This window comes from Vombatus ursinus, unplaced genomic scaffold (genome assembly GCF_900497805.2).
Source record: "Vombatus ursinus unplaced genomic scaffold, bare-nosed wombat genome assembly UNPS02014789.1, whole genome shotgun sequence".
Classification (NCBI taxonomy): Eukaryota; Metazoa; Chordata; class Mammalia; order Diprotodontia; family Vombatidae; genus Vombatus; species Vombatus ursinus.
In genome coordinates this window covers 11,567,894-11,689,789 of record NW_020954567.1, presented here as the reverse complement: position 1 = coordinate 11,689,789, position 121,896 = coordinate 11,567,894, and the positions used below count along the sequence as shown (strand labels likewise).

Here is a 121,896-nt window from a genome sequence, read left to right as displayed (position 1 = left end):
ATGCGGATCAATTGATGGAACCAGAGATGTCTAGCCTGAAGTGTCAATGAGGAACATGAGGACTGTCTTCAAGTACCTAAAGAGATATCATGTGCAAGAGAGATTAGACTTACTTTGTTTGGTCCTAAACGGCAAAACAATGGGAAGCTTTAAGGAGGCAAATACAGGCTCAGGTTAAGAATTAAAAAAAAAAAAGTTATCCAAAAGTGAAAAGTGCATCCTGGGGAAAAAGTGGGTTCTCCCTCATTGGAGGTTTTCAAATAAAAGCTAAATGGTCACCTAGCCATTATTGTTTGGAAGGATTTCTAGCAGCTCTCTTGGTAGAGACAGGACAGATATTTGCTGATGTCCCTTCCAACTCTGAGGTTTTAGCCTTCCCGGCTTCATTCTCTTTAAATAATAACCTTAAACAAGGAAGCTTGAGGATAGTTTTTTCTTCCCTCAGTAAATTTCCCTGCAGCAAGTGGAGGCAATTAAACCCCTCCTACTGACCTTAGATGGCATTTTCCAAGTTCTATAGTAGGAGCTTAGCATTTGTTATTGATCGTGGTTGTTTCTCCCATAGGAAAAACATTTTTTAAAGTAGGGGTAGGTAGGTGACAACACCAGCAGAATCATTAGGTTTCTTTTTAACTATCTGATAGTTTTTTCAGTTATGCTTCAAGGTCTTAAAAAAGAACAATTCTTCTGTCTCATGCAAATGCTGTATAACATGGACTCTCCAAAGGGTATCCCCCATTAATGGTTAAAAGAGCATGCTGTCTAAGAAGGAATGAGTATTATGACTGTACATATCTATGCATGTATATATGCATGCTTTCATATTGGAGGAGAAGGTAGTACAAGATTACAGAGTTTCTATTTCTTCAGAATTCCTATACGGTCCTTGTTCTTGAATTCTCATTACTATATCTTTTAATAAGCATACAGAAAATTACTATAACAGCGAACAAATAAGGGTTGACCCAGTATTTCCTTCATCTTCTGCATCTCCTTAATCTATTGAGAGCTCCAAGTACACTTTTTCTATATAGTTTAAAAAAAAAAAAAAAGAACTACAGGAAACAGAACATGCTGTTAAGTCACTCTGTAATCGTCAAACACCATAGGGATTACCCGACGCTTTACTGAACACTATCAGAGCACTTTAGAAAACTAAAAACTAATGTGAACTTTTAAAAAGATGCTTCAAAACAACTCCCAAAGAATTGCTATTACAAGTAAAAACCCAGCATCCTTGGATGAGCACGCGCTTCTATGTGGCAAGAAATGAACCTGCAATTGAGTGGTAAAACACTAAGCAAATATTAGAAGGTAACAGCTTAAGTATTTGGTGTTTACTTCCAGCCCAGCCCATAGGTGTGCTTATCTGTAAATGATCTGATTGCGTTTCTAGGAAATTATTAGGGCCATTGGCTTTGACCTGGCAAAACAGTATAGGTAAATCTTTACAACTAATTCAACCACCTATTTAGACTTTCAAAAAGCAAAATGATAATCTTATCATTAATGACTTCTGAGTGCCTAACAGAATTATAAATTCAGAGCTAGAAAGGACCTCAGAAGTTATCCATTTAGATCAACTCCTTCATTTTATAAAGGAACTGAAGTTCAGGGAGGCTACGACCTGTCCAAGGTCACATGGTGATGGAAGTTAGATATGAAATAAGGCCCTCTGACTTCCCAGCCATCCAGTACCCCAAAGGGCCTTCTAGTAGATTTATGTCACTGACTTTTACTAGTTGTATGAGCAGTGAAATAGCAAGCACAGAAAGCGGAAAACTTGCATGTGTTGAGTTATATCTCAAATAATATACTATTGGAGGTTTTTTTGTTGTTGTTGTTGTTGTTGTTTCACATCTTAAAGGTTTGGTTACCAGCAATATCTTTCACCTCATGTAATTAACAATTTGACATAACAGAAAAAAGGCAGACATAGAATTAAACAAAATTATTTTCTCATTAAATATGTAGAGTTTAAAACGTACCTATAGAATCGAGTCTAGGAAGAAGAAATACATAAGGATCAAACAAACTCAGAATGTTAGCTTGATAATAGAAAAGCTGAAATTGTTATTAAGTCAGATTAGCACCAAGCATTTATGTACAATCCATACAAATATTTAGCAGAATGAATGTTGAGTGTTTAACTTAAAAAAAAAAACGAAAGTTACAGAGATCAATAATGAGCTTGTGAATTTCTCTTAACAAAAAGAAGGAAAGTCATTAAATTAATAAAGACAAGTGTTCAGATTTATTTGGAAATTCACAGTTTCTAATGGCACTACAGCTCTGTAGTTACATAAGTCTTCTTTCCACAATGTTGAATGCTGCACTCAGATGATACTTTCCCACCCCTACCTCATTCTAATTTGGACCTCAATTCACTGTAATTATTATAAAACTCAGGCCCTCTTGCTCTGAGTGGCTAAATGTGCAGACTGACCAACAAAAATGACATCACCCAAAACGTACTGGCAAACTAACATGAAAGCAGCAAAAAAAAATTTTTTAAAGGCTTTAAATAAGTCACATTACATACAATACCCAGAAAAGGCATCAGATCAGTTTTAAAAATGGATATTACTAAAAGTGCTCAATAAGTTATAACAGCCTTACAAGGAAGGTGACACTGTTAGACCTCTCAACCCAAAAAGATAAAAGAAAATGCTTTCTCCAACTTCACTCACCATTGCACATTCACACCCCCTATGGAATAATCGTAATCCAAGTATACAATCGCTGCCAAAATTAAAAAAAGAAAAAGTATGAAAACAGACAAAAAGCACACACATCCAAACATCCTGCCCTGCACATCTGTAGCCAATACTAAAGCAAACACATTATGGAATAATTCAGGCTTGACCATTTAGACAAGGTTCGGCAAACTCATTGGTATGCCTGTTTACATTTGGACTCTGCAGTGATAATATAATTTTAGACACAAGTTTTTTTTCCCCCCTTTGCCAAATCTACTTCTCCAAATTTTGCATGTTTCAAAGGATTAGTGTTCATTGTGAACAATCAGAATTCAAATGTGGTCAATGAGTACCCATAATGGTAGTTAAATATCCCTAAGGTGAATCTATAAAAAAATTAGTTTGGGAATAATGGTCATCTGCAAGGTCGTAGGTGGTCCACGTTATGTTTATATCATTCAATTCCCAAGGATAAGTGAATTCATTCTAAATCCAGTAAATGAAAACACCATTAACAGCATCACAATCCCCCTCAGAGAACAGGCTCTCTGGCCCTGTGAGTCTTCCATATTCCTTGGTGATTTTGCTACACAGAGATCTTCTACGAAAGTCTCATCTGATCTTCACTGCCCAACACACACGTACAGGCTGAGCTTCAGGCAGAGGCCCCTTGTAGAGCAATGTAGTGTTTACAGCTTCAAAAGAGCTTATATTACCAAAGAAATCAGATGACAGAAACAAGTTTCTCTTTCTCTCTCATCTTCCAGTGGCGTTATAAATAGACACAAGGCACATAAATATGGGAAGGTGCAAGAAATAGGAACAAAGCTGAAGGAAGAACATTAGGCTTTCATTCCTATTCTACCCAAGGAACTGGGTTTCCAAATTACCTTTGCCCCAGTAATTAATCTGTGAAAAAACATCTTTATAAAATGTCTCCCATTGTCCAGGTAGGAAGTGATCAGCCTTGTAAAACTGCAGCTCATTAACCAAGATTGACACAATCCCATCTACTTAAAAAGGCAGAAATCATAATTTCTGAATACTTTTCCCATTGGTTTTTAATGCCTCCCTAACCCGCCCCCCAGCCCCTTCAAATACCACAGACTTCTTCAGTGAACAACAAAAGTCTCCAGTATGAAAAATTCAGCTAGTTTTAGATGTGTCCTGATACTGCTGTGACACCAAATGTTCCCACTGTGATCTCCTTGTTTCCTTTGATGAGGTCATGCAGGCTCGGCATCGAACCCGACTTAGTCTGAATTAGGGTTTTTATCAACTTTCCTTGATCTTGAACTCTAGATCGCCTTCTCTTTAAAGCCCTCTTCTCAGTTTTTGTTTTTTGGGTCTGTCCATTACACAAACTTGTGCACGCTGAAATGCCACAGAAATAGGATTCCTCAGACTGTGAGGAGGTTTCTGAGCTTCCTTCAGATGGAGGACCCTTATAAGAAGAGTGATAAACCTCTCCCATATTAGAGAAATCTCTCTGGTTCGTAAAAGGCTTCCTTCCTTTAATGTCTCCATTGGCTATAGGATGCGATGTGTCAGCTGACTTAACAGTCTCAATTTTTTCAGTTTTATATTTGCAGCGTTTCTTCTACAACATACACACAAAAGAAAACTGGGATTAGAATTTCAAAAATTAGGCAGTTATTTATCTGGAAGAACTGAATCACTGTGGAATAAGCACCATCTTCCGGTGCCTGGCACATGTGAGATATTTAAATGCTTAGTGACTCAAAAAGTAAGAATACATACATACTGTTAACCCTGACTGATACCCTCCCAACTTTGCATAACACTAATCTTTTAAAAATAACAGATTTTAAATAAGTTGCTACTTCTGGCTAAAGATAACTGTCATTAATCAATTAATTAATCAATCAATTAATCAAGATTGAGGTAACCACACTAATAACATTAATTCTATAAAACAAGAATGCATTTCCCATTTTTATGGGGAAACAGTATTTAACTGGCTTATATTTATCTCTAAGATCATACTGACCCTATTCCTTATCTACCATCTCAAAATACACCAAATGTACTCCATAAATGCAAAATTACCTTTTTTTCTGGTGAGAACTTAAGTGGTTCTACGATGTATAAATCATCTGGGTCTACTACAAGGAGAAAAAGAGCAGATATAAAAATGAGAGTCAACTGAGCTGCAATTAGTCACTAATCTTGCCCACAACTGTAGTAAAGTTTTTAGCCTTGATCCAATAAGATCTTTAGCAATCTAATTCATTACTTATATTTCTAACAGTTAAAAAAATTATATTTGTAATAATATAAAATTACTAACATACATACACACAAACATGCACACACACATACAATAGCTAAGACTTCTAATTCAGTCAAGGGCATTTTCAAAATTTGTGGCTTAATATGCACAAATACTGTGATACTAAGAAGCACTTAGGTTTTCTGAGAGTCAGGGACAGTGCTCACTAGCTGTGACCTGGCAAATTTCCATAGAAAAGTTTGAAGGAACTTTAGAGACCCAAAGTTCCCATCTAATTTAGGAATCCCCTTCAACATCCCTGTTAGATTATCTAGTCTCTGCTTGATAGCAACAATAATAACAACAACGATAATTACAATAAAACTAATGCTAGTGCTTTAAAGTTTACAAAGTGCTTTATAAATATTTCATTTTATCTTCACAACAACCCTTAGAAGTAGGAGTTAATATTGTCTCTATTGTACAGATAAGGAAACTGAGGCACACAGAAGTTAAGCTATTTGTCTAGGCCAGGTCTCACAGTAAGTGCCTGAGGCAGGATTTGAACTTAGGACTTCTTGACTCCAAGCCCAATGCTCTATTTACTGTACCACCTACACACCTTGTGCCATCTCCCTGCTCTGCTTAAATATTTGTGAGATAGAGAAGTCACTAGTGCAAGGGGGGCCCATTCCATTATAAAATGGTTCTATTTCTTTGTAAGTTTTACTTTCTACTCACATTAAACCATCCCTCCCTGTAACTTCCACCCAATGGTTCTAGAATAATTTAAACTTTTTGGAAAGTTCATCATTCTCATTTCAACCATGTTAAGGTCTAAAAAGCAGACATAACTTTTTTGTTGCAAACATAATCCTCCAATTTATATGTACTATCATTTGCCACAGATGTCACTATAAAGGTGACTTGCTTCCGGAATTATGGCAAAAAAGGTCAATTTCTAAATTCAGGTGGGTAAGCAGGAAGGCTTTAACATCCATAAGGTACCTAATTTTCCTCAGAAAAATAGCAAGAACACACAAAACAAGGATTATCCCGTAACTGAATTACATATCCTGTTATATGCATTTAAATACAAATACAAATACAGAAATTAAATTCTACCCTATGACTGACTTTTGCCCTGTCGTTTCTCAGTCTGAAGAATGCCCAGTAGACTCTCCTGACTTACTGAAATCCCTTTTGACTCTCTGCTCTGGAAGCTGAAGAAAAAAAAAGAAACTGCTCTATTTATTTAAAAAAGTAGGCATTTGCTAAATTACTTAAACTTAAGCTTTATTAAAAACAACCACAAATGTTAAACAAAGAAGATACAACATAAAAGTCCATTCTCACATATTTTAACGTCTGGCAAATATTGATTTAGCTGGATAATTACCTGACTATATGCACATGCTAGGAGGACTGATTTATAACATTGTTATAACCAATTAATATTTTTATATAACCTTGAGAAGGACAGGAATTGGAAAAAATAAAATACTATTTGAATTGAAAAAAAATGACATTTATTGAAATCTTAAACTTGCCCATCTACAATGAAGAACATGTGAAAAGTTGCTAAAAGATGACATCTACTGGTGAGCCAGTAAACTCTGACTCAATCTTTGGATTTATAGCACAAAATCAAGGAAGATAAGCTAAGCTATGAAAATATGATGTGACAGCGATACATCATAATTAGAAACTAATTTAATGCCTAATAATCTAATGATCTTTCTGCTTTAGAAATAGTAGACTCTTAAACACATTAGTAATATCATTACATAAAACTATTTTTTAAATTTACCACACACATACACATACCCACACAAAGCCTACCTTCTTTGCCAGTTAACTGAAGAGATTTAGATCTGATAAGGGGAAATGAGGTTCTTCTTTTTAAATTCAGATCATCATAGGAGGAGAAACACCTAAAAAGTTAACAATCATCAGCAGGTACAAAAAAAATTCAGAAAATCACAAATAATCTTCTGAAATATTCGGACTAGATAGTAATTATTGGTAACTATCAGAACAGTTTCTGTAGAATTATAAGGTCAAAAGCTAGATTTGTAAAGGGTTGGCAAATGAGAAGATGTGGAGACAACAAAGGTATTCAACTTTTTCAAAGAGTATAGATGGAAAAGAGAGAAATATAGAAAAACAGAGGAAATGGGAGGATCTAGAGAAGGTTTTTTAAGAGTGGGAGACACTTGGGCATGTTTGAAGGCAATAGGGAAGAAACTAACTGAGAGGCAGAATTTGAAAATTCAAGAGGGGAGGATGACTGAAGCAGCAATTTCATGGAGAGGACAGGAGAGGATGACAGTGCATACGTACAGCAGCTGACCTGGGAAAGGAGAAGGGCAATCTCTTTGTTTCAAAGTAGGGAAAAGGAGAGAGTGAGAAATGTCAAGGGGTTTTGAGATAAAGAGAATGGGAGAGAAGCAGCCCGTGTATAATGGGTTGAATTTTTTCATATATATGAATATATACGTGTATACACATATATGTTTTGAGAAAAAGAGACAAAGAGAAAGAAAGAAGCTTATACAGGTGGTGAGGCAGGGAATCAATTAGGGAGGAATAAAAAGGATGGTCTTGCTTCAGTAAAGGACCTGGTGAGATTATATAACATGAATTTGTAAACAATCCATTTAGTATATTTGTGGGACTTCCTCCAGCTTTGTCCGGCAGCTCATAAGTTAAGAGTAGACGAGGCAGATGGTGAAAGTAACTCAAAGCTAAGGTTTATAAAGAGAAAGAGGATGACAGGACAAGAGGGCAAGGAATTCAGGAGCAGGGGGCAGTATAGAGTTGAAATGACCAACTACTGGTTTAAAGTCAAGAGACTGGAGAGGGAGGGAAGCGAAACTGGAGCAGGGGTAATGACCTGAGAAAGTATTAAGGGGTGGAGGGAATAGAGGTCTCTTTGAGGATGACAAATAAAGTGTATGAGAAGTAAAGCATAGGGATAAGTAGAATTATTAAAAGGTTGAGGTCAAAAGGTTGTGTGTCAGAATTTCTAATCAGAGAAGTCAAACACTTATGCGTAATGGCAAGATGTAGTATGTGACCATCCTCATTGGCTGAGGTACAGTGAAGGGTAGGCTCATGGGAATTTAGGAGGTTAGGTAGTCTAAGGGGCATCTACATAAATCTTTAAGTCTCCCAGTACAAGGGCAGGAATCTAGAAGGAGAAAGATGATGAACCAGGTACTGAACCCTTTGAGAAAAGAGAAAGAATGACCTGGAGATCACTTTACTACACCTACATAATTATTACTGGGTGGAAAATTTTAATTTTGAGGACTTCAAAAGAAGAAAGATTAAGAGGAGAACAGAAACAGAATCTTATTTGGAGCAAGGAATATTCTGATTCCCCTTCCAAAACCAGTGTGGCTCGGATTATGAGAAAAAAATAATGACAATGGTGATAGAAAGATAGATAACATTTATATAATGCTTTAAGGTTTATAAAGTACTTTACAAATGTTATCTCACTTTATTCTCACAACAACTGTAAGAAATAAGTGCTCTTTCGATATCCATTTTGAGGATAAGGAAACTGAGGGAGGCAGAGGTTACAGCCAGTACTGGTGCTCTGACTTCCATATTCAATTGTTATATATACATAGATGACTTACAAAAAAAACCCACTACCTTTTTCTAGTCCTATCACTAGTGCTCTTATCATGTAGAGGAGGCTCAATAAAGCTAGGGCAGCCAAGTACAGGGCCATCTAAAGTACTGGCATTGACAACAGGACAAAGAATTTACAGGACCTCAAAGGGGTATGGGAATACCATTTTTCTCCTTCAATTTCATATGAATAGTAAAGAGGTTTATCCCATTCATCAGAAAAGTTAACTGTTCAAACTGCTATTCAAATAAGCCATTTAATTCATATTTGACAGAAAATAAGAATATTGTTAAAACAGAGAAATGAGCTAGATTACAAGATCATCTTTCTAGAGCAGGAAGGGAACGCCTTAGAAGGTCATCAGTCCAGTCCTTCTTGTTACAGATGAGGAAACTAAAACCCAATAGAGGTTCTATATCTTGCCTTCTACCACAAAGCTACTAAGTACCTATGAGCCAGGATCTGAACCCAAGTATTTCTGACTCGAAGATCAGCGCCTTTTCTATGCTTATTACTAGAGGAAAAGTGAAAGGATAAATTTCTTAAAAGAGTGTAAATCATTGCAAAGTAAAAGCAAAATGAGATACAATAACCACTGTACCTTTTAGGGCTGGGATAATGATTGTTTTTAGGAAGGTTTGAAATATAATCTCCATCAAACTGAGAAGTATTTCTACAACGCTGCATACAAAGCATCAGTCCCAAGATGACACACAAAACCAAAGAAATCACAAGATAGCTTTGTCGATCCGAAACCTGGAGGGGGTAAGTAGTAAAATATATTTTATAAATTATTTAGTCACACTAGAGAAAAAATACAGTCTACTTGGTGAACTGAATGAATAAAACCATTTATTTTGTTTTCAGTGATCAATCTGAAAATGAAGGGCAAGCACTTCTCTGAAAATCTACTTTCCAAAGTACTCCTTCAGTATTCCTCAGCACTTAACTGAATTGAAACATATAAAAAGAACTGGTAAAATGACTTAGATTATTACATACTTATAGTTCTCAGTTGTTAAATATATAAGAAGTGACAATGTAGCCTAGTTGTAAAAAAATGTGTGCGTGTGTGTGTGTGTGTGTGTGTGTGTGTGTGTGAGTGACAGAAAACCCAGTGTCCACCATGGTACACTACATCAACCAAACACTTTATTAGTTCTTGTTCAGTGTTCAAAATGGTGGCCAATAGTTAAGCATGTTCTTTTAAAGAAAGAAGGAAGGAAAAGGAGGCAGCATGGCTTGGTGGGCACAAAACTGGCCTCTGAGTCGAGGGGCTGGGTTTGAGTACTGCCTCTGTGACCCCAACAAGTCACTCAGCCTCTTAGTGCCCAGACCACTCTCTTAGGCTGTAAACTGAAGAAGAATGCTGGGATCTGCATTAGCAGAGCAGCTCCTCACAGAACCACCTCTTAGTGCACAGTCTAAAAGATTGGGTTGCTGGGTTTTGTTTAGTTTTTGGGGGGAGTTTTATTAACAAAAAAATTCTTTCATATTCTTTCTATATAACAAAAGTTCATTAAACACTTGCTAAGTGCAAGGTGCTTAGGTGAGTGTACCAGGGATACAAGGATGAAGAAACTATAAGGACAGAGGAAAGAGCCAGAAAAAGACATTCTGGATAATGTGGAGAGAAGGGAGTATTTGGGGAGGTTGGGGGGGGGAGGGGTTCAGAAAGGGTGGTACTGAAACTGGCTCTTCATGGGCCAGGTAGCTTGTGTAAAATGCATAGCAGCCCAAGAAGAGCACAAGACAAGACAGGGAGCAGAGAGGAACCCAGTTCAACCACAGCACACACAGGGTGAAGAAGAATTCAGCTGATGAAAAACTGAATTTAGGTTGAATAGTAAATAGGTAGGTCTACCAAAAAAAAAAAAAAAAGGTTTGTTTTGGAGTTGTCTAGAATTATTAGGGGGTATGTAAAGTTAAAGAAATGAAATATCCTTTGTTTTAGAAACCAATTTTAATCATGATTTGTTAGACTCAAAAGTTCACTTGAGAAATATTAAATGGATACTTTTAAATTATAAAAAGCTTGTTAGCTAAATATTCGCTAAGATCTGGATTACAAGACTATGAGAAAAAACTAAAAGAGGGGATTTAAAATTTTAAAATACTATCTATCCTGGCTTATGATTCTATTATGTTACCCAATAGATAATCTATTTATGAAAAAGTTCTTAGATTCTTTGACTTTCATCTTTACAACAATTTTCAGGCATGGACTATTTCACCATATTAATAATTACCTCACGTTTCAGTTCTGCTACTGTTGTTGATAAATTAGAAACTAGCTGTGTCATGTTGGTCAGCTGCGCCTGCAGCAACTGGATAGCTTCAGTTTGCCGTTGATCCTGTTAAAAGGAATGGACATTTTTATTTTGAGTTAAATTTGTGGAGATACAATTTGAGTATAACCAATTGTATTTTATTTTAAATTTCACTATTTGATCTTCTAAGTCATAATTCAAGCTTTTCATAGTTTTCAAAACTCTAGCTATTCTTATTATAAATGTAAGTAAATCATATATAGCAAAATACATAGTATATCTTGATTCTGGTTAAGAATTATTTTTCAAGGAACCACCATTTTAACAATCTGAACTAGGTCAACTAAAACAAAATAAAACAAAACAAAAAAACCATGTTTTATCCACCTATAGCACTATTCTGTAAATTGAAGACTTACCAAGAATTAAAAATCATTTTGTAAACTGCAAATTAAAGATTTCTTCCTCCCAACATACTATTTCTCTGAAATTATCCCTTTCATCTCTTATAGCACAATTGTATTCCATTATATTTATATAACCTAATTCATTCAGCTCTTAACCAATTTATGAACTTTACCTCAGATTCCCATATTTTGCTCCCTCAACAAGAGCTATAAATATTTCTGCACATCCTCAGGATTTGTTTTCACTTAGGACTACTCACCCCCCCCCAATCTATTTTCCCTTTAAATTCCTCTTCCTCCCCCCACTACTCTCTTTCCCTATTGCCCTGTTGAGCGAAATTTATTTTTGTACTCAACTGTATTTACGTGTCTTGACCAGTTCAGATGAGAGTAAGATTCAAGTGTCAGTGGTTCCCACTTCAACCCCCTCCTTCTTCGTATGGATGTCTATTTGTACACCTTGATTATGCAAGATAATTTTCCCCAAACCTTCTTTTCCCTCTCCCGCCAATGTTTTCTTCCCCTCTTCTTCCATACTTCTTTCAAGATCAAGACATAGCAGAACCAACCCCAGGCCTTCTGTCTAATTAGACACCCTCTATGACTCCTGATGATGATGATTCACAGGGGACACACGTAACACATCCCCTTAGAATGTAAGCATTTTGTATCCTTGTTTAGTCCTTCATCATTGTTCATTTACGTTTGCCTTTTTATGTCTCTCTTAAACCCGTGTTTGAACTTCCAAGCTTCTAAATAGCTCTGGTCTTTTAAGCAGGAATACTTAGAAGTTATATATTTCATTAAAGTTCTCTATTTCATTATTTCATTTCCCCCCTCATAAGACTATACTTAGTTTTGCTAAGTAATTCTGGTCGTAAACCTTTATCTTTTGCCCCCTGGAATATCGTATTCCAAGCTCTATGTTTCTTCATAGTGGTGGCTCCTAAAACATGTGCAATCCTGACTATGGCTCCTTTCCTTCTAGTTGCTTTCAGTATTTTTTCTTTTACCTGGAAGCTCTGGATTTTGGCTATGATATTCCTGGCAGTTTTCATTTGGGGGTTTCTTTCAGGAAGTGACTGGTAGATTGCTTCTATTTCCTTTGTCCTCATTTCTAAGAGCTCAGAGTAGTTTTAAGATTTCTTGAAATATGATGCATCTCTAGTCTCTTGTTTTAGTCATGATATTTAGGTAGTTTTGAGGATTCTTAAATATTTCTTTTGTTTTCCAGGTCAGTTGTTCTTGCTATGAGATAAATTATATTGTCTTCTATTTTTCATCCAGTCTTTTGACTTTGTTTTAATATTATTTGTTGTCTCCTGAAGTCTGGCTTCTATGTGGTCTATTCAAATTTTTCAGGGACTTTATTTGCTCAGTCAAGGTACTGTACCTCTTATATCAATAACTGTTAATTCCCTTTCTAATCTTTCTTCCATAGTCCTTATTTCTTTTCAAGTTTCTCCCTCTAATATTCTCATTTCAATGACAAAAACATTTTTAAACTTTTTTTTTAAACTTTTGCTTCATCTCTCTCAGAAATTCTCTAAATGTACTAAATTTGTGCCCCACTGTGTTTTTCTTTGCAGCTTTGCTCACATTCTCTTTTTCTAGTTTTGTATCTTGAGTGTCCCTGTTACCAATAACATCTTTTTATGGTCAAAGTCTTTTTTTTTTGTTTGCTCATTCTTCCAATCTACTGCTTGACTTTAGACTTAATGTTAAGGCTGGGCTACTGACTTCTGTAGAGGAGACCTGGGCTGGTCCTGTTGCTGATTTCTTGGGGTACTAAGTGTTGTGTTTTCAGGATGTCACGGACAACTCAGCACTTAGCAAAGTGCCTGGCACATAGTAAATGCTTAAGAAATGTTTACTGACTGAATGACTGGGGGACCTGCAAGCTTTTAGCACTTCCAAAGTGATCTGATGCATGGTACAGTCTTAAAAATGGCTCTGGTCTGAGCTCTGTATTTGTCTGACCTAGGTTTGGGGCTCAGCAACAGCCACTGCTGCCAGGTTCAGCCAGTCAGCCAGCTGGGAAGTTCTATTTCACTCTATTTCAGAGTGAAAGAAATGTAGGTTTCACATCTAAAGTACCAACAGCTGCCCGTTTGGTGATGAAGTTTTTGGCCGTGAAAACTCATGAAACAAAAATACATAATGACTCTCAGCATCTCCGGATGTTTTGGTTTTTGTAGTGACAGTGGTATAGAAGGAGACAGAATACACTAAGAATCACAGTATTCAGACCTTTTAAAAAATTAAGAGAAGTAATAGTACTCTACAATTAAGATTCTTATCTCCAGTAGGCATTCTATCAGAAGAACTTAAATGTATCAATCTTGACATTCTTGCTATAAATAAAACCATTAATTAAAAAAGCAAGTTGCAGCCACATAAAAGGGACAGTTTGCAGAATTTTCTTGGAATTGGCTTCATTACTTTTACAAACACAGGAAGAAACAATTTCATAGTAGCATAATAAAATAACTATTTGCAAAAAGAACACCAAGATGGGCAGCTAGGTGGTGCAGTGGATAGAGCACCGGCCCTGAAGTCAGGAGGACCTGATTTCAAATACAGCCTCAGACCAAACACTTCACACTTACTAGCTGTGTGACCCTGGGCAAGTCACTTAACCCCAATTGCCAAAAAAAAAAAAAAAAAAAAAAAGAACATCAAGAAAACAATTGCAGCTTATCATACTTGTTGAAAAGGACAAAGAGCTAGAGAAATTCTTTGAGGATCTTCCAAATTAAATAAAAATATACTTTTCATGTGGTAATATCAAAGCAAAGGTGAGGACAGTGAAAAATATTGGGAAATATGACTCAAAAGCAAGGAAGCAAAGATGCAAGACTGGCAGACTATGGAAATGCCTTACATCTACACATCAGGAATACTCTGAAAATAGATAAGGTCACGTACATGACAAGGGCTAATTAATATCCTAAAATAAAATGAATAGTTTGACAGAGAGGACTGTTACTAGGGTAAGAGTCATTCCTGAATCAGCAGTCTTATCCAAACTCAACTAGGCAGCAGGGTGTAAGAGCTAGGGAACCTGCAGCCAGCAGGACCTGGGTTCAAGTCTTGATGTGCAATTACTAGCTGCGTGACAGTGTCACATCCTCTCTGTGACTGTTTTCCTCATCTGTGAAGTGAGGAGATTGGACTTGATGGCCTTGTAAGGTCCCTTCCAACTAAATCTTTGATCCTATGATTTCTCATGCCAATCCTTTTCCTCTCTTCTGATTCTCTATAGAATCTGTTCCAAGCTTCTCGAGTCATCTAATACACTCCCTTCCCACCTCTTATCAGCAAATCTGGCCTCATATTTAGCTGGAAAAAAAATAGTGAGGCCATGTGTCATAAGCTCCCTTCTCCTCTCCAATTTCACATTTCAAATAACCTAGATAGCATCTCCCATTCTCTCCTTTGCTTCAGTTTCAGAGAATAAAGTGGCTCATTTTGCCAGTGGTAACTCCACTATTTGTGGCCCTGATGCTACTACCTCTCATCTCCACCATGAACTTGCCTCTATGATCATCCTCTCATTTGTATTTGTATCTCCAGTGCCTGAAACACAGAAGGATTTAAAGGCTTGAGTGACTGAATTCAGATGAATTTCTTAGTTCTTAATGTATTACCCAAAAGTTCAATGGTTCACTTATAATATAAAAAGGAATGTTTAATTTTTGTCTATGTTCCCGTGCCTAGATCATAGGCATTTAATAAAACATGTTAAACTGAATTTAAAAATGCTTAAGCTTAGAACCCTGGATCCTGCTCTTCAGATGCTTATAATCTAGTTGGGGAGAACAGATTTATATATAATTCTATGCTTTCTTATCTGGGGTACTGAGTGAGAGGATTAGTTGAAGTAATATTGATGAAATTAGATGAAATAATTTTTGCCAGTTCACTAATTTTTAATTAAAATTAAGAGTGAAAAAAATGCATCAAGTTCATTAAACAGCACTTGTGGGGTGGGGGGGGGATTTTATGAATACATAAAGTCTTCACAGTGTTCCTCCTTATATGAGGGAATAGATCACTAACTTTTACTAAGTTTAACTCTTTTCTTTAGGTCAGGCCAGAGAAAAACTTTAGCGTCCAGAAATAATTAAATAAGAAAAAGCAAAAGGCCACTAAGATGGCCAAGCAATTATTTTGTAACTGATTCTGTTCAATCAGCTATTCTCTGCCAAGGATAAGTCTATCTTGATATAAAAGTTAAAGACTAGAAATCAGTCGGTCTCTCCCTGAATCAGACTTTCTTCAGGACTAGCAAGGTAGCCTTAGTAGGAGATTCTTCCCAATCAGCTACCAGCTACTTGTTCCAACTAGGTTTACACATAAAATTAATGTTTTTCCTTCATCTAAAGTGTCTACAATGTTTGAGGCAAGAGTGTGTCAAAGCGGGATAGGCATTCATGTTCAGCTTTATCTCATTTATTCCCACTCACAAAAATATTCTGCAGTTCAACTTGCTCTCAAGGAATAGATAAAACAGTATACTAAACCATAATATGAAGTAAGAATATGGCAAGGGCCAAGAGAGGTATAAAAGTACAGTAGTTATTCAGAAAGGAAACACTTCTTTCTGAATGACCAGAGGCATTGGGAAGGCTTTACAGCAGAAAAGGAATCTAACCTGGAACTTGAAATGCTGTTAGGATTTCATCAGGTTAAAAATAGGATTAAAATAGGCCAATCTGGGGAGAGAATAAAAAGGTAGAAAAGGCAGGGAAGTAGGAAAGATTGAGGATTGGGTATAGTGTAATCCTTGGAAAGGCCTTGAATATTTAAAAAGCATGGATTTATTCATGCTTTTTATTAGCAGCAATATATCAGATGGGCTGGAAGAAAGAGAGATGGGCAGGGAAATTAAACTAGTAAGAAGAAGTTTAAAAATAAAAAACCCTAACTTTCATAATAACATGCTTCTGCTGTAGAAAATTAAATATAATTGTATAATAGGCACCAATGCCCTTCAAAATTTCAATTGCTTTGCTAACCACCAAACATACTTTGACAAAACTTATTTGCATCATTATTCTGTATATTTTCCCAAGTAAAATTTTATTCTCTCATCTAGCAGTATTCTGAGATGTCAAATTGAAAAGACCCAAACCAACTATTTTCAGGCATAATCATATTTCAAATGTTCTTTATCGAGATTATGAAGAAACTACACTGAAAGGAATTCCTAATACTGAGCCAAGAAAAAAAAAAACATTAAATAGAACCCTTCAGAGTTTACCAACTAGCAGAAAATATAATGCCCTAATAATTATTTCTCCCATTTTAGTAGGAAAATATTTACCAAAATTTAGAAGGAGCTTAATGAAAAAACTATAGTAGCTAAAAAGACTACTTACCTGTTCCTCTGCTATTCGAGAAGTGTTCTGAAGTTTTATTATAGTTTTATTAAAGGCCTTCTGCATTTCTTCCATTTGTTTTCGATACCTGTGAAATGAATACACTTTTAAATTAATTTTTGTTTTCCCCCGATTTACTTATTATTACATATAACCTCTACTTTGGAGAATTATATTCCTAATTTCAAATCCTTCCTTGATTTTCTCTATCAATGATAACTGTTTTCACTAACTGACTATTTATAGAGCTACTAAAAAAATAAAGAAAAGGTGTCCTGGGGGTTTACTGGATACTGCTATTTAGTAATAGCGATAATATCATACTCCTTAGTGGTCTAAGGTTTTATTTGGTATGAGGTTTACTTGGGGAAGTGGTGTATGCTAGACAGGTAATAAAGACAAGGAAAGGTGATTTTGGAACACAATAGGAAGATTACTCAAGTAACAGGAAACAAGAGATGGGAAATGGGAAAGAAGTCTGTTGTCTCACTAAATATAATTTTTCCTTATCTTGGCCTACTGAAATCTCACCCTTCTTATAAGGTCCACTTCTGATATTGCTAATACCATGAAGTCTTCTCTGATCATTTTAATCAGAAATTATCTTTTCAAACACTGGAAGGAAGAATGTTGGCCATATCCAAAACCAAATTTTAATTTTCATGTGTCTGTCAACAAGCATTTACCTACCTATTATGTTTCAAGAATTCTGTTAGGTACTCTGGCCACACAAATTAAAAAAACAAAAACAAAAACAATAAACAATCCGTACATTAAGTAGGGGTAAGGAGGGAGGTGGCTATGGAATACAGCATGTTCACGGTTACTATTTAAAAGTTATTATTTAGCTTTGCCTTGAACCCCATGTTAGCATGCTAACTTTTATTAATGCCAATTGGCATTTACACCAGTGGTCATTTCTTTATATACTCAGCCCCCATATTATGGGTCTTCTTTATAAAGAAAAAGAAAAATGGTTAAGTAAAATCAATCTATATCAACCTGTAGTGACATCTAAAAAGTATGCAATGTTCTGAACCCATAATTCTCTGCCTTTCCAAAGACGGGTGGGAGCTAAATTTGCTTATCTCCCATGGAAAAATCACATAATGACCATAATGCTAAGTCACTATACTTAATAGCTAGCATTTATATAGAACTTTAAGGGTTGTGAAGTACGTGCTCTCTCTCTCTCTATAAATACATACAATACACACACACATACATAAATAAATCTCATGTTATCCTCACAACAATCCTCTGAGGTAGGTATGATTATTACCCCACTTACAGATGAGAAAAGTGAGGCTGAGCGTAGTCATGTGATTTGCTTAAGTTTACAGCTAGTTTAAGTATGGGAGGTAGAATTTGAACTCAGGTCTTCCTGACTCTTTCTCTCCAGTTGTCTACCCACTGTAGCACTTAGCTGTCTGTGTCTCCCAGACAGTTGTTGGCTCTGCTTCCCTTACTGCATGTAAATATTTCCTGGGGTACTCCTAAAGGACACACTGAAGCTATGATAATGTCCTGGAAGGACTAATCTGACTAATGAAGCTGGACCCAGAAGAAGCGGTATGTGATGAGGACTGAAAAAATATTATCAAGACTTTTCTAAGATCCCACTGTTTTCATTCCTTGAGAAGAAGCCCCCACATAGCTGAACACTAAGAGGATTGTTCAATCATCTGGTTAACAGTAAGAAGAAATTTTCGAGGGCTAAGCTTGAAGAGATGGAGCCAGGCACTGTGCAAGCTCTAAACTCTTGACAGAAATGTTATCAAGGTCCACAGGAGAGCAGGCCCAAGGAAACCATGTGAGGTCAGCTTGGACTCAAAAATCTAGCATGGAGAAGTCTTCAGAGTGTCCCCACAGGGGACTCATTCCCAATTAAGCTCTTCTAAATCTCCCATCAATATGCAGAGTTGCCTCTAATGGTGTGTTATACAGTTAAGGATCTTGCCCACATGAAGATTAAGGTGAGGGAGGGAAAACGGGTAGGCATACATTCTTCCCATGGAAAAACAAGAATGGCACTCTGCTTTTTATAGTTTAAAAGAAAATTGGAGGGCACATGTGTGTGTGCACACGGCGAGTGTGTGGCCCTTATGCTTGTGCCCATGGGTGTCTCAATAGACTTGAAGGGGCAGGGGAAGAGAGGTGGTTCACTGTCCCTCAGTTGATCTCAGAGGAAAGTAATCTCGGTTTTTCACAGGACCTGGATCTGAGGTCTGAAAAGCTGAGCAACTTTGCCCAGCCAGTATCACAGAAGAAGAGGCAACACTGGAAGAGGTCTCAGGGGCTCTCCAGCTCAGCTCTTTATTCCAGGTGAGGAAAAGGGAAGATCTCACAAGTTTAAGGATTTGCCTACACTCAACATGGCTCCATGGAGGTGGGACTAGACATGGGGCTGCCTGAATCCAAATCCACTACTCTGCCTCTTTAACTTCAAAGCATCCCACCAAAGATGGACAAGAGGAATATTAGGGAAGGTTGTCTTTTTTGACTGTATGATATATTCCTCAAAGTATTTGTCTGAGAGTTGCACCCTCCAATTTCCCCTTACATTTCATCACTGTCTGTATACTTGGATATCACCTTCTAGTGGGACGGAGCCCTTTTGACTTATATTCTGTGTGCCCTCTTTACCCAACTACGGTACATGAGAGTTACAATCAGGATTAATTAAAAGCTAAAATTCTGAAAATAATACTGAGGTCCACTGACTGAGGAATGGCTAACACACTGTGTGGTACATGGACATAACACAATATTATTGTGATGAAATGATGAATATCGAGAACAAGGGGGAAACTGCATGAACTGATAAAAAGTGAAGGGAAACAAAATCAGGAATATACACAATGACATCAAAGTAAACAGAAGACTAAAAACAACAATAAAATAAATGAAACTGAATGATGCAAAATCGGAATGACTGACGACCAAGTCCGTCCCCAAAGAAGAATTATCAGAAGGCATCTCCTTCACATTAATATCTGCCATTTCTGATATGATGGTTGGTTTCCATGAATGTTTTTTCTTCTTTTTCTTTTCAGGTTGGGAACAGAAATCCAGGTGATGTAAAAAAAGATATAAATTTTAAAAAGCTAAGTATTTCCAATGCAATCTGGTTTTGTGTTTACCAAAATGGGGAATAAGCTCATTTGGTTTTGCGTTATATTTCCCTCAAATGGTCAATAAACAGCTTAATTCTTTATAATTAATGAAATAAACCATTATTCTAAAAGTGAACTGTGTTGATCTGTTGCCAAGATAAACTTAGCAAAGATAATAAAATCATAAAGTTCTTGCAACATGTGTAACAGAAGCACATATCCACAGGAGAAGACTCAGTAACTCATAGAACAGCATAGCAGTTCTATATCAACAACTCAATTATTCACAAATAACCAAAAATCTCACATGATTCTTCTCCACCAAACAAACTATACCCGGTGAAAAATAAGAAAACTGGTCAGTTTGAGCTTTACCATTATTTTACTTTTCTTTCCTGACTTTCTAAGATTCATGCAGCAAAGTGGTGCAAAGTTGGCTAAGACACGAGAGGAAGTGAAACAATCCAAACCTGACACCCTCGAATAAGTTTAAGTTTCATAATACTAACCAGCTGTGGTTAAAGTTCCACAATTAAAACTTACCAAGAAAAAAGCTAATTATTTCATTTTCATCCCTGTGTGTGTGTGTGTGTGCATAAGTAAACTCTGTAGGTAAATACCGACTGGTACCATTCTATCAAGAATTAATTCAATCTTGATCTACAATTTTTTCTTTCTTTCTTGAATGTCCTTAGAATATTCCAGTCCTCAGGGAAAACACTACTTAACTTGCCCTTCAGGTACAACTGCTTCCATTAATCCTTCTGCGACAAACTTACCTTTGGCTAAGTTCCTCTAGGTACCGGCCACTGAGGGACATGTTGACTTCTAGGGCTTTAATGCGGTTGTTAAGCCTCATGAATACAGACTCCTTTTGGTTTGATCCATGCACAAGGTTTCCATTAGCATACCCTAGATCTGTTGAATTTTGTAATTCAGCATAAAAATCGGGAGCTGTCCTCTGCAAACCACCAGGCACAGGGAGAGCAAGAAGCACATCTTCTGCGGCTTGTTCCTCATCTCTTATGTCCGAGACTGGAGAGGACTCCACGACAGGAGGTGGAACGTGCTTGTGTATGTCAGTGGAGGTCACCTTGACTTCCTCATCTTCACTGTCTGGCACAGAGGCCGTGTGTTCGGGCAGCAGGACTGATTCTGAAGGCTTTAGGATCATTTGAACTGAGTTTACATCATCCCTAATGCTACTGTCCCTAACTTCACCCACTGTCACGGTTTCATGGATCACAGAATGCTTTTCTATAGCAACACTGCCCTCAGACTTTTTTTCTGTTTCTGTATAAACTTCAACAATGCTTTCTTGAGGAAAGAGCTGTGATACTGTCTGTCCCACTTCCTGCTTAATGGGGTCAGGAACCTCAGCTTTGGAGGATGACTTGATTTCTGGAGTTACATCAAGAAGGACTGATTGAGACACAGCTGGAGGATGGCTGGGCTCCAGTTCGATAGCATCCTTGGTATGATTGATCAGATCCTCATGGAAAACACTGCTTACGTTACGCGCCACAGCAGTTTCAGCTTCTCTCTCTACCATCTTACTGTCCAATTCCTCACCCAGAGGCTGTGACACAGAAGCCTCTACTGACTCGGTGGCCCGTGGTAATAATGGCTGAGCCGTAACAGGACGATATGCCTCTCTGCTCCCCACAGTTCTACTGCGCTGACGAGAAAGAGCAACTCCAAGGGAACACCACTTCAGCAGATGTTCTGAAAGGCTGGAAATACAACATGCAGTCGCGAGCTCACTGCAGTATGTTTGTGTCTCCAACTCAGACCATGCTGGGGACTCTTCTTCTTGTTCATCATTCCCCAAAAGAGTGACAGTTGATGGGCTTGGTTCCTCCTCTTCTTCTTGGACCAGTTGTACAATTGGGCCTTCTTTAGGAAAGTCCGGGGTGGGTGGCTCTACATCTGGTAAATGACCTTCAGCAGTTTCAAACCTAGGAATAAACATCTCCATTATAAATCTAAAGGCAAAACAGGGCTTGAGAGTTTAAAAAAAAAAATCTATGTCATGCAGTAAGCATTCAAATATCTCTTAAAGTTAACTTTCCTCCCTTGAAAACACATACAATATTTCAAATGTTGTTCAAATCCTGGAAACAGCTAATTGTTTTTTCAAAAAATTATTAATACATCATTTTTGCTTGGGAACATTGCTTGACTAAAGGGACAAAATGGAATAACTCTGAAGAACAGTTACATTACTAGAACCCAGGTAACTAATTTTTCAAGTGACTAAGAATAGTATATCATACTAAACCATAATCTTTTACTAAGGGAGGCCTACCTGTAATCACTACCTCTATTAATGACTACCTCTATTTTGCCCCCCAAGTCCTCAAAATACTTTCACGTAGATTCTCATGCAGATATCCCTACAGACAGAAACTAAAATAAAGTTAAAAAAAATAAACAAAAACAGAAGACTTAATTTCTTTTCATTAGAAGAGAAATTTTTGCAAGAGATAAGTTGAGGAGGGAATATAGGGGAAATATCAAGGGAAAATCACTTTGGGAGTAAAATTTTGAGGTATCTTAATATTTTTAGGATGGTTTTCTATTATTTTAAAAACAAGACAAAATACTGTGACCAACGTTATTCTTCCCCACCATTCTAAGACCAATAATGACTACAAAAGGAAAAAAGAATACTATATTCCAAATCTGATTTCCTTTAATACTGAAGAGTCTATAGCATAAAACGTATCAATTAAGTACATACTGTTTAACTGTGGCACATTAGGAATATCCTAAGTTACCAGATGTTCTACTTTTCTTATATCCCACATAGGCCCTAGACATATGGTATGCACTTAATATTTATAAATTCAGACTCATTATAATTGAACCCTTTAACAAATCCTTTGACCTATAATCATAACTAGTCTCAAAAGAAAATAATTTGCAGTAATGGAAAAAATAAGCTCTAAGAATACTAAAAAGGTCAAAATCATGCCCGCCTGGCATCATAAGGTAGTGAAAAGGGTTTTTTTTTGGTGTGTTTTTACCCTACTGTAAGATTCACCTGCCCTTTTATGTTTTGCTTAGGACAATCAAGTCTGAGATGGAACTCAAATTAACGCCTTGCTGCTTCTGGGTTTAGCATTATAGGGTACTATTGTAACTTACTCAGTTGGTGGAACGGGATCTGGTTCTGAATCTGGCATCTGGGGGGCCGCTGTGGTCGGAGCATTCTCAGACACACTCTTATTTCCTATTTTAAAAGAAATTATACACATCCACATTGAGAAGTTGATTAAGTAGAATATTTTCTTAAGCTCTATCACATGCACCCTAACAGAGAACTCTATTTTCTTAGGCAATGATAAAGAAAATAAATAGGTTTATTACTAGAGTATACTGTCCTTCAAATAATTCTGCTATTGGCTTCCTTAACAAAAGCAGAAATTCATGGTCAAACCTAATGATATTTAGCATTTTCCCCCAAATGAATTCACTGGTACTTAAACCATTAAACCAAAACAAATACCATATAGGACTAACTATATATATGTGTGTGTGTATGTATATATCACATTTCCCCCCTTAAATCTGGTAATCATAAAAACTGAGTAAGGCACATAACTGGTGCTATATTTCACATGTCTCATTTTAAGGCAAAAGGCAAGAAAAAATATTAAGGTCAATATGTTAACACAAATAAGTGTTCTAACTTTCCTTCTATCCTGCTGAAGAATTTAAGGAAGGAGAGAAGGAAATGAACTTGTGGCTTTAATTATGCCAACAGCAGTAATTAATGTGAGACATCATGTTGTCAGGAGAATTTAGAATTACAAATAAGGTAAAGAGCAACCAAAAGACATAATATGGTGGACACATATAGGCGCTGCAAGTCACCAAAGACTCATGTAGGGAAAAAGGCAAAAGACTATGATTAACAATATCTCAGAAAAGGAGGTAGGTTTTTTTTATAGAATGAAAAGCAGCAGAAAGACAATCTGGGTAGAACACTGCTATCTCTGAGATACAGAAAGAAGAGAAAGACCTCTAGAATACTGGATAGATCACATATGGAGGATTTATGGAAAAATACAGATATAAATCATAAGAGAAGCTATGAGAAAGCTGCAATCTGTATCAGTAGAGGATATACCCATAAGCTACTTCTCATGGTCCATCAAAGTAATAATCATGTAGGAGGTTTAACTATCAAACATTTATTAAATAGCTATTTTGTTTGTGTTCCAGGAAAGGACCAGGAGGTTGGATGGATATAAAGCTGAGCAATGACTCAGCCCTCATGGAGATTACAGCTTAGTAAGCTGATAGGACAGCAATGCAGATAGGTATAACACAAACTATTAAGTGTTTTAGAGAGTTACAAAACAAACCACCATGTAAGAACTTTAGGGGAACACTGTTACTAACCACAGGATTCAAGGAAGGCTTCAAAGATATGATGGCAGCTTCTGAATTGGGTTTGAGGATGGAAATGAATTCAAGAGCTGAAGAGAGGGAGCCACAGAGAACAGGCTGGGAAAAGGGAGGAAGGTATGATAACGCAACATGTATTTGGGGGAAAGGGGATAAAAAGTAATTCATTTTGAAGTAATACTGAAAAAGATAAGATGGTGCCTGATTGTTGAGGGTCCTAGGGTCCTAAATGGCAAGAAAATTAAGAGAAAGGGGTGGTTGTTTGTGTTTGTAACTGATGATTCCTAAACAGACTATAACAATAGGGGCCTCATTTCTAATCTGTCTTGGTAGGCCATTAGATAGAAAAATAGTTGAAGTAACAACTGAGAAATCAAAATTATCACTATCATACTCTCTTGACTATTCAAAGTAACCTTGAACAATTCTAATTAATGGAATAAAAATGACAGTTAACGAACATATGTGTTGTATGTCTATGCGGCTGTGTGTCTACATATGTGTATGTAAGCAGGGAAGAACCATTAATAAGAGAATGAATTACAATTCTGTTAATAGCATCCTGCTACAAATGCAGAGCTTGCAACAGCTCTAAAAGGAAATTCTTAAGTATCTTATTTATATTTTTCTTTTTGAAATCTAACTAGTTTATTAATTGGTCTTCCTAGTTAGGCAGAACAATAACACAGGTAGTATCTGAGAAGTCACATTTGAAAAAAAAGATTCAAAAAATGAGTAGGTAGGTACCTTCTGCCTCAGCAAGGTCTTCAGTTTTTGCTCCCAAAATATTTGCAGCAATATTCACCATATTTAGAATGGCATCTAAACAGAATGCAACCAGTCAGTTATAGAATGTTGTGAAGTGTCACTGTTTTAAACAACTTTTCAAATCCTATAGCAAGAAAAATCTCCATGTAATTCAAGCATCAGCCAATAGAGCCTTAGTTCAAAGAATACTTGATATTGGACAGTTTATTCATTGATAGGTGAAAATATATAATAGGTGCACACTATATAACCATAGTGTGCCCGATCTCAGTAACATTTTTCTTTTGATGAATCTGTGATTTGATCCCAACTACTCCCAGTACCACCCTTCTTATCTGATGTGATACATGTCCACAAACTCCTATATATACTCCTTTAAACCAGGAGTGAAGGAAGAGAGTGCTATTTATGCTCAGTCAGATTTCCTTAGGAAACAAGATTAGTATGCATTAATATCCATTTCCAGTTCTTCAGTAGAGAATATCCACTTGTCAACATCTTAATTGCATGCTGTAAGTTTCTGTTTTTATTTTCTCTTTCTCATCTGATGCAGATTTTGATCTTCAAAGCTGTGGGCATAGTTAACATCAGCTGTAAACAGCTGATTCAAAAATGACTCACTCTGGTATAATCATTTTCTCTTGTCCTTCTTGCTTTGCTATTTTATTCCATGTTTACCATGTGGCAACAAGTAGACTCTCTCCTTTAGTAGACTATTCATTAGCCTTTGGCCTCTCTTGTTTCTTACTCCTGAACTATGTTTTCCAACATAATTTTTTCCCTCTTCTTCAATTTGTGCAATTTCTCCACTATCTTAATCCTCTTACAAAGGATACACAGATTTAACCTGGAACTTCTTATTGGGTTCATCATAGACGTACTTGCAATACTTTCTCATTCTTTTACAATTCACACTAGTGCCTCAAGTGCAACTATGTTTACAGTGATCTTTTGGGAAATATTCACCAGGCAATACAAAAGGATCAAGTGTTTCATAAAATGTTTTAATTACTTTTGTACAAATATAAGATCCGTCTCTGCTACCTCTTTTATTGGTTTCTTCAAGAAGGCTCTCCAAGTCACCTGTCCATTTAGAGTCAAATACCTTTTGTCTTCTGGTTTCATTTACAGTAAGAATGTCAATAGTGATATGATTTGATTATTGGATTAGGATTTCACTTAAAGTGCCAACAGTTAACTTAATGTTTAATAATGTTCTAAAAATCATGTGATTCTTAGAACACTCGTTTTGTCACTCTGCCTCCACCACTACAAAAGTGAACGGGGCCTATACAGAAATGAAGGCCATTGTGAATTTCTCTCTGTTTTAGGATTCGCCATGTATCAGAAGACTTGTGCCCATGTCTTCCTGGCTTTGAAGTCATGTTTCTATCCAATATATCACATTGCATCTAAAGTCCTTCTTACTAGGGTTTACTGAAATATAGGTGACTCCCAAGTAGATGAATGAATTTTTGTATCTGCCTGTCTTCAGATAGTACAATTTTTGAATCTGTGTTAATGTTAATGACTAAATGTGTTAGTGACTATAGAAGAAAAGTGCTATGAATGGAGGAGAGCTTCATTCAAACAAATGCTGGCTCTCTAAAGGATAAAAAGCCAATGATACAGTAAATTCAATATAATATTCCTTTTATTTTGTATAGCAAACGTAACAAATTTAAATTTTATGTGGTTAATAGACTCCCCCTTTGAAAGATTTTAATTTTCTAGAAATATACCAAAACATTATGCCACATGCTATCCTACTGCTATATTATATATTACATTGATTACATTTTAAATGTTAATCAAAGAAATTTAGCATAATGTTGTATTCTTGTGGTATTATGTCTCATTAAGTAGAAACTACTAGTCTATTTGAACAAGTTATAAAATCAATGTGGCAATGACAAAGCACGACAGAAAAAAGGCAAATGCAGAAGGCTATTTTAATATTTTATCTCTATATGTTTACTTTTCATATTTTACCAGTTTTTCCTCATTTATTAATTTCTGAATAAAAGGAAAGTCTTACAATCTATAGCAGTTAACACACACACACGCACTGTATTTATGCTACTTTTAAAAATTAAAGAGTCCTGATGGGAGATGGCACCTAATACTACATTAAACCTCCCTCTACTTCTACTTCAATGTTAGAAGAAGCACTGCCTCACACAAAGAGGTGACCCTTCTTGCTAAAGCAAAAGTATTGCAAGTACGTCTATGATGAACCCAATAAGAAGTTCCAGGTTAAATCTGTGTATCCTTTGTAAGAGGATTAAGATAGTGGAGAAATTGCACAAATTGAAGAAGAGGGAAAAAATTATGTTGGAAAACATAGTTCAGGAGTAAGAAACAAGAGAGGCCAAAGGCTAATGAATAGTCTACTAAAGGAGAGAGTCTACTTGTTGCCACATGGTAAACATGGAATAAAACAGCAAAGCAAGAAGGACAAGAGAAAATGATCATCCCAGAGTGAGTCATTTTTGGATCAGCTAAAGCTTGCTAAAGCCTGCCTTCTGCAGGCACAAGCGATTCAATACCACCCTGTCTTTCCTATCACACTGCTCCCTCTATCATCCCAACTCTCTCGCTTATCTTCAATCTCATGTCTACTGGATATTTCCCTGTTACCAACATTCCTATGTTTCATCCATCCCCCAAAAAACATCACTTGGATCTACTCATCCTTACTATCCTCCCATATCACTTCCTCCCTTTTATGGCTAGACACCTTGAGAAGCTCATCTACAATCAGTGTCTCCACTTCCTTTCTTCTCCCTCTCTTTTTAACTATCTACAGTGTGGCTTCCAATCTCATCATTCAACCAAAACTGCTCTTTACAAAGTTAATTAAAAGCTAATTTTAATTGCCAAGTCGCATTGATCTCCCCTAAATCCTTATCCTTATTGACCTCTCTGCAGCCTTTGACCTTGTTAACCACCCACTTCTCCTTGACATTTTCTTCTATGTTTCTGGGACATTGCTCTTTCTTCCAGTTCTCCTTCTACCTACTCAACCACTTGTTCAAAGTCTTCGTTACTGGATCTTCATCCAGGTCATGCCTGATAGCCATGGCTATTCCATGGGGCTCTCTGTTCTGGGCCTTCTTCTCTTCTCCCTCTATACTCTTTCACTTGGTAATTTCATCAGATGTGATAGATTCAATTATTATTTCTATGTAAATAATTCTCAAATTTACTTATGCAGCACTAACCTCTCGGCAGACCTCTAGTCTTGCATCTCCAAATGCCTATTGGACATCATGAACTGGATTGTCCAGTCCATATCTTAAACTCAAGAAAGCCAAAAACTGAACTTGTTCTCTCCTTCCCCCTGTACACCCCTCCAAAGCCTCCCAACTTCCATACTTCCCTATTTCTGTCAAGAGTACCACAATTCCCCTAGTCACACAGGTTCACAACCTAGGTATCATCATCATGAACTAATTCCTCACTCTCTCTCAACTTCCATATCCAATAAATTGCCATGGCCTATTGACTTTTTCTCTATACCATCTCTCACATATACTTTCTTCTCTCCTCTGACATTGCCGGGACACTGGTGCAGACCCTCATCACCTCACACATGGACAACTGCAATAGCCTTCTCAGTTGGTTTCACTGCCACAAATCTCTCTTCATTCCAGGCCATCCTCCATTTTGTTGTCAAAATGATCTTCCTAAATAAAGTACCAGTCTGACCACATCACCCCCCACCTCCATTCACACACACACACACACACACACACACACACACACACACTCTCAATAAACTCATCACTTCCAGGATCAAACATAAAATTCTTCATAATATCCCGCCCCCCCCCACCTTTCTAGTCTTTTTACACCCTACACCCTTCCCCATCCCCACACACTCCGTGTCTTCTTGTTGTTCCTTGAACAAGACACTTCATTTCCACTTTAACCAATGTAAAATTATGGCTAAAACAGAGCACATACACACTCAATTAGTACAATGGTACTTCACTTGCATGTTAAAACCATTTCTTTCTCTTTGTATATGCTGACAGCTCAACATTCTGAGACACACAGCCTGGGCTTTTTTCTCCTTTGACTAGTCATTCTGTGTCCATCCTTGCTAGTTCAGTGTATTATAATGTCCCTCTTCTCAATATCCTAATCAATAATATTCTCTTCAAAGGTCAATTAACATACTCCCTCCCTTTCTTTTCATATCAATTTTCATCTGTGGATATAAGAAAGGCAAGAATGTGTCACAGCAAATGTTAGAAATTTCCAAGTGGGTCTCAGAACAAAAAAATTTGGGAAGCACTACAAAGTGACAGAGGAAAAATACTTACTTGTAGCAGAACCAAGAAGATTTTTTGAAGATTTGTCCTCCCCAGCACTATAATCCAAAGGATAATCTGTTTAAAATAAAATAGTTTATCATCACAAAAATTACACCATACCAACAACTATAGCCACACACAAAAACTAAAAATAAAATAACTGGGTTCACCAACACACTGAGAAAATCAATCAGCAATTATTTATTAAGCACTTGCTATGTGTCAATAGAGTGCTAGGTACTTAGAATACAAAAACAAAAATCAAATAGTTCCTGCCCTAAAAAAGCTAACATTCTATCATGTACATATAAATATACACAAAATAAAATACAGGGGGAGGGAACACCATACCGGAGAGAGGAAAGGGGAAGAGAAGTATCAGGAAGGATTTCATGTAAAAGTTCCTAAGTATCCGAGCTGAATTTTGAAGGAAGCAAAAGATCCAAGAGGCAGATTAGGAAAATGGGCATTCCAGCCATGAGTGACAGCTAATGGAAAGTCATGGATACGAGAGAGACAGTGTCAGAGGTAAGGAACAGCAAGATCCTAAGTTTAGCTGGAGTTCAGTGGGTCAGAAGGTCATATTCTACAGTGTGCTCTTATAATAAAGCTGGAATGGCAGGCTTGAGCTAACCTATAAAGGGCTTTAAAACCCAAAGAGAAGTGATTATATTTGAACCTAAAGGCAATAAGGTGTCACTAAAGTTTACTAAATAAGGGAGTGATATGGTCAGACATATATACTTCAGGAAAATCACTTTTGTAGCTATGTAGAATGGAGTAGGGACTTAAGGCTGGGCTACCATAATGAGACTATTGCAATAGTCCAGATGAAAAGTCACTCAATAACCATTTATTAAGCACCTACTATGTTCCAGACACTGTATTAAGCACTGGGGATAAAAAAAAAGAGAGACAAAAGACAGTCCCTGCCCTCAAGGAGCTCATAATCTAGTGGGGGTGATGAGGGACTGGATTAGGGTGCCAGCAATACAATGAGACAAAAGGGGATCGGTAGGAGAGATAAAGAGGTAGAAATAACAAGACGTGAGAGGTGTGGGATAAAGTTAAGTGTACAGTTGAGGATAATGCTGAGATTGCAAACCTAGGTGACTATAAAGCAACTACATGAGACAGTAGATAGAGTGCTGGGCCTGGAGTCAGGAAGACCTAATTCAAATCTAATCTCAGACACTTACTGGCTGTGTGATCTTGAGCAAGTCACTTAACGTCATCTGGAAAATGGGGATCATAATAGCACCTACCTCCCAGGGTTGTTGTGAGGATCAAATGAGATAATATTTTTAAAGTGCTTAGCACAGTGCCTGGCACATAGTAGGTAATTAATAAAGAACTTGTTTCCTTCCTTCATAGAAGGAAGATGATATCTTTAACAAAAATAGGGAAGTTTGGAAAGAGGTTGGGAGTGGAAGACAGTGAGTTGGGTTTGACACTTATAGGACACCTAGTCTGAAAAGTCCAAGTACAGCTGGAGATGAGCGACAAACTCAAGAAAAGAGTTAGATATATAGATTTAAGATGATCTAATTTAAGATTAGAGATGATAATTAAATTGTTAAGAAATAGGTCACCAAGTAATAACGTGTGAAAAGAAAAGAGAAAATGAAACAGGACAGAGCCTGGGGATATGATTACAAGCAGAGGTTGTGATATGGATGGTGAAAAGCATTAACTCTTTCAGGTTACAAAAATCTGTGTAAGCAATGGAGCATTTGTAACAATTATATAACTCAAAATTTAAAGAGGCTCTTGCCTTTTATTTATGTATGTCATATATAAATAAAGAAAATACTGCCCATCCAATGAGGTTAAGTGACCAGGGGAAAGTTACAGAGGTACATTTGAAATATTACAAAGAGCATGTTTGAAATTAAACTCGGGTTTCCTGACTCAGCATTGGACAGGGCCCGGGGGTTGCAGTCAGAAGATCTGGTTCAAAAACAACCTAACTAGCCATGGGACTATGGGCATGGCACTTAACCTAGTGTACCTCAGACACATGCACACACCCAACACACACACCCACATCCCCCCCACACCCACACACCCCTCATGAAGAAAAATTAGAATTAACGTCAAGAAATTAAACAGATACCATTTAATGTGCAAAATAAAAAAAACTATTCAACAAACCATACCAGTATACTGATACTAAAAATCGCCAAAAATAAGTTGAAGCCATATATTTTGACTGTAAGACCAGGATCACTCAATAATTTTTTTAAAGTAACAAAAAAACATTGTATTAAAGGAAAAGCAAAATGCTTAAATGCATTGTTTACCTCTACAGGTTACCTACCATAGTCCTCATCAAATAGCTCTTGTCGTTCAGACTGATACTGAGAATCAGCAATTTCTTCATATTCTTCAACCATGCTGGTGCCAAATACCCTAAAACAGCAATTTATGATGACATTCTCATTTCAATAATTTTGTTAGCTTAAGAACTTATTTCTGACAATAAAAAGCTTTTACAAGGTTTTTTATGATTAAAATTTCAAATTTCATACTAAAATGCAAAAGATACTTTGAAATCCAATTAAAATATTTTGAATAAACTAATCACCTAAAATTTCTTCTATATCATATTTAATCAGCAAAACATGAACCTAACCTCAATATGAATTTGAAGATTCCAACTTAATATAATTCTTAAAATCTCACATTAACAGGATTGCCTTGCTAGTTATTTGTCCATATCTACACAAACATTTCTTTAAATAATGCAGTTAAAATAAACATGTTGGAATTTTTAAAAAATTGTCAAATATTTTTAAGGCCTTAAACTCTGTGAAATAAGCCTAGCGTTTATTTTCTCCCAGAATATGCAATTTGTACTACATTACCTTATAAGGCTTAATGGACAAAAGTGTTCTGATCCAAAATGTGATACCAACTCCACCTAAAGAATAAGAGTATTTAAAAAATGGAAACCCAGAAATGTTTAACCTTATTACAATTCAAGATATAGATCCAAGTTTTACACTTTAAATATTTTTACAAGGTATACATTCCCAGAGAGAAAGAGGGGGAGGAAGACGGAGAGGGAGAGGGGAAGGCAGAGAGAGGCTTGGAAACTTTTGTTTTTGCCATGCATTAAGATGGTGAGTTGCAATATACCAAGCTCTATGCATTCAACATTCCAAAACAGAAGGTCGCTAACCTTTATGTATTTGATGAACATCTGAAGCAAGAGAAAGGAAAAGAAAAAGATATCAGTACAAAGTCTAGATAACATGCTACAGGCAACTTCAAATATTTTAAAATTACATTTTATGGAGAAAATATAGAAAGAAATGTACTGTAATGGATAAAGTTGTAGTACTCTCACATTCTGAAAAGAAACTAAAACTATAGCCTTGATTTTTATCATCACTATTTATCATTTTATCATTACTATTTTTAAATGTAATCTAACAACATGTGCCTTAATGCCTATATCAAAATAAAGAAATTTAGTTTTATAATCCTCAAACATTTGGTTACTTTAGTTAAAATGACCGCAACTGACCAGACTGTCAAAATTATATATTTATAAATCTCATTAATATTTATTAGATGCACAAAAAATTTATTTTCCTGTAAGTGAAAATGTATTTTAATCAGTGAACAGCACATAAGAACGAAATAACCAGTCTCTTAACCGCTACTTTTACTACATCAGCTACAGGTATACACATACAGATGTAGTGTTTAAAGGTTATCGTCCTAACATGAAAGATTATCTACAGTTCGCCATCCTATTTTAAAGAAATAATCTCAGGCAAAGTAATGACAAAGCCAAATCTGGTAAAACACAATTTTTTTGATAAGGCATAGCATGTATCCCTTTAAGCATCATTTAATTATTTTAAATATTGGTGATACTGGAAGATATATAGTAAAACTTCATTTGAAATACAAAAAAAAAAGTTTTAAAAGAACAATTTATAGACTTCCCAAATTTTGTCCTTGGGGTGGGTTAAAGAAAATTAAAGTATAATCCTAAGATTCAGATTTTTGAACTGGAAAAGATCTCGGGTCATGAGTTCCAAACACATTTTATAGATAAGGAAACTGAGGCACAGAGAGGTTAACTGATTGCCTAAGGTAACAAACAGTATTAGGAGTAGGACTTGGAACCAGGTCCAAATACAATATTCTTTCCACTGCATCAAGTATACAGTATAAGAAACTGATCAGGACAGAATGAGAACCGGAGACAAACTGTTCTGACAATTAAGACCCAATTACCCAAAAATCATGGTGCCCCATTCTGCAAAAATGATAAACACCAAAAAAGTCTTGAGCCTCCCATAATGAAAAGGGAATAATCTGTTTAAGGACTCATCAACTTAGGCAGTAAATTTTGAAACAAAAATGTATTTATACTGCGAAAAATACACTTCTACATTTAATAACGAAAGCAACGAAAATAAACCAACAAGCATGTCAATACTTTGCCTTTATTGAATAGTCACTACAAAAAAATTATCAAAAGCAGTTAAGAAAAATAAAATTTAATACTTTTAGGCTAAGATTATGAATACTACAAGTTTACCCGTTTGCAGATGCCAATTAAATACATGCTAAGCAAACAGTAAAACCCCCAGAAGACCAATGGCTAGCTATAAATTATTAAAAGAAGAGTGGAAATGATCAATGCAAGTGCCATTCAAAAAAAGTCACTATAATAGCCATAACAGAGATTTCAAAGTTTGCAGCTATGAACAGAAAAGTAGAGGAAAGGCAAGGTTATCACAAATCCAACTTTAATTGGAATTTTACTTATTTAACCGAAGAGTGTGGAAAAGAGACATTTAAAAAAAAAAAAACCTTTAAAGGTGAACATCAAAATTTCCACAGGATTTCCACATATTTCATTTGTACACAAAAAACTTGACCAAGAGTTTTGCAACAATTTTTTCTTGCTTATATGTTTAAGCTACATCAGAAATCTCACTTTTACTTTTTAAGAAATTATCATATATAGTAAAAATTTCATTAATTCATTAGTGTAAGTAGTGTTCCAGTGACTTCCAAATCAAAAAACTAAAGAATTAAAGTGGAAAAAAAAGAGTTGTTTTTTTTTTAAATCTTACTGCTTTTAAATGTAACAATCTATGTTTTAAGTTATAATACATGAGGAAAACAAATCTGTTTTATCATTAACAGCAAAATTGGTAAGAATAAAATTGGAAGGAGTTTAGCTAATAGCATTATGCAATGGTGCATAATTAATTTCATTGAATAATCATTTTCAGATATTGATATAGGAAGCAGAACTATGAAAAGGCAGGTTTGGAAAAAATAAAAACTAATTTGCCACTTTATCATGCCCAGAGATTACAAAATGAACTTATTCGAGCTTTCAGTTTGTCCCATAAAACATCAATGTCAAAGAACAATAATTTTTCAGTTAAATGATTAAAACCTGCATACCTTGTCATGTGTGTCAAATTTTACTTTTTAAATGAGAATAGTCACATTTTTATTACCGAGTACAATATTCTATTACCAACTATTACCTTGACATATTTTGCATACATCTGTTCATCTAAAGGGAAACTCTGGACAGTCCTCTCATCTCTACCATGAAAAGTGCCCAGTTTAATCCATTTGCTTGTTGGATATCTGGAAAACATACACATCCATCCAAATGGGGGTATTACTTAGTATATTATATCACAAGCTACAGATCAAGTTTTTATCTATTTTTTTTTTCCTATCGAAGCTGACATTGATTTAGCTCAGTAAAATGCCTTAAGTGATTTTGTCTACACATATGGTAATCACTGCTAAAGCGCCTGTAATAAAGTCTAGGAAGCACCCCTTTAATGGAGAAATAGTTCTTGAGCAGCGTGAATTTACCAAATAGCTGCAAGGGTGAGAATAAGATAAATCGAGAGCCATTTCTAAGGGACTGTCTTTTCTTATTTGTATCCTTAGCACTTGGAACAATGTACACACAGCACAGAGAAAGTGCTTAATGTTTACTGAATTAAATTGAAATGATATTAGCATAAATGAATGAGAAGATGATTTCTGTGTTATATACAGAGTACATGAGAAGAGGGGAGATAAGAAATAGTGAGCACAATCAAAGCTATCATAATTATATTTAAGTTTGGAAGGAGTATAGCATTATAAGAAAAAACAATATACTAAAACTCAAAACTTCCCACAGTGGTAAACTGAAGATGATAATTGTATTGCCCATATAGTTTTCCTTACTAAAGGATTCAAAAGACTTACCTCCTACTATATTAACAAAAATTCAATTTATATATACTTCAGAAGTTATATCTTACTATGCAAAATGAGTCAATTATAACTTTTCTACAAAATGAGGCAATGGCCATGGAAAGCAATGTAAAAAGTGGCAATTTAGGTTTTAAAAGAACTTACCTGTCACTAATAGACACCAGGAAATCTTTAGGAGTAGATGAAAATAATTCATAATTAGCAATGTCAAACTGCTTTACTTGAATTGGCTCACAGAGTTCAATAACAAACCTTAAAAGAAAACATAGACATTATCTGAATAAAAGAATTACCAAAAATCAATTAATATTAAAACAGCTATAAGTTTTGAATTTTTCCTTTAGAATAAAAAGCATATTTATTAACAAGTCATTTCACTACCTAAAGCAATCGGCTTTATGAGAATTACTAGTTTGGGAGCTATTCAATAACTTGAATGAATTCACAAGATTTTATTTTGAAATCCTTTTCCATGAATTCCATTAATTCACAGAAAAAACTTGTTATTTCTTTTTCCTTGAATATATGCGTCAACTCCAGAAAATGCTCCTTAAAACAAGTTTAAATTTGTGCAGTTATTTACAGAATAATCTTTAAACAGCTGTGATTAAGCACACTCCATTAATCCACTTTTGAAAATGCTAATTAAAAGTCCAGATATCTAAAAATGCATGTGATTTCACTACGTAAGACATGCTTGGAAAGTATTTTGAAAATATCTCTGCCATACTTGTCTTATTGGCTGTAACAAAAATTCGACAGTATTTCTGAAGTACTAACTAATTACTACTGAGTAATTAGCCAGACAACATAAGGTGTAAAGCATAATCTTTACTCACAAGAATTTATTATAAAGTTACAGAAAAATGTGGAATATGAGGAATCAGTAAAGAGTGTGTATTTCTTAAACACACAACATTTGAGAAGTGCAGTCAAGAACTGCCTGTGCTTTTTGCTTCTGTTTTTTGGGTTTGTTTGTTTTTTTAAATCTCAGATGTATTTCTGAATTTGGAAATTTTTTAAAAGGATTAGGAAGTCTTAATCCATAACCACAGAGATGTGGCAATGCGGGAGAGTGCAAATAGAGTCAGTTACAAAGCCAGGAAGACATAGGCTCAAGCCCTACCATTAACACATTTTGGCTGTGAAATCCTAAGCAAGTCTCAATTTCTCAGCACTTTATGTAATTCTCTAAGGCAGAGATTCTTCAGTCTTGGGTAATGGATCCTTTCGAGAGTCTGGTGAAACCTATGAATGATGCTGTTTAAATGCATAAAATAATATACATACAATTACAGAGAAACCTAATTATATCAGCATATAATTAACAAATTATTTAAAAAACATATTCATGCGCATTCTGAAATCTATTCCTATTACAGTTATCAAAATATTTCAAGAACAAATTGATAGACTCCAAGTTAAGAATCCCTGATTAGGTGTAGGTAATTTAACACAATCTATATATCCACATATAGCTGGTGAGATACAGATAACAAACACACACACACAAACATGACTACTATGGAGGTGTTTTGCATGACTACACATGTATAACCTGTATCAAGTTGCTTGCCATCTCAATGAGGGTGGGTAGGGAGGGAGGAAGGGAGAGAATTTGGAACCCAAAGCTTTAAAAACAAATGTTAAAAATGGTTTTTACATGCAACTGGGAAATAAGATACACAGGCAATGGGGTATAGAAATCTATCCTGCCCTACAAGAAAACAGAAGGAGAAGGGGATCAGAGAAGGGGGTGGTGATAGAAGGGAGTGCAAATCAGGGAAAGGGGTATTCAGAATGCATACTGTCTTAGGGTAGGAGGAGGGGCGAGATGAGGAAAAAATTTGGAACTCAAAATCTTGTGGAAATGAATGCTGAAAACTAAAAATAAATTAATTTAAACAAACACATATGAAAACAGCTAACCCATAATTCAATGTTGGCTAATGAATAGAAGCAATCAGTGGCTAAAAACCTGACTTTAAAATACACTGTCTTAGCAATTGCTATTTAAAATTTTTAATAATAATTTCAATGATGAATGTATTTACTGAGAACAAAATGGTTATCACCATGATGATCTCAAAAATATTGTAACTCAAAATAACCAAGTTTAAAGTTTAGTAATAAGGACTGCAGGATAATTTAGCTTGTAAAACAAAAATGAAACTATATTTTAAAAAATGGAGCAGGGAACTCTCCTGAAGAAATAAGTTGAAAAGATATTGAAAGTTGTAGACTACCAGAAGCTAAATTTAAGCAAAGAATGTAATGGTGTCACTTAAACCAAAAAATATGTGATAGCTGGGGAAAAATAAGGAAAAAAAAAAGATATTTGTTTTTCTATTCTGATATGTTGGACCTTTATTAAAGGGTAATAAATTATGCTCTATCTTGGGCCCACAAATGAAGCAAAATAATATAGCAAAGAAAATAATTAATTGTCTCAATTTGTATATTTGCTAATTCCCTAGGATTTTACAAGAAGCCACCATGTTATCAACAAACAGGGAATAGTTTTACCTCTTCTTTACCTACAGTAAATCTTTTTTTTTTTTAAATTGATATTGTTAGCATTTCCAGAATGATGTCAAATAATAGTAGGGACAATGGAAATCCTTGCTTTACTCCTGTGTTTACTGAGAAAGCTTCTAGTAAATTTGTAAAACATGATGCTTGCTTTCAGTTTTAGATAATTTTTATATTTAAAAAAAAAAAAGATCCCTCTATGGCTATGGTGGGTTTTTATTTTAAAGCATAATTAATTGTTTCAAAGACTTTTCTTGCATCTATTTAGATAATCATGTGGTTTTGGATTTTTTTTTTGTTTTAAATACTGTAATATTGATTGTTTGCCCAATACTGAAACATCCCTGTATTCCTGGCATACATCTAACTTGATAATAATGACTAATTATTTGGATAAAACACAGTAGTCTGAACGGATTTTACTTAAAATCATTTAATCAATATATACTAATAATATTGATCTATCATTCTCCTGTGTTTTATCCTTCCTTAGTTTAGGTATCAGGACTCCATTTACGTCATACAAAAGGAATTTGGCAGTGTATGCTTTCTCAGTTTTTGAGAATAATTTATATAGTAATGGTACTAATTGTTTTTTAAAAGTCTGTAGAATTCTCCTGTGAAAACATAAGGAAAATGATTTTTTTCTTTGGTAGTTCTACTACAGCTAGTTCTATTTATTTTTTAAATGAGATTTAAGAACTCTTTTGTATTCTCTTAGTTTGAGTAGTTTATATTTTTGAAATATTATTCTATTTTTTTTGTTAGCATATAACATAGTAGATGTTGATCACTCTTTTTCTTTAAATTTTATTGTGATTTCATTTGGTTCATCTGCTATTTTGTTCATTTTGATTTTTAACCATCTTCAGTCAAGTTGCAGGCTACAAAATAAAACCCTCAAAAATCAATAGCATTTCTATGTAATAACAAAATCCAATGGGACTTAACAGAAAGGGAAATCCCATTCAAAATAACTACAAAATGGATAAAATATTTGGAAATCAAACTACCAGAGCACACAAAATACTTGAATAGATTCAATTACAAAGTTTTAAAATCTTAAAGTATAAAATGTAAAGAAATAAAGAACTTAAATAGCTGGAGGAATACTACAGTACTCATTACTGGTCATTACAATGTAATAAAAATGACAGTTACTACTGAAGTTAATTTACACTTCTAAAGCTATACCAAATTATCAAAGTGATATTTTATAGAATTTATTAAAATAATAACAATTCACTTGGAAAAAAGAGCTCTAGACTATAAAGAGAAATAATGAAAAAGGTATAAATGAGGAAAGAACAGCATTTCCAGAACTCAAAACTATATTATAAAGCAGTAACCATGAAAATTATCTGATACTGGTTAAAAAAAAATAGATATATGCAACACTACAGAAGGGAGAATTAGAAACAATAGAACTCCACAACTCAGTGTTCAATTAACTAGAAAACATGAAAACTTCTTGTTTAAAAAAAAAAAGTTCTAGAAAAACTAGATATCATTGTGGAAGAAATTAGTCTTAGATCAATATCCAACACCACATTCCACAATACATTTTCAATGGTTATATGATCTTAATATCAAAGATGATGACATAAAAAACTTAGAAGAGAAGCAGATCATATATTTTTCACAGCTTTGAGTAGGTCTATTCTTAATCAAACAAGAGACAAAAGGCAATTACAAAAGATAAAGAAAATAACTTTGATTTATGCAACACAGAAAAGCTTCAGTACAAATAAAATTAATGCACTGAGGATAAGAAGGGAAGTGGCTGAATGGGGAAAAAATGCTTTAATTCAAATTTCTCCAATAGTGGTTTGATATATAATCAATATATTTGTGCATGCACATATATACATATACACATACATATGTGCGTGCATATACACAAATATCAGCAAACACCATTTCCCAATTAAGTAGCCAAAGTATATGAACAATTTTAAAAATAATTTCAAACTACTGACAACCATATAAAAGAATACTACAAATCACTAATAAGAGAAATGCAAATGAAAACAACCATGCAGTTCCACCTCATATCCTGCAAATTTGCAAAAAATAAAAGATAGAAATAGTCAGTGTTGGAAGGGTTATAAAAAGATAGGCACACTGGTGACTGTTGATGGAGCTGTGAGGTGGTATAACAATTTTTGGAAAGCAATTTGGAATTATGCAAATGAAGTGACTAAAATGTCCATACTCTTTCATCAAGAGATTTCACTATTAGGTTTCTATCCCAAGGTGGCTATTGATAAGAAGAAAATCCCCACACACACCAAAAAATTTATCGCAACATTTTTTATGACAGTAAGGAGTTAAGGAAAATGCATGTACACATCAATTGGGGAATAGTTTAAAAAATTTTGGTACATGAATATAACGGAATGAATATAATGAACTCTTAGAAATGATCAGTACTATGAATACAAAGAAGGATGGACAAATCTACAAGCAGTGATACAAAGTGAAGTATGTCTTCATGTATTGAAAATTCAACATTCCTCAGCCCTATTTCCTGCAAACTAAATAAACTATTTTCTTTACTTTTTCTCCCTTCATAGAAATTTTCTTTCAAAAATAAATTACAACCAAAAAATATGCAATGACTAGAACAATATAAATGAAAAGAGCCAGAAAAAAGGGAATATTACAAAATTAAAAAGAGTATGACTCCAAAGAAATGATATGAAAAGACTCTTTTACTCTACCCATTTTTTCAGACGTTTCTATGTATTGATCAGTTATACTGATTTCTTCACTTTTCCTTTCCCTTTTTTTTGGTCTTTCAAAGTGTTATTTCTTATATGGGATGGCTATAGTAGGGGAGGATGATAAATATTGGTGGAAACTGATCATTTAAAAAAAGAGATCGACAAAAATTTTAGAGAAAGTAATTTATGTTTTAAAAACCCTTATGAGGGGAGAAAAGCTTTTAAAGGACATATTTTTAGTTTGGAGAAAATTGGGCTGAAAAGAAATTTAAGTTTTCAATACATGAAGATATATTTCCCATGACTGTTTTCTCTAATGGGAGCATAATCTACATAAAAAATAATTTACATCAGAAATTTCATTTTAATAACCACTTATTAAGTGCCAACTATGTACAAACGGTAATGCTTAGCATCAGAGAGACATCTGAAACTGATAACATTACCTCTTATCCACTTATTCTAATTACATATGCATTCTAAATAAACAAAGGAATGCAGAAAATAATGCAGAAACAGCCTGGCATAATTTATACCTACTGCAAAGTAAGAGACTCTGATGAGATCTTTAAACCTGAAAATATAAATTCATTCTTCAAAAAAGCAAGGCCAAGAGTGAAACTGCTACTCTAGATCTGATTCTCATCAATAAAGAAGAAATTGCCACTGATGTAACCATGGCTATATCAGAATTTGTGATAAGGCAAGGAGAAAAGTCAAGAAAAGTCCAAAACAAATACAAAATTATAGAAGGCAGATTTCAAAGTTTCCAAAGAAAGTATAGATGAGTCGTGAAAGTATCATGACCTAATATTTTTCTAGGAAAGCTAGCACAAAAGAATGAAATTCTGAAGACAAAAGTGAAAATTCCAATGAGAAAGAAAATGGGGAGTTGTCTACAGAGATAGATGAAAATGTACATGGAAGTCACCTATGAACTTACTTTTTAAAAATACACTTAAAGAAGACAAGGCATGTGCATGTACTACAGAATGAATAAAAAAGTGTGCCATAATAATAATTAGCTAACATGCACAGTATATAGCACTTTAAGGTCCAAAAAGCTCTTTACATATATGGTTATTAAACGACTGAGGCAGGATTTAAACTGTGGCCTTACTGATACTAAGTCTAGTAGTCTCACTGCCTCCCTGCCAACAAACTTTTGCATGAAGAGTTTCAGGAATCTAAAGTTCAGAATATGCCCACAGTGATGAGGAATACTATGGATAACAAAAGGCTCCCAAGACCACAGCTGGAGTGGATGGAGTGATAACAATAGCAGGAAGGCAGAATTGAACTGTCCTTATTTTGCTTCTTTTTTTTCCTCTGCCTTTCATCTGCCCAGTTTCTGAACCTCATATATAACATACCAAATAAGTGACTATTTATTTAGACTTTGTTTTTAACATGTCCAGTGGGGGGAAACCCAATACATCTCAAGGCTATATTCATGTCATTTCAAATAGCTTGAATTCTTAGGAAATTATTTCCATACAACAGGATTAAATCTGCCTCTCTGCAGTTTCACACCATGGCTCAAAGTTCTGTCCTCTGAGGCCAAATAGAAAAAGTATAAACTCTTCCACATGACAGTCCTTCAGATATTATTTTATCCTCAAGGCTAAACAATCCTATTTCCTTCATTCACACCACACAAAGCATAATCTGTCTAATTATACTGCTGTGCAAACTTGTCTATCAGGATGGCATGAGGCTGGTTGCTAAATTCTAGGTAGATTATATGTTAAAAAAGGAAATAAGATTAATCTGGCATGACTTGCTCTTGATAAAGACTTGCTAACTCTTTGTGATTACTACTTCCTTTTCTAGATGTTCATTAACCGTCCCTTTAACATCATATTCTAGGAGTTTTACCAGAAATTGGTGAAGTTTACTTAACTATATGTAAATGCCACTCAGTTATCTCTTTAAAAAGATAATATGCTTACAAAATGATAACAGTTTTTAACAGAAATTTTTCTCATTTCCTTTCTTTAAAAAAAAAAAAAACAAGCCAAAACTCTCATTAATGTCGTTTTGCTTCTATTTTGCTGTCCTTTCCAAATGTATCCCTTGCAACAAGGATTTTACAAAGAGGAAAGAAAAAGCAATTCAGAAAAATCAATCAATGGTATACACCCAGTTCCCTACTCTGGGAAGAGGAGACACTAAAGGTTTTAAAAAAGGGGGGGGGAGGGGGAAAGGCAGTGGGATTGCAAAAATTTCCTAAAAATTTCTAGTACAGACTATATAAATAGTAGAAGAACAGTACAGGCTGACAACAGTTTTATTGGTAAGCTAAGAACATTCAATTGGCACAACAATGCTTGTCCACCTACAATTCTCTTTACACTTACTGGACTACATTCTTTTGATCAATGTGATCAGGAAGCAGGTAAAATAACTGGCTAGAATAAGCCTTGAGATCTCCGAGATGCTGATGATAATTCTGATGACAGGCCTATAACTATAAAATTTGTTTATACAGAAATACAATTAGGAATTTCTTTAACTTACCAAATTTTAGTGCTACATGGATTCAGCATATATAAGTCCATGTTTTCTATCAGAATTGCAGATGTGCTCTATGTAAAGAAGACATAATAATTACAAAAGGAAAATACTAGACAAAAAAAGAAAAATATTTTTGAACAGTTATAAACCTCTTAATTTTCCACATTTCCAATTCCTCAGGTACTTAAATCTCATAAAGGATATTAAAATCTAAAAAGTAATGATTTGAAACTGAATTAAACTCATGGGTTATAGATACCTCAAAAGAAACACATAAGTATTTGTTCCTAAAGCTTAGGGTCAGATTTTATTTAAAGAAAGAACATTTCACATTCCCTTCAAGACATTCAGGATCATAGTTTAAATGTCCCCTCCCCTTTTAAAAAAGAAACCCCTAAAGGCTCATGTGGCATTTTCGCTTACTAAGTTAAAAAAAAAATTTACAGCATCATAATCTTCAAAAAAAAAAAAAAAAAACCCAACCAAACAACAACAACAAAAAAAAATCCCAGAAAAGGCCACTGTACTCTTTTCACTGCACTGAACTTTTATGTAAAAATGCTTTTAAAAAAATTATCTTCTATATAAATTTAATTATGAATCAAGATTCAAATTAGTCAACAAATATTTATAAAGCACCTATGTGTGCTTTATAAGCTCACATTCAATCTCAGGGGGCAGTGTGAACATATACAAATAAGTACATGCAAAATAAATATAAGGTAGTTGAGGGTGGGAAGGCATTAGCAGACAGATGGAATCTGGAAAAGCTTTGTGCAGAAAGGAGTCCTTCAGGTGAGTCTTAAGGAAAGCAGGCAATTCTATAAGGCAGGGGGAGGAAGGAATGTATGGTATTGGAAATCTGGGAGTCAGTCAGCCAGAGCAGAGGCACAAAGATGTCTATGAGGAATAGCAAAACCGCAACTGCACAGGTAGACCATAGAATGTGGGAAGGAAAATAATGATGAAATAAGAAAAGACAAGTAGTGAGCAGCTTGTGAAGAGTTTTCTTTAACAGTCAACCAGGAGCTAATGAAATCTACTGAGAAGAGAAATGACACGATCACAGCCTACACTTAAGGAGAACCACTTTGGCAGCTGTGGGGAAGACGTAGAAGGAAAAGAAAAGCCAATAAACATTTATATAGCGCCAGCTATGTTCCAGGAACTGTGCTAAAAACACCCTTTACAAATATCTCATTTTCCATGTCAATTAAGATAGAGTAGAGTAGGGAGAGATTTGGGGCAAAGAGGCCAATTAGGGTGGCACTGCATAAGTCTGGGGAAAAGTGTTGACAGCCTGAATTAAGGTACTATTTGTGTGAGTAGTGAGAAGGAAAGGAATGTGAAAGATAGCAGGGAGAGATAGAAATACCAAGATTTGACAACTAGCGTATATGTAAGATGAGAGAGTGGAAGAAGTAGAGAATGATTCTGGGGTTATGAACTTAAGGAAGAGAAGAACAGTAGTATCCTAAGTAGAAATAGCAAAGATCAGAAGAGGTCAAGGTTTGAAAGAAATGATAATATTTTCTGTTTTAGGCATGTTCAGTTTGAGACGCCTATAAAATATCCAATTTAAAATGTACAGAAGGAAGTTGGTGATGTGGGACTGGTGTTCCAGAGAGACTAGGAATGAAATATACAGTGGAGAGAAAAAAAAAGATTAGGTGTGACAAGAAACTTGGAATGTACACACGATAGGAATAAAAAAACGGAAAAGGAAGTGAATTATCATTGGGACCTCAAATCAAATTTAAACTTCGTTCAAATAACCACGTAACTATACTGATTACTCTGAAAACTTAACCTTCTAAAAGTTAAAGAAATTTAAGCTTCTAAAGAGATTACCTTGGCCTCTGGATTAGCTGCTAATATTTTGGCACCACATTCTACTGAAGCATAATTATTCCGGTTTTTCTGGACCTTCTTGGTTGAATGTTGACCACCATTGGAAGATGGATGCATTGACTGACCTGTGGATAAACGTGAATTATAAACATTTATATTGTTATTATGAGAGAGAACAACCCACCATTCTTAAACTCTAAAAGCATTAACTCTACCTGTCACTTAAGAATTGGAATTACTGGGAACAGAAAAGAAGAAAACAACAAAAAAACTCTGCTTATATGATCAACCCAAATTATTTTTTCTACACAGTCTTAAAATTCATCTAGTATTCTTTTTAGTTAATTAGTAATATTAATATCCCATTCAATTAAGGCATTTATTAAGTTTCCATAATGTACATGGTACTGTGCTAAGTTCTAGGGATATAACAATGATAGGAAAAGCTAGGTAGTATGGTGGAGAGAATGCTGTGCCTGGAGTAAAGACCTGAGTTCATACACAGTCTTACTTACAGTGCTGTGTGCACCTATCTCCTATGACAATCAAATGAAATAATAATTGTAAAGCTCTTAGCATAGTGTCTGACACACAGCAGGTGCTATATAAATGTTACCCATTATTATCTTAAAAACAAAACAGACCCTACCATAAGGGAATTTATATGTAAGCTCTGCAATTTCTCCACTAGAAAATCTTCTATCCATGAGTATAGTGTTTTTCTGTATTATACAATCTTTTATACATGAGGAACGGTAGTTACATACATAACCTTAACATTGATAATTTTTTTTTCTTTTTTTAATATTTCTTTTTTAAAATTTAAAAAAAATTTTTTTTTAATTTTTTAATTCTTTTATTTATTGCATTCTGAATGCCCCTTCCCCTAGTCTGCTTTCCCTGCTATCTCTTCCCCCCCTTCCCCTTCTATTTTCCTGTAGGGCAGGATAGATTTCTGTACCCCATTTCCTGTATTTCTTATTTCCCAGTTGCATGTAAAAACATTTTTTTTTAAACATGTGTTTTTGAAACTTCAGGTTCCAAATTTTCTCCCTTCCTCCCTCCCCACCCACCCTCATTGAAATGGCAAGCTATACATGTGCAGTTATGCAAAACACTTTCATAGTAGACATGCGGTGAAAAACTAACTCTATTTCCCTTAATCCTCTCCCACCCCCCCATTTATTCTATTCTTTCTTTTGACCCTGTCCCTCCTCAGAAGTATTTGCTTCTGATTACCCCCTTTCCCAATCTGCCCTCCTCTCTATCATCCCCCTACTCTCTTGTCCCCTTCCCCTCCTATTTTCCTGTAGGGTAAGACAGATTTCCATACCCAACTGAGTGTGTATGTTATTCCCTCCTTAAGTCAAATCCTATGACAATAAGATTCACTCATTCCCTCTCACCTTCCCCCGTTTGTCCTCTACTGTAAGAGCCCTTTCTTTTGTTTTTTTTTTGTGAGATAATTTACCCCATTCTACCTTTCCCTTTCTCCTTCTCCTAGTATAATCCTCTCTCACTCCTTAATTTTATTCTCCAGATATGACCCTTTCATCTTCAACTCACCCTGTGCCCTCTATCTATCCATCCATCTATCTATCTACCTACATACATATAATTTTTCGCCCCCAACTACCCTAATACTGACAAAGGTCTCATGAGTTACAAATATCATCTTTCCATGCAGGAATGTAAACAGTTCAATCTTAATAAGTCTCTTATGATTTCTCTTTCCTGTTCACCTCTTCATGTTCCACTTGAGTCTTGTATTGGAAAGTCAAATTTTCTATTCAGCTCTGGTCTTTTCATCAAGAATGCTTGAAAGTCTGCTATTTCACTGAATGACCATTTTTTCCCCTGAAGAATTATACTCAGTTTTGCTGGGTAGGTGATTCTTGGTTGTAATCCTATCTCCTTTGCCCTCCAGAATATTATATTCCATACCGCGTGGTCCCTTAATGTAGAAGCAGCTAAATCTTGTGTTATCCTGATTGTGTTTCCACAATACTTGAATTGTTTCTTTCTGGCTGCTTATAATACTTTCTCCTTGACCTGGGAGCTCTGGAATTTGGCTACAATATTCCTAGGAGTTTTCCTTTGGGGATCTCTTTCAGGAGGAGATTGGTGGATTCTTTCAATTTCTATTTTGCCCTCTGGTTCTAAAATATCAGGGCAGTTTTCCTTGATCATTTCTTGAAAGATGATGTCTAGGCTCTTTTTTTGATCATGGCTTTCAGATAGTCCAATAATTTTTAAATTCTCTCTCCTAGATCTATTTTCCAGGTCAGTTGTTTTTTCCAATGAGATATTTCACATTGTTTTCTAATTTTTCATTCTTTTGGATTTGTTTTACAGTGTCTTGATTTCTCATAAAGTCACTAGCTTCCAATTTTTAAGGAAGTACTTTCTTCAGTGATCTTTTGGACTTCCTTTTCCATTTGTCCAATTTTGATCTTTAGGGCATTCTTCTCTTCATTGGCTTTTTGGACCTCTTTTGCCATTTGGGTTAGGCTAATTTTTAAGGTGTTACTTTCTTCAGTATTTTTTTGGGTCTCAAGCTGTTAACTTGCTTCACATGATTTTCTTGCACCACTCTCAGTTTTTCCTCTACTTCTTTTACTTGCTTCTCAAAATCCCTTTTGAGCTCTTCCAAGGCCTGGGACTGATTCATATTTTTCCTGGAGGTTTTGGATGTAGGAGCTTTGGCTTTGTTGTCTTCTTCTGGTTGTATGTTTTGATCTTCTTTGTCACCAAAGTAAGATAATATAGTCTGACTCTTTTTGAGCTGCTTGCTCATGATCCCAACCAATTACTTGAGTTTTAAACTCTTTGTTAAGGTAAGAGTCTCTTTCCAATGTGGAGAATGTACTGTCCCAAGCTTCGGGGGTTTGTACAGCTATTTTCAGAGATACTTGTAGGGACCTGAAAAGTGTCAGTTCTTCCAAGGTGCTATGATAAGGGGCAAGGTATTTCCTCTCCACCGCCACAACAAGCTCTACCATACCAGCGCTCCTCCTCGCCCCAGGACTGCCCCTCAGAACTGTGACCCAGATCCAAGCACAGGCAAAGCAAGAGATTTCTGCCTCAGCACTGGCAAAGAGATCCTTGCAATCCCCCTCTGATCAGCCACTCGATTCCCCCTCAGTCTCTGGGCTAGAAGCTCAGGACACAGCTGCTGCCCCGAGGGTACACTCTGGACTTGTGGCTGAGACCAAGCTTCTTCTCTCACCATAGTCACAGACTTTTCCCACTGACCTTCTAAGTTGTCTTTGGGGTTCGTGGGTTGAGAAGTCTGGAAACCACCACAGCTGCCTGCAATTCAGTCCTCTGAGGCCTGCTCCAGGGTCGCTGTGGCCTGCGTGCCCACGCTGAACTGCGTTCCTCTCCCAGCCCGGGGCGATATACCTTTCCAATCAGCCATGCAGGTTGTCTTGGGCTGGAAATTTGTTTTACTGTGTTTCTTTGTGGGTTCTGATGCTTTAGAATTTGTTTAGAGCCATTTTTTATAGGTATTTAGAGGGGTTTGGGGGAGAGCTCTAGCAAGTCACTGCTTTCCCTCCGCCATCTTGGCTCTGCCCCCCCCAACACTGATAATTTTCAAGGATTCTTTAACTTAACACTCAGGCCTTTCTACTCTGGCACAATATAGCAGAAGAAAGAAAAATAGCTAACTATGACAATGAAAGTCAATCTTCATACAACACATACATTCGCATGTACTTATATGTATTTAACAAATGCACTTCAGACAAGCTGGCTGTAAAGTAAAACTATATATCAAAACCAATTAACTTATTGGTGACTCAAACTGTAAAGTATGAGTCAATGAGAAAGAAGTAGAGAAAAAGAACTGACAGAGGGACAACTGTGAGGTAGAAGCTACTCACATGGGGGCACACATAGTATCATTTTTATTCCTGCAATATCACACTGAATAAATGTAGTCTTCTCCCTAATTCTAATGCCAAAGACTCATTCATGCTGGTTGTGTTACCAAAATGGAAAACAACAACAACAACAACAACAAAAACCAAAGCAAAACCCTAGACATAGCTAGAACGAAGTACACCAACAATAAAAATCCTATCAATTCTACCTAATTATGACCAAATCACAAAAACCTGCCCTTAACATGGCACTGCATACAAGATATAAATTTTAATGCTATATGTGCGTGTGTATAAAATCTCTTGATTTTATAAAATAGCTCTATACTACTTTTACTCAAATTTCAACATCTCCCAAATAAGGTTTCAATAAAACACAAAATACTATTGTTTGAATGTGTTTTTTTCTATTAAAAACCTCCTGCTGAAATGTCTGCAACATCTCTGAAACAGTTTGAAAAGTTTTCATCCCAATAAAATGTAATTTAATAATTGTTTTAAGTTAGCATATTTGACTAGAGAAGTACTTAAGGAATTCCAAAATTAAGATTTCTAAAAGCAAAGTATTAAGAATAAGATAACTTTTAATACTAGTCATTTTATATCACTATGAGAAAAAATATAAGGAATATTTAAATAATCTCCACATAAAAAGTGAATAAACCTGTTACTTACTTTTTTCTTTCTCTACTTCCATAACTTTTTTTTTCCATTCATCAAATGTTGGAATGTCTCCTGGATCTTTGGGGCTTACTACAGATGTGGAGTCAGCATCTCCAGATTTTCTGTAATCTGACATCTGAAAAAAAAAAAAATCCCATGCAACTTTAAATTTGTTTCAATGCCTACTATACAGTATAGTCTTCTAGGTGCTAGGGATATGAATATTTTTTAAAAAAAAGTCTGATCTCCACAAGCTTAAATCCTAGTAGGCAGAACAAAAATATACACACAAAAATTTAAAAAAAAAAAGTTGTTTAAATACATATTCTAATCATTTCCTACAGTCAACTAGAGTGGCACAAAAGATATAAGGAAAGATCATTTCTAGCTAAGGGGAATCATGGAAGGCTCCCGAGAAGTCTGAAATAGGTCTTGAAGAAAGAGAATTTCAATAGGTAAAGATATAGGGAGGGTAAATTTCAAGATGAGGAAAGAGTATACAAATATACAAAAATGGGATATGGTAGGTATGACACTGGAAAAGAGCCAGCTGTATAGTTTGACTAGAGCATGAAGGAATATATAAAGAAGACCAGTGTTTAGTTGCTATAAAAGCAGGTTAGAGGAAGAAGACCCTGAAGACCAGACTATCAACATCATATTTTATTTAAAAAACAATGAAGAAACACACGGTCACTAGCCCAAATTGATCAAAGCACTCTAGACTATTTTCTTTGACGTATTTATTTTTTTTTTTACTTCTTCAAGAAGCACATTCTTCAGTGTTCAACAATTTTAATATGTTCAGTGCTGAGAAAACAAATAAGATCATCACATGTCTAAATGAAATCTTATCTGGTGGCTCTCGGATGTATTTAAAAGTAATGGGGAATTCCAACAGTAGACACCTTCTTAATAAAAGAATTACATTATAAAATTTCAGGTAAATTTCAATAGTAAGAGTGAAATAGGGGCAGCTAGGTGGTGCAGTGGATAGAGTACAGGCCTTGGATTCAGAAGGACCTGAGTTCAAATCGGGCCTCAGACACATAACACTTACTAGCTGTGTGACCCTGGGCAAGTCACTTAACCCCACTGCCTGGCCAAAAAAAAAAAAGGGAAGTAGTCGAAAGCAACAGAAAATGGCAAAAAGAAAGCAAAACTGGAGATGATAAGACCAGAATTATAGTCCTGGACCTGCCACTAACTAGCTGTAGGGTTTTGTGTAACACTTCAACTTTTTCAGTTTTGGCACCTATAAAATATACAAAAAATTATCTTCGGTCACAAATTGTGGAATTCTAAGGATAGTATTAGATTATTATGGATTATTAAGACAATCACAGGCCTATTAAAAAAAACAGGTTATTTAAGTTTGCCTTCTTGCAAGATTTTATATATTTATATATTTCTACTACTGTGTTTATTATAATAGTAAAGAATGGTAACCCTAACAACACATCTACTCAGAAAGTAGCAATTAATACAATTTCAAACATTTATTATGTTATTTTCTTTCTTTTTTAAAGAAAGCAGAAAAAGTAAAGAGACCAGTAGAAGGGAAAAAAACTACATAAAGAGTGCTTGCCATGATTAAATAAATTCACTACCTTAAAAGATACTTGTTAAAGACTGAGATTAAGAACTTGGAGATTTGGGTGTTGACTGAAGAAACAGCGACCTCATTCAACTAACATAAAGCTACTTATTTCTACTTTTTCAAAAATCAACTAACTAAAAACCAAATAAATACAAAAAAATTCACAAATCTAGTTGACTAATTTGATCAAATTATTTATATCTGTTCAAAGAATAGCGTTATATATTCAATGTTACTTATATGTCTTATTAAATAGTAGTATAGATACTAAAAGAAAGTGTGGCACAATATAGAGACAGGTGGAGTCAGGAAGCCCTGGGTTCAAAACCTGCCCCTAAAGCATAATGCCTATGAGATACTGGGCAAGTTGCTTAACAGAAGGGCCCCCAAGCAATTCTGCAAGACTAAGTTACAGAACAGTTGCTGATATATGGTAGAGGTAAATTGCTCTACCCATATCACAGGTTTGGATTCTCTCTCCCCCTCAGAAAAAAACAAAAACAAAAAACAAACCACTAATGAAGAAATCAAAGAACCAGAGGGAGGAAACGTCATGGAGAACATTCGGATGTAGGCCAAGAGTCAGAAACACAAACCGTAATATCAATACAAATCACCTGAAGAGAAAGAGGGACTGGATTCAGAGTATACAAGAGCAATAACTCAGTAATGATGGAGGACATCAAATTCCCAGTCCTCTGCTGAAACTCTCCCCTTCCCCCTGAAACACAGTAGCTAAACTTAAGGATAACATCATCGCTGAAAACAAAGCAAGACCCAAAAAATAATTTTTACCCTTTAACATGGAGGGACTGTTTACTGGAGGAAAGTTTAAAAAAAAATGAGGGTAAGTGACCACTCCCTCTAAAAACCTGTGACAAAGAAGAAAACCCGGCAGAGTCTGACATTATTGTTCAAGTGGGAAAGGGCAGGGGGAGGAAGGAATAAATGCTTGAAAAATAAACTTTTTTTTTCCCAAGAAAATTTTACTAGTACAGGTTCAGCTAGGTAGTGCAGTGGATACAGCTCTGGCCTTGGAGTCAGGAGGACCTAAATTCAAATCCAGTCTGAGACACTTGACACTTACTAGCTATGTTACCCTGGGCAAGTCACTTAACCCTGACTGCCTCACCAAAAAGAAAAAAAAAAACAAAACAAATCAAAACAAAAAACTAATACTGTGTGTATGCGCGCACATGTGTATACACAGTTAGCAATTCCATTAAAAAGATAAATCTCTCTACGTTGATAAAAGTAGCTACTTAACTTACGGACAGTTAAGAAATAAATGCCAAGGAAATTCAATCTGACAAATACCTATTGAGTACTGGTTGTTACTACCTACTGTGAGTGGTAGTAAACAAAGATGAATAGGCTGTCCTCTCTGCCATTTACCTCCATAGATATAAATGATAACATCATCTTACACTGGGTTCCACCTCATACTTATCAGATTGGTAAAAATGACAAAGAAAAAATAATCGTGGAGGGTTTGTGGAAAGACAAGAATATTGATGCACTGTTGGTAGAGCTGTAGATTGTCCAGTCTTTCAAGAGAATAGTAATTATACCTCAAAAATCACTAATCTGCATACTTGATCCCTCGCTGGGATGGCCAAACTCCTTGGGAAGGGGGTCTAAAATTCAAGCCTCCACTTTCTTCCTCTCACTCTCTTAACTCTGCAGTATGACTTTCAACCTCCTCATTCAACAGAAACTGTTCCCTCTGAAGTTACCAATGAGCTCTCAATTGCCAACTGAATGGCCTTTTCTAAATTCTCATCCTTTTTGACCTCTCTGCATCTTTTGACACTTGTCAATCATTCTCTTCTCAATACTCATCTCCCTGGGTTTTTGTGACACTACTTCCACTTCCTCAGTCTTCTTGATTGGAGCAACACCCAAGTCACACCTGGTAACCATGACTGTCTCATAAGACTTTGTCCTGGGGCTTCTTCTCAATTATTATCTCTATGTTAATGATTTCCAGATCTACTTACTCAGCCCTGATCCTTCTAATCTCCAGTCTCACATCTCCCAAGTGCCCATACCTAAAGAAAAGTCTAAAGTATTGTAACCAAATGAAGACAGTATTTCAAGGAAAAACTAGAGCATTTCTCGGATATTCCGGCCCTTTAATCATGAGTGGAAGTACTAGTTATTGTGCTGTAGCAGTACCAGGGCTATTTGTTTCATAACTTCCTTTAGAAAACTTTTGCTTAAAAAATCTTTAAAAGCACTGGATTGATTTGTTTTTTCCAAGGGCAAACAACTTAATTGTCATAATACCTGACCAATATCTAAAATCCTCTTTCTTGATATTATATTAAAAGAGTGTTCTGGGTTTCAGCTTCAAACTAACAGGGAACTGGGGGATACTGTTTGTCAGAATTGTTAACTTTCAAACCACTCTATCTAATATCACAATGCAGAAACAGTTGGATAAACAAAATTATCCTTGCCAGTCAGTGGCCTAAGAAATCTGTCAATCGACTCTCCCCCACATTGAACATGTGGCAAAAAATAGTGCCTTGACTAGCATTAAAGACTGACCAGCTTTAAAAAGACTGACAGACATCAATGTTTTAGATGACAAAGATTTCACTTACCTCTTTTAAGTTCTCTGAAGCATTTAATGCAGATTTTTGAAGATTTGCATCCTGCTTACTTGGTTCAACTGATTCAAATTCTGATTTAGTCATCATTCCCTTGTCTTGTGAAGACGAAGCATTTTCTATATGTTGACCAACAAGACTATATATATGAAAGCAGAACAAATTTTAAGTGATAAACGCTGGCTAGATCATATACACTACAATCTAACCATGAAATAAACGTATTAAAATGATCAAGTCTTCTACAAGAAAATACCAAATTCAGTACAACTTTCCATACTCACCTTTCTGGTGGACTGACAAAGGCTGAACGTTCAACATGCTGGTCTAAACCAAGGGTCCCATGTTTTTCAACTTGCGGGTCTGAATAAAGGCTCCCACCAATATTACAATCAGTTTCAGACTGCTCGATTTCACTCAAACTAGCAAGTGGGTTATCAGCACTGGAATTTTCTATTTCACTGAAGTAAAGAAAAAATAAAAACAAAAACATTCTGATCACTGAAAAAGACTAAACTATTCCAAAAAATATGTCTAGCACAATGCCATAACTAAAGGCAAGAGTTGTGAGAAAGAAAAATGCTTGAATCAAACAATTATACAGCATTTTCTAGAATAAATGTATTTCCCTATTTTAATTCACATAAAAAAATTCAAAATTTAGTTTGTTTATGTATTCTCTTTCCATAAAATTCACAAATAAGTACTTTAAAAGAAAAAACTATAAATACTTTAACTACCATAGACAGCATATTGGCAATAAGCAATCTGATATATTATGCATACTAATTAACTTTGGATTGCCTAGGTTTTTACTTCTAGATCAAATAAAATTTTACTGTGCTAAAGGTGCCATGGTAAAAGAAATCATCTATCATTTTAAAAATAGCACTAAAGTTTTTGTAACATTTTAGACTTTTATTTTTAAAAAAATTAAAACCCCTAACATTTGATTTCTTGGAAAGAAATAAAGGATAGTCAAATATATCCATTATTTGTGGGGAAAAGACTTTACATTTACTATTTTTATAAAAATATCTTTATTATACATGTGTGTTGTCTGATGACAACGATGATAATGATGATGACAGGACAGGCATAGAGACAGGGGACTAAACCTGTGATTTCAACGATATATACAAAGAAATAAGGAAACATTCTTTCCCTATGCAGGACTACACCTTCTCTGAAACTTACAGTCTTAAGAGAAGTGCGTAGGCCACAATGGCTCATAGCCAGAAAATGACAAAAGGAGAACTCAGGCCAGTACGCTGTGCACCAGCAATAATAAACAGCTGACATTTCAAATGTGCAAAATACTTGACATATTATCTCATTTGAACCTCACAACCATCTTGCAAGGTAATTACTGTAGGTATTTTATCCCCATTTAACTGAAAAAAAGCTAATGATCAGAGTGGTTAAATTACTAGCATGGTCATGCTAATAAGTGTCAAAGGTAGAGTTTCAAACACAGATTTTTTTGACTCCCAAGTCTATTACTATCCTATCCACTATACCATAGTACAGCTAATCATGAGCTCCTTGAGGTCTAGGACCGTATCTTATATACATTTTTATATTCCTCCCCACTGGGTCTGCTAAAATAGCACCTTTTTTTAAAATGCAGAAGAAATAATACAGAAAATATATACAAAATGCAGAAAAAAGGGAAAAAATGTTATAGCTTTATTAATAAGGTTGAAAATACGTAATATTATAGTAAGACTGAAAACTTATAAGAATACAGCAACAATACCTAATAGAACTGACCGGTGTATAATTTGCAAATTTTAGAAAACTACAGTAAAGAGATTACTCAACATATTTAATAAATATACTTCTTTTGGGAAATTTACTATCTTCACTTTCATTTGAATATCTAATTTCTCAAATTATAAAAAAATTAAAAGATATATCACGAAGACTGGCATTATTTGTCTAAATTAAATTTGTGGATAAAGTTGCTTCATATCAGAAAAACAAATGATTCTATCTTTAGTTGATCAAGAACAAAATAAAATTAGTTATACTTAGGTTTTGAGACTGGAGTGATCTCTGAGGTAGATGAGGTGGAAATATTCTCAATATTTTCAATATTTGCAGCTATACTAGGAGAATCTCCATTGATGTCAACTGATGGGAGTGTCTCAACTACAGGTGAACTTAAAATCCTTGACTGTGTATCCTGTTTTTAAAAAAAAAATTATTAATATTTATATAAAATCACAATGTTAACTATCACCTCATTTATCCTTAATAGGTTTTCATGGAAAATATTTTCTGGGCTGATAACATTTATAAAAATATTTTTTCCCACAAAAATATTCTTCCTTTCCACTTTACCAGCCTATTTAAATCTTTTCATTTAATTTCACATTCTACTTATTTTCACATTACATTTATAAAATTGGAAATTAACCCAAAAAAATCCTCCACTATTCCTATTTTTCCAATAGTCCCATTTAAAATTTTTCTTTAATCTACAGTGAAGAGTTTCCTCTTAGCAAATCAACATTTATTGAATGCTTTCTCTGTGCAAAGCACAATAAAATGGGAGTGAATCTGGTGGGAGGCAGAGAAGCAGATGGTGTTACAACCAATCACCATCTTTGCTTGCAAATTAATTAGAGTACCTAACGATTCTCTGCTTGAACCCTAATTTGCCAATATACTCCTTAAAACATAGCACCCAGAAAAGAACATAATGGCCCACATAAGATGTCTGAACAGCACAGTACTATAAACTATGTAAACTCTATGCCTATGTAAACTCTGTGTCTCAATTTCTTCATTTGTAGAATGAGGTTTTACAGAATGGGAGAGGTAGAGAAAATACTTTTTAACTGAAAAAAATTTATTTAATAAAAAAAAATGACAATGACATTGAACTTCATAGCTCTTAATCTAAGATCCTATGTCTTAGACACTATGCTTCCATATATGCAAGCTGTTTGCTTATTCTACTAAAATCCTACTCATGGAGGAGTCCTACAGGACACATAAGCAGAATGTAAGTTCTGATAGGGTTCACCAAACTAGAAGACTTCAAAAACATTCTCTAACTTGTTTGAGGACTGGTTTGCTGAAGCCCAATCGTATGAGGGTTGGGCAGTAGGTAATTTTTCTTTATTTATTTTTGTAAACAAATCAAAGAATAGGGGAGGAAAGGTGGTAGTAGAGGGGTTTGCTTTCTAAATTCATGAAGGAAATAGCCATAATGATGAAACTGTGGTTTCTTGAAATATTTAAGATAATATTAACTTCAAATCTCTTTTCACAAAACTGTCAAGATAAATCTTCCCACTGCTAGAATTTTTAAAATTATTTATTAAACCCAAATGCAGGGCTTAAATTTTTTATTGATAGGTACTGAAATGCAACTAGTTTTTAATAGAGAAAACAGAACCTAAAAGTCTTTCCTTAATTTTCTTCCCTTGTTATACTTGCTAGTTTTATTAAATAATTCACAGCCTTTTCACTGAGTGGTATACTAATTACTTATAATCACAGACTTGTTCTATAAATCCATACAAATCTCAGGAAAATGTATATCCAGTTGGTGATAAGCCATACAGAGAAACACAATTTCTTAATGTAGGAGGCTTTTCCTCTCATCTTCCCACATATCATTTTCTTCATAAATTTCCTCAATTTTTCTATTCCACTTTATAGGCAGTAGCCATCCTAGCTGAGTTCTCACAACAGTACTATGAGAGAGATGGGAGTCAAATACTATGTCCATTTTAAGTATGGAAAAGATAAAGATCAAAAATAGCAAATAACTTGTCCAAGTGACAAGTTTGTAAATGAATTTTTAAAAAAAGCCTTCCAACTTTACATTTATTATCTTTAACTACAAAGACTGATTTTGTGAATGAAAAGGACAGTTTAAAATTCAGTTACTCGCGTGCTTCATATTACATAATAGTAAAACAGAAGCACAGTAAATTCTAGTTCTTACTCTGAATGTTAAAAAAAAAAGATGAGGGACTGGTTTTTGGATTGATCACTATTCTTATTGTAATAATTTTGTCCTTTGTCACAAATATTCTTTTAAGTATGATGAGGGCTTCAGCTGACTTCAAAGCTAGATATGAATTAATAGTGTGATATGGCAGCCAAGAATTGCCACGTAACCTTAGGTTGCATCAAACATCATAGCATCCAGTACTAAGGAAGAGTCCTACTGTCCTCTGTGTGGGCTAGAACAGGAATCGGCAAAATCCCACAGGCCAAATCTGGCTCCCCACCTGTTTCTATATGGCCCATGAGCTAAGAATAGTTTTTACATTTTTAAGTGAAGTTTTATTGTATTGAAAAATGTAGAGACCATTCTTGGCTCAGGGTCCGTACACAAAAAGACAATGAGCCAGATGTGGCTCACAGTGCATAGTTTGACAATTCCTGGGTTAGAACACATTTGGATACTGTGTTCTCAGCACCACATTTTAAGAAGGTCAGTCATCTGCTCGAGAGTCCAGAGAAGGGTGACAAGGATGATGGATGAAAAGCCTTGAAACCATACCCTATGAGGATCTATCTGTTGAAGGAAATGAGGATGTTTAACTGACAGAAGAAAAAAAAGACTTTGGGGGGTATGGGCAGGGTTGGGAGCAGCAAACGATGAAAACTCTTGTCAAGTATTTAAAGGACAATCACATAGAAAAAGGATTAGAGCTTTCTTAGCTGCAGAGGGCACAAGTAGAGCAATGAGTTGCACAAAAGCAAATTAAAATTTGATAAAGAAAAAAACTTGCAAATGAGTAGAGCTATCTAAAAATGGAATGGGATAGGATGTCTCAAAGGTAAGTTCCCCATTACCGAAGGTCTTTGAGCAAAGACTAGATAACTACTTGTTATATAGAAGGGGTTTTAAAGAATAAGCTGGTGGGGATAAGCTAGAAGCATTTCCAATAAGATTAAGGGTGAAACAAACATGCCCATTATCACCATTATTGTTCAACATGGTACTAGAAACATTAGCGTTAGCAATAAGAGAAGAAAAAAAAATTGAAGGTATTAGAATAGGCAAAGAAGAAACAAAGCTATCGCTCTTTGCAGATGATACTGATGATATACTTAGAGAATCCTAGAGAATCAAGTAAAAAACTACTTGAAATAATAAACTTTAAGCAAAGTTGCAGGATATAAAATAAACCCACATAAATCATTGACATTTCTATATATTACCAACAAAGAAATTCCATTTAAAGTTACTGTAGACATTATAAAATATTTAGGAGTCTACCTACCGAAACAAACCCAGAAACTATATGAACACAATTACAAAACACTTTTTGCACAAATAAAATCAGATCTAAATAACTGGAATATGTATACACAGAGGAAAAACTAAACAAATTTAGAACAACTGTTGTCTAGTTGATATGAAACAATTAGATGCTAAATAAGCTGGTCCATTAAAACTAAGAAATTTAGGCCTAGAATAAAATGGGAATAAAACAGGTAATATTGCATATGGGAAGTTATATCGTACTTTCAATGATTGCGAAAGGTTATTCCCAAAACCCATCTTCCTTAATGTTTTTCCAGTAATGCCATATGGCAACAAATCATGGATTAAATCATTCTCTTAAGGAATCAGAATTGCAAGTTAAAAAAAAAAGGAGTAGGACATAAATAGGCTACAGCACATTACAAACTATGAAATGTCATAAAAAGACATAGCAAATAGCACAAAGACATAAAAAGATAGCAAATGGTCCTGTCATGCTATGAAGACAACAGATAAGAAAAGGCCATTCTATGGTCTACACTAGTACAGCATGATGTCAGGATAACAGCAGAATGCCGTAAGTACAAAACGCCGGTCTCCTAAGGAGGGCTTACAGGAAGATAAGGGTTGTACAGGACTAGAAAGTATGCATGTGTTTTCATCTGTACCACTAGAGGGAGTGCTCACATAAATAAGATTACGGATCACTGAAAATTTCATGTACCTACCTCTCAATTAAATAGTAACTTGTTGGTGCTGGTGATTAGTATGTGCCAAAAACCGTGCTAAGCAGGGGAAATACACTGCTTTCTAGTAGCTTAGACTCTAAGCGGGGAAACACACAAAGTAGAGGGAAAAGCACTAGCAGCTGAAGGGAAGGAACTAGGGCAGGCCTCCTGCAGAAGGTGGCACCCATGGAGGTAAGAAAAAGCATTTCAGGGATGAGGTAAGTCAGAGCAAATATAAGTAGAAAGGAGATGGAGTTTATGTGAGGAAGTAAAAGTAGGCAAGTGTGGCTGGACCATAAAATATGTGGAGGAAAGTAATATGAACGCAGACTGCAAAGACAGAAAGGAGTCAAGTTATTAAATGCCAAACAAAGTCTCTATATTTGATCCTAGGGGGTAATAGAAGTTACTAGAGTTTACCGAGTTGGAGAAAGGGGTTAGAAGGGTGACATGCTCCAATTTGAGTTTTAAGAAAATCCCTTTGGGGGCAGCTAGGTGGCACAGTGGATAGAGCTCCAGCCTTGGAGTCAGGAGTTCAAATCCAGCCTCAGACACTTGACACTTACTAGCTGGGTGACCCTGGGCAAGTCACTTAACCCCGACTGCCTCACCAAAAAGCCAAAAAAAAAAAAAATCCCTTAGGTGGCTAAGTAGAGAATGGATAGAAGTGGTGAAAGACTTGAAGAAGGAAGAACAATTAGAAGGTTACTGTAATAACTGAGGTGAGAAGCAAGGAGGGCCTGAACAAGGTGGTGGCTATGTGAATGGAGAGAAGGGACTGTTGACAAGAGAAGCAGTGGAGATGTAAACAAACATTTGCAATTGACTGGATATGAGAGAATAGAGAGTAATGAGAGTAAAGAATTGAGGATGACGCTGAGGCTGACAACCTGAATAACTGGAAAGATGGCAGTACCTTAAGAGTACTCGGTAAGTTCAGAAGAAAGGTGGGTTTTGAGGGGAAGACAATGAGTTTCCTTTTGGACAAATTTAGTTTAAGATGCCTATGGGACATCCAGACTGGAATGTTTAATAGGCAGTAGATTAGACAGCACCTGAGTTCAGGAGAGGGAACAGAACTGAATATACAGCAATGGAAGACATCTACTTAGAGATGAAAACTGAGCCCAAAGAAGCTAACCAAATCACCAACTGAAAATATGTAGAAGGAAGAGGGAGAGAGAGAGAGAGAAGAGAACCCAAGTCAGAATCTTGAGACACATCCAAAGTTAGCTGACGTGATACAGATCAAGATTCGTGAAAAGAGTATGAGGAGGGGGCAGCTAGATGGCGCGGTGGATGGAGCTCCAGCCTTGGATTCAGGAGGACCTGAGTTCAAATCTGACCTCAGACACATAACACCTACCAGCTGTGTGACCCTGGGCAAGTCACTTAAGCCCATTGCCTAGCCCCCCCCCAAAAAAAAACAGTATAAAGAGTGGTCAGAGATACAAGAAGATAACCAATAAAGAGCTATGTCAGGACAGAAAAGCCCAGAGACGAAAGAGTACAGTAGGAGGAGAAACTGGCCAGCAACGTCAAATGTTACAAAGAGATCAAGAAGGATAAAGATTAAGAAAAGGCCATGAGGTCTGGTAATTAAGAAATCATTGGTAACTTCGGAGAAAGAAGTTTAAATTGAATGATGGTGAAGTCAGATTACAGAGATTTGAGAAAATAGTGAGGAAAGGAAACAGAAGCACCAAGTATAAATTAGTTTTTAAAAATTAGCTAAGAAGGGGAGAAGACATAAAGGACGATAGCTGGTAAAGACGTAAGACCTAAGATAGGTTTTTTTTGTTTTGCTAATTTTTAAGAATGGAGGAGGCCTTGCGTGTGTAAGTATTAGGGGGAAAAAGCAGTAGATAAGGAGAGAGAGGTAAGAGTAGGGGCAATCTGAGAGCAGCGGTTCCCATTTCATTGTTAATAAACTCCTTTAGGGTTCACAACAACAGTGCAAGAGGTGCGTGCTAAAAATTCTTTAATAGCACCTTAAGTAGTACATAAATTGCCCATTTAAATAAATACATTTTCCTCTACGAAAACAAATGTGAATGTTTCAAGCATTATAGATTTGTTTTTCAGCAATTTGAAATTATCATGACTGGGCACACAAGAATGGTGTTTGTGCAGTGATTATATCAAACTCTGACCACTTCAGAGTAAGTGAAATGCGTTCTTGCACCGTCTCAGCCTGTCATCCAATTCCTTCTCAACTTCAAAAAAGTACTCAATATTTCATTCCAAACTGATTCCCAACAGATGGTCAGGAGCATGCATTCACACACTCTAATTTGCATTCTGTATACTGCACCAAAACCCCCTCATTTCCCCAGTACCTTCTAACTAACTGTACCTCCTGAGCTGTGTAATCATCGGTGATCAAGATGTTACAGACATATGAGTTCTTGGAGCACAAATGTCGGGCTGTTTGAAAATCACGATTGCTGGGCATGCACATCACAAGCCACCTTAAAACTATCACAGACCATCACAAATGCTCTGTAGAAACAAATCTTCTATTGCCTCTCACTGCAGTAGTAAGGCTGCTTTCCGATTTAAACTACCCTCCGTTTGCTTATGTTACTATTTTTCTGTCTGGTGGACTTTCAAAGCACTGGCTGGCAACACTGGTCAGTTGTTCAGAGTTCCTACGAGTGTTGCCAATGTGCCAAGGGAAGAAGAAAACAAAATCATACCTGAAGAGATCCTTGCCTTACAAAAGTTAGTTTATATTAAACACAGTTAAAAAGGATGCAATATGTGCAACTCAGCTTTTAAGTACAGTTGTCATTTAATGCAGTGCTTGTCCTTAGCCAGCAGAAAAGTAAATATTTTATCATATAATTAGATATTCATTTGATTAGGTGACTAAAAATTTTAAAATGAATTCCCATCTCTCAACAGAGAGCTAGTAAAATTCTCCTACTATTTTCTATCACAAATTTGTATGATCATGCAATTTCATTTTATTCCTGTTTAAAATCACAGAAATAAAATCAATGCAGAACAAGATTTAAAATTGTTTGGTGTTGAGCCAAATATTGCAAACTGTTGTTCAAATTAAAAAGTCTAACACTGATTATATTATTTTAATAAGCTGTCAAATTGTAATTCATTTCACTACAAATGTTGCATTTAACAAAATTTGTAAAATAAAGAAATTTAATATGGAATCTTATAGGTAATAGTAAACTTAAGGTCTTGCTAGATTACTTCTTTTAATTCTAGAATGTCCCGTATAAAATATGAATAATTATTTTATAATCGGTTTTATATTATGTCATTTTTTCATGATTACAGGTAGAATATAAATGTAAAAATGTGAAATTTTATTTTGGAAACTTTAGTGGTAAAAGTTATCAATGTACTTACTGTGAGGATTTGATGAATTGATCTAAGAAAATGTAAATAGTATATTAAATTACCCTAGCATTCACTACACATTTTTTTAAAAGGGTCTACAGATGAAAAAATGTGGGACACCACCATGCTAGAGAAAGGAGGGGATGGGATCAATGAAACATATAAAGAGGTTCATTTTGGCAAGGTGAAGAGGGTACTTTTTCAGAGAGTGGATTAAAGGAAATGATAGTAGGTATAATACTACTATTGAACTATTATTAAATACTACTATTTTACTAAATTAAATTTTACTAAATTAAATACTACTATTACACTACTATTAAACTACTATTACTAAAATGAGATGAGAAGAGGGACTTCAGAGCAAATGGCCTTGATTTTTTGTGTATGTGTATGAGATATGAGATAAGGTTGAGGCCAAGGATGTTGTGGGAGGACTTGAAGAGATAACACAGGTTTTGGCACAGTCACTACATAGAGTAAGATGGGGAACCCATTTGGGAAGAGCAGAAGTATTGCCTTGTTGCAGTGAGAACTCAGGTGAGATAAAATAAATTTGTAGTGGATCCAATCAGCATGGTTTCTCCACTAAAGAGAACATGAACAGAAAGAAAAGCAGCAGTTGGTGCAGTAGATAGAGCACCTGCCCTGGAGTCAGGAGGGCCTGAGTTCAAATCCAGTCTCAGACTGGACACTTGACACTAACTGTGTGACCCTGGGCAAGTCACTAAACCCTAATTGCCTCACCAAAAAAAAGAAAGAAAGAAAAAGAAAAGAAAAAAAAAAAGGCAGCAGTTGGTAAGAATAACCCAGGGTTGGGGCAGCTAGGTGGCACAGTGGATAGAGCACCGGCTCTGGAGTCAGGAGGACCCAAGTTCAAATCTGGCCTCAGATATGTAACACTTACTAGCCGTGTGACTCTGGGCAAGTCACTTAACCCCAATTGCCTCACCAAAAAAAAAAAAAGGAATAATCCAGGGTTGAGATTTAGCAGGGAATGACTGGCAAAAGGAGGAGCACAGGATAGTGGGCACTGAACTGATTCACCAAGTGGATGAGATCAGTAAGGAAGTAAGACTAGAACCGTAACAAAGGTTGCACCAGGCCTGGGAAAGTACTGAGGGGAGGAAGAATGTTAAGTCATGGTGTTGACAAAAGTTTTGGAGTCATAATGCATAGGAAGAATGGAATGACAAGATTAGGATCAGATAGAAAAAATTCATTGTTCTTAAACACCAAAGTGGAAAATTCATGGGTAACAGCAAGATCAAGGATATTACTATCCCTGTGTGTACTTGAAGTAGAAGAGAGGAACAGGTCTTGAGATCTGAGTGTACTGAGGAACTGGAAAATTAGCCTAACTCAGGGATCATCAATATTGTGTGGAAGGGACTTACTATGAAGATAGGAATTGGGGTGGAGGGTGAGATTATGAGCCAGGCAGTGACCTCCTTAAGAAAGCAGGAAGGATGTTCTGGGTGGAGCAGTCTGTACAGAATGGCCACTGAGATCTAGATGAATTGATAATGTGGACTGAGTAAAATTTATAGGAGGAAAGGTCACTGAGTGATAGCAGTAGAGAGAGGTTCTGCAATTGGCAATGAAGAGCACAGAGTATAAAAACTCCCCACCATGGATAGCAATCATGATCTGAGTCAAAGCTAAAGGAAAAATAGACCTAATTAAAAGAGATAATCAGAGAAACTATATTTCCCTAAAATGTTCCCCAAAGACAATGAATATCAAAATTTTTTACAGCAAGTTTCTCTGATAAAGGCCTCATTTCTTAAATATGAACTAAGCATAGAACTGAGTCAAATTTATGAAAATAAGGGCCATTCCCCAACTGATAAATGGCAAAGGATACAAACAGGCAGTTTTCAGAATAAGAAATCAAAAGTTATTCACAATCCTTTGAAAATATGCTCCAAATCACTGCTGATTTGTTGTTCAGTCATTTCAGTCATGTTTGACTTTTCATGACCCCATTTTGGGGCTTTCTCAGCAAAGAGTGGTTTGCCATTTCCTTCTCCAGGTCATTCAAACAGGGTTAAGTGACTTGCTAAGGATCACATGGCTAAATAAGTCTCTGAGGCTGGATTTGAACTCATGAAGATGAGTCTTCCTGATTCCAAGCCCAGTGCTCTATCCACTAGGCCACCTACCTGTCCCTACTACTGATTAGAGAAATGCAAATTAAAACAACTCTTGACGTACCACCTCACAGGTACCTATCAAAAATGATAAATGTTAGAGGAGATGAGGAAAAATAGGTACGCTAATGAACTGCTGATGGAGTATTAAACTGGTCCAATCACTCTGGAAAACAATTTGGAACTATGCCCAAAAGGCTAAAAAACCATGCATACCTCTTTGACCCAGGAACACCACTACTAGCTCTGTATCTCAAAGGGGTCAAGGAAAAAGGAAAAGGATCTATTTGTACAAAAATATTTATAGCAGCTCTTTCTGTGGGGGCAAAGAATTGGATATTGATGTTCGTCAATTGGAGAATGGCTGAACAAGTTGTGGCATGATTGTGATGGAGTACTATTGTGCTATAAGAAGTGAAAGGGGATGGAGGTGGGAGTGGTTTAAGAAACACATGGCAAGACCTAAATGAACTGATGCAAAGTGAAGTAAGAAGAACCAGGAGATCATTGTGCACAGTAACAATTTTGTAATGATGATCAAATGTATATAATATAAATATATAAATATTACATTTTTATATATTTAATATTATAATATATACTATATATAAACATATAATATATAATATAAATATATAAATTGTACATAATAGATTCTGATCAGTACAATAATCCAAGACAATCCCAAGGACTCATGATGAAAAAATGCTATCCACCTGCAGAGAAAGAACTAATGAACTGAGGGCAAATTGAATTATACTTTTCTCACTTTATTTGTCCTGCTTTTTTGGGGAAACATGGCTAATATGAAAATGTGTTTGGCATGATTCCACATGCATAAGTGATATTATATTGTTTAACTTCTTAGTGGGTGAGAGAAAGGATGGCAGGGAGGGAGAGAACTTAGATCTAAAAATTTTAAAAGAATGCTAAAACCAATAAGTAATAAATAGGAGAGGGGAAGAGATGAGGAGACTCTCCCATGGAAATGAGTTAATCAGGGTATAAAAGATGGTATAAAACCAGTACTAGAACGGCTAGTCAGGGGAGCTGAAAAAGGCTAGCCATTTGTGGGGAACAAGATCCCAGTGAGTGCTAAAAGATGGAAGGAGCATGAAAGATGAAAGAAGGGAAGGGGTCTAAAATGAAAGAAGTTTGTTAATTATGGATTGGGAGTTTTAGAAGGAACCCTGGAAAGGGTGGCCAGATCTGGAATGAAAGAATGAGATGATAATGCTGAGGGAGAAGAGAATGGGAAACTGGACAACAGTGATAGGTAGATGAGCTCTGTTTGTCTTTAAGTCAGAGTTTCAATATCATCAGGACAGAGAAAGCAAGTGGGGGTGGGATTATGTTAACCATTTAGGAAGAAGTCCTGGCAGAGTTACAATGGACAGATGGCGTTCCATCGTGATTAGAAGGTTCAAAATCTGCACAGAGACCACAAGTGCCCAGTCTCCCAGGAGGCAGGGCTCCTGGATCCCATGGAGTTTAGAAGTCTTGCCTTGAATCAGGGGATAGTGCTATTCCTGGGGACACTGGGAATCCCAGACTCAAAAGAAGCAATACTGATATTCCCATCTCAGTACCTTTGTATTGGCTGTCCCTCATGCCTGGACCCAGCTCAAGTGCTTCCTTCTACATGAGTTCTTCTCTGATGCCCCAGCTGCTCGTGCTCTACTCCAAAGAACCACCCTGAATCTATTTAGTATATATTTTCTATTACCTATATATGTACACATTGTCTTCCCTAATAGACCACAAGCTCCATGAAGCAGGGACTATTCTATTCTTGTCCTTGTATTTCCAGTGCTTTCCTCATTACTTACCAGGTACATCCAAGAAGTGCCCCCCCACTATTTTATTATCACTAGTTCTCTGTTAGCACTGGCCTTTTCATGGAAGTCAAATGAACACATCACACCAACTGAAAAATTTTGAGTAGAGTGTAGACAACATATGGAAGTGCATATTATTTACGTATTATTAGCCACAGCACTGTCATGATAAAGTCTCCTATTTTGTAACTTTTTAAAAAGCAATATTTGTAGTGAACTCTTACTATGCTGTAAAAGCATAGTAATTATAAAATCTAGTGACTAAATAAAAAGTTTATAGTTAGATGTGATCTTGAAAAGGCAGGTCACTTAAAATCAAGAAGATGCAGCTTTTACCTGTTCTTCAATGCTGCAGTCATCTACTAAGGTATCATGTTCCAGTGGACTAGGCAAAGTTGAGTCTATATTTCCCGACAATTCTGTATTAATGGATTTATCAGTTTCCTCCTAGATAATGAAAGAAAAAGAATACAAAAAAATACTGGTTTTGATTATGTTCTTAACAGAGATCTTCATTCACTACTTCAATACCACACTTCATTTCTTCTCACACTTCTCAAATACTAAAAATTGTCTGTGCTCTACTGGTTTCTTTTAATTTATTTCCACATCTTTCTTCTTTCTCATTTTATACTGCTGAATAGCCTTCATCTTAAAAATCTGTCTTTCACAACTTTAACTTATGAAACTGTCACTAACTATCATACCTTCATTTTACTCCTTTATTCAGAAGAAAAGGAAGCATCAGACTGCAACTTTCTTCGGCAGATTTATTCAGAAGAAAAGGAAGCATCAGACTGCAACTTTCTTTGGCAGATTTTTTTCCCTCTAAAGGCCTCAAGTTGAACCACTCCTCAAAATGTTCTTTCAAATTTGAAAGCAGAAAGTACTACTATTAAATATTCAATTTAAGTTTTAATATTTATGCTACATCAAATCTGTCATAACTGTGTTTTGTATGTATACCATGACATGGTTATACATCATGTATACCATGATACGGTACACTATAAAGGGCTTCACTGGAGCCCTTTAGGAAAAAAATGTATTAAATATATTTATACACATTTTATAGGGTTGGAATGTGGTTTTACTATTTTAAAATTAGGTTTACAGTTCCTGACATGTTCTGGTGACATATGGATCATATATGTTTTAGCGGATACCAAGTCAGGTTGAAAACAAAGCTCTCCACAAAGCTATTTCCATGAGGAAATATGATCCATTTTATAATACAATTTTCAAAGAAAGAAGGAAGTAAACAACAGTGCAGGCCCAGTTCTAAGCACTCTGCAAAAACATCTCATTTGATTCTCACAACAAACCTAAAAGAAAGCCTTATGGGGAAAAAATGGGGCCTTATGGGGAAAAAAATGGGGACTACTAAGATTTCTATTTTTTTTTTAATTCTGGCTTTAGAATTGAATACAAGCTTAGAAAAAACCTTTTAAACGCCACTTTAAAATGTGTAATAATTACACTAATAGACTGTCCTTATCACATAAAATACCACTCTCCCACTCCCAAAGAAAACCTTCTAAAATCAATACTCCGTTCTTATTTACTTAGGAGATACTGAGGAACTCCCAGGAGATGGTGACTTTAAAAAAAAAAAAAAACTTCAATCTAAAATCTGAGTAAGTTTATTAAACTGGAATTACTTAAAACAGATCTCTCTGAATGGTTAAGAATGCTTAAATAAGCTTTAACTTTAATGGAAAAAAATGTTATCATTTCAGTGCTTTGGGCAATGAATCTTTGGCTTCCACTGGCTTTATTAACTATAAGGCCTTAATACTGTAAGACTCCAACTGAGAAGAGTTTTACTAATTTAGAAAGTACCCATAGCCTTTTTGTTTTTTTGCTTTTAAATGAATTTGTAATTTATTAATCACAATTGCATCTGCACACATTTGAAACTTCTATGACCTGAAGAGAAAAAGTCCCCATCACATTGGGGGAATTCTCTATGGAGGTTTTGCAGAAAGATGCAGACAACAGTTATACCAGAGCAGTACACATGGAAGAGTTTCAACCTCCATCATTATAAGGAATACCCACACACAATGGATGAAGCCACAGATCCAATGAAATATCAAAGTATATGTAAGGCATAACTGCTTCAGCACATAAAATATTTATTATATTCGTTATGCCAAGTCAATAAATGTGACCCTTACAATAACTCTACAGCCTATAGGTTGGCAACCATGGGACTAAAAATCTTTAATTGATTATTCAGATAAAACTAAAGTTAGTAGAAATACAAATTCTCTAATCAAAAACAGATGCCCTATTATTTTTTAAAATTTACTTTCAAAAAGTTTTTTTTAAAAGAAAAAATCTTAGAAATTATATACATTATATTATCTTTATCTATTGTACCTTTTTCTGGAAATGTTCATCTTCATTTTCAAGTACACAATTGTCATTTTGAGAGTAATATGAAGAAGGCGAAGAACTCTCTTTACAACACACACGCCAGCTGGGAAACCTGTAAGATAAATTCACAAAAAAATACTTCAAAACATGATCAGCAGAAAAAACTAAAATCTCAATTCATAAAGACTACTAAGTGATTTCCCTGCCTCGCATCTCTCTTCTCTCCAATCCATCCTCCAAAAGTACCAATATGATAGTCCTGAATATGTCACCCCTCTGCATAATAAACTCCAGGGGTTCCCTATTACTTTATAGGGTCAAATACAAACTTCTCTGCAACCCTACCTTCCCAAACTTGTTATAGATTTTCTATCAAGCAACCACCCCAGAAGCATTTGTTAAGTAAGCACCTTCTTTGTGCCCTAAGTACGGTATTAGGCACTGGGGATAAAAAAAAAAATTATTGGGGATAAAAAGTAACTATTGAGAGAAACAAGTGAATATTTAATAAGTTCCTATGATATATCAAGATACTGTTTTTGATGGAGGGAAACATTAGCACCTGGAGAGATCGGTAAAGGAATAATTTGCAAAGTGGTTCTTCAGTTAAGTTTTGAGGGAAATAAGGGATTTGAAAGGCACAGATGAGGAAGGAGTACATTTTCAGCTGGGAGAAAACCAATACGAAGGCTTGGGACTTGTATGAAATGTAAAGGGGAATAATGCAAAATGAAGCTGAAAAGGTAGGCTGAGGACAGGCTGTAAAGAACTTTAAAGGAAAAAGGAGTTTGTATTTGACAGTAAAAAATAATGGGAAACAATTAAGAGTTTAGCGAGTAAGAAAGTGTTATTATTAAACCTGCATCCAAATTCATGCACTCCAAGCTACAGCCAAATTGGCCTTCTTGCTGCCCCTCACATAGGTCACCCTTACTGCTGTCTCACACCTTTGTATATATAGGCTCTCCTGTATTCCAGGAATGAACTCCCTCTTCACCTCCATCTCTCAGAATCTCTATTTTCCTTCAAAACTGACCTAAAGAAAGGGGCAGCTAGGTGGCGCAGTGGATAGAGCACCGGCCCTTAAGTTAGAAGGCCCTGAGTTCAAATACGGCCTCAGACCAAACACTTGACACTTACTAGCTGTGTGACCCTGGGCAAGCCACTTAACCCCAATTGCCTTAAAAAAAAAAAACTGACCTAAAGAGCCTCTTTTAACATGAGATCTTCCTGATCGTCACAGATGCTAACCCTCCAAAACTGCCTTGAGTTTATTTTGTATAACCTTCTCTAGGCACACAATCTACCTGAATAGAATGTAAGCTTCCTGAAAGCAGAGACTTTCATTTGTCTTTGTATCTTCCACCACACCCAGCACAAATCCCAGCAAAGTGGGAGTGCTTAATAAGTGCTTATGGACTGAAGCTACTATATTTGTGCATATTTAATCTGAAAGAATAATACCCTGCTGAAAGGCATGTACATCAGTTCAGTGTCACCTATCAAAAACAGGAGACAGTACCTTGCACAAACATAGCCTTGAATCAGTATTTGTTATATGGATGGATGAACCAACTTTATATGCACATAATAAACTTTCCTAGTAACACACACATAGCTTTGACGATTAAAGTGCATTTATTACTAAGCTCTCAACTGAGGCACACGAACACAGACAATACAGTAAGTTTTCATTTTACTGTTGTTTAAAGGTATTAGTTCCAAAAGAAACCCACCTCCAACATCACCCTAGCTGATTCCAGAATACAATGCTGATGAGCAAAAAGTAACTTACCAAGGATTGAAACGTGCCAATCCTTCTAAACCACTCCATGTTTAATAATTCCACAAAATCAAAAAATGTATTAAATTTCAACCCTGTCCAAGGCACGGCATAAATTACAAAATGACATATGTATATATATACTACATGCTATACTATGAATTTCTGAAATCTATAACTGATGAAAATGACCTGTTTCATCACAAAATCCACTTTTATGATTGAAGTGCAAATGAAAATTTGAGATTGAAAATAAGTAATAGAATGGGATGAGAGAACAGCAATATGGTGGTAGAGACAGGATGTAATGGGTTCACTTGAACAAGGAGAAGGATTAGCCTTGGTAAAGAATAAGGCTACTTCATCATGTGAGACAGGGATAAAGGAGAACGTGGCAGAAGGCATCTGAGTGATAGGGGATCAGGAAGAAGGGAGAAGAGAAACGGCCTCAATTTTTTCTGTAAAATATGAGTCAAAGTATTCATGCTGAGAGGGTATCCATGGGAGATTTAAGAAGGAATAAAAAAGTTTGGAAGAGCTGCTGCGGAGAATGGGATAGTAAGATAGTAAGACAGGTATCACAGGAGGGTCGAGTAGCAGTGAGGGCTCACAGCAGACCCACTCAGAACAGACACCTGATGCGTGATTTTCTCCACCTTCATTCAGCAGCAATAAAGCCTCGAGTTCCCCTTCCCATGCCCTTGCACGGCATGCATACATGTAATAAGAGGGGGGGAAAATGTTTTTGACCATTTGCCAAGTGTTTTTTGATGTGGTTTATTTTTAAAATTCAGCTAACTACTAAATTTTGGGTTGGATTCATACAGCCAAAGTAATTTTGTGGACCCTGTCTTAAAAGTTTCCACTTAATCACAGAATCTTAAAATTGAAAGGACATTAAGAGGTCAATATAATCCAACTTTCCACCACATGCAGCCCTCTCCTCTCCACTCCCCCTGCCCCCCACATACACATAAGTAAAGCGTGTGGGGGATAAGGAATATCGGACAGGGGGTGAGTGCTAAATAGCCCTTGGTTGAATAGTTCCAGTAATGGGGAACTCACTTCCTAACAAGATACTCTATTTAATAATCTGTTGACAGTAAATGCCTAAATGAGAGCTTTCTACAATTCAATTTAAATGTTTACTGAGCATCTACCACACGTAAGATGTTGTTCAGTTCAGAGTTCAGAAAGAACAAAATTAACCTACTACCTAAAATGACCAAAACAGGTTCTATTTCTAGACAAAATATTAAAACTAAGTGGAGTCACTTGGGGCAAATGATACAAAGCCACATCAATTTAAGAATTTTTTGCCTTCTAAATTTAATGTATCCATCTATTAAAAAAATTTAGAATTTCAATAATACTACCAAAGGAATTTCTACTTATATATTTAAGGCATCAATAAAAGAAAAGGAAATAAACAAAAATAGTAAAGACTACTAGATAAAAGGTAATTCTCCCTCCCAACCACACCTTCTGCCCCATACTCTGACCTGGGACCATTTATTTATCTTGTATACAACCAGTCATCTATTCCTGGATAGCAATCATCAGGACTTATACTATTAATTGAAATAGCCATAGCCTTTCATCAGTTACTGCATTTAACTTGTAAGAAAGTTATGACTGCTTCACTTTTAAAATTTTTCTTTTATTAACTTATAACTTATCACAAACAAACATGAACATTCCAGTAACAGAATGTTCCAATAGCAAAAAAGAAAAAAAAAACACACATAAGATAGTATATGAAACTTTTATTATTAACTTATAACTTATCATAAACAAACATGAACATTCCAATAATAGAATGTTCCAATAGCAAACAAAAAAAAAAAACAAAAAAAAACCACACATAAGATAGTATATGAAACTACAAATTTCTAAATTAAATACTCGGCTTATCTCTTTCAATAGTCATACTGGTTAACTTCAGTATGTATTAAATTTTCCACTAAATAAAGGTGTATAAAACAAACATCTGTATATTAAATCATTTCTGCCCCTGCTTTCCAATAATTACAGAGATATGTTCCCTTAGGATACTGTTTGATCCCAATACTAATAAAAATTGCACACATAAAGGAATCCCATGATGAGGAATCAAGATGGTAGAGTATAGCAAACTCCACCCCCAAAACTCCTCCAAAAGGATTTAGAAAATGCATTGCTACGGGGAAACCCAAAACAAAGTCATAATAAGAACATCTGTCCAGTACAAATCAGCACAAGGAAGTCTGTGGACACTGGGGATAGCCAGGAGAGCAACGCAAGGAGCATTCCATAACAGTGAAAGATTGCTCATCATTGCTGGCAGGGAAAAGGGGGCTTCCACGGGGACAGTTGCTAACTGACAGCTTTGTTGCTCTTTCCTTCTCAGCTAAGGGAGAGAGGTGAGAAAAGGTAAATTTTTGGTAATCATATAATTTTTTAAAAAATGTTTACGGTCCTATTCTGATACCCCATCAGTCCTGAGGAAATGATCTTGGATTCCTAAAGATTATGCCGGCAGAAGACAAGCTATGGCAGGTTCTAACAAGCTGCAAAAGCTTTGAATGTAGGCCAAGACAGATATTCTTCAAGTCAGCCCACTAAAGCAGCTCATCAGAAGGAGGATACCCACCCCATAATTTTTTTTTTTCCTGCCAAAAGCAACTTATGAACCAGTATGCTACTCCATGGAATAGCTGCAATATGGTCAGGTGAGGGAGTGCCTATACCAATAAAGTCAAATTCACTTAAAGAAATATTCTAACTTCTCAATACATCATCTATTTAATTCTCCCACACAACCTCTGTAAGAAAAGACAGTCAAACAGATCAACCCACATGTAACCAGGGCTCATCTGGGCATGCCCAGATCACCTAACATGGAGGCACCCTGAGGGGCCTCTGGAGCATGTCCTGATTGCCTAACATGGAAGCCACTGTGACCCCTCTACCACCATGGGTTGGTGTAGCCTCCTTTGATTGGCAGCATAGCCAGAAAAGGCTCTTTAATACTACTGAGACTGAAACAGTAGCTCTTTCTGAGATACTCACTATGCACATTCCTGCTGCATCCAGAGGGTGAAGATCACAGTTTACTCACAGCTCAGATGCCATGAACTGAACAGGTGAAAGGGAAAGGACTTCATTCCTCTGCTCCCCCTCTCTTATATTCCAGTTCCAAATGGGCCTGGAGGTGTTTGTTTCTTTTCTCTATAGTTTTCTCCTCAGTTTAGAGGTGCCTGCAGTGATCTCCTCTGACCTGGAAGTTCAAAGCTATTGTACGCATGGATCGAGGATTCCAAATAGGATGCTGCAGTCAGCCAGCCCAATAGAGAAGCCCAGAAAAGCAGGGTGCCTGGGACTGGAGTTCCACTGTGAGTTTTGGACTTAGAACTGAGCTCTGTAAGAACTGAGCTATGCTATGAACCTAAAACCCTCCCTGTAGACTGAAGTGGTACCAAGGGAGACAGGTTATGCCTATGTGTTGGAAGAGTATGTTTGTATATTTGTTATTATATCTTTTGAAGTAAAAATTTCTTTGTAAAATTTTAGCTACTCTCTTAGTGGCTAAATAGAACTGGAATGAAGGGGCTAGAGGGCCTAAACACCCCCAATTCCCTTAAGAACACCAGAAAATCCTTGGGAAAGGGAAAAAAGCTATGTACCTGGCCTTCATACCTGGCTTGGAGGCCAATGTGGGGTTGGGGCTGTCAATGTTATTTACACAATTGCTGAACTTTGTACATTCATTTTTTAAAGCATATGCTTCTAATTTGACATCATTCCTAGGATTCTGGGAATTCCAACTAATAACTATTAACCATCCCTAATGAACAAAGTAATACGAATACTAGAGTAAGGAAGATTGGTGCCAGGTAATTTGTACTAATGAAACTCACGTTTTCATGCAAGGATATGCCAAAATCCTTAAAAATGTAGGTGAACCTGTAAGATATGGACATCTTCAGACTACTAAAAATCTACCAAAAAAATGCTAGAGGGATTTTTTTTACTTTCCATGGGACTTAAAGTCTTGTCCTTATTGAGAGAATTATGAACTTGAGAAATATATTGCTATACTAAGAAGCAGAACTGTTCTGGAATTAAAAGAAATTTGCAAATGGGATGAGATACTTCAACATAGAATTACTTGATGTCACATGTGATAGGACCAGAGTTTGCCCTAGCTTCCTCCCCCATTCTCAACCTGACTGGGTTCCAATTTCCCTGAGGCAAGCTTCCTGGTCTGGGGGCATAAGAGATCCCATCCAGGCAGAGTCAGAGGCCTCTCAGAATTGATGGCCACAGCAGTCACCTTACCCTGATGACTTACTGACCAGACACATTTCCAGGTGGAGATGAGTGGGGCTAAGTGCCACTCTAGCATTGATGCATATATGCATATATGCATATTCTTACTATATTAGGGCAAAATAAGTCTCCTCTGTTCAATGTTCAATGACCTATAAGCGCCTCCCTCATTTCATCCCAATGCTGAACATGATTTAATAGGGTGCTGTTGTTAGAGTTGTACCTATGACCTTTGGTGGAATCTTGGCAGGCTGACACATGAGATGGCCTTATGTCTCACATCACAGTTGGGTTGGGGGCAAAGCCCTACAAATATAAGGATGCCGAAGCAGATGATGGGACAGTGCCCGGGTCCCTGTCACCAAAGTCCTCTTTGACATGGGAAAGGAGTCCTCTCTGTGGGAATGGCAGTAGGCTACAGCTCAGGAAAGGGGACTAGTTCAGTGGTTGCTGAAGAAAGCTGCCCAGAATGGCAAAGAAAATGCCAAGGCCAAAATTCCCTGGATGTTGTTGACTGTGCTGCATAAACTGGACAGCCAGCACAGTAAGGCTAAAAGTAAAACTGGGTTGGTGAATTCAGTTGCTAGATGACCCCAAGGTTCTGGTTTCTGCTGAAAGAAGAGCCAAGTGTCTTCCTGTTGTTGAGAAAAGACTTGGAGTAGAAATTGGAGAACTCCCACCCCAGGGTATAACTCCCTACCCTAAGGGAGCAAACTGTGGGCAGACTCTCTCCACCAAGGAGCTGAAGTGGTTTTAGGAGTGTTCAAAGGGAAATCTGAGGAGCCCCAGAAGCAATCGTTCAAGAGAGTTTGGTCTGATGGAGCCAACGTTGACAGTCTCTCTGCTGCAGACTTTCAAAACTTGAAGAAAATCCAAGTACTCCTTTTACAGAGACAATTATATTGAAGGCCCAAAAGGGGAATGCTCTTTTTCCTCCAAGATGGGGACTAAAGATATATTCCCCCTTGCAGTCAGCATGCAGAAGATAGGGATCAGAGAAGGTAAATTTTCCCAAGGAAATGGGTTTGTGGGGCAGCTAAGTGGTGCAGTGGATAGAGCACCAGCCCTGAAGTCAGGAGGCCCTGAGTTCAAATCTGGCCTCAGACACACTTAACCCCAATTGCCTTAAAAAAAAAAAGAAAGAAATGGGTTTGATAGTTTGGACTTAGGTGCCCTCTCCCACCCCTCCAAAGGCCTGCCACAGAAAGAAAAGATAATTATTCCCTAGAGATGAAAGAAGCTCTGTGTTACCAGTGAGGAAGGTACCTGGCAGCTTTCACTGGACTACATGGAGCTGAACAAAGTCATTGTGTTTATCTTCTCAGCTATTCTTAATCTGGTCAATGTTATGGATCAGGCTGTCCAGGCCAGGTTAAGTGGTATGGGGATATCAACCTTGCCAATGCTTTTTTTTTTCCTCTATAGCTGTGACTAAGACTAGTCAGGAACAGTTTCGCTTCCACCCATAAAAGAATCCAACGTACTTTCACCATGGCCCCCTGAATTCTCCTTCATTTGGCCGTATTACGGTGGGCAGAAACCTGAAAGAAGCCTCACTCCCTGAAGGACATAGTAAACACCACTACAGCAATGACACAGTGTTGACTGGGCCAGGTGAGACCACACTTACAGAGGCCCTAGATCAGAGAGTAGCCCATGTGAGGGAGGAAAGATAGGAAATCAACCCTGAGAAAATCTAGAGTATACCCTGCTAAGTCGAATTTTGGAGACTACAGTGGGTGGAGAAAACCTAAAGGATTCCAAGCGGAATAAGCTACTGACACTTGCTTCCCCACAATCTAAGGAAACACAGAGACTTAGATTCTTTAGGTTGGAAAACTATACATTTCCCATATATCCTGGATATCCTCATTCACACAGTCACTCACAAGTCTGACTCTTACAAGTGGGGCCCAGAACAAGGCTATACCACAGGAAGACATAAAATCATGATTGTCTGGTCCCTCTGGTGGTAGTGCTCTTCAGAAACAGGTGGTGACTATGCTAGAGGCTAAGGTCTCCAGGCCAGACCTTAGAATTCTGCCTCCTCTGCTGGATCAGCAGCTTCTCACCTCTAAGGACTTGGCTCATTAGGAATGTCATTTTGCCTGGCTGACTGATGGCTACATCCGCACGGCAACAAGAGAGGCATATGCAACTGGACTTCAGCAGCCACTAATCGAGTAACAGGAGATACCCTTGGGAGTAGGGGTACTGGCAAGCACTTCCAATTGGCTGAGCTCCAGGCTACATAGCTGGCCATGTGAGAGAGCCTTGAGGGATGGAGCAGTGAAGATCTTCATCAATATTAGTTCCTAGGCAGGGGCCAGAAGTCTGGCCAAGTGTCTTGGCCTGGAAAGCACAGAACTAGACAATCAAAAGCTCTTCCCTTTTGGGTCAGGACCAGTGAGGCATCCTGCCAATGCCTTCCACTACATAGCTGTTTGTGGAACGTGTCAGTAACCATCAAAGATATATGTTAAACAATCAAGCTGGAGCTGTTACAAGAATTACAGATGTTGAGGAGTGGGTCCAGTGTCAATCTGGACGTTTGAGTGGTGACACCACGCTGTGCTGGGCACAGGACCGTATGATCTTCCCCACTAAGGACAAATTAGCTATTTCTAATACTAGTGACCTTAAATGGCAAAATGGCACTCTCTAATCTCAGAGCAAGAGGTCTGTCCCTACTATTAAACCACAGCATCATTATGCATCTGACTGCCCTCCCAACCTCTCAAGCCATGCCTGTGACAAATCAATGCTACCCTGGAAAGGAAAAGGGTTCTCTTTTCCAGTGGTTTCCTGTATCTAGACTGCAGGAAGGATTACCTGATAAAAATGGATTCTTTTGGATATGTTTCTGGCTGATCCTCTTTGGTCCTTAGTTATTCCTATCCCAGCACAGAGATGCCTTGGCCTCAAGATCCTCGTCCCCTCAGAGGAGGTTCCATACAGGACTCCTTCAATTGGCAAATTTCTTTTCCCTCTGAAATGATTCAGTGAACATCTTCTCAGAAAGGTTTGGGGGACTCAGATATGGTATTGTTTTGTCTTGCTTTCCAATAGCACAGAAAAGATGAAACTATTTGCTATATACCTATGATGAGTGTGTATTCACCTAGAAGAAAGCCATCCCTTGGTAATTCTGAATCACTGGATAAAGGTAAGAGGGAGTCCTTATTTAGCCACTATGGAAGAAGGGAGTGGCTCTTCAACAGAGGCTTCTAGGGAGCAAAGCTGGATGCTTTTTGCATATTTTTACTGTGATAAGGCAAAGTAAGCTTCCTTTGTTAAATGTTTAGTGACTTGCAAGTGCTCATTTCATCCCAATATCGAACTCTAAGAATATGCTGGTATTAGAGCTATGCCTACAATACCACTTGTGCTGTCTATAAGGAGCACTTTTTTCTGCAGCAAAGAACTGGAATCAAAGTGCCAAATCAATGAGAGAAAGGCTAAAATGTGGCATATGAATGTAATAGAGTATCACTGAGCTGTAAGAAATGACTAATATGATGATTTCAGAGAAAGCTGAGACTTGTATGAACTGAAGAAGATTAAGGGGAGCAGAATCAAATGAAAAGTTTACATGATGATCACAATATAAAGAAAGGAAAGCAACTTCAAAAGACTTCAGTACTCCAACCAACATAGTAACTAACCAATACTCTAAAAGATTGAAGCTAAAGCATTCTTCCTGACTCTTGGCAGGAAGGGAAAGTTTCTCTATAGGGGTTGGGTTAGTGAGTAGTAGAGAAATGCCCCCCCCACCAAAACAAAAAATTTAAAATTCATAGAAACCAGAAATTCTCAAGGGCACAAACCCCTTTTAAATATACACTTTAAAAAATAAGATGTACGAATAGCACTTCTAGGGCTGTATGCCAAAGAGATCATGCAAATGGGAAAAGGACCCACATGTACAAAAATATTTATAGCAGCTCTTTCTGTGGTGGCAAAGAATTGGAAACTGAGGGGATGTCCATCAATTGGGGAATGGCTGAACAAGCTGTGGTATATGAATGTAATGGAATACTACTGTGCTATAAGAAATGATGAGCAGGCAGACTTCAGAAAAACCTGGAAAGACTTGTATGGATTGATGCTGAGTGAAGTGAGCAGAACCAAGAAAATGTTGTACACAGCAATAGCCACACTGTGCAATGACTAACATTGATAGACTTGGACCTTCTCAGGAATACAAATATCTAAGATATCTCCAAAGGCCTCATGATGGAAAATGCTATCCACATCCAAAGAAAGAACTAAGAATGCAGATCGAAGCATACTATTTGCTATTTTTTTTCTTCTGTTTTGTTTTGTTTCCTCTCTGATGGTTCCTCCTATTGGTTCTAATTCTTCCTTACAACATCACTAATGTGAAAATGTTTAATAGGAATGTATATATAGCCTATATCAGATTTTGAGCTGTCTTGGGGAGGGAGGGGGGAGGGAGAGAGAGAAAAACTTAAAGCTCAAAAGCCTATGAAGTGATTGTTGATAAATCAAAATAAATTAATAAAAAACAAAAAAAATAAGCTGTATGTAACAGAAGTTAATTGTTTCTTATACATTTCACTTGGTTGTTTTTTATATGCTGAAATGTTGTGTTTGCTTTTGATTTAGTTCTTAATAAAAAATAAAGCAGGGAAAGCCTAAACTTAAATTGAAATCTAGTTTACGTTGGACTCTGTGCCACTGACCAATAGATTTCAGGAAGCAGTATGACATAGTGAAAAGAAAACTAGGCAGAGTCAGTCACAACTTCCTACTTGAGCTTCACTTATACAATGAAAGAGTTGGGCTAAGTGACATTAAAGATCTCTTCCAGCTATAAAACAATGATCCTAAGATCTTTAATTCTCAAGGAATACTGTCATAAGTGCCTGTATTTCACAATCAAGAAAGAAAGTCTATAAAATGAGTAACTTTTAGGTCTAAATAAATAACAAAAGTTTGGAGCAATCTTAAAAGGAAAAATTCAAAGACGCAGTTAGTATAAAGCTGGACTAAAGTACGTTTTAGATTTTTTTTTATTCTGTAAGATTTTACTTTTTCTCTTCATTTAACGTGGGAAATATTCCTTATCAAAATAACAATCAAGCAGAGTCTGGGTAAGAATCATCACAATAGCTTAACTAAGCATTTCTAATAACTATAATACTAAGAAAATAATCACACATTCCCTCACATAAAACAATAAAGCTAGTAAAGATTATTTAAATGTAAAACCAAAATTAAAGCTCATTATCACTTTTATTTTAGGAAATACACAAATATTCACAGTAACTTAATTTCATTTACTATTCAAATATACTAAACCATGTTAGAAGGAAATTCATATCCGAGTATATTAACAAAGAAAAGTGGGAAAAATGAATTCAGTATGCAACTTATAAAAGAAAAAAACTCAAATTTTTCCAAACAAGCACAAAAATAGAAATTTTGAAAATCCAAAAAGAAAAAAAAAATTGATTATTTAAAGATCAATGAAAAACTATTAGCTAATTTAAAATGAGAGAAAAACCAAATTCCCAACATTTAAAATAAAAGAACAAATGGATAAGAAAATTACTGTGGTCATCTTAACCAATTATATAACAAAACTCAAAACATAAATGCAATAGATAACTACACACAAAAATATGCAATATCAAAATTAACCAAGTGGGAAAAATATAAACAATCCAATATCTGACTTGGCTACTGACGATACATGTCCCCTTAGGGGACAGTGAGGATCCAAGGAGAACGCTAAGATTATAAACCTGGGAAAATCTGGAGGAATGTTTCAGCAGAAACAGGGAAGTTGAGAAGTGGAATGGGAAAGATAAGTTCTGTTTTAGACATATTAAATTTGAGATGAAAAGAGGAGACTTGGGTTTGAAGGGGTGGCTCACGGAAGAATATTCTGTTGACAGAATGATAGAATTATAAACATGAAAATTCTGAAGCAAATTTATGCTTAACGTAAGAAAAAACCTCCTCCTAACAATCTGAACTTTCCCTAGAGTAACATGGATTTCCTCAGTACATGGAAGTTTTCATGGGTAGTTTTCAAGGAAATCACTGGATGATTCATGGTAAGGTACACTAATTACACAGAGGATTCTTTTTCTGGTATCAGGCTAGAGGTCCCTTCCAATTCTAACACTGCAACTCAATCCAGGAGGAATGATAATCTCTTCAAAAATAAAATTCTGAAGACACATACAGAAAAAACATGATGAAGAGGAATGAAGTTGTCTAAAAAGACAAATGTATTTAGGCAGGGAACTCATCAATCAAATTAGATTTAAATATAAACAGAGGTACACACACACATTCTTAAAGGAGAGAAGATGAATACAAAAGCACAGCACAATCTAGGAAGAACAGGCAGAAGAAAAAATAGGACTTCTGACTTCTCCACTAGCACCCAGTCTGGGACCTCACCCCCAACCCCTTTTCAGCTTCTTTTTTTTTTGTTATTGCCTTTCCCCATTAGTCCTTGAGGGCAGGCGCTACCTTTTTTTTTTTTTGTATGGGTATCCCCCAACCCTTAACATATTGCCTCTCATATAGGCACTTAATAAATGTTTAATGACTACTGAATTCTCCTCCTTTCTGAGTTCTCACCTCCCTGAGTGTTCTCTCCTGACCTTCAAGTTATCTGTCTGACCATTCCTTCTCACCATCTGCATCCTTTTCCTTAACCAGGGGGTCTCCTCTAAGACTCTGCCCAATCCTTGTTCTTTTCTAATATACCGTCTCTCTTGATGACTTACCATCTTTCACAGATTCAATGAGCCATTACAGATGACTCTCACATCTATAGATCCATCCCTAGTGTGGATGCTGAAATCTACTTCCCAACCACTACATGCCTGCCAAACATCTCTAGCTAGACGCCCCATGGGTTCAACACTTCCAAAAAGAACAGATTATCTTCCAAAATTTATCATTTTTCTTCTAAGCCTACCACCCATACTTTCAGTTACCCAGATTCACAACCTCAGCTTCATCCTTGACTTTTTCGCTCCCATTCACTCTGCATATACCACTAACTTTGCTAAGTCCAGTTCTTGGAGAAGGAAATGGCAAACCACTTCTCTGTTTTTGCCAAGAAAATTCCAAATGGGGTCACGAAGAGTTAGACAGGACTGGAAAAAAAAAATGACTGAAAAAGTCCAATTTTACACCATTTTTTTTGCAATCATTCCCTTCTCTCTACTCACACAAACCATCACAGATACCATCTTTATCACTTATCTGACACCTGGCAATAAAGTAACTGGACTCTCTTCATCTGGTCCCTGGTCTCTCCTCTTGGCAACCAAAATAATCTTTCCAAAACACAGATCTGACCTTGATCAAAAAAAGAATTCTCCAATGGCTCTGAAATGCCTCTAAGATAAAAATACCAATTCCTCAGTGAGGCACTTAAAGTCTTTCATAACACGTCTCTAGCCTATCTTGTCAAGATTTTTCCTATCAGCCCCCTTCCCTTTCACATACTCTACTGAAAACTGACCAACCAGTTCCCTAAACTCTGAACTTCATTTCTTCCTTCCATACTTTTGCCCACAAAGTGGGAAACAGAATGCATTCCCTCCTCATTCACCATTCTTAGAACACCTAGTTCCTTCAAGAACTCGGTTCAGGAGCCACTCATCCATGGAGTGTTTCCTGTTGTCCTAGTTTAGAAATGGAGAACCTACACGGCCTTCTAGGTCCTCAAGTGCCGCCCTTTGAATCCAAACTTCACAGAACAAATCCCCTTAATAAAAGGATTTGTATCGTAAAACTTGGACTCAGTCAAAAGGCCACATGTGGCCTTGAGGCACAAGTTCTCCCCCGCCCCTTCCCAGGTGTTGGTACTATTTCTTCCACAAATTGTCTTTTTTTTAAACTTATCTAGTTACAACACTGAATTTCTGTAGGAGAATAGAAACACCTTTACACATGAATATTTTTCTTTGTAGTCCTAGCACAATGACTTGCACGTAAAAGGTTATTTAATAAACTGTGTACTAAATTAAACCTCCCCCCCAATTTCAGTTTTGGCTACAGTGCCGCTTTTCTCAGAATCCACTAATGCTTGAGGTATGCCTATGCAGCACTACAATAAAGTCGCATTTCTTAATTCTTAATTATTTTGGATTTGTATTAATATTTTAATTAATTTTTATTTTTTATTTTTTTAATATGGGTATTATTTTTTAATATGAACCATTGAAAATCCAAAAAGAAAAAGAAAACTTGAAATCACAGCTTCACTGGCCGCAAATAAGTCAGGTAATAAGAAAAGGGGAAAAAATAAAAAGTATAAATAGTTAAGTAGTTAAAATAAGCCAAAATTGGTTTTTTCTACGTATAAGTAGCAAAAACATTTAAGTTAATATTAGTAAAACTGAACTGTCAAAAAAATTCAGTTAATCTATACAAAGGTATATATTGGCATACTTACACAATACGTACCATATTTCTGAATAAAACCATCTTCTCTTCCATGTGATCCCTTCTCTTCATTTGCACAGCTGCTGCCATGGTTCAAGCTCTCATTACCTCAAGCCTAGATTATTGCAATAATTTCAACTTCGCAATTGGTCTCCCTGCTTCATCTGTCTTCATTCCAATTCATCCTCCACATGACCGTGATTTTCAGCAAGCACAGATCTGACTATGTCACTCCCCTAGTGAGGCAGCTAAATGGCACAGGAGATGGAGCACTAAGCCCAGTCAGGAAGATCTGAGTCCAAATCCAGCGTCAGAAACTTACTGTGTGACCCTTGGGCAAGTCAGTTAACCTGTTTGTCTATTTCCTCAACTGGAAAATGGGGAAAATAATAACAGCTACCTCTCAGGGCTACTGTGAGGATCAAATGAGAGAATATTTGTAAAGTGCTTATCACAGTGTCTGCCACATAATAAGTGCTTAATAAATGCTTATTCCCTCCCTACTCAACTCTAGTGGCTTCTTTTTGCCTCTTGGATAAAATATAAACTATTTTTGGTCCTACACAATCAAACCCCTACCTCTCTTTCCTGCCTCACTGCATTACTCCCTCTCCTCTGTACAGTAAACTGGCCACTCTCTCCATCTGCGACTTTGCCCTGGCCATCCTATGCGCCTGGAATGTAGTCACTTACTCACTTCCACCTTGGAGTGTCTTTCTCTTTAAGATCAAGTTCAACTACCACATTCTGTATGAAAAGCTGCCTGAGTTCCCTCCTTTCCAAATTACTCTGTATTAAAGTACTTTGCATTTATTTGTATTTTTCACTTCATATCTATGCTGTACATTATTTGTATACATATTTTTCTATTCATTAGAATATAAACTCTGAGTGACCCAGGAACGTTTCATTCCTTGTACTTGTATCCCAAAGCACACAACTCTTGTAGGCACTTAATACTCGTAATGAGTATTATCTCCTTCTCCAAACTTCTACCTAGGCCTAAATCACATTGTACTTTGATTCCCTCCACCTCCACCTCCTTTACACACATACTCTTCTCTCGCCCTCAACTGTGAAGTGTTCTGCTTTAACCTTTCTATACTCTCTCACACTCAGCAAAGGCTCACCTTATCAGGGGTTTAATTATCATAGAAGACTGGCAAATTTACATCATTAGTTCTTAACTCTCACCTACCTTGCAGAGTTCAAAATTTCCCACAGAAATTTCCTAAAGAATATCTCCATTGGTCCCCCTTCCTACCTATTCCATTTCTTTTTGTGTTGTCTCCCAGGCTAGAAAGTTTGCCATCATTTTCTAATTCCTTTCCATCTGTTACAGTATAAAATCACAGGAATATCGAGCTGAAACAGACATTAAAGCTCATCTAGTTCCAGTCTAATCTCCTTACTTTACAGATAAAGAAACCAAGGAAAAAGAGCTTGAATGCTTTCCCAAAGTTCCATAGCTCATCAGTATCAATCAGAAAGGATCAGAATGTTCCATACGTTGTCAGAGTTAAATTTAGGGGATGGGTGAAAAGTATCTAGAAATGACTGTGATATAGAAATTTAAAGGTATCAATAAAATTTGAAGTTATAGAGGAAGAGGGGGTGAAGGAGAAAGGGGCGTGAGAGAGGAGACACAGAAGATGACCACGAAGACCAGAACCTAGGTCTCCTAATTCCCAATCCATTATACTGATCACACTATATCTACTCCCCTTTATTACCAAATCCAAAAATTTTTTCCTTCAAAATGTCTCCAATTTGCCCAGTACCACTGCTACTACCCTAATTAAATACCTTCTCCTCCATGCCTATTTTATTTCAATAGCCTAACTGATCTTCAGTCTTCTAGTCTCATCAAAGTTTGATTCATCTTGCAGATTGATATTAATCTTCCCAAAACTTTGCTTTCACTACTGTCATTCTGCTCATGCTGAAACACTTTAAAGAGTTATTGTAGGTTCAATTTTAAATTATAACAATAATAATAACTAACATTTATATAACACCTACTATGTTTCAGGCACTATGTAAGCACTTTACAATGATTATCTCATCTGATCCTCACAAAAGCCCTGGGAGGCAGATGCTATTATTATCCCCATTTTACAGATGAGGAAACTGAGGCAAATAGTGATTTTTTTTTTCCCCCCCCGCCCCCGGACTCACAGAGCTAATAAGTGTCTAAGGCCAGACTGAACTCAGGCTTTCTGGACTGTAGGGCCCCACACTATACCCACTATGCACCTAACTGTCCCTTTACCTGGCTTTCAAGACCCCTCACAAACTAATCCAACCCTGCTTACAAATTCTCATGCCCCAGTATATGCCAATATATCCCCCTCCACTCTAGTCATGGTGTATGTCCACTGTCCACCATACTCATTCTCACCCTCAAAAATCTGCTCACAACTGTAGTACCTTCTATCCTATAAAGTTATCAATTCTTACCTAACTCATAGGTAGGCCTAACCTCAAGGCCTAACTTGAGTCCGCATTTTCCATCTAGCCTTCTCTGACAACTCGTTTTCATATAACACTTCACATCTAACCATATTATTTGTTTTACATAATTCACCCCTTCAAGTAAATCAATTTTGTCTTTTCTATAAAATTATAAGCTCCTTAAGATGGCAGATAGTTTTATACTTTTTTTCTCACAAAGCCTAGAACTGCTTCAATAACAAAATCATAGTGACTAAATAATCTTTCACTTTTTGAATTCTAATTCTAAACTCAATTAGGCTAAATATCATTTTTGAAATTATATATTTGCACCAACAACATACCCGTAAAATGAAAAAAATGCCTTTCTATTAACATCAAAATCATAACTACAATAAGAAAACATAAAGCTAGCTTACTATTTGTGATCATATGCATGTTACAAAATATTTTAAAGTGATAAAGTAGGTATTAAGTAGCTAAATAGGTATGATGTATACACAGAAAGGAGGGAAAAAAATATCAGACTTTTAACAAAGCTCACTTAATTATGAAAATAGACCTAAAACAGAATTAAGTCACTGTTCTACAAATGATATTCATGAAACAAGTCCAAAAAAGCTATAGTCCTAGGGATTAACATTTTTCTACTGCAAATTCTCAAAAGCATGTTTTCCATTCCCTTGTGACGCCTATAATTTTGTTGTAGGCTTATTATATATGCCCAAAACTTTTTTTAAAAATATGAGTTGGAGACCGAACAGTTGAGTTTATGTTGCAAAAAATACATTTAAAAAAACAACTAATTTTTGTTTCCATTTGCTAATAAAAACTGTTGAACAGGATTGAAGTATAAATATCAACGTGTCTATTTAAAGTTGGAGAAACAAAAAAATCCTTACAGCACAAAAATTTCATTAGCATGGATGTCAGATTACTCATATGAATTCACCAATCTTTAATTGGGTTGATATAACTAGGAAAGTATCTCCTACAAAAATCGTATTTATAGAATTCAAGGAGCAACTAAAAAAAATAATCACTAGAAAACTGCAAACTCTGAGGTACCACATCACACCTATCAGAGTGACTAATATTGCAAAACAGGAAAATGATGAATGTTGGAGAAGATTGGGAAAACTGAAACACTGATGCATTGTTGGTGGAGTTGTGAAGTGATCCAACCATTTTGGAGAGAAATTTGGAACTATGCCTGAAGGGCTATAAAACTGTGCCTACCTTTTGATCCAGCAATACTACTACTAGGTCTGTATCCCAAAGAGATCATAAAAACAGGAAAAGGACTCACATGTACAAAAATATTTATAGCAACTCTTTTTGTGGTGGCCAAGAACTGGAAATTGAGGGGATGCCCATCAATTGGGGAATGGCTGAACAAGTTGTGGTATAGGAATGTAATGGAATACTATTGTGCTATAAGAAATGATGAGTGGGCAGACTTCAGAAAAACCTGGAAAGACTTGTATGGACTGATGCTAAGTGAAGTGAGCAGAACCAGGAGAACACTGTACACAGCAACAGCAGCTTTGTGTGATGACCAACTTTGACAGACTTAGCTCTTCTCAGCAATGTAAGGATCTAAAACAATTCCAAAAGACTCAATGGAAAATGATATCCATATCTGAATGCAGAGATTGAAACATACTATTTTCTCTTTTTTTTTTGTTTCTTCTTTCTCATGGTTTTTCCCTTTGGTTCTAATTCTTCTTTACAACATGACTAATGTGGAAATATGATTAATATGATTATAAATGTATATCCTATATCAGATTGCATGGGGAGGAGTAAGGAGGATAAAATTTATAACTCAAAATTTTATAAGAGTGAATGTTGAAAACTAAATAGATAAAAACAAAACAAAACAAAAAGTAATCACCCACTGCCCTGATTTAACATAACTAGGTAATAAGTATCTACTTTTATTTCTACACAATTCTGTGATAATGCAGAAGGTTTTCCTTGTTTAACAGGCCTAGCCTTTACTAAAGGATCTGTCTCTGCTCTACCTAAGTTCCTTCCAAGTTTTGCAACTTGTTTCATAGCTATTACTATCCCTACTTTATACATGAGTAAACTGCAGTACTTTTGTAAACTGTGAAGTGCTAAATCAATGCAAGCTATTGTTTCTTACTACTGTAACAATAAGTTAGCAGAATCCTTCTTTATAGAAAATAAACTTGTGATGTGCAGAGAAACAGGTTGAGTGTTGGGGGATGGGGAGCAATGGAACAATTTCTAAGTTTGGAATAAAAACATTGCAGACTTTAATAGCTTGCTAGAATCTAATACTGCTTGGACATACTTTAAATATTGTATTGGAAATCAAAAGATTTATAAATAATACACAACATAGTCAAATGGAATGGGCAGATTTGGTCTAAACAGAAAATCTGAGAATTTTAAGTAAAGCCTAAATAGTTACTTATTGCACAGAAATCCTAGGCCTCATCATGGCTCGGCAAACATAATTTGTCACTCGGACCATTCCTAAAACCTTTCTGTCTGTGCCACTTGGACAATTCCTAAAACCCTTTTCTGACAGGTATGGGCCCTGGGAAACGGCCCCCTACCCGCCCCCAACTTCCCCAGAACTTTGTCTCAGGCCTTTGCCTGGGGCATCAGCCCATCCCAGAATAATCCTTTCAATTATCCTTTCACTATGGCTGGGACCTTCAATTCTCTGTAATCTCAGACCCAGCCCAAGTGAAATGGAGATGAGTTACCTCCAGACCACCCCAAACTATTTCTCCACTCCTTAATTCCATCTAGACCCCTTTGGTTACCTCTGGATCACCCCAGCCTACTGTCCACTCCCATCCAAATCTTCCCACAGATCTTCTTCCTATAAAAAGAGTTAGTCTCATCTACAGTGGATTCTTAAAATCTTGCCCATCTCAATCAGTGTTTTAATAAGGGGGCTTAAGTCGAATTCTTTCGAGGCAACCCCACATCCCTAGACCTCAACATATCCATCTTGGTACAACCCAATGTCTCCTAACTCCCATTTTAAGCTCCTACAAATCATTAATAACAAGAGAAAAGCAAATCAGAACAATTCCAAGGTTTCACCTCACACCAAACTGACAAAGATGACAAAAGATGAGAATTGTCAAAATTTGAGAGCATATAGGAAGATGGACACTGTTACAAGAATTATGCAAATAAAGTGACTACTATGATCATCTCCTTTGACCCACAGATTCTACTGCTAGGCACATATCCAAAGGTCAATAACAAAGAAGAAAAGGTTCCATCGGTGCCTCAGTCAACAAGTAAATGTGCACTGAGCTAAAGGCAAAAGGACAGAAAGACAGGCAAAAACAAGGTTCCTGCCCTCAGGGAGGCAACATAAAAACAATTATGAACAAACAAGACAAATACTGGGTAAAAGGGTCAGCAGGTGAAGTGGCCAGTGTAAAGAACAGACAAGAAGGACAGGACTGTAGATCTGTAGAGGGGATTACAGTGTAAGAAGAAAGGAAAAATGGGAAGCAGCCAGGTTGTGAAGGGTTTTTAAAGCCAAAGGATATTATATTTCATCTTAGAAGTAATAGTGAGTCACTGGAGTTTATTGATTTGGGGTGATATGGTCAGACCTGAACTTTAGAAAGATCAGTTTGGCAGCTGAGTGGAAGATGGGCTGGAACAGAAGGAACCAAGCAGCAGGCTAAGTCCAGGTGTGAGGTAATAAGATTACTAGGGTAGTGACTTAGTTGAGTGGAGAAAAGGGGACATGAAGAGAGGTTGTAAATGTACAAAAATTGTAAAATGCAAAATACTAAATCAATTAAATGGTAAAATTTGGCAAAAGATTGAATATGTGGGTGAATGAGAATTGGGAGTTGAGGATGTATTGGTCAGTTTTGTTGATTTTTTTCCTCTTTTACTAATTTAAAAAAAAGTTTTGTTATAAGGGATGGCTCTCTGGGAGGGGAAGGGATAGGAAAAGGAATATAAGGGGTAATCTAGGCAATTTAAAAAAAATAATAAAAATCCATTTTTGAAAATAAACAAAAAATGCAAACTCCTTAAAAGGGAACCTTTTTTTGTATCCCCAAAGTGTAGCACAGTTCCTGGCAGGTAGTAAGGGTTTAACAAATGCTTGCTGACTGATTCCAAATTCAGGGCTCTTACTATTACACAAAAGAACAGCATATCTGACAATATCTGTCCATGGTGACCCATCAAAGAGAGAAAAATATAAAATATGATTCTTAGTTTTGCAGAGCCCCTTTCTCCTTCCACATGACAATGGAGGAGAGGAAGATAAAGGAAGAGATTGTACTAATTACTAATAATGTTCTTAGATTATCTGTAAACATTTAGCTGCTGGAGCTCAATTTTATCTTTGTCCAATAACCACCAAAATACATTGCTGGAGGACCTGAATCACATGCATATTGACATGGTGAAGTTAAGACAGAAGGGTACAATGAAAAGAGCATCCACTTTGAAGCCAAGGTTCAAATCTTGCCTCTTCACCATCTGTTTGGTGGTAAGCAAGCCACTTACCCTCCTGGCTCTCAGTTTCTTCACATGTAAAATGAGGAAATTCGACTAGTCAGCCTCTTGGGTCCACTCCAACAATACATCATACTAGAGCGTTATGACACAATGCAACGCTTCTTATTCAACGATCCCATGAGAGGCTATGTTAAGAAAGGGAAAGGCCTTGAAAGCTAGGGTCTCCAAGAAACAAGGCTCAGGCATTGGCCTTTGTTTTATTTGTTTCTCCATTCTAAGTAAAAGTAATGAAGTCTCTAACCCTGATTGGGAAAGTAAGCTACAGAAACCTAAAAACAGGAATCTAAGCCACATTATTCAGCCAGAGGAGCAAGAAAAAAATCTTCCAGTACCCAAAGCCAGGGGACTCACCTGACAGTCATGCTTCATCTGGACAGGAATTTAGTGCGACTGACGCTATGTAGGAACTGAACTAAATTTTAAGCCTACTCTTTCTCTTCTCTTCCTTCCCCTAACCAAGCTGGTATAATGGAAAATGTGACCCAGGGGAATGGAGGAAATGTCTATATTGTACAACTATTCTTGCTATTTTCCTTTCTTGAATTTTGTTGTTCAGTAGTTTTTCAATTGTGTCTGACTCTTCAAGGCCCCATTTGGGGTTTTCTTCGCAAAAATACTGGGGTGGTTTGCCATTTCCTTTTCCATCTCATTTTACAGATGAGGAAACTGAGGCAAACAGGGTGAAGTGACTTGCCCAAGGTCACATAGCTAATAAGTGACTTCCTGGCTCCAAGCCCAACACTCTCTCCACTGTGCCACCTAGATATTTCTTGAATATCATATCCTTTCCTTTTAAAAGCTACCTGATGTTAAGTGGTTTAATGGAACTAGAGTACTGGTCATAGCCTACCTAACAAATGGGGATGGGGGCCTAACCTGATGGAAACAAAGATACCCTAAATCCTCAGGGTGCCCTTATGGCACAGTAAGGGGTAATGTAGCAGGCCTGACTCAAGGAATGGGGCCACAATATACACACCGCACTTACATATGCAGATTGTCTGACCCACCAAACTGTCTCCTTATTGTCTTTATATCTCCGGTACCTAGCAAAGTGTCTGCTATGTCGCAGGTGTTTAATAAATGCTTGTTGCTTTCTTAAAATAAAAATGCAGGGAGAGTCCAAAGGTTTTCAAAGACGAGAAAGAAAGTTGTCAGGCTTTTTTTTCCCCCATGCACAAAAAGACAACAATAATCATCATTTCTTGGGATATATGATCATCTCTCTTTATCCTGTTAATGATGCCCTTAATAAGCAAGCATCTCACATAAGGAAAATTATAGTTTTATGTACTAACATCTTTCTAAGAGGAGGAGGGGAGAAATTCTCGTTCTCTATTATCTATAAAATGAGGTGGTTGGACTAGATGATCTCCAAGGTCCCCACCCACTCTACATCCTAAAAAATAACACATGGGGATCCAAAAAATGGTACTGAAAACAAATGTGTGTAAAGTGTTTTGCAAGCCTTAACAAGCTATAGAAACATGAACTATTAGTTTCAGTAGCTAGTGTGGTACTGTGTAATGAGCACTGAACCTGGAGTCAGGGGACCTTGGTTCAAACCCCTCTTATTACCTGTGTGACCTTAGGTGAGACAGTCTTCCTGGACCTCAGTTTCCTTCTCTCTAAAATGAGAGGGTTGGACCAGGTGCCACTAAGACTCCTTCTGCCTCTAGAACTATTATCCCAGGAGCCTCAAATCTTACCTTCCCTACGCAATTTGAACAGGTACGTTAATAGCAAGATCAATGCTGAGGATCTCAATTCAGGTTTAGTAGAGTAATGAACTTGGAATCAGAAAATCCGAGTTCAAATCCCTGCTCCAATGACCACAGGAAAGTCACTTCAGCTCTGAGAGCCAGTTTCCTCAACCACAAAATGGAGGCAAGAGCAACTACCTATGAAATGTAAAACGATTCAAAAATGCTAAAGAACTACATAAATGTCACTATCAAATGGGAAGTTAAATACTTTTTAAAGGACTATATAAATATAAGCTATTATTATTGACACAAAAACATTTAATACAGCTCTGTGTTGTTGATATGCAGCCCAGAATACAAGTAAAACTTACACAAACACCCTTCACTGGCCACCCCCGGCCCCCAACATACACACACATAATCATCACCTCTCCCTCTACTCTTCAATCTCTCCGTATCTACTGCCTACAAACATCCCCTGGTTCTCCTTCACCCTTAAATAAAACACTCACTAGACTTTATCATGTTCTCAAGCTATCATCCTATATAATCTATTCCTCCTCTTTTTTACAGCCAAAACTCTAGAAAAGGCACCAATCCCTTTTGCCTCCTTCTCCACTCACAATTTTTTATTTACATTTCATTTTTATTATGAACTTAAACATGAACATTTCAATACACAAAGAGCACAGGCAGTATATGAAACTGTGAACCTGTTACAGTTTGTTTTTTTAAAAAACATACATACTTAACATAGTAATGACAAGGTAACCCAGTTTGAATAGGTTTCTGAATTTCTGTTCTTTTCTGTGTACTTTTTAAAGGTTTCATTAATGCTTTTTTTTTGACACCTATCACTAACACCACCAATTCAATCCTTCCACTTCCAAAATAAAAGCCTTTTTTTTTTTTTTTTTGCTTTTTGATGAGGCAATCGGGGTTAAGTGACTTGCCCAGGGTCACACAGGTAGTAAGTGTCATGTGTCTGAGGCCACATTTGAACTCAGGTCCTCCTGACCCCAGGGCCAGTGCTCTATCCATTGCACCACCTAGCTGCCCCAGAAGCCTTCTCTTGTAACACATACAATCAAGGAAAACAAGTCAACACATTGGCCATATCTGAAAATGTATTTCTCTTATATATCTTTAATCTAGCACCTTTTTGCTAAGTAACTAATGGCATGCTTGATCATTAGTCTTAAAAGTTCATGAATGGTCAAAGGCTATACCAGAGTTCTACAGTCTTTCAATACTGTTTTCCTTTACACTGTGGTCAATGTGCAAATTATTCTGGTTCTTTTTTTTTTTTTTCATTCTGCATCAGTTCATTCAAGTCATCCAGGGGTTTCTCTAAATTTGTAGCATTTAAAATGTTTTTATGGTTTAACAGTATTTCATCATATTCATACAATTTGTTCAGCCATTCTTCAACTAATGTATATCTTTCAATTCTCAGTCTTTTGCAAAGTCTTCCAACTTCGCCATTCAATTGAAACTGCTCTCTCCAAAGTGACCAAGGATCTCTTATTTGCCAAATCCAACAGCCTTTTTTCAATCTTCTTTGGGTAGCCTTTAACACTGCCAATCACCCTCTTCTTGCTACTCTCATCTCTAAATCTTCTCTTCTGTCCTGGTTCTCCTATCTGACAGCTCCTTCTCAGTTTCCTTTATTGATCTTCACCCAGGTCATGCCCAATAACCTTATGCTGTTTTGAGCCCTCTTCTCTCTCTATACTATTTCACTTGATGATCTCATGAACACCAGTGGATTCAATTATCATGTCTATGCTTCTCAAATATATTTACTCAATGCTAATCTCTCTGCTGACTTCCAGTCTCCCATTTCCAATTGCATACTGGACATCTCAAATACATTTTCAAAATGAACTCATTATCTTTCCCCCCAACCAAACCCTCTTCCTGTTCCTAACTTCCCTACTACTATTGAGGGTACCACTATCCTCCTAGTCACAAGCTCACAACCCAGATGTCATCCTTGAGTCCTCACTCTCCATATCCATTGTGGTGAACCTTCTTAACATCTCTCACACAGACCCATTCTCTCCTCTGACACTCCCACCACCCTCATCACCTCTTTCCTGGTCTACTGCAAGAGCCTGCTAATTGGTCCCCCTGCCATAAGTTTCTCTTCATTCCAGTCTATCCTCCACTCAATTGTCAAACTGATCTTCCTAAAGTACAGGTCTGACCATGTCACTCCCTAATCAATACTCTATTAGCTCCCTATCACCTCCAGAATCAAATGTAAAATCCTGTTTGGCACCTGAAACCCTCTGAACCTTAATAACCTGCCCCCCTACCTTTCCAGTCCAACTAAAATCTACCTTCTATAAGAAGTTTTTCTCCAATTCCTTCCTCTCTCTTTTAATTTTAGTGACTTCCCTGTTATTATTTCCAATTTATCCTGTATATAGCTTATTTGTACACACTTGTTTACATATTGTCTCCCTCAATAGACTGAGCTCCTGGAGAGAGGCCTCTTTTTTTTTTTTTAATTCTCCAACATTTATTAGCACAGTGCCTGGCACAAAGTAAGTGCTTAATTAACTGTTTACTGACTGGGTAGCCTTCCTTTCTCTCTTGGTGAGCTCATCGACTCCCATTGGTTTAATTATTAATCTCTATATAGATTACTGAGGGGCAGCTACACAGCGCATCTTGGATTGAGCACAGGCCCTGGAGTCAGGAAGACCTGAGTTCAAATATGAACTCTGACACATGATACTCACTAGCTATGTGACCCTGGGCAAGTCACTTAACCCCGATTGCCTCCAGCAAAAAAAAGATTACTATTGGATCTACACATCCAACCCTAGTCTCTCATTTGAGCTTTAGTCCTGCATTACCAAATGCATATTGGCCATTTTCAACTAGATGATAAGTATCTTCAACTTAACACTATCTAAAACTGGATTCATTACCTTTCTCCCAAAATGACATTCCTTTTTTAAACTTCTCTGGTCTTGTCAAGACAAGCAGCTTTTGTAAAGCACCCACTATGTGCACTGGGGATACAAAGAAAGGCAAAAGAATCCCACCTTCAAGGGGCTCATAATATAATGGGGTTGTACTATGTACAAATAAGATATATATAGAAAAAATTGGAAATCATCTCAGAAGGAAAGCTAGTGCCTTCCCTAAGGGGGAATCAAGAAAGGCTTCTCGCAGGAGGGGTTTTAGCTGAGACTTGAGGGAGGTGAGGAAAGCCAGGAGGTGAAGGTGAAGAAGCATGGAGAAAAGTCAGTGAAAATGCATTTGAGTCTAGAGATGGAGTGATGCATACAAAGAACAGTAAGAAGGTCAGTACTACTATGATCCGGCCTCCTGGATAGTAAGAAACTCAGAAAGCAGTTAAGTAGAACACCGCCTCCTTCCAGTCTCTCAGATTCACAGTCTTCAATTCACGCTCCACTCCTGACTCTCCTCAGCCCATATCCAATTCCATCTAATCATCTGCCCAGTCCTGTCCATTCTACTTTTACAATGGCTCTCACATCCATCTCCTCTTCACTCACACAGCCACCAGTCTAGTCGGGGCTCTTAACACCTTCTCACTCACCTGGACTAGAGAAAGAGACTCTTCAAAGAAAAAAAAAAAGGTTTTTATTCTAAACTTAAAACACCAAAAAAGAGCATTTGCATACTTAGAAGACAGAAGGAGGGTTCTCCACACAACTGGAATCTCCATTTCACACTGCTTGCTTTTATTAAAGTTTGTAACAAATCCTACATGCTACTCTCTAAATTGCAGTTTGTCTTTGCTTCCATCTGACCTTCCTTTTGTCCTCTTTGGTACATTTTTTAAAAATAATTTTCAATATCCCTCTTATTTTTGGCATCCTAGTCACACAATTACACAGGTTGTTTTTTTTTTTAACCAAGAAAAATTCAGAAAAAAAATTAGATTCTTTTTTTGCTTTAATTTTCTAGTCATTTCCCCTATGATTTCACATCTTGATACCTGATTAGTTTATTGGAGTTCTTGGAGTTCCCAAAGGTAGGAAGTATGTAAATAATTGAAATTTGAGGATATAATCAATTCAGGCTTTTCAAAAAGCCTAACCAAGTACATTATTAAAAAAAACAAAACAGACTCACCATGAGATTGCAGGTTACATAGATATTTTGCTCAACAGCCAACTAACTGACTTTAAAAGGCAAAAATCAAAGGGCAAAAATAAAGATTTTCAAGGAAGCACAAGATTTGGTTATTATTATCAGTATGGTAAAGGACAGCTAGCCTCAAAACCAAAAGACCTGGGGTTCAAGTCCAACCTTTGACATATATTGGACCTATGAAAGGTTATCATTTAGCCTTTTGGGACTCTAGGCAATTTGTTAAGACTATAAATTGCAGAGAAAGCATTGGTAATGAAATCATGGGTCCAGCCCATATCTTTTTACTTAGCAACTTTATAAAAATATTTGAGCTCCAGCCTCAGAGTCTGGAGGATCTGAGTTCAAATCTGACCTCAGACCAGACATTTGACACTAGCTGTGTGACCCTGGGCAAGTCACTTAACCCTGATTGCCTCACCAAAAAGCAAAACGAAAAAAAAATTTTTTTAAAAGAAAAAGTCACTAAAATTCTAGCATGTCAAGGTGACAAGAAAAGACAGAAAGTTCTTTAAAAAATTTGTACAAACAAGCTGAAAGGTAGCAGATGAATTTTTGATTTGTAATGAAAAGAACACAGATTTGGAATCAAAAAACTTGTGTTAGTATGTTGAGTATGAGTAATTACCTGAATGATTCTCAAGTATTTTCCCCTATCTGGGCTTTAGTTTCCCTAATAGTACAATGAAGAGACTGGATTTAACGATCTCCAATATCCTTTCCAGTCTAAATCCTATGATCCTATGACACAAGATGATACTTATCAATTTTAAAAGTGTGTACTGACTGACTCACAAACACATACACAAACACACAGAAAATTCTGAGTGTAATCCAATCAAGTCCTAGGAAACTTTGAATCACTGCAGGAAACTGGCCCAATATTCTTCCATAAGAGAAAAAGGGGGGGGGGGGATTAGATTATTATAACAGCTCACATTTACATATAATGCCTTTTGGGTTTATAAAACTCTTTCCTAACAATTACTGAGAGATAGGTAGTAAAATAAGTAATTTTCCTATAATAACACAATTTCATAAATATCAAAGCTGGATCCATAATTCAAGTCTTCAGATACTAAATTCAGTACCACTCTATCTTTGGCCTCTCCAAGAAAGCCAGGTTTATACAAAACTTAGGCACATCAATTAGAATACTTCATATAGCCTGGATACCATATGTCAAAAAATAATGCAATGCAAAGGAAACTAGAATAGAAAGATAGTAAGAAAAGGTTACCCCTACAAAGACATCTCAGAAATACAGCTCTTCAGGCTGCAGGAACAACTGTGGGTAAGTGACAAACTGTCTAGACCTCATTCATAAAATAAAAGGGCTGAACTAGATGGTCTCTAAGGTCCTGTCTAACATCTATTCCTCTGTGAGAGGAAACAATCAAAATCAACAAGATTATGACATGTAAACAAAGAACATAGACTGTTTCTGCAAACTATACGTAAAGTTAGGTTTAGGGCAAAGGAAAAGTTCTATGACTTCACCCAGTGGGTTAATATGTTCCAAATTTATATAAATACTTACTTTCTAAAGAAGTGATAAAGGTAGGAAATTTAAAAAAAAAAAAACAAGAACACAGGATTTACTAAGAGAAACAGCTATGATATACCTACAAAGTTGTCATCAGAAAGTACAAGGTCCGCCAATGACTAGTTCTTTGTACACTTCATTGACAACTTAATCCTGGAACCATGAGTCTTACTGGGAATGACAATTCTGTTGTTTTGGAACATTTTGCTCTCCCTTTTCTTATCATCTCTATTTCCTTTCCTCTCCCAAAAAAAACAAAAAGCCAGTGGGGTACAAACAAGAGCAAACTAATAACAAGCTGAATAATCCTTTAGTCAGTGGTTCCATAAGCCTAAATAAGGCAACTTGTTAGTAAGGCTACTATCAAAGGATGGTCAAATTGCTTATATAGCTCCAATTTAGGCTATCCAAAAAACCAAAAATCTCAAAACCTACCAAGTAGTTTCTCATGCCAATAAATTTCTTATGCCTTTACTTAATTTTAATTCAAACCTATTAGCTTTTATAGTTGAATGGAAACTTCAAAAATATGAATAATTGCACTAGTGAAAAACTCAGCTTTTGGATACCAGGCTAACCTTCTAAGCAAGCTAGCTCTCTTCTCACTATTATACACTATTTTTGTGTACTTAGGAAATAAATTTTAATAATGGCAAAAGAAAAAATTAAGATTTTATTCAACTCTAGATTATCCATGATAATGATAGCATGATAAATTTAAGTCAGAAGGGGATTGGAAACTTTTTACCTTCTGGTTATAACTTCTTCCACTATTCAAGCTTTCATTTTTCCTTTTTTTGAAGCTATCAAAACTAAAGATACACGTCTAGGTACAGAACCAAAACTTTTAAAAAACAAAAGAGAACTGAAGGGCTGGAATAGAAGGTAAAAGACAACTCCCTAGTCTTTGTTTCATTTCTAAATTTGAAACCCCCCAGGCAAAAAAATTTTCTTTATGCTTTACTTCCTGTACCCTTTCAGTCTTCACTATCTTCAGAATCCAAATATTAGGAATTTACAAATGTATGAGTCTTTTGGAAACTGTATTAAGCTTTTTTTCCTATAAATAACAATCCAAGTAGTGTTACTTTTACCTTAACATTATTGAAAGACTTACATTATGAAATTATCTTCCACATTTACCAAGACAGCGCTCAAGCGCTCTCTTGCGCTCTAGCATTCTCTCTCTCTCTCTCTCTCTCTCTCTCTGAATTCTTTGGGGAAGGATAAAAGCATAGAACAAGACTTCCAAGAACATCTGAATAAAGTGCTGTGCATAAAAAACCCCAGAAATCAACAGGCACTTATTTATTATTAAACACCTATTATGTGTCTGACACATTGCTTGATGATGGCAACACAAAAGATAAAAGTGAAAGCAGCTCATACCATAAGATTCTTCAATAAGATCTGCAGCCACTCTAAAGATATCAGTCTAACAACCTACACGGGAAAAACTAAGCGGATGATGAATGACTGCTATTGCCTACATTTTGGGATGTCCTGTGATCCAGTATCCCACTGAATGAAATCTATTAGTGAAAACGTGTTGGACAACATTGCAAATAGGTAAAAGCTGGGCCAGGAAGTGAAGAGAAGAAAGACAACAGCAGAACTGTATTAGGGAAACTGCATAATTTTCTCAATAACAACAATATAATCCTCCATGCAAATCCTCATTTCATCTTTTATCACCAGTATTTCCAATGATGCTATACAGTGAGAAGCATGATTGAGTTGTGATCTTCACCGACTGGGGAAATACCAAAATCAATGAGATCCCAGGCCCCCTGAGTATTCAAGCACAATGTTACATGGGGGGAAAAGAGCTGGGGTATAGAGTCAAAGTAGCTAGGTTCAAATTCCAGCTCTGCCACTTAATACCTATGTGACCTTGGGTAAGAGCAGCTAGTGGTGGCAGTGGATGGAACACTGAGTTCAAATCAGTGTGACCCTGGACAAGTCACTTTACCCTGTTTGTCTCAGTTCCCTCATCTGTAAAATGAGCTGGAAAAAGAAACGGCAAAACATTCCAGTATCTTTGCCAAGAAAACCCCAAACGGGGTCACTAAGAGTTGGACGTGACTGAAAACAAGAAACAACAATGACCTTGGGTAAGTCACTTAAAATCCTAAAGTCTCATTTTCCTCAACTGTAAACTGAGGAAAATACATACATCATAAAAGGGGAGTATGAGTAACAGGAACCAGAAAAATTCTTGAATATGCTTCGAGCCCTCAAAATGCAGTCCCTGCAAACGTAAAGCCACAAAAAATAACATAAATTACCCCTTTAGCTTCCAGGCAAAGACCATCATCAATCATGGCCAACACTTCACATCATACCAAAAGTCTCAACAAAAAAAGCTCTTCAGGTCACCAGAAAGTATCCCAAGATTCTCCAAAAAACGCTAAACCCTATCAATCGCCGGGTGCCTCGCACTTAACACACGTAACATTCGCATCTTTAAACCTCCCATCCGGAGTGTTGTCAAGTCAAAGGAACCTACTTATTGAGAGAGCCTGTTATGTGCCAGGCACGGTGCTAAGGGCTAGAGATACAAAGCAAAGCAAAAAAAAAAACATGCTCAAGGAGGGGTGCTTTCATGAAGTGGCCTTCAAACTCCATCAAAACACTGCGGGACTGTCGAGCTCGGGCAACGTGCGTGTGCCATTCTACGGGCACCGCTCCGGGCACACGCAAGCTTGCTTCGGCCCCCGGTGCCACGCCGAAGGCACTTTCTAGTTCCTGCTCCCCAAGGACCTTCCCCCGCCCCAACCCTCCGGACTGGGAGATGCAAGCACGGCACATCCGCACCCAGGCACCCGGTGCGAGTTCTTAGCGAACTGACGAGCTCGAGGGAGCCCAGAGGTTTTGGGGCACGCCGAGGTCCGGGACTGGCCGCCCGGCGGAAAGCTGAGGCCGGAGCGACTCACCAGACCAGGGAGCAGAGGAAGAGGCAGGAAACCAGGGCCAAGGCCCGCCGGTACTTCTTCATCTTCTCCTCCTTCTTCCCCCGGCCAGAAGGCGGCACATCGTCCCCGCAGCCACGGCTGCCGGGGCCAAGATGGAGGAGCCCGAGCCGGAGCCGGAGCCGGAGCCGGAGCAGGAGCCGGAGGAAGGGACCGAGAGTGCAGAGGGCGGCGACGCGGCGAGCGGCGGGGAGAGGCGGGAGGGGGCTGCGCCCGCGCCGCCCTCTGCCCAGGAGTGACAGGCACGGGCTGGGGGGCTGCTCAGGGCTGGGGGAGTCGTGGGGCGGCTGCTGCTGCCCAGGCTGCTGCGGCTGCTGTCTCCGGCTCACCCGCGCCCGCCTCCTCCAGCAGCCGCCAACGCTGCTGCTGCCGCCGCCGTCGCCGCCGCCGCCGCTGCCCCATATCCCCCCCGCCCGCCCCGATCCTCGCTCCGTGCTGCTCGCGACCAACGGCTGCTCCGTAAGCCACTCGCATCAGCCAATCACCAGCGCGGCCGTGACACCTCACACGCCGCTGAGCTGGAAAGAGAGGCGTCACTCGTCTCCACTCCCATATCCACCAGCCTCAGCTGAGGCCACGCCCCTTTTACGCCTCCCGCTCCGCCCAGAGAGGGGGCGGGGCGGGGGAGGGAACAAAGAGCCGAGTCGGAAACGTTCCCATTCGCTCCGCCCATCCCCACGGTCTCCTCCTGTTATTGGTTCACGCTCAGGAAATCCTGGAACCCTCGGACCTGACGCTCCTTGCCTTACTACGTCCTGTCCATCCCTACACCGCTTCAGATTTCGCGCACGGCCTGCTGGGAGTTGCAGTTTTCGCCTTCCCCCTCCCCCTTCACACCCTCGCTCCATTTCCTAGCGGCTGGAATGCACGGTTTCGGCGTCTCACTTTATTCCTTCATCCCCAAAGAATAAGAACTTGTACAATACAGTTTCCATTTTACTAATTAGTAGATTTCTGATCTTTTTTTTAACACTAATTCATTTCGCAAGAAGTCGTAAGATCAACACGAATACTAAGCTTAACTCGAAAAACTAATTACTGTTTATTTCTGAAAATTAAAATATGCTGAAGGGCAAGTCCGTCGGGCTGAGAATTGATTGGCTGGCAGAGGCAGACGTCACACGGTACTATCCTATGTTGATTGGGTAGATGGGAAAGCCCCTGCTTTTGCCTGCACTCTGGGAGGATTTCCCCAGTCCCAGGCTAGCAGTGGAGAGGTTCGGCTGTCAGTTTGACGGAACCTCGTGGGGTCCTCGAGGCTGCCTTCCCCACTCCTTCCCTTTCCCTCTCTCTCCCACGTGCTTCACTTCAGAGTTGTGGAGGAGCCAGCGGTGAGGTCGTACCTGGGGTGGGCTTTCCCCGGGCAGACCTATCTCCCCTGCTTTCTACAGCGACCCTAAAGAAGCTATTATCATCCGGGGACGTGTGATCCAGCAGTGATGCGTACCCCAAGTTGGGGTGCTGGAAGAGAAGGGGGCTTTTCTTCCAAGCCCGTACCTGCAGGACGGACAGTGAAAAGAAGAGTATTGGATTCGGTGTCCCAAGGACTCTGGGTTTTGAATTTTGCCAGGCAGTGTGACCTTGGGCGAGTCACTTAACTCCCCAGAGTGTCAATTTCCTCCTTTATAAAATGAAAGAATTCTGAGACGTGATTTCCCAACAGATCTAAAAAGAACCCCTGCATTGCTCCAAAATTTTTTGTGTTTTGTTTGCCGAAGGGCACCTGACTGAAGGGTATTTTCTATGGGGAAATCCACACACACACTACTGGAAGCACCCTTTAGTGGTGTCAAAAGAACACTAAACCCAGGAATCAAAAGACCTGTTTTTCTGCCTTTTCTGGACCTTCACTTCAGAGTGGTTAGTAACAACTCAGTGCCACAGTTTCCATTCCTGAAAGAGATAGGAACATTTTTAAGGTCCCTTTGGGCCTTTTAAGAGTAAATGAAATATATGTATCCTCAAATAGTTTCCTTAGAGGTCTAACTTGGGAGCTGAAGTTAGTCAACTAGCATTAGTGCTTACCTGCTATGTGCCAGGAGTACTGAGGATACAAAGAAAGTCAAAAAACCAGTCTGCTCTTAAGGAACTCAATCTAGAAGAGCTCCACATCCTACCTTTTAATGGAAATTAGTTCAACAAAAAAGTGGATAAGGTGTACAGTTAAGATAGACAATGAATGGAGATGGATATTTAAAGCACACTAAAGAGGGATTATTTTGAATTAGGCAAAAATGTTTTCATTTCATATTTTTAAACTTGAAGATATAGTTGAGAGTGTAGATTGGTGTAGGCCATCAGTCTTGTGACTTAACCAAAGACAGCTGACCTGGGCTCACTTCGTGCAATTCAACTAAACATTCTCAGGACTTCATTCCCTCTGCAAAATAAGGGAGATGGACTTAATAGTCCCCTTCTGTATCTATCTAGATTCCTTAAATGCTGATGAGTGTGGAAAAAAAGTAAACTTAGAGAGGAGACCTAGTTTTGTCATCAGTGCTTTCCAAAGGAGAGGTTCATGTGATTCCTAGTACCAGGCAACTAGTACCAGCACTTTGGATAGAAATATCCCTACAAAGGTTTTGGGGGATTTATTGTTCGTTTGTTTGTTTTTAACTAGGTCAACATTTTTCAAACCTTTCCATGTAAGAGAAATGGGAGTCCTTTGAGAAAAATGTAAGGAGAAGCATTTATATCCTAAAATATTGCATATGAAATTACATGCTAATAAAATTGGATCATAAATTTAGGGCTAGAAGGAACTTTAGAAATCACCTCGTCTCCATGAAGAAAGTGAGGTTCAGCCACATATAGCTCAGAGGTTCCTTATGTTGAGGTGGAAACAGTAGCAGGAGAAATTTCTCCTCCATTTCTGACAGGAAAAGGCAAGATTTGTGTAATGCTTCAGCAAATGTACCTTCCAGGTAATTAAGGCTGCAGCACTGGAATGCAAAGCCTTAGGATTTCAGGGTTCATCCAATATGCACATTGTTAAGACCCCTTTGCCATCCATAGACTATCACTGAGCCACAGCCGTGGGGAATGAAGAAGACAAGTAAGACTGCTTGCATTGCCTTCTAGGTTTGAGAAGTGGTAACTTGAGAAGTGTGTGGTGGTGCGAATGGATGTTTGCTGCTTGACTTAGCACTTTGTTGTTCACTTTACCTTTTGTTTTGGCGTCCCATACCTTACTATGATGTCACAGGTTGTTTTTTATCTTGTTTGGAGGGCTTCAATGGAAATGGAGCTCGTGAGCATGAATTGAAACAGATGCTTGACCTAAGGTTCCAGCACCCTTAGTGTTAGATAGTGGAGGGATTATTATACACAGCCTTGATGGGTTTAGATAAATAGATTTTCACAAGAACTAATTATCTTTGAGCAAATCTGGCGATTGATTCGTTCAAGAGAGGCTTTCTAAACACCTGTGAAGCGTTAATGCCTTGGGAGGAGGGAGGGGAAGAGGAGGGAGGGGAAGAGGAGGGAGGGGAAGAGGAGGGGGAAGAGTTGCAAAGATCTATTTACCTGCCTACCAGGTGTTTACAGTCAAGTTGGAGAGGTAAACTGTTCCCAAATAAGTACAATCTAAGATATCATAATAACCATAACAGTAGCTAGTATTTAGATAGCATTTTAAAGTTTGTACCTGTCTCTTTCCATCCTCCACAACAAACCTGGGAGGTAGGCTGTACCATTATCACAATTTTGCACAGGAGGAAACTGAGGCAGACAAAAGTTAAGTGACTTGCCCAGGATCATACAGCTAATAAGTGCCAAATTGGAACTCGGGTCTTCTTCACTCTTGAGCCCTGAACTGTATTCACTTTGTTATTTAGCAGTTTTAATCAAGATAAGTGTCCTGTAAGAGAGATAAATGACAAATTCTGTAAGAGTTTAGAAGGGAGAAGAGCCAAGGTCCTACTACTATTGTGATTGTGGAAGACTTTATTATACAAGAAGTAGGATTTGAGTTCGAGCTGAAGGGATGAATAGAACTTTGACAGGTAGTGACTGGAGAGGGATAAATAATGGTCATATAGCAATATTGTCATGGGATATTGGGCTAAATCAGAAAATTAGGGCTCAAGTCCTGACTCTTCAGTTTCTTAACTGTGTGACCAGGTATGTCACCTATACTCTGATCCTCAGTTTCTTCATTTGTAGGACAAGAAGAATAACATTTAACCTACAAGGTTTCCAGGAGAGAGAAGCACTCTTTTGGGACTAATACTGAAATAACACTGCAGTCTCTTTAATACCATCTTAATGCCTTTTTAATGCTCTACCAGCAGAGCCCAAGCTCTGATAAATTCTACAGCTACAGTAATATTATATATGTATGTATGTATACATATATATACATGTGTATATTTAGCGATTATCACTAAAATATATACTTGTTTGTACACACATATATACATATACATACATGCATGTAGGCATACCCATATATGTACCCACAGTGAGCAATGAAAATGACAGAAGTTTTAAATGACTTCCAAACCTGTATTTCCCCTCCCACTTCAATAGTAATAGTGGTGCCTTGAGAGGGATGAAGGACACATGAAGAGCACGGTACGGATGTCCAGAAAGAAGTAAGACCTGAAAAGGAATAAAGAATGCCTAGCCAGGGCTCTTCCTCAAAATGGTGGTCCCAGGAGGAACTCAAAAATAGGAGGGGAGGGGGAGGTGGGAAGAAAAGGAAAGGGAATATTACAGGACGAGAAGTTTAAAGGGAATGATAGATGTTATAAGGAAAGAAGACTCCAGGTGTTGAGGTAGTTGTTGTCATGGTGTTAAAATGTCCAAAAACAGAAGTAAAGCCAAGAAAGGAATGAAGGCTGACTAGTTTGGCACAGAGGAAGATAAAAACCCTATCTTCCTTAAGCCATCAACAAACAACTTTACTATTGGTATTTTTAACATGAGATTATTGTCTAGTGACTAATGTGGTGACACACTAGAAGAATTGAACCATATCGGTAACCATCACCAAAAATAAACATTCAAATATGGAAATAAGAACTTTCAAGATTCAGCAAATTGTAAACTTTCCCTATTTACAATTTTTTTTTAGCAAAAATGTATACGTTAACAATAAAAACAGTAACAATCATTTTATTGGTTTTGGTGTCCTTTCCTGAATGAACATTTTTATTTTTTGTTCTCTATCATATGGGCAAACTGGCCTTCTTTATCCTCTTCACACAGGACATTCCATTTTCCTTCTTACTGCCCATTGCAAAGACTATATCCATGAAACAGTTTGAAAGACTGTTGAATAGGCATTTAACTGTCCAAATATTTCCCTCTACAACCATGCCTTCTGGCAAACCAGAGCAAGGCTTGGCCTCATCCTCTAGCAGCCAGTGGTCATCTCCAGTAACTGCTAGAGTCATTGCCAGGGGTCACTTCCTAAGTGCATTTGGAGCCCACTGAGAGGACACAGAAGTTCCCAACCTCCATATCCAAACTCTCACAGGAAGCTGAGGAGGGAGAAAGGTGGATTTGGGGGAAAAGTGAGTTCTGTATTAGACAACCAATTCCAATAAGACCTCATGATGCCTGATTGCACCTCAGAAGAAGCTACAGTAGACACAGACAGAAACAGAGAGAGAGAGTGAGAGTATCCCGGAGCCAGCTGCTCAGGAAAAACAATTCTGAAATTTTCAATGTGAGCATTTATACATTAGAAATCAGCAAATGATGCAAATAAGGATTTGATATGTCATTTTGTTGATTGTCCAGACTTAAGAAAGTGATAGAGAAAATCTTAAAGCAGATTAAACTTAAAAGTGTGTTGTGTATAACAGCCATGTTGTGAGATGACTAATACTGATAAACTTAACCCTTCCCAGCAATACAAGGATCTAAGACATCTCCAAAGGCCTCGTGATGGAAGATGCTATCTATATCCAAAGAAAGAACTACGGAATTTGAATAGCTATTTTTTTTCTCTTCTGTTGAGTTTTGTTTCTTCTCTCTGGTGGTTCCTCCTATTGGTTCTAGTTTTTACTTATATCACAATTGTGAAAATATGTTTAATAGGAATGTATATGTATAGCCTATATCAGATTGTGTGCCATCTTGGGGAGGGTGGTGGGGAGGAAGGGGGTGAAAAATTTTAAACTCAAAAGCATATGGAAGTGATTTTTGATATATCAAAATAAGTTAATAAAACAAATTTTTTAAAAGTGTGTTGTGTACAATTTTTTCCTAGAGAGCTGATAATTTGATAACTATCAACTTAAAGATGCAATACATTGCCAACTACCTATTGGACATCTCTACTTAAATGTCTTGTGGGCATTTCAAAATTATGTCCGAACAGAAGTCATTATCTTTACCACCTAAACCTTTCTTTCTAACTTTCGTGTTTCAGTTACAGATAACACCATCTATTTAGTCACTCAGGTTTGCAATCCTGGAGTCATTCCTGACACCTCATTTACCCTCAACTCATTTATCCAATCAGTCACCAAGTCATTTTGGTGTTTCTACCTCCAAAATAGTTCTTATATTCTTTTGTTCCTCTCTACTCACATAATCACCACCCTAGTTCATTCCCTCATCACCTCTGACTGGACTATTGCAATAGACATCTTATTAATTTCCCTTCTCTAATCAACCATCTATCCATCTGCCAATGTGATATTCCTAAAGCACAATGTGACCATGTCACTCTCCTGCACAAGAAATTCCAGTGACTCCCTATTACCTCTAGTATGAAATTTAAATTCTTCTACTTGATATTTCAAGTCCTTCCTAAAGTGTCTAACCCACCTTTCCAGATTTTTGTATGTTAGTTTACATACTGACTCAGGAAGACCTGTGGCCTCAGATATTTTCCAATTATGTGGCCCTTGGCATGTCACTTAACCTCTATTTACTTCAGTTCTCTCAACTGTGAAATAATAGCACCTACTTCCCAGGGTTGTTGAAAGAATTAAATATGATAAATATTTATAAAGCACTTTGTAAACCTTAAAGGGCTATATAAACGATAACTATTAATATTGCTCACGCCCCGCATTTCCCCTCCAGTCTAAGTTCATTTGTACAATCTGTCTCCATGACAAGAATATGCTTCCTTCTCATTACCACCTCTTATAAATTTTAGTTTCCTTAAAACATGTAGGTAGTCAGTGTGCCATAGTAGATAGAAAGCTGTCCATGAAACAAGGAAGACTCACCTTCTAGTCCCACCTTTGAGATATACTGGCTGTGTGACCCTGGGTAAGTCACTTTAACTCTCAGCACTCTAGACAACACTTTAAGACGATAAGCTGCATTGAAGGTGCAGACCTGCGTTGGTAGAGTTTCTTTATATAGAAATTACCTATATCAATGAAATCACATATATAGACTCCAATTCTTAGAATCTTTCATTTCCTTTAGAGTTCACCTCAACCAATACCCCTCTTCAAATCTTTTCCTTATTCTTCCAGTTGATAATACTCCTCTATTCTCATTGTATTTGTAACCCTGTCCCAAAGCCCATTGGTATGGGCCTCTCTCCTTATTGGTGGAGATAATGCCCTGGCCCTATGTGAGGGGTGGGGTAGAGTTGTGGAGAGTAGAAGAGCTCCAGCCTTTATTGACGTCCTTTTTGGGAATCTTCAAGCGCAAGTCCTCTTTGGGACTTTTAAAGCTTCAAGTAGTCTTTGGTACTCTTCAAGCATTGAGTCAATTCAGGTGCTTCTAGCTTCTAGCTGCTAGAGGAACGATGGAAGAAACCAATCCTACTTCAGACTGCTAAAGGAAAAGACTCTGAGAAGAGATGAGAAGAGCTAGCAGTCTCCATCATATCACTATCCCAAATAGCTACAGTAGAGACTTTGAGGAGTTTCATCTTGGGTTGTCTCTTGGTTGAAGTGAGTCATCTCACTCCCAGTGGGAGAGCTCCTTCATTTTGTATTGTCTGGGGTATATTCTCCTGAATATACCTTCCCTGATTTTTAATTTTGTTATGATTTGGATAAATGTTTCTTTGCTATTTGCTCTGTGTGTTTGTTGTGATATTTGGTAGGAAAGTAGTCAAACCTTGGATATAAATCTTGGTTCACCCTTCCCCCCAATAAGCATGACAAAGCAATAAAAAATTCGAAGGAACCTGATCCTATCCCCTAGACCAGGGGTGGGGAACCTGATGCCTCAAGGCCACAAGTGGCCCTCTAGGTCCTCAAGTGCAGCCCTTTGACTGAATCCAAACTTCACAGAACAAAGGATTTGTTTTTTTCTTCACTGATGCTTATGGAAGGCAAGGGATGTAGAAGAAAAAAAAAGACTGATCTGAGAAGTGAACAGCTAGCTAAGAAGGCGGTATCAAGGTTATATCTGGATATCAGGGTTTCTGGACCATGGCTTAAAATATCAAAGTTTGGTAAAAAATGCTTTTACTTAGTATCTTGCAAATCTAATCAAAAGGCTTCAAAATAAAATCTGTGAGGAAAGAGAAACAGGAGAGGAGAAAATAGGAATGGGAATGGTATGGGGTAATACTGTATATTAAGAGAGTGTAGGCATGTGGGAAAATCCAGGAACCAGAATAGGGAAACATGGGGAAGAACATTTGGGTGAAGATGAATTGAAAGAGAAACCAAAGCCATCTTATCAAAGTATAGTATGGAACTTCTAGAAAGAATGAAGAAATAGAGGGAATTCAAGAACAGATTCCACCCTTGGCACAAAGGCAACGGGTATAGAATTTATGGGCAACTTCAATTATGAAGACATCTGCTAGAACTCTTTCTGCCAAAAAGCAGACTAGTCAATCATTTCCTGACTTTCTTTATCAAAATGTCATTCTTTAAAAGGCAGAGGAACCAGTGAGAAGGGAAGTCCTATTCCTGATCTGAATTTATAGAAGAACTTGCAGGTGAAAAAAAAAGTGATGGGAACTTTTGGGGAGAAGTAACCCCTTCCTGCTAGACTTTGTGATAGAGAAGGAGAGAAAAGCCCAGCATAATCTGACATTTATCTTAGAATTTGAGAGAGCCAGTTTCAAAGATTTGAGAGGAAGGCTATGTTGGATCCTATGGAATAAAATTCTACAGGGGAAATGAGCCCTAGAGTTATGGCATTCTGGGCCAGGCCTAACTTAGGCTGGTCTGGTGGTTCAGTCTCAAGATTAGAACAAAATGAGACTCTAGTAAACCATGTAACATTTACCAAAAAGAGTTTACTTCACCATAGCATGGAAAAGATTTTCAGGAAGGAGTGTTGATTCAAGTAAATGCAGGCAGGCCCCCTTGTTTCCATAGGAAGACTCACAACAACAAAGAATTTATCAACACTGGGGGACACTTATTACTCCTGAGCTGGACTTTTTATGCTTTAGAGACTGGGATGGTAGGTCAATGTTTTAAGTCTTAATCCTCTGTACCAATTAAGTCTCAAGGATGGTTTCATTTCCTTTTTATGGGAAAAAAAACCCAAACCATTAGCCCAACCTACATGGCAAGGACTTTCTAGTTTTAGTAGATATTGCTCATACCATAGGGAGGAAATTCCAAACACACAAAGAGAAATAATTCCAGTGAGGAGGGAAAATGAGAGTTGTTGGAATGGCTAAAGAAAGTATGGTATATGAATGTAATGAAATACTATTGGATTGTAGGAAATGATGAAATGAACAATTTTAGAGAAATCTGGGAAGAATAGAATGAACTGATTGAGAGTAAAGTGAGCAGAACCAAGAGAAAAAAACTATAACAACATTATTAAAAAAACAACTTTGGAAGACTTAAGCACTCTGTTGAACACTCTGACCCACTATGATTCTAGAGGACCAATGATGAAGTCATCTATTTGCCTTCTGACAGAGAGGTGATGGGCCAAATCAGGGGTGGGGAACCTGTGACCTCGAGGTCACATGTGTGGCCTTTTAAGTTCTTAAGTGCAGCCCTTTGACTGAATCCCAACTTCACAGAATAAATTCCCTCTATAAAAGGATTTGTTCCGTAAAACTTGAACTCAGTCAAAAGGTGCACCCAAGGACCAAGAGGACCACATGTGGCTTCTAGGCCATAGGTTCCCCACCCTTGGACTAAATATATAGAATGAGACATACTTTTTGGACATGGACAATATGGGAATTTGCTTTGTTTGGTTATGCATGTTTGTTATGTATATTTGTTATAAGAGTTTTGTTTTTCTTTTTCTCTTTCTGTGGGGGTGAAGGTAGAAGGGAGAAAAAATAAATGCTTGTTATTTAAAATAAAATTTAATTTTAAAAATTGAAGAGATGAAGAATTATGGCTGTAGAATGTTAAATATGCTATCAGAAACAGCTGATATGATGATTGGTTTTCAATCAAACATTTTTTTTCTTAAATCTGTTGCAGGGTTAGGCTCACTAAGTAGGGGAAGGATATATTCAGAAATAAATGTGATTTCAAAGCACAATGCACAAATAAAGCTTTTTTTAAGTGAACAAAGAAACTAATGAGTATGCCCAGGATACTCATTAAATAAAACTGATTTTTTAAAAAATAGTTTAACTTAATTATACTCAATCGCTTAATTTTGTCCATTATAGTTTTACTAATTTTGTATCATGCTTTGGCATGTATATTAGCCATCTTCTTGCATCTTAAGGAAATACTATTTTTGTTTTTAGTCCTTCTGTTGGTATTGTTGGGGTATATTTTTCCCTAACATTTTGTTCTTTATTTTTTTCAAACATAACTTTTTTTTTTCATATTGTCAGAGCTCTTCTTCTGTTTGTTCATTTCTTATATTGACTGCAAACCTGTCCCTGGGGGAAAAAAAAACAACCAATTTTCTTTGGGGATTTCCCCTCAACATTTTTACTTTTTTTTAGGCGAATTCTGAGCTCTGCTCTCTTGTGACCTCCACTTTCATGGATTGAACCATATCTACATTGACATCCTCAGTTTAAATCAAGCCACACAACATAAAGAATTTGAAGCCAAGTCACAGGGATCACTCACAAGCAACACGAAATATGTCTACATGGAACACTTGATCATCTTGCCTTACGCTATTCATAATAAATGAAAGCAAGATCACTGTGAAGATAATTGTAGCTTATGTGGAAGAAAAGAAGGGAAGGAGGAGGGAGGGAGGGAGAAAGGAAGGAAGGAAGGAAAAAAGAAGGAAAGGAAGAAAAAAGGAAGGGCAGAAGAAAGGGAGGGAGAAAGGGATATAAATAAAAAATGGAAATAGACACAAGTAAGGCATTGATTTGGAACATAACTATTTTAGGGAAATTTAACTAATTCAAAGTAGTACTCAGAAGGAAGAATCCTAAAGAGGAAGCTACTGAATCTTGCAAATAATTAATCTTGCCAAGTGAAAAAACATTACAGCCAAGGGAAACACAGTTAAGGATATAACACCACAGATACAAACTCAATTGCGAAACATTACTGAGAAAGATGGTAGATGATTAAAATCCAATCACAAAACAATAAAAATCAATTGAGAAAAATAATGACTGGCTTTAATATTTTCAAAGAACTTTACATACATTAGCTCAGTAGAGCCTGCAAAAGCTTAGTGAGAAATCCAACTCTGCCTGATCATCCCAATGATATTTAAATGTAGATGAAAGTAGAAAGAGAACAACGTAGCTGCAAAATGGAACAGAAACACTGGCTCTTTTTTCATTGGTGACAGTGGTGGAACCAGTCGATGGGTTTATCACTTGCTGACGTGCTATTTGAGGAACTGGCAGTGGTATTAAGATGAAGTTGAGAAGAAAGCTTGGACTTGACCCAAAGGAAAAGAAAGGCATTTCAAGGCTGCAGTCTGCTTTGGTGGAGATAAAGTCATAAATCTGTCAAAGGGTGAAAGTAAATGATTCCTTCTCCCCATTCATTAGACTTCAGTGGCAACTCTTACCCCTAGGATCTAGTATAAAATCCTGTTTGGCATTCAGTCTTTCATAACCCAGCTCCCTCATACCTTTCCAGTTTTACTTCACCCATCCATCCCCATTCCCACCCCCACCCCCACCCCCAAGTACTCTGCAATCCAGTGACACTGACCTCTTTGCACACACCATCTCCAGACTGGGCATTTTCACTGACTGTTACCCATGCCTGGAACACCTTCTCTTCATCTTTGCATCCAGACTTCCCTGGCTTTCTTCCAGTCCCAGTTAAAATCCCACTTTCTCTCCAAAGGCCTCATGCTGGAAAATGCTATCCACCTCCAAAGAAAGAATCATGGAGTTTGAATGCAGATCGAAGCATACTATTTGCTATTTTTTTTTCTTCTGTTGTGTTTTGTTTCCTTTTTTCTGGTGGTTCCTCCTATTGGTTCTAATTCTTACCTACAACATCACTAATATGAAAATATATTTAATAGGAATGTATATGTATAGCCTATATCAGATTGTGCGCTGTCTTGGAGTGGGAGGTGGAGAGAGGGGGAGAAAAATTGAGAACTCAAAAGCTTATGGAAGTAATTTGATAATTCAAAATAAATTAATTTTTTAAAAAATCTCACTTTCTATGAGAAGCCTTTCCTGATTCCCCCTTAATACTAGTCCCTTCTTCTTTTGATTATTTCCAATTTATTCTGTTTGTAGCTTGTTTTCACATAGTTGCTTGAATGTTGTCTCTCTCACTGAACTTTGAGCTCCTTGAGAGCAGGGACCGTCATCTACCTTTCTTTATATCCCCAGCACTTAGAACAGTGCCTGGTACATAGTGAGTACTTAATAAATGTTTTAACTTTGTAAACTTTAAATTAAATAACTTTAACTTAATAAATGCTCTGATTGACTGAATGGTTTGGAGATTGTATTATCACAAAATTATAGAAATTTAGAATTGGAAGGAGCCTCAAAGATGATTTAATCACCACTTCCCCATTTCACAGATGAGAAGACTAGGGCTCAGAGAAGCTAAGTAACTCATCCAAGGTCTCACAAATAATACGTGGCAGAACCAGGATTAGAATCCACATCCTTTCAATCTAGAGCCTTTTCATGTACTATGTACATGGTACCACGTGCCATGTCTTCTAGGGGCCAAACAAAACAAGTCTAATAATAATTCTTCTATGTGACAGTCTATATTACTTGAAGGCAGCTACCTAGGAAAGTACCTCATTTCTCCCCTTCATTTGCCAAACAAGAATGGCACTAGCAAATGTTTTATTGTATAAAACGTCACAGCATTTATGAAAGAAGCTATTCAAAATAGATTTTTATTGAACTTTCATTCCAATTGATTCTACTCATTTCGTTTTCATATAGTTACTCATCCTCAAGCTTTTGAGTTCAGTGAGAAATAACCCCAAAACATAATTGAAGTTGATCATGGAAACCTATTCAATATGCATGTGTTAATCACCTCATTTCTTTTACTAATTAACAAAAAACATTACATGAACATTTATTCCATCTACCAAAAAATGACCTCCTACCATTTCATCCTTTGCTAGCACATAGTAGGTACTTAATCAATACTGGTTGGTTGATTATGTGATTGATTTGGAGAGAATTATGACAGGATCTAGAAAGCTATTGCCACCATAATTCTGTTCCATATGGCATTTTGTGTAGGGAGAACTAATTTAAGGGAGGAAAACTATATTCTAGGCAGGCTCTGGAGTGACTGTTCTAAACCCCACTCACACTAGCAGGCTGGCTCCCCAAAGGGCAGCTGCTCCTTGTCTCTTGAGGGTTCCCTGGGGATAAATCCTGGGAAAGTTAGGGATTTCTTTTCCAGTGCTAGCGTTCGTAAGCCCCCATCGGTATGCTTTCCACTGTGATTATTGACTGATACAAAGCAATCAGACAATCTTTGGAAAGGTACTAAGCTGTTAAAACTATTATAAAACAATCCCTCAAAAGTTTGCAACATATTTTCCCATAAGTACATACAGAGTCCTCCAGTTTAGAGATTCCATGTGGTCAAGGGCTGACTCAGTTTCTGGAAGTCTTTTTGTTGGATTCTTCCAGATGTTCTCCTTAAACATGGTATGGCTTTTGTGCTCACTCCTTAGAGAACTTTTCCCCCTCTTGTTCAGGCTTTCCTTACCTCCCAATGCCGGCAGTGCCATTCACTATTTTGAGGACTCCTCTACAATGCCAATGAGAAGTCCAAAATCCTCTGGATCCTTCAAGGCTCAAAAAGTCCTCTTCTGGCCAAAGAGGGAGGGTTAGAACATTGAGAACAACACAGTCACCAAGGCTGGAACACAGGCTTGTCTCCTCCCCAACAAATGATTGTTTCTCAGGGTTTGACTGAAAGGCTTCCCATTATGCTGATAGATGCTGGAATTCCTGATTCCAAACTAGGTAGATGGTTTTTTATATACCCTAGAAATGACCAAGTACCTCAACCAATCTAAATATATTTCCTGTCAACTTAGTGCGTGGTGGATAGAGTGTTATAGTGTTGAACTCAAGAAGACTTGAGTTCAAATTTACCCTGAAACACTTCCTAGCTGTGTGACCCTAGGCAAGTCACCTACCCTCTGTCTACCTCAATTTCTTCATCTGTAAAATGGGGATAAGAATAGCACCAACCCCCCAGGTTGTTGTGAGGATAAAATGAAATAATATTTGTAAAATGTTATAAAATGTTATAAAAGTGCTAGATGTTATTATTGTTATCATTAATTCATTTGATGGGAAATATCTGAGCTTTGTTTATATTTTAGATTATGCCTTTAATTGGTTCAGTTGAGATGTTTTCTCAACTGATAAGTGCTAAGTGTAGTGGGGTTTTGGATTGATTTATTCAACTGACTTACTCAATTATAAAAGTATTAACAAAACAAAACAAAAATTATTTTAAGCTTTATTTTGGTTATAATCTGTTTTCAGTTCTTATTCAATTTTCAATTCTTATCCAACAAATTAGTATCTATTACTATTTCTAGGACTGACCATTGTGATTTCAATTTTGAAAAATGGCTAATATTTATCAATACACTTAGAGGTAATAGTCTGAGTCTGCAATCAGTATTGATGCAACATTCATGCTGTCCATCTGCTGTCTTTATACATGACTGGTCCACCTCCTTTCACACATGTTATCAATGATGTGTTTTACATGGATTCTCAGATACAGGTAATTGTTGGTTATATGCTACAGCCTGCTTACACCCACCATGACTTTTTCCATTGTTAGTTAGGTTGCTTATAGTTTCGACTGGGAGTCCTGAGTTCAAATCCTATTTAATATCCCACGTAGGTTTGTGACTCTGGGCACATAAACTTTTTTCACTCTTAGCATCCTCGTTTGTAAAATGGGGATAATTGCATCTACCTCACAGAATTGTTGAAAGAATCAAATTAAATAAAATACAGGGTGTTCCAAAAGTCCTAGTGCAGTTTAAATTTATAATGCACTAAGACTTTTGGAAGACTGTGTAAAATACTTTGGAAAACATAAGCTATATAAATGATAGCTGTTATCATATGGAGGAGCACAACTAAATTAGTAAGTATCTCTTCTAGTCTTCTCCTTCATTGCATGCTATTTTGTTTTCATTTTATCTTTGGTTACTTGTACCTGCCTCTAACTTACTTCCTCCCCCCACACCCAGGTTCTTTAATACCAACTCTTCCCACCAGACTGAGTCAAAGAATTTTCATTATCTATAAAATGAGGGGGTTGAACTTATAATAGATGTCTTATAATCCTTTTTAGCTCAAAAAATCGGTGATTCTAGATGCTTAACTTACCAGAAATGGGGGTGCATAGAGAAACTTAAAACTATCTCGACCAAGTGCCCCCACTTATGTTTTTACTAACTTCCATTAATGTCCTTGCCATTCGGCCTCTTATTAATCCATAACCCGTTTTATGGTTTCCCATTATACAGTTTGGAAAAGTGAACTTCCATGTATGTATCATCATGGAATGTCAGCTCCTTGAGGCCAGGGACTATTTTGATATTGTCTTTTTATCCATAGATCTTAGCACACATTAGGTGCTTAATAAACAATGGGTGGATTGAATTGCAGTTGTTCTCCCAGCAAGACCATAAATGTTGTTAAGGGAAAGAAAACTTTTGTATGTCCTTTGCCTTCCCCACAGACTTAAATACAAACATAAGCATGTAGTAAGCATTAATAAATACTTGTCAAATTATATAAAATGATTCGTCTTAGGGCAGGTAATGAGTCAGAGTTCATTTCCTAGGTGTGTTCTCTTCAGAATATTTCACAGCCTCCATTACTTATGGCCTTCTTGCTTTATAAACAACCATCACCATGCTTCTGTTATGTCACTTGATTTAATGATTTCTTTCTCTAACGTCTTCCGTAGGAATTCTATAGACTTCATTTTATCCTTATTTTCCATACAGCAACTTTACATTTCTATGATTAAGGGAACGTTGGAGTTTACATGGACTACCAGTCAGTAGGTAGCTCTATGCCCACACAGGTGCAGTACACTAATAAATACAACTGGCTGCTCTAGCCTATAAAGTGAGAGTCATTACTAAGATGAAGCTGTGGGTTTTGTTACCCTTTGAGAAGCGACTTGGAATATTTGGCTTTATAGGGCAAAGGGATCTTTCCCTGCTACTTGAAATAGGGACTGGGTTAGAAAGACTTTGACTCTTTATAAGAGTTTTCCCAGTGGAGGCTAGTTAAAGTAGATTTAATTGTAAAAGAAAGAGTAAAAATGGGAACTAGATCAAAGGAACCCAGAGGCAACAGGACACACTGGCTACCTATTCATTAAATAAATAATCTCTCACATGGATAAACCAGCTTTAGCCACCCACTTCCTTGGGAAAAGGAAAAGAATAGTTCAATCCTGCTGTATTAAACTGTGAAATAAGAGAGAGATAGAGAGCATGATGGTTTTTCATTGGGTAGCTTGCTTGCATGATGGCAGATGGACAGACTGTGCAACTTGTAACACATATGTTTTTTTCACCCATGTATTCAGCCACCTAGAATGTCTTTCTCCCTCCTCTCTGACTATACAGATTCTCCCCATCAGCCAAGGCCCAGCTCAAGTGCTATCTTTTCCATAAAATTATCCTTAACCAGTCTAATTCAAAGTGATCTCTCTCATTTCCACACTGAAACCAGCCCTTATTGTCTCTACAACTCATTTGGCATTTGGTCATATTTTGCCTTGAGATAAGGACCATGACATCAGAGAAGTGATGCCATGACATGCAAGTGAATTGGATTTAAGTGAGGAAGGACTGTGCAAAGTCACCAGCCTCATTTTCACCTCTGGAACCATCTGGGCCCAGATGGCCCTGGATGCAGTGGGAGACCTTGGCCTTTTTTAAGCTAAGGTCTTTAATTGCTCTCAGTTTGACTGAGGTAGTGCCCATTCAGTGATTAAGGCTGGGTAAGAAATGAGGCAGAGAATGGCTTCTTTACCTAGTCAAAAAAAAAAAAAATCAATCTGACAGAGGAAGACCCTCAGGGTTTCTGGCCAAAACAGAAACAATTGCTATTTACATTCACTCTGAGCCAATCAGGGCCCAAACAAATGACCAAGTGGGGCTTGACCTGGCACCTATTGTTGACCAATCAATGAGAGTCACAGTGACTTGGGTTTAAGGCATGGTCTTTAAGGGAAAAAAATGTTTCAGAGATCAAAATTTTATATTCCTTTGGGCAGAGCACCCGCGGGTAAGGATATAATATCCTATGTGGACAGCAAAAAGATAGAGGAGAAAATGAGAGGAGAAGAGAAGAGAGGAGAGGAGCTGTGTTGTCCAAACACTCAGTTCCAGCCGGGTCCCCAGTGGGGCAGCTCTTCTTTCTATTCATAGAGGTTATTGTTTATCCTTTGTTCTCAAAAAGGACTGTGGCATCAGGGAGGTGATGCCATGGCATGCAGGTGAATTGGATTTAATTGAGAGAAGGCTGTGCAAGGTCAACAGCCTTACTTTCTCCTCCAGAGCCACCTGGGTCCAGTGACAAGATATAGATCAGGATGACTGCAGATGTCTTGGATGCAGTGGGAAACCTTGGTCTCAGTTCGACTGAGGCAGTGCCCATTCAGTGATTAAGGCTAAGTAAGAAATGAGGCAGAGAATGGCCAACAACAATCTCTGTGAATAGTGGTAGGAGCTGCCCCACTGGGGTCCCAATTGGAACTGGCCAGTTGAGAAACACAGCTCCTTTCTTTCTTTCTTCCTTTCCTTCCTGCTTTCCTTCTCTCTCTCTCTCTCTCTCTCTCTCTCTCTCTCTCAATTCAATTTCATCCTGAAATTCTTGTATGTATATCAGCATGGAGAAAGCTAATGGAAGATGAAAAACTCAACAATCTCAAAGGAGGGTGCCTTTTATCTAGAAACACCCAACGAGAACCTGGCAGCATCGATACTCCCTGCATTTACTTTTCATCTGAGATGAGCTGGCTACAATTCACATCTTTAACATGTTCAGTGGGAGCACAAGTGAATTGTGTTTGGTTTTTGCTTTTACTTTTTAGAAGCATGGAAGTAATTCTTTGCCATAAAACTATTTACTTTGAAGGTATTTGCTAAATGATTGGAAATGAGTAGCAGAACCTAATCACTTCTCCGGGACTTGAAATTGTCCCCACTAACTTACACCACCCCCTCTGAAATGCAGGGAAGGAGGTAGATGCATTTTCTCAGTTTTTCTCTGGGGCCCGGCTTGGCCAATATCCCTGCAGTTGTCAGTAGTTTGTTGTTGCTGTTGTTGAGAACACATACAAAGAGAAAATAGATGAGGAGTTCAAGCATCAGATCACAAGCCTGGCACAGAAGCATGAGACAGCAGAGAGGAGAGATTTTGATTATCCATACATCTACTGGAATTCACTAAAAAAAAAAAAAACAGAACAGATCGTTTCTTCAGTTACTTTAATGATAATTTTAACCTTCATAGGGTAGAAAACCCGACAAGGGGAAATCTTTTACTAGATCTGCTTCTCATTAATGGTGGGAAACAGGTCATGTGGGAAGAAATAATGGGAATATTTGGGGGAAGTGATCACTTCTTAATAGAATTTTTTTTTAAATAGAAAAGGAGAGAAAAGCTCAGCATAGTTTGACATCCACCTTAGATTTTGGGAAAACAGATTTCAAAGGGTTTAGAGTAAAACTAAGTAGGATCCAAGGGATTACAATTCCATGGAAAACATTATCTTAAGAAGGATAGGGAACTCTTAAGATGAAAACTCAATCAATCAACTTTAAGCTCCTACAATGCTAAACACTAGAGAGATAACAAGCTAATGAATACACACAAACAAGCTATATACAGGATATATAGGGGGGAAAGCTGACAGAAGGAAGGCACTAAAGTTAAGAGGGGTAGGGAAAGGCTTGCTGTAAAATATGGAGTTTTAATTGGGACTTAAAGGAAACCAGGGAAGTCAATGGACTGAATGAAGGAGAGAGAGCATTCTAGGCAAGGTTGGCAGACAGAAAATGCCCTGAACCAGAGATGGAGTGACAACAAAGAGGCCAGTGTCATTAGATTGAAGGGAATAAAGATGTAAGAGGATTGGAAAGGTAGGAGGATGCTACTAAAGGACTTTGAATGCCAAACAAAGCAAATATTTTGTTTTTTATCCTGGAGGCAATGGGGAGTACTGGAGTTTGTTGAGTTGGGGAGAGGAGTGTGTGTGACCTGATCAGACCAGTACTTTAGGAAAATCATTTTAGTGGTTGAATGAAGAATGGATTGGAGTGAGGAGAGACTTAAGGCAGGTAGACCCACCAGGAGGCTATTACAGTCATCAAGACATGAAGTGATGAGAGCTTGCACCAGAGTGTTAACAGTGTCAGAGGGGAGAAAGGGGCATATTCAAGAGATGTCTCAAAGGTGGAATTGATGGGCCTTGGCAAATTGGATGGGGGTGGGGTGCAGTGAAAGATAGTGCAGGATAGAGGATGACACCTAAGTTTCAAGCCTGAGGGACTGAGAGGATGGCATTGCCCTGTACAGTAATAGGGAATGGGGATGGTGGCTTGGGGTAAAGAAAATGAGCTCAATTTTGGACATGTTTAGTTTAAGATATCTAATGGATATCCAGCCCAGGATGTCTAAAAGGCAGCTGGAGATGTGAGATTGGAAGTCAGCAGAGAGGTTGAAACAGAATAGGTAGATTTGAGAATCACCAGTATAGAGATGATAATTAAATCCATGGAAGCTGTTGAGATCACCAAGTAAAATAGTAGAGAGGGAGAAGAGAAGAAAGAAGGCCCAGAACAGAACCCTGGGGACACTTACAGTTAGAGGGTGTGATCTGGAGTATGATCCGGCAAAGGAGACAGAAAGGAGCAGTCAGATAGGTAGGAGGAGAGCCAGGAGAAAGTGGTGTCCTGAAAACCTAGAGAGAAAAGAGTATCAAGGAGAGGCTGATCAAGAGTGTCAAAGGCTGCAAAGAGGTCAAGGAGAATTCGGACTGAGAAAAGGCCATTAGATCTGACAA

At 37.1% G+C, this 121,896-nt stretch overlaps 1 protein-coding gene across 2 annotated transcripts; it reads right to left on the bottom strand.

Annotated features, from left to right (window-relative positions):
• Positions 1-2,226: 2,226 nt before the first annotated feature.
• SUCO (SUN domain containing ossification factor) lies at positions 2,227-101,639 on the bottom strand. Of its 2 annotated transcripts, XM_027868437.1 has the most exons (24): positions 101,483-101,639; positions 69,626-69,734; positions 67,577-67,687; positions 55,950-56,104; positions 54,201-54,377; positions 53,911-54,055; positions 49,714-49,837; positions 45,152-45,276; positions 43,304-43,371; positions 35,670-35,777; positions 34,790-34,895; positions 32,446-32,466; positions 32,129-32,184; positions 31,582-31,673; positions 29,271-29,336; positions 24,919-24,993; positions 22,906-22,990; positions 20,535-21,713; positions 16,640-16,727; positions 10,828-10,932; positions 9,180-9,334; positions 6,775-6,866; positions 4,770-4,825; positions 2,227-4,299 (listed from the first exon to the last, which is right to left on the bottom strand). In XM_027868437.1, exons 1-24 carry the CDS (start codon positions 101,542-101,544, stop codon positions 3,856-3,858), a joined length of 3,804 nt encoding a protein of 1,267 aa, XP_027724238.1. In that variant the 5' UTR covers positions 101,545-101,639; the 3' UTR covers positions 2,227-3,855. The 2 variants fall into 2 exon arrangements, with proteins under 2 accessions (XP_027724238.1, XP_027724239.1); XM_027868438.1 differs by lacking the exon at positions 32,446-32,466.
• Positions 101,640-121,896: the final 20,257 nt, after the last annotated feature.

What these genes read in the sequence shown, in the direction of transcription:
- SUCO (XM_027868437.1), bottom strand. Translation starts at nt 101,544, where the DNA reads ATGAAGAAGTACCGGCGGGCCTTGGCCCTGGTTTCCTGCCTCTTCCTC. An exon ending in TTTGTCAGTCCACCAGAAAG is followed by an intron (nt 54,056 to 54,200) that starts GTGAGTATGGAA and finishes TCATATATATAG; the next exon opens with TCTTGTTGGTCAACATATAG. An exon ending in TCTTCTTGGTTCTGCTACAA is followed by an intron (nt 24,994 to 29,270) that starts GTAAGTATTTTT and finishes CATTCTGTTTAG; the next exon opens with ATGCCATTCTAAATATGGTG.